At 38.5% G+C, this 108264-nt stretch overlaps 3 protein-coding genes across 8 annotated transcripts; 1 reads left to right on the top strand and 2 right to left on the bottom strand.

Moving 5' to 3' along the window:
- Positions 1 to 38483: 38483 nt before the first annotated feature.
- On the bottom strand, positions 38484 to 50753 carry LOC131592222 (cysteine-rich with EGF-like domain protein 2-A). Its single transcript, XM_058863604.1, has 10 exons — positions 50441 to 50753; positions 49427 to 49509; positions 48872 to 48982; positions 46559 to 46650; positions 45479 to 45655; positions 44136 to 44234; positions 42480 to 42557; positions 41614 to 41709; positions 40631 to 40771; positions 38484 to 39055 (listed from the first exon to the last, which is right to left on the bottom strand). The coding sequence occupies exons 1-10, from the start codon at positions 50612 to 50614 to the stop codon at positions 38997 to 38999; spliced, it is 1110 nt and encodes a 369-aa protein (XP_058719587.1). The 5' UTR covers positions 50615 to 50753; the 3' UTR covers positions 38484 to 38996.
- Positions 50754 to 51034: 281 nt separating this feature from the next.
- On the top strand, positions 51035 to 66165 carry LOC131592211 (dol-P-Man:Man(7)GlcNAc(2)-PP-Dol alpha-1,6-mannosyltransferase-like). Of its 2 annotated transcripts, none has more exons than XM_058863581.1 (10): positions 51035 to 51153; positions 54886 to 55075; positions 55222 to 55354; positions 55872 to 56045; positions 57383 to 57577; positions 58928 to 59031; positions 59486 to 59709; positions 60449 to 60618; positions 60805 to 60880; positions 64892 to 66165. In XM_058863581.1, exons 2-10 carry the CDS (start codon positions 54911 to 54913, stop codon positions 65121 to 65123), a joined length of 1473 nt encoding a protein of 490 aa, XP_058719564.1. In that variant the 5' UTR covers positions 51035 to 51153; positions 54886 to 54910; the 3' UTR covers positions 65124 to 66165. The 2 variants fall into 2 exon arrangements, with proteins under 2 accessions (XP_058719564.1, XP_058719563.1); XM_058863580.1 differs by lacking the exon at positions 51035 to 51153 and adding an exon at positions 51257 to 51675.
- A 6777-nt stretch (positions 66166 to 72942) lies between these two features.
- Positions 72943 to 98025, bottom strand: LOC131592000 (zinc finger BED domain-containing protein 4-like). 5 transcript variants are annotated; one of them, XM_058863192.1, is made up of 4 exons: positions 97107 to 97238; positions 91206 to 91282; positions 85954 to 86100; positions 72943 to 77298 (listed from the first exon to the last, which is right to left on the bottom strand). In XM_058863192.1, exon 4 carries the CDS (start codon positions 76892 to 76894, stop codon positions 73376 to 73378), a length of 3519 nt encoding a protein of 1172 aa, XP_058719175.1. In that variant the 5' UTR covers positions 76895 to 77298; positions 85954 to 86100; positions 91206 to 91282; positions 97107 to 97238; the 3' UTR covers positions 72943 to 73375. The 5 variants fall into 5 exon arrangements, with proteins under 5 accessions (XP_058719175.1, XP_058719171.1, XP_058719172.1 ...); XM_058863188.1 differs by lacking the exons at positions 85954 to 86100; positions 97107 to 97238 and adding an exon at positions 97875 to 98025; XM_058863189.1 differs by lacking the exon at positions 85954 to 86100 and having other exon boundaries at positions 97152 to 97291.
- Positions 98026 to 108264: the final 10239 nt, after the last annotated feature.

The raw sequence follows: 108264 nt of genomic DNA on the forward strand, positions 1-108264 counted from the left end.
ATTCCCTCCATCAGGAAAGAAAAATAAGAAAATTATCAAAATTACACTGCAGTTGAATATGAGATGACAAGAAGTAATTTCTCGCTTCTCTAACTGCTTTTCCCCAGATACTTGCAGCTGACTTATTTGCATTTATTTGGAGCAGAATTGCTTTTTCTTTGCACTTTCCCAGAAAGGAGTAACACTGACTGCTTTCTCGAGCTCAGTGAGTCAGAATGAGTCAGACCACAAGGCGAGAGAGGGTCCCTGGCACAGAACTTCTCTCTGCAGAGGTTTGAGGAAGAAGGGCGTTTCAAACCACACATGGAGCTCCCTTCATGGAGCTTTTGCCAGGATGCCACAACTGTAGCACATTTCCCCAGTCAGATCAGAGCAAGGGGAAATTGAATTAAGTCCTTGCTGACTGATAAGGTGAACACTTGCGCTTTCGGGGAAGGAGTAGAGTTATGCAATAAACAATAAAGAATATGATCCAAATAAATCATCATTGCAATTATACAAAGAAACACTTAAAAGATATTACAAGCAGATGGAGAAATAGGTTTTTCAAAAGTATGATGTTTCCTTAATAAGAACTCCATCTGGGATTTAAAGTTTCCAGCTTTTTCTAGTTTCCATAGAAAACTATTTGCGTATCTTAACATAATATAGATTATTACTGTGTGTCCGCCAAATTTACTAAAGGAGTGTTCAAACTCTACCCAGAAAAGGAATTTTTCATTCTTCACATTGTGTGTTGAGTTCAAATTTGTGTTCAAATCAAAAAGAGATTAATTTTTTTTCCTTCCTTGCAATCCTGAAAAACTGCATACAAGGGTAAATAAGTAAGAAGGAATTGTGAAATCTTAAATATACTTCCCTTCCTAATAAATGGTCTAGTTTCCCAAATACAACTTGGAAAACAGCCATCATCAGAACTACAAGCCAAAGCTATGTGAATATCTGTTTGTATCGTTTGGTTGCCAAAAAATGATCAAATAATGAAATACAAACTACTTTGACCTAAAATGAACTTTTCTTAATTTCTTGGAAAAAACAGACAAATCAGTGAAAATTATTTGAGGACAAAAAAACAAACAAACAAACAAAAAAAAAAAACACCCCAAAAACAACAACAACAAAACTTTTTTAAACTTAATATTTTCTTTATATACTGAACCTACTACAAATGTTTGCATTTGTTAGTATAGGACCTTTTTTTTCTGAAAATGAGGTAACTGGTTTTAATCAGGTTACCAGATTGAATACAAATGCTTCTCTCAGTGTTTGCTGTTCTGTGTCCTGTCCTTAAGAGACTTCAGTGCTTTTGACCATGCCCCATTATGAACATTTCAGCAGCTCTGAGATGGAGTCAAATGCTGCTGAGGGGAGTTGTTATTCTACATTTGGAATATTGGAATACAGTTGGAGAGCACTGGGCTGGCCTGGAATCTGCTAGGGAAGCACCTCTTTTCCCTTTGGCAGCTCCTTGCTGCATTTATGTGCAGTTTTCTACCTTGTATCAAAATGGGTACTGACAATTTATTAAAAATTCACACAAGCATTTCCATGAGTTCACACTCTGTTCTTATCACAGATGGACCCAAATTGCAAAATCTGGATCCTGAATTAAATATTCTTTTGCTTTGGTATGTGAGATGCAAGGTCTTACCTTCATTAAGGATAAAAAAATGAAAAATAAAAAATAAAAAAAGGGCAAAAGGTGTGTTTTCATTATGAGTTAGCTAGCTAAAGGTTAAATCCTAGCAAAGGCAAAGAAACTCAGATTTTATTTGGCTCCTCTACAGTCATCAGCTCAATTTGTAACTTACTTGAAGCCTATAAACTGCCCTGTCTTCAATGGAGTATTGTTGTGCATCAATTTCTCTGAGTTATGGGTACCTATTATCTTCAGTGAGGAAAATACCCAAGTACCTGAGCAAGGTCTAGTTCCAACCTCAAAAACTGCAGAAACATTAAAGCACTGGATGCTAAGATATTTATAATTTGGTTGTGCATCCAGCACCCTGCACATTGTCAGAGGCAACAGTGAGGCAGGATCCCAAGATGTGAGATATCACTCAGGTCTCCAGGGTCATGGGAGAACGAAGGAATTCTGCAGAGGATGTAAGGCTTTGCTGCTTTGCATGGAATAATAGGAAAGCACCATGTTTTGCTTATGCTGGTTTGTGACCAGGACCACTAGTAATAGCGTTTTTCACACTGTTATTTTTGGCTTGTCTGTGTGTTATAACATAAGGAAGAGAAAATGAGGACCAGTCAAAATGTAGCATAAATTAGATGATTGTGATGAAAACACTTAAATTTTGACATGCACTTAACAGTTCTTCTGCACCCAGCAATGCTTGAAATAAGATGAACATGTTTTGCAGTAATGCCAGATCCCATAACATCACCCAGGATCAGTAATGAGAAGGGCTGCTCTCTCTGAAGAATTCTGCAATCACATCTTTCCATGGAAGGTTTAATGTTCAGCAGTCTGTTAGGAAGAAATTTGTTTTAAAACAGAGCTGGAAATAGAAAAGATGATTGTGACACAATTATGCAGAAAGAGAATGGCACAGAAGACTTCACAGAGAGCAGTCTGGGAGAAGTCAAAACAAACAAACAAAAAAAAACCCCAACAACAACAAAAAGTAAAAAGAAGTCTTTTTTCCTGTGTTACACTCAGCTGCTTAACTGATACCTCAGTGGGACTGCTACAGCTGCTTCTCTGTTTTGGTTTATCTTCAGTCACGTTAAAACATCCTTCTGTCACATTCTGAACCATGAAAAGGGTAAAATACATAATGCTGTGTACAGCTAAAATTCAGTGGTTCACAAATATTGCAGCCAAGGCCAAAATCTTTGGATTGCAGTGTCAGCTTTACGATAGTGCTTTGTAGCACCAAAGTTATCTATTCCCACTTCATAAGCATTTTTATTTGTTATGCTTTTTTCTATGCCTTTTGAAGTCCAGAAAACCTTACAGCACAGCATGCTGTATCACCAGACAATTTTTCCTTTAGAATTTTCTCTAGATATTTCCTAGAAGATTGTCATCATGAAATTTGTACTCTTCCATGATTTATGTTTTTTCCCTGTGCCAAGTAGATACATACTAATATGCTACAATATATGCTCTTTGTATCACCAAGCAGAAATACACAATCTATTAAACGTCTACTAAGTTTACCATATGAGATCATTTAAATTATGTTTAAATTACTTCAATCCTCCAAATTCATTTAAATCCCAAAGAGCCGGCATAAGTCCAGAAGCAATCAGAAGGAAGCCAAGACCTACAGGAGATCCATATAAAATTTTAAATTTAGAGTCTCTGAATCCAGACTGCTGACAAAGAGTGCAAGCTCAGAACAACAAGAAAACAAAAAAAAATAAACCAGTTAACCGCCTTTTCTGAGTACATCCAACATATCTTTTATCATGCAATGAAGCTTTTTGATACATGTCATCTTTGCTCTTTTCCAGTTCCTATCTGTCAGTGGAAATGTAATCTTTTATATACCAACAGATGAATGTTCTCAAAAGAAAAAAAAAAAAAAAAAAAGGAAAGCACTATAGAAATAATTTTTTAGAAATACAGTTAGATGAACATTGAACATTTGACATCAGGTACTGTGAGGATAGACTTTATATCAGAACTTTTCCTTGTTTTTATTTCTAGGTAGTGACTTACTATAGAAGCAGCACTGCATTTATGCTACCATAATTAAAGTGGTGACAACTTTTCCACTATAAATTTCTGTTTTCAGGGATTTAGAACTCATCTGTGTAAGACTGTTCCAGACCAAAAAAAAAATTATCTTTTTGAAGTAAAAAGATCAAAGATCACATTAAACTACATGTTTAAAAGAAAACCGTACCTTTTTTCTTCAGCACAGCACGCCAAAAGTTCAAAACAGCAGTGAAATGATAAATGGATCTGGTCTGCTTTATTTTGACTTCACACTGGAAGAAGTGATAGAAATTCTGTTTAATTGTAAACATCAGTTTGCATACTATTATGTTTAATAGTAAACATCAATATTAGAAGAACATTAAACTGATTTTAAGGCAGCATGGAGGCTGAAATTCATTATCAAAATTTAAATTATTTAAATTCATTACAAGACAAGAGTGTCTCCTAAAAGTTTCAGAAATAATTATTTTAATTTAAATTTGGAGTAACCATTGATTTCATAAGAGCAATGATTTTGCCCCCAGCAGATTGTACACAGCAAAAATTCAGTTTCATCAAGGGAATGTTTGGGTAATAAGGATAAATAAAGTGAAGGTTTATTTAAGTGTTGAGAAGAATGAAAATACTAAATCAGGCATAAAATTAAAAAAAAAAAAATTACCTGAAGTATATTATCTGAAAGCTGTCACAAAAATCAAAACAACCCTTCTGAAGCACTTCTATATGGTGGTATTTCCATAGAAGTCTGTATTTTCACAAGGTAAAACTGAAATACAAGGATAGCTTGAAAACAAAATCAGACAGGCATGAACACCAGAGAGACAAACTATCAAAGAGAGATCTCTGGCACTAAAAAAGCACCATCCACCCATCATACTATGCTATTTAATAACTAATATTTTTATAAGCTTTTTATTGTTTTCTTTTTAAATATGTGCAGTAGTTTTGATGCTACAGGATATATATTTAATAATATGTTTCAATAAATAAATTATTATTTACATACATATATACATGCAGGATATATATTAAATAAATAGGTTTAATTAAATAAATAAACCTGATGATATTTTTTCACTTAGCATTTATGTTTTATTTGTGTGATGGAATTGTTTTGCAGTCTGCCTCTAATTATAGGAAGATTTTTTTCCTGTAGTTTATTTGATTTCGTTCACCACTTCTCAACATATGTCATATTTAGGATGAGATGGAAGCAAAATTTGATGTGAAACCATGCCAGTTCTTCCATTTTAGGGCCAACTAAGGAATGTATCCCCTTTGAGAGAGTGTTTAAGTCTCTTTTGGTTAAATATCATAATTAAAATAAGCCCAAGAAGCCCACCTCTGTGGAGGTAAAAGTGATGTTGCTTGTAGGATAGAGCTTGGGTAGGTTATAGGAGACAGCCCCAAGGATGGAATTCCTTCAGGGTGGACACTGTCACTGGGCTTTGGAACTCAGGAATCTTGTACATCAATCTTCTGTGAGTCCAAACCAATTCTCGGTCTCTTCTTCTAGAGTGTGTCACTTTAGTCATTATCTATTTAGATATTATTGATTATACATTCACTTTAGACATTCTCTATTTAGGTATTGTTAGTATTCATTTCTAACCTATGATCAGAAAAGCACAAATAAACCATTTTAGTATTTTTAAAATATTATGTTAGCTCTAGCAAATCCTTGGGTGGAAAATCCATAATTTTTTTTGGCTGTTTCCTTCTCTCTCTCTCTCTGGCTGATAGATTTATGAAATATATATGAAAATTCTGCATCCCACCTGTACTTTATAAGCACAAAAGGAATCCACCCTCCAGATGCACATAAGCTAAACCCTACCACATCACTTCCCTGCCAAAGACATGTGCATTTTTTGGAAATCAGAAGTAGAGCCCAGAACAAATCTAAATCATTCACTTGAATGATAATAATACTACTAATAAATATATACAGAGTTTATAGCTTCTCTTGTTTAATCAAAAAGTTCAGGTTACCTAATCTGTACTCTGACACATTACATGTCATTACAACTTATCAATTTACCCTTCTCAAATGTTTAAATATAGAAATTTAGGACTATGAAAGAAATGCTCAACATCCCAGAGTTGAGCTAAACTATTTATTACATGAAGTTTTCTACTCCCTCCTTATCCCAAAGACTTCTGCTCTTGTAGCCAGGCAAAGGGGTAATTGTTACGGCCTGCATCCTACTGCTCCACCTTTAAACAAGAAAGAGGAGGTGGGAATACACAGCTGGATGTACTGTCACCTTCAAAACCAGAAGCTAGATGCAAATCTGAGTTCATCTTTTTAGCACTGGGGTCAAAGTACTCTGAAGCTCAATAGTGATCATGTTTACAACAGGGGAAATCAAAGTCTTACCAGTGTCCAAGGCCCTTTTTTTGTTACAATACTGAAATTATTTCTATTACTAATCTTGCTGTTATTCTCTACATATCCTGTTTATTCAACAGTGATTTCAAATGCAAGTTCAAATGTAAATAGCAGACTCTTTTATCCCTGGAGTCAGGCTATTCTCCCAGAATACTGCAGAAGTCAGTAGGAGAAATTGTACCAAGAATAATTTTTGGTCTTTCCATTGTTTTTGACACCTCAAACATATGCAATTTTTTTTTTCATGTGGGGCATGTGAACCATCTTCAAGAGAAAGTGGTCATAAAAGGCCACTGCAGAAAGTCCTCCACTGGTATGTGACTTCCCATGGCATGATTAGTGCTGTCTCTGCTGCCTGTCTTCCTTCAGCTGCCTGACTTTTGACAGGTGATGTTCTGGGAGCTAGGATCTGAAAGGTGTCAAATGGGAGGTAACATACCTCAGTAGATCTGGATTTTCTAATTTCTTATGGAAACTTTTCTTCAACAGGTACCCATTAAACAATCCTGTTTTAACTTACACTGGTATCAGGCATCCTGAAATCAGTGACTTGTGACTCTTAGTTTCCATGCATGAATCAGGGACCCCAATACCTTGGGGTCTGCTCATGGCTACGTGTCAATGCCTTCTTCTCTTTGCCTCATCTTAGAGAGAGCTTTCTTGAAGAAAGCTCTCTATGAAAAGCCACCAGGAAGAGTTATTCCTGTGAGAAGGCTGGGTGCTGTAACCCCCTGATGTCATGGAAACAGGCTAGTGAAGTTTTGTGCTATTTTTGCCTTATTTCAAGACACATGTTCATGCAAATGAGGATTTGCTCCTACTGATTAATGCTGTTCAACTTTTGTTGAGTCACTTCACAGTGAAATTACTGATTTCTACTGGCTTAATGGAAGGATAAAAGATGAAGAAAAGTTCCCACAAAAGTCATCTAGATTAGCCCTGTGATTGAGGGTGGTGCTTAGAGATTACAGCAATTTAACTAAAATGTTTTGAACCTACTTAGCCAAAATCCATAACATTTCCATATCCTTAGGGAAATTTATTTGACTGGATGTATATTCATTTTAGGCACTGGGGCAGATTGATAAATTTTTACAAAAGGAAGTGAGTCCCAGATTATCCAAATGAATATAAATTGAAAAACTCTATTTTCATACTGGGACTGAAACTGAAAAATGTCTTTTTCTCTTATATTAACTGAATTGATTACATGAAAATTACTGAAATTAAAGTCATGTGTCCCTGATTAGTGCAGAGAAAACAAATAGATTCCATGTTCACTGTGCCAAAGAGCAGAAGTATGGTGAGGCCATTTCTAAAAGGTTTCTCATAAATTACCGCACAACTTTCTCACAAATCCAGAGAAAATTTCTCTTATCAGCCTAGGATTATTTTGGCATTAGGTCAGGGATTAACCCAAGAACTTCAAAAGTAAAAACAGAAAGAGGAGGGAAATGTCTGGAAAAGTAAATCTGGTTGACTCCTGCTAAGTTTCTGGAATGTCAACTATTGTTACGGTTATACTTTGTAATGTGTGTCTCATAGGTGCCACAGTACTACTCTAAATGGAAGAGGCGATCCCTGACCCAACAAGTTTACATCTGCTTTTCAGTTTTGGAGCACAGAAAACACATAAGAGGCCAAAATACAGAGCCTAAAAATCTACAGTAACCTGTCATACCTTCATTTGATCATAACAAAGAACATCAAAGATTAGGTTTGGATTTTTCCTAACTAAGAAAGGAAATTGTTGGAGTTTTTAACCCATCTGTTAGACCGGGTGAATTAACAAGCTGAAATAAAACACTTGCTCTCCTGTATCCTATTTCAGAAGGATACATGAGCACTGAAAGAGCTTGCATTCTAAGAGACCACTACTTTCTTTGGCCCAGAAGCTGTAGTGGACATTATTACCAACTTAATGGATATTGTAAGTGTAAGAAAGAAGACATCCCAGAAATGCAAACCTGGAAGTTCCATCCTTTATGATTACCGATTTGCTTGTGTCCTTCCCTTTACACTAGTGCTGCATGGACTCCTATGGCAGTGACTGGTTTTGATGATAAGAGATATTGCAGGTTGTGTTGAATTGTTTATTACTGTCAGTAGAGGGAAAAATAGGAGAGATGAGTTTCATATGATGAAACTGGGATGATTTCAACCCACCAGTGTGATGGTGGGTTTGTTTAACTCAAAAGGTAATACTCAGCTAGGACACCTATAGACAATAAAAGGTTCGGGTCTGTGCTTGATATTTAGACCCCCATCTTCCATATTTTTCATAGGTGTGAAGGCATGGAACTCTCTTAATTACTGTGGTGGTGTTAAGGATTTACCAACTCCAAGGAAAAACCAGAAGAAATGTCTTACATACAGATTAAGTGTCTTGCCAATCAGGTCACAGGATTAATCACAGAGGCATGGGAATGTGCACATCTGCATGTGTGAACATAGGCACACTTGCAAGTGTTTAGGGATCCACATCTGTACACCATCAGGAGTCTGTGCCTTGCTTTGATACCGCTTCAGAAATCCACAGAGCCTGTGTCATGAGGGTGGGGGACAAGCTGGGACCCCAGGGAATGTGACATGTGGGTATTTATTCATCATTTTCTCATGACAGCGGCATCCTCATAGACTGTCTGCATTTATTTATTTATTTTGCTGGCATTGCTTGTGGAGGTCTTAAATCATCCTAAATTAAACATTTGAATAAAAATGGCTGAGATTTGTCAGCATGCAATTCCTCTCCGTATTCTTTTCTAAGCTTTGCATCCAGCCTTCACAGTACAGATGCTTACAGTCTGGTGTGTTATAACTTGCTTTTATTTTCAAATAGTGTATTTTTTCAACATTTCAGAACTGTACAACCTCCATCAGGACATAATGACAGCTGAACACAGGTTTTAAATAGCTGCCTGATATTTAGAAATACAGCTTTCTAGATGTCCAAGATTAGGTCTGTGATTCATTCAAAGTTGAAAGAAGGAAGGTAATGACTCTTCTCTAACGCACTGTGGTTATAAAGAGGATCTAGTTTTAGAAATCTCTGACTAACCAAATTGTAAAGCAAGGGAGAATAGCTACTGTGTTAATGAGTGACCACTACATAGGAAGGTCAGTATTAACATACAGAGAGCCATGGAGGTGTCCTTCACCACTGCTCTCCATAAGCTAAGGCTGCATTGGCTATAAAAACTTCAAAGAGCTTTGGCAAAAAAAACCAAAACAAAACAAAATAAACAAAACAGAACAAAAAAAGACACAAAAAAACCAACCCCAAAACAAAGCTCAGCAGATCTCTCTTGTCCATTCTTTGGCCCACAACCCAGAGGCAAGTGGAGCTGTGCAGGTTTGCAGCAGCAAGGCCCGAGGGCAGCAGAGCACCCAGGATATCAGGCAGTCTATCAGGACACTCAGCACACAGCTGTTGTGTAGCTGATCCTCACAGGCAGGAGAGCACCAGCACTGCAGGCTGTGCAGTCCTGAAACCATGGCACAGGCAGAGTTAGTTCAGGCTCAGAGCAGCATTCACAGCAATACACTGCTTCTATGGCCAAGTCAACATCTGCATCTAGCGGAGCTATAGACAAAGACATCACTCAGAGCTCTGGGCTCTCCTGGCAGTCCACCAGTGCACAATTTTGACTTGCCTCAATAGTGGCAGGTTAAAGCTCAAGAGTCAGGAATTAAATGCTGACTTTGTTATGTCTGACTTACTGATTCAGTTACTCACTGCTCACTACTGAATCAACTGGAGTGTCCCTCCTTGGAGATAGTCAAGAACCATCTGGACACAATTCTGTGTCATGTGCTCTGGGATGACCCTGCTTGAGTGGGGAGGTTGAACCAGATGACCCACTGTGCTCCCTTCCGACCTTATCCATACTGTGATTCCATACAAAAACTTGATTTAGCTCCACAATATTTTTTGCAGATGCTTTTTTTAGAGGGAACATAAAAGTAGATAATGAATCAATACTAGTAAGCTTTGAAAACTGCAGTAACATTACTGAAGTAAACAGAGTGCTTTTTTGTGTTAAACTATTTGCAAACTGTGAAATATAAACATTTTTTATAATTGACTACTTAAGAAATGTAGTACAAAGGAACAGTCATAGCCAGCCACCTGAGACAATAAATAGCAATCAAGTCTATTCTATAACTCAGCAATTCAAAATTGTTGGTCTTGACATATTTTAACTGAGGTATTATAACTAATTTCAAGTGTGGTGGTAAAGAAAATTACTGCTTATATAACTTTCCTAAACCAACTACTCTGTTTATTCTTTACATTAATGATATCTGATGTCAAGTCCTATTTGTTGGAGTCTGAGACACAGAGTGTGTGCCCTTGTTTCTGATACTTAGTTCTAAGATCCAGAAGAACACTGAATTTCATACAATATGAAATTCATGAGCATGTTTTCATGGTGATACATGAAAACAACTGTTAAAGTTAGATAGGAAAGCTAAAAGTGTGAGTGTGTAGATTAGAGAATTTCTTAAGTCACTATGTGAAAAAGTTAGTTTAGAGTATAAGTTAGTTTAGAAAGCAGAAGGCAAGATGGAGGATTTAGAACGTTGTTTCTTTTCCTTCTTTCTTCTTCATGTTCTTCTTCTAGAGGTTTTTGGGTAATAGTAAGTGATTGGTTAAAAAAATGCCACAGTGCAGTACACAGGTGATAAGTCATTGGGTCATTAAGAAAAATAATATACATGTCTATTGTTAATTGTGTAAGAATAAGTATAAAGATAAAAGAACTGTGTAGGTCAAGGCCATTTTGTGCTTTCAAAGCCAAAGCAAGCCACAAGGCCTTGTCGTACCATCAGAAAGAAATGAGCCAGATTGCAGTGATTTAAACTTGTGCAGCCAGTCTGGAGAGACCTGCCAAGTTTTGTAATGACCTTCTAATAAACACAAGAAACAAGATTCTAATGAGCTCGGCAGTTTTCCTCAAACCTAGAGAACTGAGACAAGCAGGACTCCCCACAAGGGAGGATCCCAAAGGAGCTCAGCTCAGAGGAGACTGAGAAATCCAGTAGGAGAAAGAAAAATACAGAAGCGCAGCAGAATCAGAAAAAGAGAAAAAAGAAACGAAAAATAATTTTTTAGAGAAAAGTTACACTAGTGCTTCATTACACTTCAGCTTTGCTTTTTTTATTTATTTATTTTTATAATTTAGAGTGGTTTGAATAACTGGTGTGATAATGAATAACACTATCATGTTGCTCATTCAGGCTCCAGTGGTCACCAAAAGGAAGGTTTTGGTGCCCATCAGCCATGAGAAAATTGGCTTACATTTTGTTTAACCAATCACTGGCAGTTTAGAGATAGGAGCTTCTAGTCATCAAACACATCCTTGCCCTTAATCCCTAGATTTAATATTCTTACTTTCATTTCATACTGTATCTCTCACCCAACTTAAATATCTTTCTAATGTCCTCTGAGAATGTCTAGAATGCCAAGAAAAACTTTCATGTTGCTATGATCATGAATAATATGACACCTGACTATAATTCAAGGTACTGTCAAAATCCTTTATTAAAATCTCCTAATTTAGTAAGCAATTTTATCCATATAAAGAGAAAACCCGGCATATCCTGCACTATTCCCTGAACTGTGAGAAGACCATTCATTTATAATATTTGCCAGGATATTTTTGGATTGTTTTTCTCCCAGAGAAAGACACTAGCCATTTCATTGACTGACTGATTTCACTGACTCCATTTTCTTAAAAGATCCCATGGAATACATGAGTAACACCATGAGTATGGTTTGGCAGGAACATAAATAATCTTAAACATCACTTGCCTTGATTGCTGAAACCTCTTTAAGTCATTCCAAGATGAGATTGTGTTTTGACGGACTTCTATATATGCTGAAATGTGGACAGGTCCAAGGAAAATCCTGATATCTGGAATGAGAGCTCCTTTAAGTTTGATGCAGCCCTATGGCATATCAAACTCTACACATTGAAAACCCATTGTGTAGTGCCCACCTGCCCCTGCTGCCTCCAGCAGTACCTCAGCATGGGGACAAAGCTTCTTCCATGATTTTAGACTGGTTGTGGGGTGCCAAGACAAACAGAAGCTCAGGAAACAGCCTTGGAAGAGAGACCCTGAAGGCCAAAAAAACACTGGAAAGCTCCAGAGCTGGGATAGCAGCATTGTGGACAGATCCTTCCCTTCTCACACCACCCAACACAGAGGGGAGAGAGCAGAAGCACTACCATTATATGACCCAGCCCGAGAGATATGCAGCTCCCTATATACACTAAAAAAGGAAGATAAAAAAAGACTAGGTGTCTCCTCAGACATCTGCAAAGGTCATTGCTCTCATTTTTCACCTAAAAAAACAGTTCCCCATTGTGCTGTTCCTCATGTTGGCACAGCCCATTCTCTCCGCAAACACCCAGACTGACATAGTTCCATCTTGGCCCTGGTGTCCTGTTTGTCCAGTGCCACCTTCACCAGCAGCACTAGCTCCATCTTCCAGCATTCTCAGCACCTGCCTTCATGTTCTAACCCACTGATCTCATCTTGTTCTTGTCTTAACACTCTCCCATTCTTTCCATGTGGGATGGACCTATTAGCAATAATTTAGCACCAATCTCCAACCTCACGGATCTCTGACTGAGAGAAACAGCTTAGGAGTCATGGTGACTATTGATTAACATCATCCCACTCTACACTTTGCCATGACTGCCTCATACAACACAAAACCCCTGCCTAAGTGTTGAATTTACCTTATTATAATATATAATTGAGCAATTGCTCATTGGAGCAAGCACACAGACCAATGCAGAAGCAGGAAGCAGAAACAAGGTTTTCCTCTTGCCAAGGATGTACCTATAAATAGTAGCCTGAAGATTTAGATGCTTTTCTGCTTTCTATCCTCCCATCAGTTTCACATTCTGCCTGTAGACTAAATGACCATCACCACAGTCTTGTCTGTAGGCTGCAAGGAGTGCAATATTCTGGGAAGGACAATCTGAATCTCATCAGGATGAGAGAAATATTAAACCAGATCTCCCCTTTTCTGATTAACATCTATAGTCTTGCAATGCTATCTGTTTTCTTTAGCTGTGATTTGGAAATTGCTGTTTTTTTTCTGTGCTGAACTCAATGTCATGTGATAGACAGGTCTAATTTGCTGCAAAATTTGCTTAGATCTAAGACAGATTCCAGAAAGCTCCACTAGCTATCACAGCCAGCCTCAAGGAATAAGCCACAGAGCTTTGACGACCCCAGCAAGTGCAGAAGGCTCTGTGCAGAGCACAGCACTGTCACCTGGAGGCACCCAGGGACACTGAGCAATCTGGCTGAGTTCTGCAGCCCCTGTGGTTTGTGTGGGCCAGCTGGAACTGCTCAGAATTAGCTGAGATTGATGTCTGTGGGAGCAGGGCCGAGCAGGTACACACCAGTCTGTGGGACGGCTTATGGTGTCAGATAGATGTATCCTCTCCTGGATGCTTCCTTCCCCTGCAGCAGAGAGGGCAAAGGAGCACAGCTCACAGGGCTGAGCCACAGCAGCTTGCATGCTGGAACAAACTCAGAAACAAGCTCAGAGGTTCAAGTTCAGTGCAGTGGTCTTTGTACAGCAGTGCCTTCCTGGTTCTCTCCTTAGAGGCATTCTCTCCTGAGCAGTGAGAGTACGAGAAAAACCATTGAAAATGGTGAAGCTTGCAGATATTTGTATATTGGGGTTGTGCAGCTTCCTCAGATGCATTGTTAGAAACCATATAGCACACTGGTGATTTATTAGGAAATACTGGATTTTTATTATTTTGTTACATAGTTAACAGGGTGTCAATCCTATATTATAACCTTATATTATAACTGTTTTAATAGTTATCTACATAATTATACAGGGGTTAACACCCTGAACCTTGCAACAGGCTAAATCTTTCTTTTCTATTTTTTGGCCCAAGGTGAATTTTTTTTTAAAGACATTTCAGTAAATTGCTTCATCCATCCCAAAGTTCTGTCGAGGTAAAAATTACATTTTGTTTCTCTCTTTTACAAAATTAGAAGAGTAGTTTTACCATGACAATAACTCAGGAACATTTAGAGAGGAAGAGACAGACTGCCACCTACTAAACACACCACGCAAAATAAAAATATATACCCTATACTTCATAGCTAGAAACATGGGGTTTTTTAGTTAAAAGTTTAACTCCATATAAGCAATAACATCAGTTACTATAGATTAAATGGCCTAAATTAAAATGGTAATATCAGACTATCAAGTGTTCTCAAATAAGATAAAAACCAATGTGAAATACTCTATCATCTGTGTGTATGGCTGAATGAACCAATAATGAGATTAGTCAGGGTCTGGCTGCAGCCAGGTGAGTGGTCTGCTCTACCAAGGATGGGTGACTGCTTTTCTACACAAATGGGGCCCATCCTAAAAAATCAGCTGCTGCACAAAAAACATCATTAGTTACCTGACAGTATCCTGATAAAACCCAAGACAATAAAAGGATGAGGGATAAAGGATTCGACTCTACTCATGTCAAAGGTTTGGAATTACCAATGGTCAAATGATGCAGTAGAGGCAAAAGTGTCATAATGGACACCACAAAGCGTATTTCACATGTGGTTCCACACAATGTCCAGAACAGGCGATACAGCATTCATTGGTGATATGGCACAAAGGAGAGGAGCACCTCAGCGTGTCTGATATATATAAAAGCAATATTTAATTTGTTAATGTTTTTTAACAAAATAAATTTCTTAAACCATATTTAGCTCAAGTTGGGAATTGCCATAATCACCAGAAAGCAATGAGGTGACCTCCAGCAGCCATGTTCATGTGCACATTGGAAGCAGGACATCCTGAGGTGCTCCTCTCCTTTGTGCTTCCCAATGGAATCCAAGCTCACGTCTGTGTCTGAGACCCGTGTCTGGGCAGCTCTGTGCCAAATCAAATTTTTACAGCACAGCATTCATAAAGCTTTTAGGGGGAGCTGATCACTGGGCAGGACTATGAAAAAGGATATTATGATTGCTTGGTGAGTGTTAGCATCTGCCATGGAAATCTGACTATCTTAATTAATGTTAGATGGAATAAATATGTTGTAACAAGAAGTGCAGAAAAAAACTAAAAGTTCTTCTGCACCAAAGGTTATCAAGATGACACTATTCTGGAGGAAGCATTACTTAAGAGTTTGAGAGCTGGTCAAAAGACAGAAAGCAAAAAAATAGGGCTTAAGTGTCACTTATAGGATGAAGAAAATACTGGAGTATCCTCAGGTACAGATGATGGAAAAAGTTTTATTTAACATCTTCATGAATGACCTGGGAAAATAAGTACACAGTGAAACCCCCAATTATCCAGACCTAAATACTACATGTAGTCAAATGCCACCCCAATGGAGAGGAGACACAGAAGGGCTTCACTGACCTGAGCAAAAGTGTAAAGTTCCCTATAAAAGAAAAATTCCCCTTCAGAACAGACTGCATCTGCACTATTGTTCTTTACTGACACAGATTTGCAGGAGAGGACTTCTCAGGTGGGCAAGGACTTATTCCTTCATGGGAGAGGCCATTATCCATGAGATTGTAGCAATAGATGTTCCTTTTCCAGGGAAAAATCTCAACCTCCATTTTGTGATCAATCACAAATTGCCATATTTCAGAAAGAAATCTAAGGCTCAAGGAGAACTTGTGGGTCTTTTGTTCTCGCTGGATGAAATGTTGCATGAAAACAGGTTCCAGAGAGGTGTCCAGTAACATCTCCAGCTTCCAGACTGGATTCAGTATCTAATGGCAGCTTACTATGTATGAGAATACTGTGTTGTTCCACTCATCACTATATTTAAAGCAATATTTTTTATTTTCCAAATGTGAAGAGTTGTGAGGCTCTTTTTTTCCTGAGCTGTTCAAGGAAGCAAAAAATCTAACTCCTTCATATTTTCAAAGAATAATGAGATGCACTGTCCTCCATCTTAGCTCAAGGCTGTTACTCCTGGCCAAAGTCTTCATCACTACTAACCCAGTGTGATACTGATAGCTATTAGTGCAAGCACAGTGATGGACACTTGCAGAGCTGAAGCTTTGAAGCCTTTTTTTGAAGTTTATTTTTGGAATGGATGTCATTGAATTTTTAGGATTAGGATTAATTTTGGACTAAGACAACGAGGTCTTGGTGTTGGAATTGTTTAAAGTATTCAAGGAATACTTGTAGATTCTTGTGCTACTTTAGATAACTTAGGTACTCCAAGCCATTTGGAGGTAGCACGGGGCTTGCATACGATGCTGAATTTGCAAAATATTTGACATTTCTTGGAACAGCAGGTGGAATGTCTCACAAGCATTTAAAATTACACAGGATCTACATTTAGATAACTGAATCCAGATGCACGAGTGTATTCTAGAATGAAATAGACTTGAATTTTGGCAGCTTAGATTTAAACAGCTAACTTTTTGAGCAACAGGTGTCAGATGAACTTTGTTTTTATCATTTTTGTTTATGTAATGGATAAAGGTTTCCTCCACATTTTCTTATCACCTTGCACTCATTACACTATGACTTTAACTATCAGTGATCTCCTGTTCCCAAGTGTCCAGGCAGAGGATGAAATCACAGCCCTTAGATTCACAAACATGAAATATACACACCCTATGCATCTCCAGCATGAATAGAAGTTGCATGACCGTGTCTCCAGATAGTTTTAGTCAGATCAGCCACTACAGTTAAAGAAATTCTCAGCAATATTATCATGGCTCTGGGCTGGGCACATGCTTACCCCAGCTGCTGGCCATCCTCCTACTCAGCAACCACTCTGCCAGTGGGCAAGATCAGGCTGACCGGTGGCAGCTGGCATTGTACTTACAGAGCAGAAGGGAGACTGCTGGTAGGGTTTAGAATACATGTTTTACAGCATGCCAGTGCAAGGCAGGAGCCAGTTTTATGACATTTGGCTGGTATGAAATGTCTATCCTCAATGCTTTAGGGAATGAGAAAATAAACAGCGCCAAATATGCAAATTGAAATCATCCTATTCCATACTTGCATTTTGCAAGTATGATAGTGTGCCTGGCAATTATGTCCTCAGCTAACCCTATATCTAGTAACCCCAGGCTAGCCCTTTCTGATTATCAGTTATAAAATTTGTGTTTTGCACTCTACCTTGAAAATTATTATGTTGGGTGTTGCTTATATATGCCTGCAGCTCACTGCAAGTAATTTGGAGAAACATGGTAAACAAGAGAAGCCCTGTTTTTCTGCAGTGGTATGACTTGGCTACAGAATCACTTGTACAAAATTGCTTGTAAATTGACATTTACATTTAAATAATTAACTTTGTGTTGAATTTGACCTTTCTTGAACTCTTGCACTATAGAATATATATACAAGAGTATTCATGGGAAATTATTTTTTTTATACTTTTAAACTTTCAACCTGCTAAAAAAATGCTGTAAACAAGTTCTTGGACTCCTATATTTTTCTCTACTTCATGACTTCTGCAATACTAATAAATGAAGTCTTTCATACTTCTATCTGAACTAAAGGTAATATTTACCTTTAGCATACTTCTATGGAATTTTTCAGCAAAAACCTCTTTTGCAAAGACTCTGAAATCCACTTCACACAGAGATGCTCCAGCAGCTGGGTACTTAACTATCAGATATAAGAGGGATGTTGTGTGACATCTGAGGTCATGAAGCAGCTTACAGGCAGCATTCAAAAGCATGTATGAACGAATCCAAACTAACTGTATGAACACAAGCAACCTCCATTTACTCGTAAAGCCTGACTATGAAAGGGTTCATTGTATCTCTGTGTGTACGTGTGTGAGTGCAGATACAATCACTGGCAACTGGCTCTTCATGGTAGACCAAAGTCAAATAGCAAGTGAAAATGAGGACATGAAAAACAACCTGCTCTGCAGTCACCTTAGTTTTTCCTTATATTAATTTTAATTTTTTTTTAAATGAAGGAGATCAATTATACCAAACAAGCAAGAAACCAGCCACAACAATTATTCACAGTCCAACATGAATATGTAACCAAGCAGCAGAGAAAACACCCCAATAAAAAGGCACAAAGATAAATAAGTGAAAAAAGGGAAATGGTGCATGTTGCTTAGCGTGGATGTGAGTAGGATGGGGTAGATCTGCCTAGCACAGGCTATAAAGCACCTGCTCAAAGCCAGGGGTTGGAACTTTTCTACCATATCCTGGTTACTCAGAGATTGTTTTGTAGTGTGATTGGTGTAAGCTAAAAGCCACCTTGATATCTGGTGATGACTCTGAAGCACTATCAGGAAAGAGAATTTGACAATATCTGGGACTCCCTGGAAATGCAAAAACTAGCATATTTCCAGCTGGATTCAAGAGGCCAGGATGTGGTCCATGTGGCCGTGGAGTTTTCATTCCCCTTCTACCTGGAGTGATTCACCTCAATCCCCATCAGTACTTAAAATGTCAAGTCACCCTAGGTGACCACAGAAAGCCACAAAAGGCCTTTTTCTCACTGTGGCTGAACCACAGTGTTTGCTTCCTGTCTTCTGGAATTTCCTTATATAAATTGTAGCTCAGGGGATTCCCTCTCCTATTGCTTTTATAAGAGCTGTTCCTAGGCTGTCCTCACTTTCCCCTTCCTGGACGCACTGCTGCCTTTTATGACACTGCACTTTTGACCTGCAATCCCCCACCTTTTCCCTTTTATTTCTTTGGTTAAGAAAAGGGTTTTCCAGCTGATTTTCTTGTATCACCCAGTTACTGAGAAGCTCCTAAATAATTTCACTGATTTCTCCAGCACCTTTGGTTCTCTGAATATAACTCCGATTAGAACAGCACAAACCAGAGAGAACGGCAGCCCCTGCTTATTGGTCCCTTACCCCAGTGAGAGGCTCCTCCCCACCAGCCAGCCCCTGACTGGGAACCTCCAACCCAGTGCCACTGAACACTGTGAGCTCCCAGAGCTGTGCCACATTTTGGCAGCTTCATGGTCAGACACCTCATCCATCACACAGGTCAAACTCAGCCAGAGCTCAGATGAAGTCTTCAGGTTGATTTTTTCAAACAAACCAATCTCCAGTATGATCTCAGGGCAGGAAGGGTGCTCTTGGAGCCTGGCCCTTGGCTTTGCTGCTCAGCTGAGATTTTGGGAGTGCTGAGGCAGTTAAACACATTAAAGCCATCAGCATGCTTCTCCATCTCACAAATGCTTGAAAAACATAGGACAAAGATTACAAGTTTTAAAGCTGGATGGAAGGTTTACTCAAATTAACTTAAATCAGTGAAATATTCCAAACTGACTCCACTGATTTTTAAGCTGGACTATTCTTAAAAGTTTTCAAGGCATTTTTAGACCTTTGGGGAGCTATAGGGAACAATGTACCAAGAAAGTACAGCAAAGCAAGCTGTGAGGATTTGGGAAGGAAACAAGACTTCTGGCATTTTTGGACCATGTGTCAGGGATTTGGCACTATACTCAGATGTAATAAAATATCCCACAAAAGAGGAAGATGGTAGCATTTACCCTGAAAAGAAATGGAAAAGATAGCTAGTATTGTTACTACTATATCTCAGAGCCCTTCTCTTGGCCCCAAGGGAAGAAAAGGATTTCATCCACATGGGTTTACTCTTTTAAGCTGTCACATTTCCCTAATAAACTTACAGGACATGAAAACAACAGTGGACACAAACCAGGTGTCTCAGCTCTATCTGGAATCCAAGCTTACTTTATCCACTGTTCCTGAATAAATATCATATCTGCATGAGGGAATGCCACATCCCAAATATATCCAGATAATGCATACATATTTTAAGCTTTCTCCTTTCTATAAAAAGCAAAATAGCAGTTTCTTTACCATTTAAAGAAGTATCATTGAACGGGCTCTTTGTGAAGCCAAGTGTGCATGTACTTGTCTTGGCATTATGGAAATGATGGGGATGTGCATGGGTTAAACTTTTGCCTGACCAGATTTCATGCTCTTAGCAGGTTTCCCTGTGAGCACCACTGGAGCACTTGTAGGTGTCTGGAATCAAATGTCCGGGGGACAGGAGGAGGTTTGGGGACCCCTTGCCCTCCGCCTGTGCAGTCAGGGGTTGGTGCTCATCACCAGGAACCCCCGCCCTTGCTGTCCAGCTGGGTGAAAGGGAAAGCACAACCTGCTCCTCCGCCTCTGCGGACACAGGCCAGACCTGGCAACGAAACATTAAACAAACGCGTATTAGCAACAAAAAGTCCGTGCTCGGGAGCCCCTGGAGCCCGCTGCTCTGGCACGGAGCCGCACTTCCCTCTAGCGGCGGCACCCCTGCCCGGGGACCGCGCCGCACCTCGGAAACATCAAAGGTCTCATCCCACAGGAGTGTGCCACACGGATGCACGGACAGGAACACCCGTGCCTGTGCTGGGTAGAAAAGGGCAAAGATAGGCATATGCAAGAAATCTTCAGTTAGGAATGTAAATGGTTTTGGCCTGAAGGATGATTATTTTAGCATCCACCACACACAGTGCTTGATACATTTATACACATGCATATCCTTATATCTACATACAGACTTCTTAGTGCTGTTCACTCTGTGTTGGTTTGTAAATCAGCACCCTACTAGATAGCTTTCCCTTTTTATTCAGGCACCTGCTGTTCATAGAAAAACATGAGCCAGAAAGAGTTGAGAACATGTAAACATTGCATTCCCAGACTTCTTTCATTTTGCAAAGGGAAGTTGAAAACTCCCCAATAACAAGATGTAGGTTTCTGCAATGGAAAACACCCAGGGAACTCCCCAAGCCTTTCAGCAAGCCCAGCAGTTTTCTAACCAAAAGCTAAAAATAACCTGATGAGCAAGTGGCACCTTCAGTAAGGGAAATGGCAGCAAGGGTGCCTTGACGTGGCCCACACAGCATATTTTAAGCATGGATTTGTGCATGATGTGAAAGCCATGCCAGGGAAACTAATCAGCCTAGATTTCTACCAACCCCTGGATGCCCCAGGTCCGGGATACACAGCTGCTGAAACACTCAAGGATGACACGTTTAGAAGGTGAACAGCACCCATCAATTAGAAAAATGCAGTGCTGCTTTCTGTTTCTGTTTGCTTACAACACAAATTTGTGCCTTGCTGTCTTGGAAGGCTGCTGCATTTTGCATTATCTGTGAGTTATATACTTTTAATAGCACCTACTGAGACATCTTCTTCAGAATCCTCCTCTGTTCATAAACGTGATCCAATGCTTGCATGTGTAGTATCACGTACCAAAAATAGCTCACAGCTCCTACCCTTATTCTGAATATATCACACAAAAGAAGCACCATAGAAGCAGCACACAGAAATAGAAATCGTGGGCAAAGTAAAAAGGATTATTGTAATTCAGACTCCTGTAAGTGCATTGGCATTGTCTTTCCTTACACGGTGTCATTCTATTTTTAGTAAGATTCATATCTTTTTTAGTACTTGAAGTTTGAATGGGATAGAGACAGGTGAGAAAAAATGTTTTTCCAAAATGGTGGTAAGCTTCCAAAGAAAAAAAATATCTCTTGCAATTGAAATTAACCTTCACCCTTTTAATAAGACCAATGTGGAGGGGTTTAGTATAAAACCTAATATCTTAAATTTATAGAAGAGAGTGAGAGATTTTAATGATCTCTGAAAGAAACAGGACCAATTTGTACCACAAAAAGTGGTAAGTGAGGATGCCTGGTCAAGGTTAGGAGAGTAGTCATTATGATGAAGAATATTTTTATTGGTCACCACTTCTCACCCATATTTGCTAGGGCTCCCAGTCCCTCTGGGCTGGCCTCAGTCTTGTCTTTTCCACATCCCCGCCTCTGAAATTTGTTCCTGTTTTCCCCCCAGGGTGGTCCTGCTCTCCCTCGTTGAAGGCTGGGCAGTAAGGGGTTAAGTTACCCCTGCCTTGGCCCATTGAGGAAGCCTGGCTCCACTCACTCACCTCCCATCACTCCTCTCCACCCACAGGTCTTGATCCCAGGAGTACAGATTTCTAATTTCTTCTCCAAACTCCTCAGCCAGTTGCAACACCCAGGCCCGGGGAACCTCAGTCCCCTCCCCTCATGTCCTTGCCTAGCCCATCTCAAAGTTCCACCTGCTGCCTTTGTTCTGCTGTCTCTGTTCTCCCTCTGTCCAACCTTATCTTGCACTTTCATGGTCTTTCACTTTCTTTGCTTCCTTCAGAATTCATCAGCCTCTATACTATCCATTATTTCCTTTCTTACCTTACAGTCCCAGTTTCCTTATCCAACAAGTCCCAGGTAATGCAGTAAATTAACCCAGCCACCATAGCAAACTTTATCCAAGTTTTTAAGTCCTGAGGAAAGCCAGGGCAAGAATGTCAAATAAAAAGGTCCTGGAGATCCAGTGGAGACCTTGTTTAACCTCTTTAGTTTTATTAGGAGAGAGTTTTATATGTCTCAGGGGAGCCTGCCAAAGAAATCCCTAGGAAGAGGAATCACTTCTCTCTGCTGTCCTGGAGTAGAGTTGTGGAAGAATGAGTCATTTTGCAGATCAAAAGGTCTGGGAATTGTTCATGTTTACAAGAGACATGGATTCCAGATCTAAGCTGAAAACACAGTGATTAGACAGGAGATCAAAGTAAGAACATCAAATACATCTGACCCAGATGTAACATGGCCACGAGGGCCTTCATGGTTTTGTCATGTTATGCCAAGCCATATTTCCATTTCAAAACAAACAGTACCTTATCTGAGCAGAATGGGACATCACAGACAAATGCAAGTTTCACCATTTTGCTTAATATATGTAGTTTCATTTCTTTATCCAGGTGCTTAAATGCATAACAGCTGTTGCTTTCATCCCTAATTCCCAAATGATCCACTGCCAAACCACTAAGGATGGAAGTTTTACTGGTGCCATGTGCTCCTAGTTCAAGTGTATGTCATTTCACTATTGTTGCTGAACTGATTTGTCCCCCCAGGGAAACCTGACCAGAACTGCAAAGAGACACCAAACAAACACACCCTGCCTAGCTGTGCTGGCCATGTTCGCTGTGGAGTCACCTGAATGTTACAGGAGGACTGAAGGGAAACCATCTCTGGAGAATCAAATCACAAACAAATTCCACCAGCTAGTACAATAGGCTCCAGTGCCACAGTTATGAAGCAAGAGCAATAGCTGTGGCTTTTAAGCAGATATGAAAAGAAGATTTTGTAACATTAATGCTTATGTAACTATGCATGCTTCAGAGTGACAAGATTTGTCAATCAAAAGGCTGTCAAAAGGAAAGATCAAGAAGTGCAAATGTGTAATATTTTTAATGATTTCTAAATTGCTAATCATGATTTTTGAATGATCAGTTAGAAGCTATTGTAAAGCAAACAATCATATACGTAATGTAAGTAGCATAAAGTCTTCTCAGAGGTGATTTCTGCAGCATCTGAAGGCTTCATCCTGTAAACTGATGCAACTTTGCTGAAGTTAATGATCTACCCAATTGCAATGAAAAGGGGTTTCATGTTTTTCTTTTCCTTATTACATTCCAGTAGGTTAATTAAAATAACAAAGTATAAATGGTCTAAGTTATGAGGTCTTGATATTTGGAGACATAGTGTTTCAAATATAAGGGCAAGAACCAGCTGCAGTTTTAGGAGCACCCTAGCAGAGACACCTAATGTATATAAGGGAAAGACTGCGATGTGCAACATCAGAACCTGGCATTTATGAACACTAGAGTTTGAATCATCTTACTAAGGACAGCAGGAATAATGACAGCTACCTATTAAATACCTGAAAATGTTCTTTAAAGGATGTGAGGAGAGTAAAGTTTCAAAACACCTCAGTATCAGTCATCAAGAGAGAGCGCACAGAATGAATGCATCATCTGCTGACCAGAGGCACTAATTACCCAGTCAGTACACAGATGAGATCAGCATTCACTGATGTAGCACTCACAAGTTAAAGCACCATCTAACAGTATTAAGTTTGTACTTAAGCAGGAGACCACAAGAATGTAAAGTTTTTGTCATGGTCATTACCTCCTTAGCTAGAGTGAGAATGAAATTTATTTTGAGCTCTTTAGTGATAACTCATGACCATTTTCATCATTAGATTCCAAACAAAACAGAACCCAATTAATATAAAGCCTGGAAAGAATCCTAATACCTAACAAAATTCTACACTGCAGATAATCTGACACTAGGTTGCAATAGGTGAGGCTTATCATCTAGCAGGCTGAAGTTATACAAAAGATAATGAACACAAATGCTTGGATTCAAAGTGAAAAAAATAGGGATATGCCATTTCCTGCTAAAAATGTTTTGTGTGACTCATTTGAAGGAAGGCACCTGCAGGACTTGCTGCACTTGATGCTTGGTGTTTCATACAACATGGATCTCCTTTTTCTTAGAGAGGAAGTGGAAACAGGTGGCTTCAGTTACTTTTGTGGATTACATTTGATGAATTGATGTATTCTGCAAAAATCTAATTGTGTTTTGGGTGCTTTTTTTCTGTTCTTTTTTTTAATGAACACTCAGCAAGCACTAGATGACAAGAACACAGCATTTTTCTAGTTTAGTTTAATTACTCTGAATTCTAAGAAAATTAAGAATCTCCTTTTCTCCTGTAATTTCAGCAACTTCTTGTCTCACTGAGCAGACACACCTACCACAGCTTTGCCTAACTGTAAGTCCAGGAGTGGAGCATATCCTAAGAAAAAAGTAATTTCCTGTTCTGATTCGGTATGAGCAATGAGTCTCTAACACTTCACAGGTGGTTTTTATTGCTTAAACTATTCCTAAAGCTACCCTGTAAAACAGCTCTGTAATACAGAGTCTATTTCTGACTGAAGATGCTTGTGTGGGTAGGAGCCATTTATGGGGTTTGGCTGACTCATCAGGGGCCTCGTGAGGAAACGTTCGGCTTGCCACGAGTAAGGAATGGGCAGATTTCCACAGTGGGGAGCATATGGAGAGCAGTGATGTGCTTCTCCCACCACCTTCAGCCCAGCCAGAGGTCAAAGTGATTTCTGCCAGAGTTTATAACAGCACACAGGTTACTTCCATCTTAGCAGGGCAAGACCTACTAAGTAAGAGTTATGTGTCTAATTAAGGAACAAACTTCTCCTGATGCTATGCTGTATTAATCCAATTTTGGTGGTTTCTGTGTGAAGGGAATCCCTGTCTGCCCTGATGGGTAAATCAACAACCCCTCATCCTCAGCTAAGTTCAACCCAGACAACAGAGCTGTCTAGAGCTTCTGAACCCAAAGGTTTTGGTTTTGCATGAGGTCCACAAATGCCCAGGTGAAGATTTCTCAAACTCAGGTGCTGTGCACAGATGGAGCTGATTTGAGGTCCCCATACTGCTGCTCTGACAGGAGCCCAATGTGCAGATGGGTCAATGCCAAACCCAAGTGCTGATACAGAATCAATACATCTACATTGAGGGATCCCTGGGCACCTCCTGACCCTTTTAAACAGCCCTGGCAGTGTGGCTGTGGGCTATGGCAGTGGGCAGCTTATCACACAGTGCGACCAAGGTATTGTAAACTAGATAGGACAACAACACTTGAAGCCTTTCTGGAGAGATTTGATAGAGGAACAGGTAATTCCTAAGTACCCCTAAAAGCCATCACTGTTGGACACCACAAATTTTGTATATACAAAGCTGAACAAAGAAAATTCATGTTTTTTGTAGAAGACTTGGAAGATATTAAGCAGGTGTTATCAAAAATACCAAATAATTTAATTGCAACATACAGGTCTGATCCCAAAAGATACTTAAGGCATTTAATATCTTATTATAAACTATCCTACTGTAATTACTTTTTTTTTTTACCTTTTTTTTTTTTTTTTTTTTGAGAAACTACAGAGTTGGTCTGGAAAACAGACTCTCACAGACAATTATTACCATTGATAATTTAATAGAAAATTATTTTATTAATAATAGTGGAAAATTAGTAATACAGTTTACTGAACTGGTAGACATACTCAGCCAGCATAACAATAGAATTTTATATTGAAAATATACTCCTTTCATGAGAAGCTTCACCCTGGAGAAATGGCATGTTATTTATTAATAACATAGCACAACACTAAAACTACTATACAACTGATGGGATTTGGGATTAATTATCATTGCTATGAACCATGAAATTTCTGCAAGCATAAATTTTTATCAATGTGATAAAATAGGTGGTTTAAAATACGTCTGTCAGTTGCCTGCGGGGTATTCAGACTGTCAGAAAAACTTTTCCAATTAAGAAAGGACACATTTTTCTGATCTTTTCCTTGGTAAAACTGCAATGCAGATCTTCCTTGAAAAATGTATGCTGATTCTAAAGCCTTAGTAGTTTTGCATCCAAGCCTCATTTGTATCCTTATTCTGTGATAACCTGCATTCAAAGTGGTGCAGTCACAGCCAGACTTGATTTCCATCATTGCATACCCGTTACAATGACATTTCTGCTAATTCAAGCCAAATTAAGCCTCCCTGCAGAACAAAAAACTATCAATTTCTAAATCAGGAGGGACTGACTTTGTTTGCTGAGCCACACTGTTTTCTCAGCTTCACTGGGGATATAATAGTCTGACTTTGCATTAAGTCTCCTGACACATCCAAAACAAGAATCATCATCAAGCATTTTCTTCACTGAGGGGTACTAGCTTTTGTGTTCAGAAATGTTATCTATGTTTTACTTGGGCAACTGTTTCATAAATATTTCTACTTGCAGTTTGACTCAGCAAACAACCAGGCTTTGGTACAGGTATATAAACACATTGCCCGCCCCACTCAGTACTGCTTAACTCTTGAAGAGAAATCTGCAGTCATAATAAACAACTTGTGATATCTGTGTGAAGCACCTACTGTGGACTGGCACCATACCAAGAGATTTTCAGACACTCCAGCCCAGTGTTCTGGAAGGAGACTTTTTAAGAGGCATTTGGCACCAGCAGGCCCAGAGATGCAGCTGCCAATGTCACCCAAATTACTGCTCCACTCATGCTTAGTCCTTATTTGCAAGAACTTCCCACATGAGGGACTGGCTGATAAAGGTATTTTGCTTTTTCTTACATGTGAGCAAGCAAACCCATCTGCTATTCAATTTATCCCTCTGTTTAGCCTCTTGGAGTAGAGATTTCTCTCTGTGAGAGAGCCAGAACAAACAAAGTTTTATCTGTTATGTTGTCTAATTCTCTAATTCAAGTATTCTGACAAAAAGCATTTATCTTTATTCTCTTTTGAACTTTTGTTCCTTTCTGAAAGCTAATTCACTCCAATACAAGCAGGTCCCCAATGGCTAGGGTATTCTCCTTGAAAGAGACCTCTAAAACACTGGCAGAAAGGTTTCTGTTTCCAACCATTCATTTTTAGTGCTCTAAGGTCTCAGTCATGGTCCAGCTAAAAACTGTGGGTAAGTCTCCCACTGACTGAAAGCAATAGTAAACCTGACTTAGAGTGATACCCCCAAGTGACAGGGTTGGCTGACTAGTTCCATCCTTTCAGGGGTGCTGAATCACTGTGGATCACCCCAGTTTTTACTGGCAAGGGAAAGAATCCCATCTTTCTCTTTAGACACCAATAGAAGTGAGGTAAAACACCAAGTGTAAGAAAAAAGTAAGAAGCAAGCAAAGGCCTTTGGACAGCTGTGGTCTGAGGAAGGAGACTGGCTGCAGATAAAAGCAAGAAGGGAGTGGGGAGGAATGCAGCAGGTGGGGAAGGGAGGGGAAGAGAAAGCCAAGGAGTTAGCCAGAAAAAATGATCCTCAGCATCGCTTAATCAATATCACCTGCTATCTCCAAAAATTTGTTCAGTGTTGGAAAGCATTCTTGAACTTCTCTCTGACTGCATGCACAGCTTCAGCAATTAGCTAGATGTTTGTCTTTAACTTTGAAGATGGAGAATGTCATCTAAATATAATAACTTAAGTTGTGTTTTCAACTGGAAAGGAATAATAATTTCATTTTTCTGGTTTCATTGATTTCCACTACAATATCAATTCTGAAAATCAGTTTCCACTTTAAGCACTAGCCACTGTACCTAAGAGCTGTTATGTGGGAACATATGTTGTGACTCCTGCTAGCAGTAGACACAAGTATTCTAGAAAATCATTCACGACTTGTCACCATAAGTTACATCACTAGCTATGAAAGCATGAGAGGTTAAAAAAGGTTGATGAAGTTTAGCATTTCTTAACAGGACCTCATACAAAAAGTTGGTTCTGTGAAGAAGAATGTTTTGTCCTGTTGTTATTGCTATCCCCTAAAAAGTTTTGTTTTTTTTTAGAATTGGTACTTTTTAGGCAAAATAAAGGGAAAAAACAAAAAAATTCATTTGGAAAAAAAAAGAGATTGAGAGAATATGCTTTTGTCAAGTTGCATTTTATAATTTTCTCTGTCCATCTATTCTGTTCTTGCTGTGGCATACCACAACATTGACTCCCTAAACAAGAGGCTGCATAAATTCCAATTTTGACCATTCAACCAAACCTTGCATAATCAAAAGCAACTTTTTCTCTCTGCCTGTTATTTTCCTTGAATTCTGGCCAAAATTGCAGCTGCCTGTCCTTTCAAAGTTTACATTAATTCTCAGATTTGTTTGAACTGATATATGTTATGCTCCACAGTCCAAAGCCTGGAGTTATTTTATCATTTTCGACATGTCACACTGGAGTTTTTGAGTGGTTTTCCCACTTCTGTGGTGATACAAATTTCACAGAAGCACTAGAAAGCACAAAATCACTATGATCCCCATGTTCACTAGAGATGTTTGGTTTTCACCAGATACGACTGAATTCATCTAAAGCCAAGGCTGCCACAGGCCTGTCGGGTTCTCCAGAGCAAGCCAGGTAACCACACAGATGCCTTGAATAACAATGACTATGTGTGGCCAGTTATCCCACTAAATTTCCTAATTAAGGTCAACGGTTTTAATTCCTGAGTCTGGCCTTCAAATTCAATGAGACACCAGAGACATTCCACCCTCTGTATGAAGAGATGTGCTCTCCTACCTCACACTGGGATAACACCGTACAGGCCAGTTTATCAAGGCAAGGCCTACCCAAAGGATAAAGCTCAATGAAGCAAACAATCCAAAAATCACACAAATAACTTACAGGAAGGCTAGATCTAGAACTCATAGGAATCTCATTCCTGCCTGCACTCCACCATGGGTTTATTTATGGATGTTTTCTGAACATCCTATGCTTGAAAAAGGGTCCTTCAAAGGTGGATCTGGAAAAGCTCAGAGCAATCTTTGTTGAAATCTTACAGGATAAAACTCACACCTCGGTGTGCTGCCTCTACACATATCTCAATTCATCAGTCATCTGTCCCTGCTGACAGGTGTAAGTCAAAAAGTTTTGGAGACGTGTTCCACAGCTCTTCCTGTGAAAGAGCTAAAGTAAAATGTCAGTGTACTACTGGAATGACTTTTGTGGCAATGGCCTGATGCTCTGTTTCACTGGCACTACCTTTACCATATATTCCAGACTATCCTGGTTTTCAGAAGGTTCTGTACTTTGTTCTACACATCATCACATCTATTTTTTCCTATAGTCCTATTGTGTTTTAAAAAAATTGTCGAAGCTCACTTAGTTTGGATGCTTTGAGAAAAATCTCCTGCTTGCTGCTTATTCACAGAGGACAGCAGGATTAAAAGAAGTGATACTAGCAATGATAAAACTCACCGGTGACTGTTTCCCACAACTTATTTTAACAAACTCCCATCATCTCTTTGTTCAACTGCTACGAGGAATTGTAAGGGTTTTCAGGCTTTCCTGGAACCTTAAATACAGTTGTCATGCTTAGTGTGCAGAATTATGACTTTTTTTCCTCCTTCTTTATATTTGTAAATACAAGGACTCAAAAAGTGTTGCCTGTCCATTCTTTTACTGCAAACTCAGAAGCTCATGATCCTGTGATAAAATCGCTGTCTATACCAAAGAACAGTGAAACTTTTTGTCACAGCATGAGTATTTCCTGGAACCACTTTTAAGTTCTGAAATAAACAAATTTCCCATGAAAGTTTATTCAACTGCTATTCAAAGAACATTAACTCATATAGCGGGTTCTTTCCAGTACTGTGCTTCTAACTCATATAAACACTGTGTTCTTACTTCACATTGAGGGAAGTCCAAATATTAGTATAATACAGAATGCAAGCCAATATGGAGCATGTACCTCCATGGGTGATGCTTTCCCTGGTAAATATCAGACAATTTTCAGAGTAATAGCAGATAATTCTTCAGAAGTACTACATATTCTTGTTTATAGAATTCTATGAAAGCTGACAGGTTTTTAAATTGCTGTTAACAGATACATAAGTTTACAGGATTTGAAACACATGCTCTGATATAGCTAAATTCAACAACCATGGATGTTTCCTGTGGAAGTGTGAGATGTAGAACAGGGGTCAGCATCTTTTCAAGTGCCATGTGCCAGACTACTTTTTTTCCCCCCAACTAGAAGCTAAGTGCACTTGAAGGAGCTCAGCGGCAGCTAGAGAACACTGCATCTGAAGGGATGACCTCTCCCCCAATTCTGGCACTTTATGTTGTTGACTCTTGCCTTAGATGGAAACATTTCAACCATATGCAGACCTCTCTCTGCAGTACCTTAAACCCTCCAGGCTGATGTTGAACCCTTTCCCATTAAAATTTAAACGCATCAATTACAGACGGAGATTATTCATAACCTTAAAATGAAACAAATAACAGAAGATAACTTCACCTTTCTTCAGGTAACAAAAATGGTAACTGTCTGGTCTATACATATTCCAGCACCTAAGTCCTCCTTTGCTAATCTCTTACTTTTTCCAACCATGAAATCATAAAAATTGAAATGAAAGGTGCAATACAATAGATTGTGACCTTCACAAAACCATATATTTTTGCTGACCCAGTACATTTCCACAAAGTTTTGGGAAGAAAGAGGTAGAATTTAATTGACCATAGTGTCAAGTCAAGGGTCTTGTACAAAATACTGCTATACTGCCCCTAAAGAGTCACCAGCTTTCAGCAAGTCATCTGGCTCATGTGGTGCCAGGTTGCAAATTGGTCATAAAAGGTTCCATTAGTCTCAGTGCTCTGACAATCCTGGGAGCTCCAGATGCACCACCAAAAATTCTGAAAAGGTCCCAGGTGTTTCTTGCCACCTCATTGTCATGCTTATGATTCACAGAAAACATAGAGCCGTAGACAGCAGGATTAACTGTTGATGTAGATGACTGGCAGAGGAGCAGATTGAAGAACAGTGAGGTAGCAACAGTTGTGCTTTAATAATCTCTGTTTCTACAGATGAGTAGTGACATAAATATATTTGGTTTTTAGAGAAAGATTATGAGCCTTTATAAATAAAAGTAATGCTTATAGTAAGGTTTTCATCACTCTATCAAGTTAAATGTTCTTTCTCTTAACTTCTTAACTCTATCAAGTTAAATTTTTGCCTTGCACCTTGACTATCATATCACACGAGAGATATGTAAGCTATATAAGGAAGACTATTTTTCTTCTTGACGTATTATTTTTCAAAGAAACGTGTTCCTCTTTTATGTGCTGAATAGACTAGAAATCCATTATCTTATTTTGTAGTTTAACTTGTAGTAACATTGTATACAAATCTGTAATCCATAAGCCTACAAACTTTAAAGTTTCATACATAATTCTGGTAAATTCATTCTATTAAAGGCAGCAGAACTGTTGATTTGAATGAAAATGGAGTGTAAATATAATAATTCATAGAAAAATGGGATCTAGCTGAGATGGAGGAATGGACTAACAATGCCTAATGAAACTCAAAAAGGACAAGCCCAAATTGCTGCCCTTTGGAAGGAAGATCCTCTTGCAGTGACACCGTCTGTTTGGGGACTGACAGCTGGAGAGCAACTGTGTAAAAGAGCCCTGCGTGTCCATTGGGCAGTGAGATGAATGTGAGCCAGCAGTACCCTGGCAGCAGAGAGTCAGCAGCCTTCTGGGATGCATTAGAAGCAGAGCCACTAGATCAAGGATTCACAGCAGCGCACAGCAAGACGGCAAGAAACAGCAGGTGTAAGTTGGAACACAGCAGGTTCAACCTGAACACAGAGATGAACATTTTGTCTGTGAGAGCAGCTGCCAAAAGAGGACGTGCAGTCTCCATTATTATGGGTTTTCAAGAGTGGGTAAGGCAACTACTCAGCTCTCACAGCAACCCTGCCTCACAACTCGTTTGGATGAGAAACAACCTGGAATACCTTCAAGCCTGAATTTCCACATTTTTAGATTGTGTTATACTGACAAGATCTTGGTTTGCACTTTTGCAAAAACAGCAGTGTAGGTTTATTCAACAAAGTATGTGGTCTATTCGACACTTTTACTGAAGTACAATGAGGCCCATATAATTAACCGCTCACATTTTCAGCCCCTCCCCTCAGTAAAGTAACTCTGAGGCAGTAACCTCCTGAGGCATACAATATAACATATTGGAAGCTTAAGAGTACCCTCTGCTGGCTTAAAACAGAAGTGAAAATCTGCAGCACAATATACTGAAACGGCATGGCAGAGAAAAACTCCTTTTCCTGAGTAGCACAGCTGCGCATCTCTGCATGGGGCAAACAGCTGTGTTGTGGCATTTATCACCTGCAAAGGGAATGCCTGAAGCAACAGTGCACCACAGAGCTCTCTTTCCCAAACAACTGGAATTCCAGAGCTGTTCCATTAGAATGACTGTCTTGTCAAATGGCCTGTCAAGCACCATCTGTGTGAAGAGATTTGGCCTAGAAGAAAACTTATTCTAGAGACACTCTGTTTGTTTTGAACATGAAAAGTGTGCAATGAATTGATAACAAAATCATGTTCTAAAAGCCATAACAGCTTGTGCCTTAATGACTCATCTTTTCTCCCTTGCAAACTCATGGGAAGAGTTTTATCCAGCTTCTACAGCTCACACGGCAGTAAAATATCTTGTTGCAAAAGCTGACATCAGTTAGGAAGAATTTATTTTAACCACTGCATATCTTATGATGTATAATGAAAACAAAATTAAAGTTATGAAGTACTTCAATTGGCAGGTGTCTATCTATGGCACACAGGTCTATATATACCTACCTATGAAAATGTTTCTTAATAACATAAGCATTTCAATGCATAGATGAGTAAACAAAAAAAATGGAGTAGAGACAATTCTTTATTTCCTAACCTAAATACTAAGAAGCTGCTGCTTCAGTCCAGTCTCTTGGCCAAATTATTAAAGAGCTCCAAGAGATTGCCACTGAAGGTAGATACCACACCATCTCTTTCTTGCGGGTGCTCCATACATCTGATGACTTTGTAGTCCCTCTTTTACACTCCCAGTGATGTGTGACCTTTCTATTTGCCCATGCTGAGCTGTCACAGGTAACCTTGCTGTTACTTGATAAATAAATGAAAACAACTTTCTTAAAGTTACAAAATCACTGAGGGGATACACTCACACAGAAAAAAAAAGATTAATTTCCCAAGAGCAAGTTGATTTATCTCAGTACTGAAACTATGTTTCACTGCTGCTAAGAGTTATGGTTAGCCTTTTTATTTAGGTGACTACATTTCATACAAAAATGTCAGCTGTTGTTATGCTTTTCTAAATGGTAGTTTCTGGTCTTCTTTGCTTTAGTGCTTGAAAATGTGACACTGAAAAGCCAACTAAAAGGCTGCATCTTTTTTATGCTAAATATCAAAGATGAGTCTCAGTTCCCTGAACATGTTCCTCTTCCACCTTCTGCAAAGTAAAGATCTTATATAGGACTATCTTTTGTCTGTGCATTACCTCAAACAAACGAGGCATAATCCCAGCTGCATGTGGGAGAGTTCTTGTTTATTGTGCTAGTCATTAAAAAGGATTACTATTAAATGATAATATATTCTAGTAGATAAAATATTGTGGAATGTTGGAAAATACATTACCTCAGCAATTTTTAGATACTGCATTTCCAAATGGTAATGGAAATCTGGTGAAATTCCAAATTCCATACTGGTGAGGGAAGAATAAGATGACCCACAAGGTCTTGCTTGTTAGAATACTGACTGATTTATTCATATATCCCTTTTTTGGGGCAGCCATTTTTATCTCTGAAAAAACAAACAAATGGAAAAAAGACCTGAGTAAGTAGGACACTTTATTTCTTAAAGTGTGTATTCCTTCTTCCATTAAAGCAAACAAACAAACAAACAAGACTTTTTTTTTAAACTACTAAATACTAAAGAAAATCAACAGTTTTTTGGTTTTTAATTACAAATAATTTCTTACAGGCACACAGAATGGGCAAGAATAACAGGATCTGGACCAAATTCCTAGAAGCCACTGAAAAAAATCAGTGTGAACCAGAATTGATTTAATTAAGGAGCTTTTTCTTTTTTCCTCAAGGAAGACAAATTTGTGTAGTCCAAGTATGAGATCTATTTAAAGTCCTCCAGAGATACAGAATGATTTATGAAGTTACTGTATACTTAATCTACCAAAATGATACACTATGTGGATGTCACAATTTCCAAAACATGAAGCACCACCACCAAAGTATCCAAAATTTTTCAAATATGCTTAAAAATATTGGCATAGCAGTCCCAATATGTATTTAAAGATCCAACTGTTCTCCTTTTTTCTTCCCTTTTGGATTTACTGTGCACTGTGAATACAGAATTCAGCAGTAGAAACAATTCTTCTAGCTGCACAACTTTCTAGCTACTGCTCACGCAATTCTGCCCTAGTGGATGCAGTACTAGATATGAATCCTACACATCAAATGCTGTGATGCAAACTGGGGGATGTGTGAGGATTAGGGCATGCCTCTAACAAAAGCAGATCAAAAAAATGACCCTTAGTCCCAAAGAGCCTGCAGCCACCCCACCGACTAAGACTGAATAAGAAGGGCTGGATTCAACAAAAAAAGCACCATTAAGTAGAGCAAATATTTTTACCTCAGCAGTAGATCAAGAAGTGTAACCAAATACTATTTTGCATTCAAAGCAGTAGCAAGATCATAATCCTTTATATCAGAAGAGTAGACCTGGGTAGCTCAGGCATCAGCCTGAGAGGAGAACTAAGGCAGACAGTCCTAGACAGAAGGATCCAAGGCAGTTGGTTGATTCTCACTGATCACTTTCTCCATCCTGAGGTGTGGGAAATCAAGCAAAGGTGGCAGGAAGCTGTCAAGAATGAACAAGTTCCTGACTAAAATAAAAAGGAACACACAAGGTGGAAACAGTGGCAAGTGACCTGGAAGAAATACAGACCCACTGTCTTAGCATGAAGGAGTGGAATCAAGAAAACCAAAGCCTGCCTGGAGAAGAACCAGCAAGAATTTGAAGGGTATTAAAGGCTGCTATAGGCATGTCTGCAGCAAATGAAACCATGAAATTAGACAAGGTGTGAAGTTGCTGAAAGGGATGAGAAAAATTCCATTTTGATGCAAGGAAGGGAGGGAAAAAAAAACCAAACACAGGCAGTTACTTTGAATAACCTCAGAAGATTCCTTTCAGAACACATAAAATACAATCTTAGGCAATAATCCATAGCAGTCTCACAGACAGAGGGAAGGGAGGGGTATCAGGAGGTCAGGTAGGACTATTATGGACAACAGTCCTTCATATTATTGCTACATATTACCCAGGACTTCTTGGATTTTTAAAGCTTTTATTTTCTTGCTAGGAGCTTTGTTGTTTATTTTTCTCTCAACACATTTTTTTCCAGTTAATTAAGGCAAACTTGAATTATTAGTGTACTTTGTGCAGTATTAAGAATGGTCTGAAATTAACCTGAAGGGCAGGGTGTATCCTATTCATCAGGGAGAATTGTCTCAATATATCCACATAGTGCCACACAGACTGAGAGCTTTATGCTTGAAGTATGATTTGGTGATTTTCACAATTCTTGGTGTTTTTTCAACTTACAAATATTATTGTTTGACTCTTCAACTGACAGCTGCCTGAGTAGTACCTCTCCCATACACGTTAGGATGATGTATGATCAGTCCTCATCATCCATAGAAAGTCCTGTGTTTGTACATGTACCTCATATATGTCCTGATCTTGTCAATAACTTATTGACTTTGGCAATAAGAAAAAAGATTATGATTATGATTTGAAAATCATGAAAAGATTATGATTTGAACCCTTTCAGGTGATCGCTGACTTTCTGAATTACTGAAGTCATCAAGGTGTTCTGCAAAAGAAAATTAATTTACCCTATTTAGGAATTGATTGTATTACACTTTGAAGAGAACTCAGTGTCTATTACAGACATGTTGGGAATTTTCATCAAAGAAAATATTCAGTATTATGTATCAATGCTGAAAACATTTCAGCACATACCTTGACTTCTAAGTTTAGACACTGCAGGATTGTGGTATAGATGCTGCATACTTGAGACTGCTTTCCTGGTATGTTGAGAGCCTTAATTGAAACATGAAGGTCTTTTGAGCTTGCTTGCTCCTGGAAAGTGTTTCTTTCAAGGAGCATTCAAGAAAAAGAATCTTGTCCTTTCAAGTGCCTAGATACACTATTCGGTACTATTTCCCATAGCAAAAGAACACTTAGTTTTAGGTCAAGAAACCTCAAAGCAAAACAATCTAGCAAAAGGGATGCTGCTTCCAGTTTGATACCACAGTATGAAATCTACAAAATAAATCATACGTGTGGACCTAGAAGTTCACCTTTGTATTTATGAGAGAAGTACCTAACCAACACTTCACTGAGACACAAATCTTCTTTGTTGGATATCTCAGATAACTTCTGAAGTATTTACCAACATATTTGCATACTTGGACATGAGACCTATAATTCCAGACAACCCTAAGTACGAAGACTTGTGCCATGTAACCAGATATCCCTACAATGCAATAAAAAATTTAATGGAAATAGCTTTCTTTTAACACCAAAATATTAACATATACAGTAGAAAGCACTGATAGTCTGGACTGGCTTTGTTAACAAAATGCACTTGATTTTCATTGCCTGTTTCTGCTAATCAGTTCAAATCCTGCTCCTGCACCCACTCCATTCTGACTATAAAGGGCAAAACCCAAACCAACTCAGAGTCCAATCCCCACTGTATTCAAGGCAGAGGGGGGGAAAAAGATTAAGTTCAGTCAAAACAATTTTTAGTTTCAACTTCTAAAATGGGGCAGTAATTACAGTCTGAAATAGTAAAAGGAGAATACAATTCTTTAAAAACTCAGCATGAAGAGGGCATAAGACAGTAGCACAGTACTAAATATTTATCACATATATACCTTGGCCAACATTCCTTCAGTGAAAGCTCTAAATATTTGGACTCACCTTTCTGGACCCCACAATAATTTAATGCAGAACAACACACGCCTATAATTGGTGGTAGGAGAATGGGAGAATTCAGGAAATAGAATACTAGTGACTCCTAATACCCAGGTACTATGTCTGTATGTTTTGTAGGGAACAACACTCTGATGGTTCTACTCTGGTAATGGAAAGCTGAAAATATTTTTATCCAGAACTGAAAAAGTCTGATTGTATCAGACTACTCATTACTTTTGCAGGTCATGTGAGGAAGAGTGATAAAAACCATAAGCTTCAAGAATTTATTTTTCTGTGGTGATAAAGAGGAGAAACTCTTCCTCACATGACTCCAGAAGTATATAGAAGATGCCTGATTTTTACTATTTTCCTATTTCCTATTCATAGCCTTTTTATGTCCCCTTACCTCAGGGTACTGTTTATAACTTCTTCATAGTCAAGACTTTACTGTGCTCTTCTTAGCTGTATTCTATAACCTCCTTGCTATACTCCCTGTATCCATCACCACAATGTACTCTAAACTTTACTCACTTCCAGAGACTGTACATGGATGGTCCTTGTTTTATTTACAGCTCTGACAGTCCTACAGAATATATCCATTTTAGCTCTTATACTTGCCTTTAAGCTTAGAAACAACACAGAGGCAGTTGAGTCTATGATATGCTTATAAGCTCTCCCTGTGAAATGGCACAAGAGACAAGATGAAGATCTGATTGCAGGATGCTTGCTCTGCAGTAGACAGGAAGCTGTTACACATGGCAGTAGGCTGTAGTGAAAGTCCTGTATTCATCAGTTCTAGCGAGTACTCACATAATAACTATGAGCTATTGCGGGCATGTGTTAGCCAAACCTACTTTCCATCACTTTCTAAACTAGTTTACATAGTTGATGCAAGTATCTGTCAGAAAGACCTGTTTACCTGCTTTTGAAAAGTGAAGTTGACATAGCTCTTCCTTTAGAGGAAAGTGTGTGTGAGAGAGGGGATGTTGTTGGGTTGGGGTTTTTATTTCATGTATATTCCAATACAACTGAGTGCTAGTATTCCATGCTGAACTGAAATACAGTTTACAAGGTTCTGGGGTTTTGGTTTTCTGAGGGTTGTTTGGGCTGCTTTCGTGGCTTTTTCACTGACTTAAAAGAAAAATAGGCATGACAACACATCAAGGTATTAACATCTTAAAAATTTTAAGGCACATTCCAACAAAATAAACTTTTATTGAATGCAATATTAAGCATTCTATTTTATTTACGGGAACAGTGCTTCCCTCCCCCAACAGAGAGATTCCCTTTGACAATTTCCAAAAGCTGTATTTCAGTTACAGAAATATTTCTCATGATTAGAAACAACAAACTTCAGTCTAAATTTTCCTTGAATTATGAAGTGCAACTGAATTCTTCCAGAAGATAATAGTTTTCAGTAGGCACTAGAATGAGAAGCCTGCAAGTTGTTTACAGTTGCTGGGTACAGTGTTATGTTCATTCAAATTTTATACTAACCCATCTAGAGTGTTCTTTTAGAAGAATTATATAAAAAGTGGGATTTAAGAATAAAGAAATGCAGCTTAAAGATCAGGTTGTCACCATTTAAAAAAAAGTCTTAATGGCAACCTGTGTATTTCATACCACTTCCACAGTATGTCAGCTAGCACAGACTTAATCCAATAATTTAAAACTTTAGGTAGGAATGTCTTTTGGTTCTGAGTGTGGATCATAAGTCAACATGTTCAGTATGTGAAGGCTCAGTTGTTTCACTCTCTACTTCCTCTCCTGTGAAACAAAAATATCACAATTACAATACAAATCTACTATCAAATATACATATATAATTAATTATATAAATATAACCATGACTTTTGAAATTAGGATTTTTTTAAAGTGAAACCCAAATTAACATATTTACAAAGAACAGAGAAGCAGTTAAGCCATATGTAACACCTACTTGCACTATTCTCCTAATCTAAGCATGCATTTAATTTTTTTACTACATGCAAACAAAATTTTTTCAAATAAACTTTTATAATTCTATTAGTGGAAGTAGAAAAAGAAAAACAGCACAGGCACTTCTATTCTAGGCTTTTGTTTTCAGCTATTCACAGTGAATTTCCTCCTTTCTACACAACCTCTCAGTAGTAGTTCCATTATTTGAAAAAACAGGGCAAGTCTTACTCAAAATTGTTTTTTATAGTAAACTGCTCAGTTCAGATGTTAAAACAACCTTTTAAAAAGCAGAGCAATTTTATTATACTGGGAAAATCATAATCTAAGCAAAAAAAACCTAAGCCAATTTGTCAACCTTTTATTTTCCTTTTAGTCTCAAAATGTCAAACCACATTAACAAAGGTAGTAACTGATACCCTGTGTATCTGTATCAGAGAAGTACGTAACTGATTCTAAAGGACTAATAGCAGTGAGCACTGAGAGTAAAAGAAATGAACTGAGTGGCCTCGAGCAGCAATACAACATTCATCTTTACAACTTAATAGTACAAGTTGAAAAATCAGTCTTGGGGACAGAAATGGGAGGACAAAAAAACCACCCAAATAAGCTAGGAAGTAGAAAGAAAACAAAGGTATGAAATTAGGTGTCTTTCATCTATTCTCCTACAGCTATTATTGCAAAATAATCCCATCTTTCTCCATGGAATTGTAAAAGAGGCCTAGATGGAGTAATGGAACATTAAATGAATACAGTTCTGTCCATATGGGCCAACATATCCTAGAAAAAAATGATAGTTGAATTTTTTGGCAAAAGGTATAATTTAAATGAAATTAAACAGTTCCCTGTGACTGACAGATGGACGTCTTCCCCATTTCACCTTAACACCACCTCTGTCACTCACATGATCACAAAATAAACAAATTCAGTTTTGTTATAGAGCAGAGAGAATTTGTAACTCTTTTTTTAATTTGTAATTTTCTGAGATTTCAGTGAGTTGAAGATTGCATGCAATCAGATAAACCTTTAAGTCACTATAACTAATGATAAAGGAAAAAACTGGGGAGGACAAACTCATTTTTATGACAGTAGAAATTTGCTAGCTCATTTTATGTAACAAAGCCAAACCTTTAAGTGACTTAAAAACACAACCTTGAGTTAAGCAAGAATGTGTTAGTAATGCAAGAACAGAATGTTTACGAACATAAACTATCTTGAAGTAAAAAAACACAGGTCAGAGTGTGGCCTACACTACAAACTACTGATACAGACTACAGCTGTACAAAGATGAGAAATAATACAGAAGGGTTTACAAGTAACTAGACCCTTAGACTTAAATAAAACTCAAAGTTTTTGACGCACCATATTTTTTTAATTGTTTTAAATTGTCCCTTAAAAGCTACTTGCCTGATTTTACAGTTTGAACACATGTTCCATCCTTATCTTCAAACCCTTCTGAACATACACACTTGTAACTACCCGACGTATTAACACAGTCTTGATTCTCATTCATGCAGACCTTTTCAGGAAGGTTACATTCATCTATATCTAGAGATAGCACAGGAAAGAAAGAGTCCACTGCTGTTATTTTGTTATAAAACTTTTTTGTGCTCAGTCATATAAACAAAATGCTGTTCAAATATGACAAACATTGAGGAGCAGAATGCTGCTGCAACAGATTTAACTTCTGTTAAAATAATCTAATTCTTCATGATTTGGACTGTTTCAAAGTTATTCAGGTAACATCCAGTACAGTTGTTTTTTAATGTTTTGCAGGTCCCTGTATGGAGAAATGTATTAAACAGTTATGTTTGTCACAATTAGGCAATTTGTCTTAAACTACTGAACATTTCCCCCACAGTCATTTTCTATTTATGCCATCAAAGTATAGCTAAAGGGAACAGAGCTTGTAAATACTACATCAGCACAGTTAATAGCTACTTCAGATTATGCTCTTTCCCACAAAGGAAGTCTAATTTCATGTTACAATTCACCAAGAATGACTATCATTTGAACTTGGACACTGATGGATTATCAGAATGCCTGTGTTTCTGTTACAAAATGAATAGAAACACAGATCTGATGAAGTAGTAAGTAACTGACAACAGACTCATGTAGCTGTTTCCTGAACCTACTATAAAAATACCTTGCTCCTTTGTACCAGTGGTTCACTTTAAGCCTTGTCAAGCATATTAGCTGGGTAATACAAAGGAAGTTATTGAGAACATCTTTGCAGCTAATACCAGAAGGACTAGGTCCATCTTGATGGGAATGAAAGCTGAAGCACACAAATGTGAATGTAATTCTGAGCTCCTCAGCATGGCTAGAGTGCATAGCTAATCAAGAGTGAGTTAACCAGCGTTCTACTAGGTACTGCTAAATCCACCAACCTGTACACTTCTCATCTTCCTTTACGTATCCAGATGAGCAGGTCTTACATTTTTCAGAACCTTCTCCTGTGCAATCTACACAGCTGGCATCACATGCTAAAGATAAAATATTTTATGTGTAAAAAAAATTTGTTTATCTGGGGTTTAAAATACCACCCTCAAAGTCAGACAGCTTACCCACATAAGGAATCACAGACTGGCTTGGCTGGAAGTTGACCTTAAAGATCATCTAGTTCCAACCCCCCTTAGGGGGTTGGACACTTTTCACTAGACCAGGTAGCTTGGAGTTCCATTAAACCAGTCTTTGAACACATCCAGGGACAGAGCATTCATAACTTCTCAGGTCCAGTGCCTCAACTCTCTCATAGTAAAGATTTCCTTCCTAATATATAATCAAAGCCTACTCTATTTCAGCTTGAAGCCACTCCTCCTTGTCTCGTCTACTACATGTCCTTGTAAAAAGTCCTTCTCCACCTTTGTTGTAGGCCTCTTTAGGTATTGAAATGCTCTGGAGCCTTCTTTCATCCAGACTGGACAACCTCAGCTCTCTCAGCCTGTCCTTATAGGGGAGGTGACCCTCTTGATCAAGATTTTCACAGCTGTCCTCTGGCACTCAGGCAGGTCCATGCCTTCCTTATGTTGGCGGCAGTACTCAAGGTGGGGGGGGTGTCTTACAAAAGCCAAGTAGAAATAACCAGAAATCTCTTGTTTTGCTTGTACAATAGGTCTAAAGCCTCATCATCCCTGTGCCCAGTGAGGATCAGACCACACTGTACCAAATACATATCATGCATTTTATAAGCATTACCTCTAGCATTAGTTTAGGATTCTAGACAGTAAAATACAACAGCAAATTGAAAAGAAACCTTTGCAAGAGAAAGATCCATCTGTGTTCAAACAATACTGGTGATCTTTGCAAGGAGAAGAAGCACATTCATCTAAATCTGAAACATAAAAAGTGACAAGTTACTTAAAATAGTAGTCAAGATTAAACAGACAGATGCTATAAACTGACTGCATTGAGAATAGTTGTTGCAATGTGTTTGGGGTCAGGTATGCAACATAGTGGACATAGAACTACCATGGTAACACAGTTTTGTTCATTTTAAACCTGTATTAGAAAATCAAAATCGATTCTCATATGCTTTGTGATGACAATTAGAGATATATCAGAAATTCAAGAGCTCAAATTAAATAAACTTCCAGTAAACCTGTGATCTTTGTAATTTTCAAGTCATGCATTTATGCAAACATTTTAACAAACAAGCAGACAGACAATTGTTTTAGAACACAATTTTCTTCTGTACTCCTACATTACCAAGTTATAGAATTCTTCATATAACTAAAAAATTTATACTAATGCACATACACGCACCTCTTAGTATTCTACACAAAGCAAATTGGAACAAATCAGGTTAAGATTAGCAGCAGTCAAGCTGAAAACCAATTCTACTGCAGAGGTAAAACATGCAAGTCTTATGATTTTGAAGAAAGGGTGCAACAGTATTTCATTAAAAAATTCAAACAAAGAAATACTATTTCAGTCCCTTTCTTCCTGTCATTGCTGTCACTCTCATCTTGCTGCTGCGCCCACCATTCCTATTGATTACTCAACTGATTTATAGTTCAGTAGTGGCAATAATTATTTGGAAAAAACCCAGCTGCACAGAAGACAGTACCAAAGCATCTTAAAAGTGCCCTGGGAGTGCTCAGTAGTGGCCCAAGCAGGTATTGCAAGATCTGTAATTCAAGCCCAGTTCTCACTGGCACTTTGAAAAGGAAGCAGTGTTCATGTAATTTCTAAGACACTGTTTCCGGGCATTATGTTAGAGGTCTTTAAATGGTCAAATTCAACCACTTAAACAGAATGTGTTACTCTCCCCTAGTGCTTTCCTGCACTGGGAGTATTTTTAGTGTTCACATTTTTCCTGAAGTGTTTCACATCGCCTCATAAACCAAGTTAAATGCTAAGATAAAAACAGGTAAGAGATTAATGGAAGCACTGAGCTTGATGTCTCCTAGTGTTTCTGTCTAACAACAGGAAAGGTTAGCACCTCATGGCTTTTAGTGACTTGTTGAACTCTACCAGGGTTGAGCATTTACAACAAAGTTATGTGAAGGTAAATGTGTAATTAGTACAAAGTAGTTAAGTTTATGAATTTTCTACTAATTGACAAAATGGCTGAAGTCAAGAGCAGGACATTGTTTAGCATTCAAATAAACACCAAAAAAACTCACGTCTAAAAATAAGCACCCCACTTGCTGTTCTATGTATTCCACTAAACTAAAAAGACATACAGTGAACAGTATGATAACCATCATCACCAGGCAATCAGTGGTAAGAAAATACTGTTTTCCTGCAACATGAAACAAATTGGGAAAAGAGAGACTAATAAAATTGTAGAAATCTAAACTGACAGATCATTTCCACAGAATACAATAAAACTTGGAAGTGATGTTGTCTAATCTTACTAGCCATTGTTACTACAAAACCTGTTTGAAGTCTGCCAAGCATTACTCACCCACACAAGCTCCATCTTCATTTTTAATCCAGCCTTCTTTACAGTCTTGGCAGTCCTTGTTACTTGAACCAGTACAAGTCTTACAGGCAGCATGGCAGGCTGGTAGGAGAAAATTACAACCTGAGTTTTGTTGAGAGATCCCAAGACGAGTTCTGGCACACAAACTCTCAGAGAAAACTTTACCTAGCCTTCATTGGAAGACATCATTTTTTAGTAGCTTCAAAGTCCCATTCACAAGATGGCACCTCTCTAAGTTCAAGATTTAATACAGAAACATCCAGCTATCTGAGCAAAACAACTGCGAAATCCCAAAATATCCCTGGAAACCAAATCTAGCAATTACAGTTATTTGCACCACTGAGAACACTGCCATGAAATTCTAGTGACTGGAAGTGGCAGGTCCAATTTCTAAAATATTTGGAAAGGGGAGATCAGGAAGGCAAATTTAGCTCAGCCTCTCAAGGCTGGGACATGAGTTTAAACATAAAACTCTGCATTTTTTTTCCTAATGAATCGTTAAACTACCTCATAGCTAGTTTGCAACTAGCTATGAGAGCAACGTGTAAAGTGATTTAACTCTAAAGAACTTCAGAAGGAAATATACTAAAAATCCAGCTGTGTATCCATATTGTACACATGTATATATATATATAACATACACATATAACAGAACCTATGTAACATTTGTATGTTACATATTGTAATCTAAGTATGCTATATATTGTAATCTAAGACAAATCATATAGAAGAAATACTACACAACGAGATTAAAATAAAAAACCCAAACAATATAGACTATTTAAAAACAAGCTTATTAGATCCCAGGGTCAGGATGTAACTGTTGCAGAATTTAACCAAGAGTCTAAGAACAACTGAAAATCTGACCAATGCAAAATTTTATTCCTACAACCTGACTTTGTTTCAAAATTAAATTTAGGCGTATCTAACTGGAATCTAAGTCATTTGCAGTACAGATCAACTGTTTCCATGCCCATTGATTCCATTTATGATTATCTGAGACATGAGGAAAAACTAGGTTTTAAAGCAGTCCAGTATGCAGTAATTTCAGCTCAAGATCTTAACAGTACTTTGGAAGCAGAGAAGCAAAGATTTTTATGAATTCAGCTTCTTAAAGCAGAAAAAAACAATTTAAAAATCAAGGGCAGTGTGGAAGGATGACTTCGCAAAACCTTAGAATTCCAGCCAACTGTCTTTTATGCTTAAAGCTGAGTGACCAAACTATGTTTTGTTTCTACATTTGTTAGTTACAACTGCTTTTATTTTTACTTGCAAAAACTGAAGAACTAACACAAAGATAGAAGCATGTGTTAAGACTTGGTTACCTGTACAAACAGAGTGCGTTTCATTTCTCAAGGAACTGAAGTAACCACTAGAACAGTCCAAACAAAATTGTCCTGTGTACTCCTTTTTACAGCTACATGAGCCATCTCCACCTCGGGTACCATCACCATCACAGTGGCCATTCCCATGGCAAGGTCTTTCTGATCCACCACGACAAGCTAAAAAGGGATCAAAAATATTTTTAAATCAGATGTTTAAGGAAATAACTTCTGACCTTCAGGCACAAGCATCCGAAGTCCATCCCTCTTCACAGAAAAGAAAAAAAAAAAATTTAAAAATGTCACACTAAATTCTTCTATTCCTTCTTTAGAAGGATATAATTTCCAAGAGTCTTTTTCACCCTTGAGAGTAATCAAAAGTTTTGCAATAAGGCAATGCTCAATAATATATTCAAGTACAATGGAAACGCAAACGAATCTCCCAGAAAGTTCAGTTATCAATTTGATTTTGGGTAAAGACCATGGATCAAAATTTTATTTATTTTCCTAGCTTCCTGAATAAAATTGGTATTTTTATTTTTTTTTTTATCTCTGAGACAGCTCATATCACATTTGTAAAAGTCTACCGGCTATCATTTAGATCAATATAGAGAATAGAGACTTAATTTTTACCAATATATTAAGTGGCCAAAATTGATCTCTTAACAAGGTACAGTTTTAGAGATTTATAAATTTTACCAGCTTCAGAGGCAAAAATATGTCTCATCACTTTTGGTCAATTATTGTTGTCCAGAGAGATTCTGCAAGACCACCTAAACAACAGACTTCGTGTTACAGAGAGCCTTTGAGGATGGGTCAGGTGTGGATATGAGCATCACATTGATTGTTTCTCAGTACCTTTGACAGCTTAGTACATTACTACATGCCCAGAAGACTTTTATTCAGGCAGGATATTCACAAGGTAGCCAGTCGGTTTTGAGGCCCCCAGCAAGTACATACTACACAGCAGCCTGTGTCTCATGCAAAATATCATACATCATATATTTGTCCATGACAGTAAAGACTGAAACAAACAGGTTAAAAAACTGTGTCTGCCACTGAATTTTTCAGAAGAAAAATTACCAAGGCAATCAGGTCCATAAGTTCCAGCAGGGCAGCAAACTTCTATTGTTTCAATGCAAAACCACTTAAACAAATCTGGATACTTCTTCTTTCTGCATATGAAAGACATTAATTTACAAACAAAAAGAACAAATATTCTTTAAAAGCCAACTCACACAACTGACACAGCACAACAGAGGAGAGAAACCTATTGCACATGACAGATTAGAAACCTATTTCTTCCGATAATTTCAGGAATCAATTTCTAGAAGTAGTCCTCCAACTTGAAAACGCACCTTTTAAAATATAATACTATTAATAAGCTCTGTTCAAATTTTATAGATCATATTTAAGAAGAAAGTGAAATAAGAGCAACAAATAAAATCAATTCATCTTCATACATGCACACACCCCTTTTTTTAAACACCTTACTTTTAGGGAGGGCTTATATATAGTTTAGACAGTCTTATTTATGTCTTTCTCTCATAGATAATTGCTGTACCTTTATATCAAGTATACAGAAGACAGCCCAGAAGAGATGCCAACATTTGTTCAAATTACTGGCAACTTGACAATAGGGTTAAAATTTCTCCCTTTTTGTTTTAGAAGACATATTTAAAGTTAAGAAGTTAGTTATGTGCTGCTTGAGCACCAGCATACAAGCTCCCTGCTCCTTGCAGGAGTTCCTACACTAAACTATGTGAGCTAGAGTGTCCTCCAGATGATTCCTGAACTCTGACAGGCTTGGTGCTGTGGGGAACCTGTTCCAGTGATCAACCACTCTTTATGTAACAACACGTAAAAAATACCTAAGGTGTTGATGGGCAAAGAAACTGTCTTTGGAAACTACCACAGAAACTGAATGACATTTTGATACTTTAGGTTAAAGAAAGGAAAGCAAATTATCAAATGCATGCACTCAAAAGGTCTACTAAAAACAGAAACTTTCCAAAACCCAATGTGTTTTATGAATTGTTTTGATTATTTTAGGAAGTCTACTTTGTCAAATTTTCTAGTTTAAGACCAGTTCCGCAAATTTTAGCCAAAATAAAGACTTTGGGTTGCATAGTTTACCTTTCTGGAAGGCATGTCCTAGGAGGAGCACCTAAGGACTCTGTGCTCGTCTAGAAGGAGGTGGAGGGGGTGGCCTCATTGCCCTCTGCAGCTTCCTGAGGAGGGAAAGGGGAGAAGGAGGTGCCAATCTCTGTTGTACTTAATGACAGGACACAAGAGAAGGGCTCACAGCTGCACCAGGAGAGGTTTAGACTGGACATCTGGAAACATTTCTTTACCAAGAGGGTGATCAAATACTGGGACAGGTTTCCCAGGAAGGTGGTGGAGGACCCAAGCCTGTCAGTGTTTTAGAGGTGTTTGGACAATGACCTTGACAACATGCTTTAACTTTTGATCAGCCCTGAGATGGTCAGGCAGTGGGACTAAGTGATCGTTTTAAGTTCCTTCCAACTGAAATACTGTATTTTCTGCTCTGCTATTCTATTCCCTTCACAATGTGTTGACACATACGCAGTCTTGTATAGTTAGGTAAAAGGATAAAGCAAGCAGTCATTTAAAAGTAAGTGGAGGATCAAAAAGCCTTATCCAGCTATGAAACATTATAACAGCAGTTCACCCTATTGAATTTGAGCTAATTAGGAATGCTGACAGTCTAAATTAGTGAAAAATACTTAGAAGAAATGTGATTTGGAACTAAAAAACCCAAACATTAAGAAATTTAAATGTTACACTGCCATCTGTGCACTAATTATATTCAAGACTGGTATACAAAATACTTAGGTATAACACAATTCCCAGTCTGACTTAAAATGCAGGTAGAAAAGTCTAACTACTACTAAAAACTACTCTACCATCTTCAAGAGATCCAACTTCTACACTGAATAGCACCAACTATTCTTTTGATTGCCAGGAGAACAAAATGTAGTTTCAGGAAAAAAAGCAAGTAAACAAAAAACCCACAAGAACCAAAAAGCCTCTTGCAGTTTTGTGTCAAAGGAAAAGAATAAGGGACTAAACTTCAAAATTTTTCAATGTTAGTTTGCCTTGACAGCCTGCTGGTAACTAAGTAGACAGTGTGTAAGAAACAAGTGTAGATCCTTTGGCACAACACTGCTGGAATTGAAAATCAAAAAGAACATAGTACAGCAGCACATGATACTAAAAGTTAGCCTGAAACTAGCTGTACCCAATGGCAGCTCTTGAAAGACAATAAAGAATTACTCATACTGCTATTGTACAGGCACAAGGTTTAACATTATTAGTTCATCCTTCTAGATAATTTACTCACACAAAGATCTCCACCAAGAAAATGATACTTACAACTTGAACCACCATTTCTCTATAAGCTCTTCATGTTCCTCAACCATGTTGTTACATTCGAAGTTACTACTGTCACACAGATTCTCTATGATCTCTACAAGACGAATTTCACTATAAGCAGAGAAGGAAAACTGTAAATTTAATTTAAACGTTCAATACAACTCAAGACCTGGCAGAGCAGTCAGACTTCAGTGAGAATATTTCACCAGTTTATGGGGTGCCCTGGATTAGTTTAAATACATACCAAATATCAGAGTAAAGAACTAATAAACTAATAATTACTAATAATTACTTCAGTGATTACTACTATGACTAATAACAGAATTAACCCCTGTTGTTTTCAGAAATAAGACTAATAAAGGCAATAATAAGGTGTTTGAGTCTTTACTATAATCTTTAGATTACAATGTAATGTAACATTATAATCATTAAGAATTTAAGGTTCAGACAAGAGAAACCTTAGCTGCCAAGTTCAATACATTAAGCTCCAAGCAAACACTGATACACAGAGCAAACACAAAATGCAGCTGAATAAGAAGTGCTGAGACAGCATACCTGGACTCATACTTTGACAGCGTCTTCTCTTCCCAAGCAGTGTTTCCACCACCGAAGTTTTTTTTAGCTGTATCTGCTAAACCCTACAAATAAAAAGTACCAGAAATTACACAGGGTTTGTTTCTAACAAAAATTAAGGGTAATCACAAATGCTTACATGAAATTGTGAAAAGCACCATGCATAAACTACAGAAGAGCTCTCAAGCTGCTGATCAAATTCCTGAATGAAAGCAACAGCTAATGACAACATGAAAAATGAGAAAGTGTATGTTACAGGATAACATGATTAAATTTCCCTAGTGCGTAAACAAGGCCACGTTACAGCCGATTTACAAAAAAAAAAAAAACCCAAACAAAACCATGTATGTATGAAACTTTACACCCTTCTCCCCCAAGTTCTTAGGAAATTTATTTATTACCATATGAGCAGAACCTCTACTTCATTCAGTTTTGATAACAGCCCGGTCGGCACCACGTTGTAAGTTAAGCACACAAGCTTACAACAGGGCGATCAGCACAGCTGATCCCAATCGTAGCCAATGGTACCACACGACACCTCGCAGAAAACGCCGCAGCTCAAGTGACCTGGCGAGCACGCAGCAGCCGAAATGCGTACGGAGAGTACAAAGCACCGCTCACCAGGCGCAGCAGCCCCCGCTGCCGGCCCAGAATTTACTGTGCCACACGTACGGCTGCTGCAAGTAGCCACAGACAGTGAATGTTTGGGTACGAAGCTTTCACCAGCACTTCCTATGGAGCCGGACACGCTCCAATGGAGCCAGCCTTTTTGTACAAGAAGCACCACAGCACCTTTGGCGGCAGAGATGTAGCCCCACCCGCCTCAGCACTGCGACCGCTGCCGGAGCGGGACCCGCTGCTGCCCCACCACAGGCCCGGCCGCCGCCCCTCGGCGCCGCGGGCGCGGAGCCGCCTACGCCGCTGCTCGGCCCCGCCGGGAGACCCCGCGAAGCTCTGCTCCACCGCGGGGCCGTCCGCCCACACCCCGCGACCCACCTGGTTGAACCTGTCGACGATGCCCCGGCAGGTGGAGCACGCCAGGCGCCGCCGCTCACCGGCGCCGCGGACAGGCGGCGGCAGCAGCAACAGGGCGGAACAGAGCAGCACTGCCAAGGCCACGCGAGACGGTCGTGGCGCGGGGCCCGGGCGAGGAGAGGGGCCGGGCCCCATGACGAGGGCGCGGGACCCCTGGACGCGGAGCGGGGCCGCCCCAGCCGAGCCCCCTCAGCACCGGCGGCCGCGCTCGCCCCGCCCCGGCCCAGCCCGGCCCCGCCGGCGGCGGCCCGCGAGCTCCATTCAGATTTCCGCGTCAGCCCCACGCGCGCACCAGCCACGGGCGCTCATTGGTCGAGGAGACGGAGCGGAGGGACGTGGTCCAATCAGCGGCCGCCACGCTCCGAACCAATGGGAGCCCCCCGCGTGCCCAGAGAGCCGGGCAGGGGGCGGGGCAGAGCTGCCGGAGAGGGCGACGCCCATCGGCCTCTTGCGCCGCCATCATGAGAAAGGGCAGGCACCGGTTCCGATGGGGCTTCAGAGCCGCCCGCCATTTGTATTTGACAGCCGCCTCGGAGACCTCCCGCTGCCGGGGGCGTGCCCTGCCATCACCTAATATGGCCGGCGGGGGAGGCGGTCACGTGCTCGCGGGACTGGCGCTGCCGCTCCCGCGCTGCCGGCGCCCTCTGCGGGGCGGCCACGTGGGCGCGCGCGCGGTGAGTGCGGGACGGGCCGCGGGCGCTGCCCGGGGCGGCGGGGCGGGTGAAGGCAGGGAGGGAGGGAGGGATGGATGGATGGGGCGGCGGCCGAGCGGGAGAGCCGCCAGCTGTCCGTGCCTTTGCTGCAGCCGGGCCAGAGGGCGTTCCCGGGAGCCCCGCCGGGCGCTGCCAGGCGGCCGCCCTAGCTCTCCGCCTCCCGGGCGCGGGAGCTGTGGTGTGGCGGGAGGGAGCACGGCCGGGCCGGGCAGGGCAGAGCAGGGTAGCCGCCTCCTGAGGGGTGTGCGCGGGGCGCGCTGCCTTGCCCCTGCCGCGGGGGCCTGGCGGCCTCGGGGCGGCGTCGGCGGCTGCAGGAGCAGCGGGTGCTGTTTGGCCACGGCCTGAAGCCCCCAGGGAGCCCCCTCACAAGAGTGACCTGACACGGGCGGCACCTCAAACCTGCCCCGCCTGGGCTGGGCTGGGCTGTCCGGGCGTCCCCTGCGATGGCGGCGTGGGGAGGGTGGGTGTTCGGGTTGGATTTGGGTAGGTTTCAGTCGAGAGCATTCTGCATGTTTTTTTATCCCGGCCCCAAGAGTGCCATTTCTTTCTGTATCGCTGCGTCGTACCTTTGTGTCTAGTGGTGTCCCACACTGTATTTCCTGCCACTACCTTCTCTCCTTTTCTTTCTCCTAAGTTTGTTTTTGGTTTCTGGTTTTTTGTGGGTTTTTTTTTATCTAGCCTCGAAACTCATGAGGATGTGTATATAAGCATAGTAACTGCAGTTTTTTCCTAATACAAGAAGAAAAGGCAATCCCAGCAACTACAAGGTTTAAATCTGCCCTCATTGAGGTATTAATTCTAGAGCAAACTTGAAAGAGCTATTAGAGCATAGGAAAAAAGCCATGGAAATTTAAGATAATGCAAAATGAGTTTTTTCAAAGGTAGATCAAGTTAAGAGGGAAGACCTTATGCTGGGGTGCACTTGGCAGTTCTGCTTAGATGCCTCCATGTGAAGCAGTGAAATGGCTCTAGACAGATTTAACATGCAGTTTGGCCGCCAAACTCTAGCTCTTCTGAAGCATGTCTGAAAAACATAAATAAGCTAAATTTGGTAAATTTTTCACGGGGAGAGTAAAAAATTTATGTGAACTAGTGATACTTCCACTGAAAAAGTATAAAACATAAACAAACCATTTTTGATGGAAGTACCTCAGCTATATTTTTTTTTACATTAAAACCCACATTTTTTTTCACCCAGTTTAATCCCAGGAAAGGATGAATCCTTTGTGTTAAAATCTCTGCTCTTCTATGATTCCATCTGGATGTAGATTCCTGTGGGAGGAGTCAGTGTAGCTATGTTGTAGAGGCCTGAGGAAGATTCTTCTGAAGTTGCCAGAATGTAATCAATGGACAAACCTGTGTGTGTTTGCTTATGGTTATTCCTCTAAGCTTCATTATTAAATTAATTTTATTACGGGAAAATATGTTTCTGTGGTTTTGGCATTTAAAAAATAAAAAACCATAATTGCAATTATTTGCTTTTTATATAGCAAATTTATTTTAATCATCAAATTCAATGTCTACCTGTCCTTGATAAATTCTTCTTGACAAGACCACTGAATTTATTAGGCTGTATCCCAGAAACCCGGGTGTTGTCTTCATGCTTTGGTTTTTTATCTTCTAGCATGTTTCCCTTCAGGAAACTTCAGTATCTGTAATGCATATAATTATCTTCAAGATGTACACGTATGCTGGCATGCTTACTTTTTTCAGGCATACAAAAGGATTGGAGTCAACAAGATTAAAAAAAAAAAAGTTTATGATAAACTATCTGTGGGATATATAGCTTTGCTTTCATTCTGATTTAGGAAGTTTGGTACTGATTATTCATGTGGTTTATCAGCTAAAGATAGCGGGTGCAGGCTCTGTTGTAGATTGGTCAGAGTATAATGAATGCAGTATTTATAGGTGATGTCAGCAGCTTGTTGTTATGCAGATGATGTAGCTAAGAAGGAAGAAATAGAACTTCTTGGCACTTGGATCCTTTTATAAGGATTTATTGGGTCCTAAAATACCTGCAGTGTTGAGAAGCTGTGAACTTGGGGTAAGGAGTACCTACATTGTGGGTGAATATGCGGTTTCACCTGATGCATGAGCTGCTCAAGTGTTGTGTTGCTGTGTGCAGCAGTGGATTGACCCTTCAGTGTCCGTTTTTCTCCTCAGTTAAGTTTGCCCAGAAACGTGAGATTCTTGTGCATTTATTGGAAGAATTTGCCTTCTATAGACAAGAATTTGTGCAACATAAAATGCCCTGTGCAGGAACTTAATTCCTGCCAGACACTTTTTGAGGTATCCTGGTGTCAGTCCCATACATCTTTTTTCTACTCCTGTGGGAAAAGGATTCTGTTGTAGCATAAACCATCGTTATCCATTCTTGTAAAGAAGTAATACTAGACACAGGTTAAAAAGGCTGTTGCTACTTCCTGGAGTGAAGGGTTTGTTTAGGCTCTTGACAATGACAACAGTCTTTGAGCCCAGACTTGAGAGCTTCAATTACAGTCTTCAGCAGAAGCAATCATCAGAAAAAGATTTGCCGAGTCAATGAGATATTTAAAATAATATGCAGATACATGCAATTTACAGGAAGTACACAAATTTCAGGATTTATTTGTGCTAGGTGTGAATACAAGGAATGTGAGCTCACTTGTTTTTACTGATGAGCAGCACAAACATCAGTTCAGGAAAAGGTAGCTCTAGGACGCAGTTGCTAAGTGATGCCAGGGAATCTGCCAGTTGTCATACATCTGTTTGATGGACATATTTAGACCAAAACGCAGGAGAAAACATCTCTAGCCAAAACCCCAGTTGTACCTTAAAAGTCCTGGTTTTGAAATTTTGTCTCTGAGAACAGAACAAGAATAACAATAACCAAAATCTCTTGTATTTTATTAAATTGTAAACTTAAAAAAAAATTAAAAGCTTAAATTAAAAGAGCATGAAATAGATTTGCTCTGGCATCATGTGAACACATGATTTTATCATGATGATAAAATGCAAATAAATACTACTATAAGAATGGCTCAGTGGTGTTGTGAAATGAAGCACTAGGGAGGGGTGGCCTTCATGTCTGGGAGAAGTGTGAAGTGGGGTACAGAGTGTCTCTTGCCATAGTGACAAAGTGACATAGTGTGTGGGTGCCTGAGGGCATCTTTTGTCCTTCTGTGGCTAAATCCAGACCTAGCTGCTGTCAAACCTGGGAGATCAAAGTACTCTGTTCTGAATAATTTCTCATGCTTGTGGATTCTCTCCCACTGATTTTGGAGCCCTGAACAAACAAGACAGTATGTTCTAAAGATCATGGGTAAATCCACTGTGCAGTTAAAGTATGGTAAATTACAAAGCTGTCTGTCCCACAAATCTGAGGTGACATTCAGCAGTGGGGCAGTATGGAAGGCAAAGGGATATACTTTCTTTTAGGGTCCATGTTTTGAGTTTTTTTAGGTGAAAATTAAAACAATTATATTTACAGATGGTGGCATAAATTCTGAAATGCTTCTGGATATATTTTTGACTACCTTAATCCACTGAATGTAGTAAAAAATTTCCTGGATTTTTTGTCTTACTAGTCTTTGTTTAAACTTTTCAACTGCTGTAATACATTTTCCTTGGAAAATCAATATTTTTTTCTGGTTGTGTACTTCATGCCATATTATCTATGTAATTTTTAAAAAAATTTCTTTTTAATTACAACAGAATAGATCTGAACTTAAAACCTAAGATGGCTCAGAAGAGGAGCTCAAGTGGGAGGTCATTCCCATTGCTGCTGCTGCTTATTGCTGTGGCCTTTGTTCATTTAACTGTCTGTCCCTTTACAAAAGTGGAGGAAAGCTTTAACCTACAAGCTATCCATGATGTGGTGTACCACCAGCTGGACTTGGATAAGGTAAATTGAAAATAATATCTTCATTTTTGGACAGTGATAAAGATGGCAATTCCCTGCAGTACCTGTAGGATGAATGTGGTGTGAATATGATTTATTTTCCCTTGTTTCTGATTTGCCTTATTTTAAGTAGATTCTCCTTTTTGCAGTATGACCATCATGAATTTCCTGGAGTTGTCCCAAGAACGTTCCTTGGACCAATTTTTATTGCTGCTCTTTCCAGCCCAGCCATCTACGTACTTTCTGTGCTAAGAATGTCCAAGTTTTATTCTCAGCTGATAGGTATGAGAACTTCAAATCCTCGGAGATGTCACCCATTAGAGCATCAGTTAAAACATTTTTGCTACATTTGGATCAATGGTTAAATTGTGATATTCTTTTCTTCAATGAAGGAAAACTCAAACCGTGGTACTTGGGGCCAACATGGCCACTCCATTCCTTCTTAAGGGAGTAACTAACAGCACGCAGAAAGTCTGTGCTAACAAATGTCAGGCAGTGTAAAAAAAGCAAGTGTCTCAAGTCTTTTCAGAGAGTACACTCCCATGCACACTTCAGAAAGGATCCTTAACTTTGTCATGGAAGCACTGACCTTTGTGCAGAACTACCAGACAGATTAAAAGTGGATTAGAATAGATAAACTAAAGGAAGTTTTATTTGGCTTTTTGTTTCTTTGAAGGTAGTTATATTGTGGTATCTTAAGTGTTAATCTTCAGAATGTTTTCCCACTTATATAACATGGCCATTTATCAGTGATCCATCTGACAATACTCTTTAATTCCTGTTTTTATTCTCCTGATAGTCCGAGGAAGTTTGGGGCTCTGTGTGATTTACACATTATGGAAGCTACAGAAAGAAGTTAGAAAACAATTTGGAGCAACTACAGCATCAATCTTCTGTCTCATCACTGTTACTCAGTTTCATTTGATGTTTTACTGTACAAGAACCCTCCCTAATGTGTTTGCACTTCCATCTGGTAGGTATTTAAAGTAAAAAGATTAAAATCTAAAACTTACTTTCAAATGTATCAGCAGTTAATGCACAGGAAAAGTATGGTCAGACCAAATTAACATATCTACTTGATTAAATTGTGTGATAACAAGACTAGAAAGTTAGTTTTCTAGTCTAAATTTCTTCCTCTTTTTTTACCATATATGCGTACAACGACTGTTGAATCAAGTTTTATTGAATGTGAGTACGTGTAGGTTTTGTCAGATAACTTTGGTTAGCTAAAGGTTTCAGTACAGTCCAATGCATGAAGCATAGAGCTATGAAAAAGGAGGAGGTATACCTGCAGTTCAAAAAAAACCACGTGAACTTGGTCTGCAAAGGACTTTTTCATGGGATTGTAGAAGAAATTGCTACTGCAACATCTCCACCTTCCTCTTCTGAAGCTGTCTACAAATGCAGCAGTTTCTATACTTAGAGTAAAAAAAAATCAAAGTTAAACCCTTCTCTATGTATACAATTTTCCCCCAGAGATGATAAAGAGGAAAATTAATCACATGTGACAGATATTAACTGAGTCACTAAATGCTTCAGTGCAAGTTGTTCTGCTAATAAAATTAGGAGGTTGATGTAAGAACCTGTATAGATGAGAAATGAGAAACAAAAGCAGATGAATTGTCAGATAAACTGGGTAGTAATGTCTCAGATAATTTATGCATATTTAAAAATGCAAGTTGTTTCATGATTTTGTACCTTAGTATTTTATGTTTTCCTTAGGATCCAGAGCACTTTACTATGTTGAGATTTAAATTAGAAGTAGAGACAACTTCATCTGTAGAGACAGGTGTCCCACCTAATCATGTAAATGAATTTATAGATCTTTCTTCCTCAGCAGTAGTCTGTAGTCTCATTTTTATGTTTGAAATGGGTTTGCGTTATAGTGAATATAGAATATACTCATCCAAGAGAATAAACCAACTGCCCAGCTGATATTGAGTAATAATAATGATGAATCATAGTTTCAGAAACTTTTAGTACTCCCTTAAGGTTTGTTTTTCTTTCCCCTCCTCAACAGCAATTAAATACAGTGTCTAGAAAGAGTTCCCATGTATTCCTTCTGTGGTTATACTTTTCTTAATTACTTAAGCATCAACACTATAAAGCTGTGCATTATTCCAAATTACATTTCTCTCAAAGGAAGAATTTCTGGACTAGAAATGGTAGAGAGACCAAGAGAGGATTGATGGGAAGTTAGAGGAACAAGATACCATTAAATGTTACCCTTCAGAAAATAAGTAATTCAGTATGTTGGATGATATGTTTTGGGTTTTTTTGTTTGTTTTATTGTTTGGGTTTTTTTTGCAGTGCTCCTGGCATTGACATTTTGGATACAGCAAAAGCAAAGGCAGTTCATTTGGTTCTCAGCTTTGGTGATTATAGTCTTCAGATCAGAGCTCTGCATATTCTTAGGCCTCATGCTCCTCGTGACGTTATTAACTAAAAGAATCTCCATTTTCAAGGTGCTTTCCCATGCTGTTCCAGCTGGAATGTTTTGGTTGGGTAAGTGCTTGCTTAGAGGAAGGCAAATGGCATTAAGTTCAAGAGACATCTGGAGTTTTGACTGATTTATCTGTTGAATAACTTGTTGAATTGTTGGTCCTTAAGGGTTTTTTTTGGGGCATGGCAGTGGAGAAAGGGTAAGTGGGGTGTTATGAGTTGTTTTTGGTTTAATTTGATTTTATTTTCTAATAATATGACAGGATTTTTTTTTGTATCTTTGTGAGGAAAAAATTTCTGTGTGAGGAAATAGATGTCTGCAAAGCAGAGAAAGCTACTGCGGCCTCTGAGTTCAGATGCTTACAGTATAATGTCCTGATCTTAAAGAGGCTTAGTGTGAGTTAACTTCAGTACAATTAGTACCTGGCTTTGGCTACTTGTGCATATTATCTGTTGTAACATCTATTGCCTCAGCTATCTATAAGCTGAGTCCCAAGATAAAATATAACTGTGTGGCAGAGATACCAATCAGGTGGGTTGTGAGCAGAGCTGCAGTTCAGCTGTGTTCCATTATTAAATGAAATTTAACAGCTTAAGTGATGTTCATGCTGGAGTTGTTGAAAAATTCCCTTGTCTCTGCCTGTCCATGGAAGACCCATGTATATATGCACATAAATACTCTAAGCTGCTCTGCCAGACTGCCTAATTAAAAATGCTGTTGTCAGATACGTAATGATGACCCCTAGCAGTGTGCTGTCCCTTCCACAGAGTGCACAATAGAAACACTAAACAATTGTGCATTTGGAGGCACCTCGTGATGTAGAGTTTGGATGTCCGATGGGAATTAACCACTGGTACTCCCATTTCCTATCTGAGCAAAATCCTTAAATATCAGAGCAGTTTTCAAAGAGCTGAGTGGGGGAGATAGGGCTGACAGTTTTGGAATTTTTTTGCTTTTCATCCCTTATTCTCATTCACTCTCTACCTAATGAATAGTAGCAAACTTTGTGATTGTTTCTTCTAACTTAACAAAGAACAGTTTTAGCTTCACAATAAAAAATTTAGTATTATTTGAATTTATCATGAGCTTCTTACCATTCATTACATTTAATGCTCTTAATTAATAGTCTTCTAAAACAAACCTCAGTTAAACCATTTTTTTCAAACCTGGGGTTGTAGTGGGGTGAATCCAAATTGGATTCATGTCTAACATGCTTCTTTTAAGGCTTTTGTTCAGAAGTGCCTCCCTTCTCTGTGTCTCCCCTGCAAGACAGACATATTCAGTCTTCTCTGTGGTTTTGGGTGAGGTTTACAGTGCATGTTTCAGTTTATGTTGGTCTCGATATTCTGTACATGTTTTGCTTTTCCCTGGTTTTTATTTCAAGCAGATTTGTATCTCTTTAATTCTTTTAGGGCTAACAATTGCTGTGGATTCTCTATTTTGGAGGCAGCTTGTGTGGCCTGAGGGAAAAGTACTCTGGTATAACACAGTTTTAAACAAAAGTTCCAACTGGGGAGTATCCTTTGAAACATCCAGAGAAAAGGAACACTACCAGCCAAAGCAAAGACTTGATGCGACTTATTTCTGAGACTCAGGGTGTTAGATTCTATTTTTCAGTATTTAAAACTTATGAGACAATGTCTGTCTCTTAGGTTTTTCTGCAAATTGTAAGTCTCCTCTGCTACCTTTTTCTTGCCCATTTGTGTCCTACCGATATAAAGCTGGGTTTCTTTCCCTTGGTTTTTCATGTTGCCCATCATTAGTGCCATTTGATGTGCCTCTGTTGGGTAATGTGAATGTAATTAAGCAACTGTTTTTAGTTCTCTAAAAATAAGGCAGGAGATGAAAGGCCGGAAGAATGTGTATACAAAAAGTATACTGCATATTTGCAAAATTTGTGGGTAAATAATGTAAAGAATGGTTACTTTACTTGTTAGCAGTGAAAGCATCCTTAACTCTTCACCTTGAAGACCTCTCCCTTCTTGTGGTATTTCTATTCAGCCCTGCCTCGTGCTTTGGGATGCAGCATAATATTTGTACCTTTAGGGGTAACGGAAAAGAGAACTCGAATTTTACTTCTACCAGCGCTGGGCTTTATTTTCTTGTATTCGTTTCTCCCACACAAAGAGCTACGTTTCATCATCTATACTTTCCCTGTCTTCAACATTGTGGCTGCTAAAATGTGCTCACGAATGTAAGTTCAAAATCCTGTTTATTTATTGTTTTTTTTTCCTCTGAAAATGCAAAAGGAAAACTATTAATACTATTTTTATGCACTTTTTTTCCATCTTGAACTCTGGATAATATTGAAATATTCATATGCTCTAGAAAGGAGTTTGAGGTCTTTGTACCCATTTGACTGCAGAGAGGAGTGGAAACAGAGAAGAGTCAAATGGGGCTTTTGATGGGACTGTTTGGGAAGTCTGGAGGAGAATTGAGATAGAGCCCTAATTTTACTGTTACGTTGTTACAATGCAGTTTATTTCATCTACCAGAAAAAAAGAGATATTCCAGGGTACTCCTGAGCTGTTAACACAACTTACCTCAGGAGATAGGTTAATACACCAGCGAGGCTTGTGAAACATGGAGTTAAATAGTTATGTTTGGGTATATTAAGTAAACAAATTGAAGTTCAGAGTTTAACTTCTTTAAAAGAGAATATATTCGTAGTTGAAGTTTTTAAACACAGAAATACTTTGCTTTATTGATAAGTTTTTCTTAGCTTTATTAATGAGAATATTCTAATTTAATGTCATTAGAAGTTAATTATCTAGAAATTAGTAATAAATACATGCCATGCAGGATTAATAAAATTTGCATTAATCTTTATTATCTAGAGGTGGAGGTTCCATAACAGTTGTGTCACAGTAGTCAGTGACCAGTATGAAAGAAAATAGCAGTTTATTCTTTGTTGTTTTTCTCTTCTTCAACAGTCTGAATAACTACCGGAGATCCTGGCTGTACAAACTTGGATCTTTCTTTATTATAATGCATCTTCTACTTAATGCTGTTTATTCAGGAACATCTTTATATGTTTCACATTTCAATTATCCTGGAGGAGTAGCAATTCAGAAGTTACATGAGTTGGTACCTTCTACAGCAGGTATGTAAAGCTGGCTTGAGGTATGTTCACCTAATTTTGATTTCAGTATATCTTTTCATGTACTGAACACCACTTCTTCAAATTAGGTACATGCATCGTCTTTGTTACTATTTTGTTAATTTATTACTAATCAGAGTATAGTTGGAAGAGTTTTGAAACTGTATTCTTTTTTCTTTATTTATGTAGATGTCTCTGTTCATATTGATGTGGCTGCAGCACAAACAGGAGTTTCTCGGTTTCTAGAAATCAATTCCGATTGGAGGTATGTTCTGAATGAAGTATTTTGATTTGTGGACAGTAGCCTGCTCTTTCCTTTTTTGCATATGCACAGGGACAATAATTGCAAACACAATTTCTGGTACAGCATATTTATTAAACTAGCTTAAGAACAATATGAATCTACAGAGAATTTTGGATGTCTGCAGTACTGCCATTTCAGATATAAAGCACTACAGTGTTTTTTCATTGTTTTGGTTGATTCTGATTTGCCTGTATAGCATAGAATATTTCAAAGGACAAGAGGAAATGGCCTCAAGTTGTGCCAGGGGAGGTTTAGGTGCAATACTAGGAAAAAGTCCTTCATGGCAGAGGTTGTCAAGCATTGGAACATGCTGCCCGGGGAAGTGGTGGAATTACCATCCCTGGAAGTGTTAAAAGTGTGGATATGGCAATTGGGGCCATGGTTTAATGGTGGATGTGGTGGTGGTGCTAAGGTGACAATTTGGCTTGATGCTCTTCGACATCTTTTCTACCCTTAATAATTCTATGATTCTAAAGACATCAGAAACAGCACAAAAATTGTGGGCTTACCAAAATTAATACCAATATGTTTAATGAGGCTAGGCTTGATACCCCACGAGACTTTAAACCTAAACCTGAAAGAGTTGTTCTTGGCAAACAGTATATATAATGATTTGTTTGTCTGAATGACGTGTGGCAGTGTGAGGCTCATGTACATTTTAATACTGAAAGTCTATTTTTATGTGGAACATCCTTCATATAGATGGCATGGAAGCTGCTGCTGTGAACACATTCATTAGCTCTGAGGGAAGGCTGTTGAGTGCTTTGTTACTATGAGTAGGGTGATACACAAATACTTTTTAAGGGTTGGAATATTGGAATGAATAGTAGGAGATGTGGGCTCGCATTATTTGCTTTTCAGGATGAAAACAAAAAAAAAAATAGGCACCTTTCTGATTTTTAGGCCTACCTCTTCAGCTGAAGCATAAGGTTTTAATTTAAATGAAAATTATGTTAATGAAAATTATTCATTAGAAGGTGACACAAAGCCTCCCTTCATACTGCACAAAACAAAAGCAACACAAGCAGAGTTTGATTTAAGAGATATTCTGAGCATAGAGTTCTTTTGCCCCAGTTACAGTATTCAGGATCAGATGAACAAACATAATTTAATTGTTGGTATGTTATGAGATAGAAGTAATTTGAAAGTAAAGCAGAAGGGGAAAGAATGCTTCCAAGGGAATTACAAAAATCATCGATCTCGCTATGCCTTTTTATTTCCAAGCACTCTCATGATGCTACACACTGTTAAAAGCCTTCTCAATTACCTGTCCACTGTTTATTTCATGTTGTTTTTTTGTATGTTTCATCTAGAGAAAGTCTTAAGCCATGAATTGGGAAGAGACATACATTAAGCTGCTATAGTACAAGGGATAGAATGTGCATGATAGCTAAGATGTTTCAATCTTTGCAGTTTTTAAATATACTTAAATACACACACTACTCTGCATACAACTCTACTCTCTCAGAGGTGCTTCATTCCAATGAGCTTTTTGAGTTAGTGAGTGTTGGATTACTTTGTGTTTATAAGGCTTGTAAGGCCTAGTGGGATTGGAAGGTGAATGAATAATATCCCTGTCACTGACTGATGTTTCATAGTGTTGCAGCTACAAAGCAGTTTCTCTCTCACTTTTATCTGTACTCAGCAAAACAAAGGCTCAAGGAAGGGCTGATTCAGCATAAATTTTCACATTAAAAAAACCAGGCAAAATCCACAACTGAGCATCATACACAGGACTACCACTTGGTCTGACAGCACAGTAGTGCAAAGTTTAGTGGCACCAACTGTCCATTTTCTTGTTGTCCAAGAAAGTGTCAGCCTTTCAGATGGGTAAAAATTAACATCTTTATAGACTGTATATGTCAGGTGGAAACAGATTAGGGATGGGGTGGCTGTGAAGGCTGATGATTCATCAGGTAACTGCAATCCATAAATCATCTTAAAGTTATCAGCTTTCAGTAGAGTGCTCAGATTAGATCTATTTGCCTCAAGAAAAATGCAAGTGATATATTATTTTTCTTCAAAGGGTGATTGAAAGGAGCTTGATGCAGGTTCTTAAATGGAACAGGTGTTACAATCTTGTCTTCAATTAGTGCAGTCTCTTTGAACCCTGACTAAATATGCTGTGTAAGCTTAAAGTATTTAAAAATAATAAAATTCAGAAATGCTTGCAGCCAGATGAAAGGCCTTCTACTTGCTGATGAAGAAAATGTGAAATTAGTTGGTAAGGTTGTTACAAAGTAATGCTGTTCCTTCTGCCAGTTTGGATGCATCTACCAACCTAAGGGGTATTGTGATATTTTTGGAAATAGCAGGTGAAATTAGCATGCAATTGTTTTAGAAGAAGAAGAAAACACCTATTCATTGTGCAGATTCTGCATTATATGGTGTATTTAGTGACCCTTATGAATTCTGTCAGTCTGGGATCTTTTCTGAGTTGCCAAAATTTTAGTTAACAATCCACACAAAACCTCTAGTTTTCTGTAAAGTCCTTCCTTCAGATGTCTTAAATGTTAATGCCCTGTCAGGCAGCATTACAAAATTATCAATAGATACTTTTTTCAGGGAATTCAGACACAGGAGAGGCCAGGCCTGCAAAGATGCAGGGTGGATTTAATCCTAGGTGCATTTAAGGGTATGTAGGGCTGGGACTGCACTGCTTCCCTACCTGTGTCCACATCTGCAAGGGAAGTCACAGCCTGAATAAGATGCCTCTGAAATGTGTGGAAGGATTAAGGTGCCTAAGAATAGGAGTTCCAAGTGCTGGTAGAAAACAGAACAGGGCAAGAGAAAAGGTGAAAAATGGGGCACTGGTCTTCACTCAGGTTACAGAGCCTAACAGTGGTTTATGGAGTGTTTTGGAGTGAACCGACCTCCTTCTTTGAAGTTGCTGGATTGAGGACTCAATCAGGCTGCCATGTCCAGTATGGATATCCTAACCCTTAAGCTATAAATGGTACCTGACTCTCCTCAGTGAATGAACAAATAACTATTGCGAAGTAGAATCATGTCCTCATGAGACAGTGAGGGAGATCTGTCTCAATTCCTAGAAGATTAAAGGGGTTCATACAGTTCTTAAGCGGTAATGAACTTCAGTTTTGGGCTTAGATGAGATGAAAAGTGACTGAAACTAGATCTTTCACATCCCTGCCAAATGGCTAAGTCACTTGTTTTCTCATCTTGTAAAATCCTTCAGTAGCTAGTGAACATAAGTCCTTTTAAGAAACAATTGTAAGTGTACATAATTAATAGCCCTAGAACTCAGTAGTTATGTTTTTTTTTTTAATTTTACATGTAATTTATATGTATTCTGGTACTTAAACAGCTCATAAAAGCTGACCCAGAGTGACTTGCCCAAACATGTAGTAGATCAGGAAACTGAACTTAGAAATAGCAAGTGCCAAATCAGCACTGTAATTTCCAGGCTCTTTCTTTCCTCCAGTGTTCAAGGAGGTCTTCTCCCTGCTATTCTCTGAGGCTCCTACTCTAATGTATGACTACCAGAAGAAAAAAGTTTCTGCTTAAGTACCACATAAGGTACTTTTTAGAATTACTAAAAAACCCCACAAACAAACAACAGCAAAAAAACCCAAACCCCCCCCCCCCCCCCACCCCTTCCCATTTCTCCAAATGCGATTCTTGTAGGGTAAAACTTAAAAATTGGTCCAGTTTCCTACAATTTTAGGCTTTGGAGTCATTTTTCCACTAAATTCAAATAGGGAACTAGTAAAAAAATTTCTAGGAGTTGTGATTTATATCACAATAGCAGCAGAAAGACTTGCATGGAGTGACTGAATCCCTACACTCTTCAAAAACACTGTTTCTTCCTCTAGTACTGTTTAATCAGGAGATATAACTGAGAACATTAGTTCCTTTTTGTGTTTCATCTTGGATGCTACATGCCACTGCAATAATGGCCATCTTTAATAGGTAAAACAAGGAATAAAAATAAACCCTCTTTATTCTTTACAGGTATGACAAAAGAGAAGATGTTAAACCAGGAGACCAGTTGATGTTTTCTTACACACATATACTGATGGAAACAAATCCTCTTCAAATATCACATTACAAGACAACCCACAGGCCACTGGCAAATATACCTGGCATCAGTAAAATTGGGTTGAACCTTACTGCACTACCTCCTTTTACTTTAAACTTGAAACCAAAATTAGTACTGTTGGAGAAACTTCCTCTATCATCTTGACTGTGAATTTTAAGTAAGTCTTTGATGTGATTTTGCTGATGACTGAACTATATAAGACAGCAACAAATTGTCATTCCAGCACTGCAACTCAGCTTCTGTGGAAAGGCACAGAAAATCTCTGTACCTGCCAATTGGTATTTAGCTCCGTCCTGTTTCTTACATAAATAATACAGTGCATTCCTATTCAGTATATTCTCAGTATACTGAGTTGTATTGTTAGATATATTTCAGAGAGGTTGCCTACAAGTTCACTGATATTGAGTAAAACCTGTGTACTTGGTTTGGTAGTCTGTTTCATCACGTAGCACAGGTATGTCCTAATTGTCCTATATAAGATACAAAATCAACAGGTTTGTGCTAGGGCAATAATTTGATATGTAATCTATGTGTGCAAAGATGTATTACTTAATGTATTTACAGGATTGTAACCCCCTCAGCTGTCAGGTTGCCTGTGTGAAACCTAATGATGTTACCAACATAGAAAAGCCATATTCATTGTAGCTTCATCATAATTCCTAACTGTGCCCTGTAGGCTACCAAACTAATGAAATATTCACTTAAAAAGCAGTTGGACCTCTTGACAAGTGTTTCATAACAGATTTGAGTACTAAGGATGATTATCTTCATTACAACAGTTCAAGAAAAAGCAGTAACTTGGATTTCTTGGGAAAAATAACTTTTATTATGCAGAATTTACCTATGAAAATGTCCATTTTAAGATAGGTGCTTTTTTTTTTTATTAAGTAATCCCTTTGGAAAGGAGTACTCTAATGTGCCATTTGCTGCATTCTATAAACTAGAGTAAGATTGCATGCTCTGTAGTTTCTTTACTAGATTTTTTTTTTTTAAGGATGTCTGCATAAATTGCTGAATGGAACAAGGGAGAAAGGTTAAAATTCTGGTTAGGGCCAGTTGTAATGTGACGGAAGCTCCTTTAGTGTAAAATGTCAGCATCACTGAAATTATCACAGGCAGAAAACTATTCCTTGCTGACTGAAAACTTGAGTAAAATCTGATTATGGAATAAAGTGGTTTGGGTTTTTTGTTTTGTTTGTTTTCTTTTTATTCTAAAATTGCTTGATTCAGGAACTACCTTTACTTGTGTATGTTTCAGTTTTTGGGACCATGTTTTCCTTTTAGCCTCTAGATTATATATCAGTGGAACTGATCTGGTGGGGTGGAGCCTGCTCCCCTGTGGGTGGCTGTTGTTGCCCAGGCTTCCTTGGCCTGAGCAGATCTGGCAAAGACAACCTGCAGAACTTGTTGGTCCAGTCTCTGGCCGCTCTTGAAATTTAAATCATTCACTTACTATCTATTTGACTTGTCTTTGAAAAAAAAGTAGCTTCCTCCAGAGCCAGTCTGAACATCAAACAATTCACAAGAGACAGAAGGAAATGCATGTGCAAATAGCTGCAGAGTTGGAACCACACAAAGGAAAACTTTGGTTTAAGGATGTAGGTAGGCCTTCATATTAAGGCTAATCATTGATTTCATGTAACTGTCCCCCATGCTGGAATCCACAACTCAAGAACCCAAACTGAAATTTATCCTGCCCAGGTGTATACAAATGTCTGTGTGGTTGCTCCAGCTTTCCAAATCCCTGGCTGTCAGAATCCTTCTGTAGGAACTTGCTTCTATCACCTACAGAGAAAAACCTAGGGCTACTGTGCTTGCAGAATAGGCATCTCAAGCTACTGTCTGAAGTAGCACTGAATATGTACACAAGGCATTTGAAGAGTTTCATCTTGCTGAATCTCATACATCATAGGGTCCTTCCCCACAGACTTGATCTGGTGTGTAGGTGCTACCTGTGGGACTTAAACCAGTGATGGTGTTCAGCTGTGGTGCTCGTGTGTACTACTGTTCACAGCCTCATCTCCCATGGAAATAGAAGCCATCAGCTCAAACTGGCCTTTTACTCTATTTGTTTGGGGTAAAGAAAGGTAAAATACATACAAGGAGACAGGAAAGAGATACTGGATTGCAGTTTTGAAGAGTGTCTGAAGTCTATTTGGGTCCTGTTACATCTTATTCTCCTTATGTAGTTATTGAAAGTGCTTAGTTTGAAAATCTGCAACTGTAGTTTTGTAGCTAAAAGGGCTAGATTGTGATCCAGGCACTACAGTACCTGTGGCTATATGACATCTGTAACAGCATGTTGTCAGGGCAGGTTTAAGCTGGATATTAGGAAAAGGTTCTTCACCCAAAGGATGGCTGGGCACTGGTACAGGCTCCCCAGGGAAGTGGTCACAGCACCAAGCCTGGCAGAGTTCAAGAAGTGTTTGAACAACACTCTCAGGGAGATGGTGTGACTCTTGGAGATGTCCTGTTCAGGACCAGGGTTTGAACTTTAATGATCCTTGTGTGTCCTTTCCAACTCATGTATTCCTTTCTAACTATGATTCTATGGCTAACTATCTCAGACACAGGCCAGGAATATTATGGTGGCCCACACTTGGAATAAGCAGGGCAGCTGCCGAACAGGGACGAAGATTACTGCAGTTTTCCCTAAAGGCTGCTTGAATAAAACAAGCAACCCTTGGAACAGAAGCTAAAGCCATCTCTCTCTTAAATGAATCTTCTAATCTCCAAGTCTTGTGTTGCCTTTCTTTAGCTCCACAAGAACAACAGAGCTTATTTTCTCCTTTAATATAAATTAATATTCAGCGTACTTGCATGGAAGAAAAAGGTGTGAGTTTAAGTTCCCTTAAATAAAAGAAGGCATAAGGGAAGTCTCTTGCTCCTTCTACAAACCTGAAGTGGGGTATTACAAGTTCTACATTTGGGGGACATCTGAGGAAGTGTCAAGTTACAGACTGAATGGGGCAGGTAGGAGGACAGACTGAACACTTGGAGTTTTTGAAGGGACTTTAAAATAACAAATTTCTCCTGCCTATTTAAGTTCTTAAAAGAAAAATACCTTTTGATTTGACTGATTACAATCCTACCATGAAGTTCAGCTTTTATCAAAAGCAGAAATAAGGTGAGCATACTGAATTAACTGAAGGTTGAATTAACCTGAATAAAGCAAAAAGATAGTACAGTTCATCTCTAATGCTGCTATAGAATGAAATTTGCTTTAGGGTGTCTTGTTTAAACTCTCCAAGGGTCAAATGTTGTGTAGCATTATACATTGATCTTTCCAGTTTGACTTAATTTCTTGGAAGCAATGCTTGTTCCTGTAAAAAGTCCAACAGATTACTTGGACAAAAATACGTAATCATGCTATTTCACATGGAGAAGGTGAATAATCAGTCCTATAGCCTGAGATGTAAGACATTCTTGTTATTAAACTAAATAAAGTAATTGCATGAAAAAAAAAGTTGTGGAACCTGCCAGTAGAGGACATTTCTAGAAGATGAAAGTAAAAACTGCTTCAAAATAAAGGTAAACTGATGACTCTTCCATCAAGAACCAAAAGAACTAAAGATTAAGGAACAACTTCCAGTTCACAAGGTCTCTAATATCAAGAGCTAGAAAAAACTAGACTATATTGACCTTATACCTCCCTTAAGTACTTGCTAGGGTCTTCTCTCTCAAGCTAAATTGGGGTGAGGAGATATGGAGAATGCTTTTATTGGATCTGACATAAAATACATTTATCTGCTACAACTGAAGAAAAAGCAGAGCATGTCTCATGTGAGGCAGCTTACACATTCAGAACAAGCTTAAGATTGTGCTGCTGCTCCTGCAGTTAGTTGTTTCAGGACCATTCTTATTTTCCTGAATACTTCTAGTTCTTCCCATAATGTTAAGGAGCTTGAAAACTGACATGAGTTCTTAGCATTGGTTTGCTATATCAATTTTAATGCAAGAGTGTTTCCCTTGCATCTGGCAGCATTTTTTCATAACTTACACAGAAATTCCAAGAATGATAGCCTAGTGTTGCTTCCCTTTACTACATGTGCTCACTCTTACATACTCCCCTTCTACCACCACCCTCAAAGAGCTTTCCTTCTTAGTATTCAAAGGCTCTTTCTTGTGCAAGTGACTTCACTTTCTGCTTGCAAGAAAAGAAGAAAACTTTTCATCACTGATGAAACTGATGAGTTTATCACTGATGTAAGCAAGAGTATTTAGCCACAGCTATCTCAGTGAGCTGGTTACATAATTAGTCTCAACTATGCCAAGACTAATGTTAAGAGGCTGTTAAACAGTGATACATGAAATGTATCACTATCTGCTTAACATGTGACACCAAAGATTAAAAGGGTATTTGCAAAAATTCTTTAAGCTAAATAACAAATAGCTCTACAAAGGTTTTCTTTATTTCCTATTTATATAGGTATGATTTCAAATTGTAACTGGTCCATTTTATATGCAGCTACTTATTTTAGAGCAGCTCTTCAGATAAACATGAGCAACTCTTAACTACTTTTTGGTTGCTCATTCCAGACCTTTTGACAACCTTTATGATATTAAGGGCAGCCAGTGTTTCCTCTGAAATTCTACATCTTACTGTCAATGGCACTCTTTCACCAATTCTGCTTTCTTTCAGCTACAACTGCCCTTGGTTCTGTACTAAGGCTTCTTCATCTGTCAGTTTGTGCAAAGTATAAGGTAAAAATGCTGCCTGAAATGAAGTCCACCTTGTCCTTTAGAACTGCCAACTTAAGAAGCTGGAAGAAGGCACTGGTTCATAGAGAAAATGAAGAGTCAGGGACAGCTTAAGCAAAGATCCTGTCCTTAGAACCCAAGTTGATACCTGAGTTGGGAGATTGCTGTGGTTACTATTTCTGGTTGGCATACTCATTTTATGAAATCACTTTAGGGTCAGCTTTGCAATGAATTTCAGTTCTTTATAATTCAGAAGCTATTTTTGGGGAGCAAAGGGAAGGTATTTGTAGTAAGTGCTCACTGACTAAATTCTGCAAACACGTTTCCTTCATTTGGACTTGGTGGGCAGGAAAAGAGGCCACATACAAAAAGATGTAAATGTGGGGGAAGCGTTATCTCAGGTTTCTGAAGCATAATATGCATCTCAATAGATTGTTTCCATTATATAACCTTCACAAGACCTGAGTTCTTTGAAAAGGCAGTTGCAGATCTCAGCTTCTTCCTACTTTTATTACTACAAACTTTTTCTTGCTGCAGTGTATAGTTATTACACCTACTTTTGCCTACTTTTAAAAGATGCAGAAGCTTTAAGATTTTTATGAGGACCAAGTATCATCTACACTTTACTTTCTATTCTAACACTGAAAAAGCACTGCTTACTGAATTTATTTCTGAAGTTGTTAATGTTTAAGTATCACTGTTGCAGGGTCAGCATGTTATGCATTTGGGAACTGTCTGCTGCCGCAGTGATTGGTGCAGCACAAACTCGGGTTGATGAGAACTCCTACTGTTTACAGCTTTATTAGTCTGAGGGAAAGCACTGTAAAAATAGGGGGCATCTTATCCATTACAAATATGAGAAAGGTTGTGAAAACAGAATTTTGGCAATCACTGAGAATTTACATTAAAAATAATAAGGCAAACCCAACACAAAACACAGTCACTCAATAACTTACCTCAAGATTCAATGAAAGCTTCCAGCCCCTCTTTTGGAGTCATTCTTTTCTCACAGGCAGCAGTGCCTGACCTGAAGGAGATACTCCTGTAACTCCTATAAAAGGATCAAGGCTTACAACTGAAAATAGCAACTTTATGTTCTCAGTTTCCCTTATTTTTATATAAGACTAAGTTTTTCAGTTTTAAGGTCTTTTGGGCCTGTGTATTATCTTAAAAAAATTCTAGCATAAGCTTTTATTTAATTTAACCAAGCTGACACTGAAACAGTGTGGTCTTAAACACGGAGCCCTTAAAAAATGCAAGCCAAACCAAAATGAAAAAGGGAAATCACAGTATAAATAGACTAACTTCAACTGATGAAATTTTACTTTTAAAAACAGTGACTAGTTCTTGTGTTCTCTGTAAGTTTTGACAAAAAAGCATGACTATACAATTATCTGTATGACTAAGAAGCAGATTTGGGGCTACAAAATACCATCACTACAACTTTCCACACAGAGAGTTTGATAGGAGCTACAGCAAAGACTTAGAAGCCAAGATGCTTGCGTCCAGAGAACTGTGATTTTCAGGTGAGCTTGTTCACTGCCAGCATTCCTCCTCATGTGATGCGACTCCAAAATGCTCTAAGTCTTAGGTTGTATTTACATTCAAGCCTTGAGTGAAAATTGTATCATTTGTTTAAAAAGAAAATTGTTTTTGATTTTTTTTTTTTTCATTTTCTCTCCACTGCTTTGGAGAGATTAAAAATCTCCTTTACAAGGGTCAAGGTTATATTCACAGTTAAAATGTAGAAGAAAAAATTGAGGTAATGATTAACCAGTAACCATTTAAACATGTTTCCCAATAAGCTGCTTCAAATTCACCTACTTCCAGCTATATATAAATGAGAACAAATTGTTTTATTACTGCAAAAAAAATGTGTGCTATTCTCATTTAACCCTAGAAGACCAAAGAGATGATGACTGTTGATACAGAAGTAAACATCTTAAAATACTGCAGGGGAAAAAACAGTATTAGTCTTTCCCAAGTACACGATGTAGTAATTTACTTAAACAGTACAGGTATAAACATAATATGATGGAATAACACTTGAAATACCTGAAACAGTAAAATGTTTAGAGAAATGACACATGGAAACCAGAGCCACTTGTGAAATAATTAAACTAATTTTTCTGAAGTTAAAACAGCTTTTGGAAAATGAAAAGAAGCAGAATCCAGGCTCAAGTCCAAAGAACTAAATGGAAAACCCATCTTTTCACACAGCTTGTTCTGTGGTATATTTATGATTACAACTGTTTGAATTAATTTTTATTCAATGGTTGTCTTAAATCCACAATAAAAAAAAAAAGGCAGTGTTGACTACCACTGGAAAATTGCAAATAAAATGTTTAATTTCAGAAACTGAGTTCACCATTTATAAATACACTAAAACATAGTAAATGCAAAATTAGATTAGGCATAGGTAGAGTATTTTAACAAAGCTACAACTTTTCTAAAAGGTCATAGGCAAATGATGACTTGTTTCCCAAAAATGTATTCAATGAAAACTGAAATGATAAGATGAATCTTTCTAGAGTTAAACTAAGGAGAATGTTCCTTTCAAATTAAAATGCTGGCTACTTTTTCCATTATTTGAAGTTTTAAAGGCTCTATATTCCGTTTGCCTGATGGACACCAACATTTAAGAATCAACCTTACTACATGAAGTTCTAAGCAGTGCACCATATCCATAAGGCTATTACTGAAAACCAGAAGATCAGTTATTTCTGTACTAGGAGCTTTAAAACAGGCTGTTCTACACAACTGAATTTACACTATGAGTAAGGGCTCAATTTTTACAATAGGGACCTTAAAGTTTTGATGCACTAAAGATTAGAAAAGGCTTCAGAATTACATTAGAATCTTCGTGGTAAGTTTCTTGCCTTTTTTTGTACATGGCATTAAATAACAAGCATTAATTCACAAACTTTGAGAGAACTTCCAAGACCTTTTATAAATACCCAGAATATTTCTGTAATTCACTTAAAATGTAAAACTTGAACAGGAGAACCCATAATGGGAAGTTTTACTACCGACTGCTGTATAACTGACATTCCATCTCATGTTAAATTTAAAATTTATTTTCAGATATTAAGTCAACAGTCTCCTGTAAACACACCGTCCTCAGTAACTCCTTAATCCTTTAAGTACTTTAGGGCTTGCAGTTAAAAACACCATATGATAAAAAGACAGCTTGAACCCCATCTTTCACGTACATCTTTCTTTTGACAACTACAAAACCTGTTTTCTCGCAATTAAAGCAATGTTCAACTAAAATACAGTACCTGGTTTATGGTTTTTACATAATAATTGAATAAAAAACTACAGAATAGAACTGTTTACATCTTTTTTTTTTTTTTTTTTTTTTTGCCATTCTATTAAAACAAATGACTGAGCTTTTTAAAGTTCATTTACAATTATGGATTAAAACCTACATAATTTTGTATAATTTGACGAGACAGGCTATCTCTAGTGTGAACTTTTAAAAAACATATATACAATATCTGGCCTGAAGTACTATGAATAAGGCACATGTAGACATATTGAAAGCTGAAAAAAATGAACCTAAAATTTGGAATTATAGTCACTGATTAGATGTCATACATGGCCCCTATTGGAGCAATTTAAAAATCCGAGTTATAGATAGTTAATATCCAGTGAGCAACAATAGATTTAGTCTAGAAGTTTGTTCATTAGTTTCAGTACTGGAAGTATATTAAAGGAAGATTCACTTTCAAAAAGATAAGCTTTTCAAAGTGTTCAATCATTAATCTTGACTGACTAAAGTTGTTGCTTTCATTGGATGTACTGAACAGTCTCTCTGAAGGAACAATGCTTGGTGGACAACCCAAGAACCTGACAGCTAATTTTGACAGTACTGGCCAAGATGACTTCTTAAAGTTCCAGTAAGTTAGAGGATCACAGTTATGCTCAAGCACTTCTTCCTCCAAGTAAGAAAGCACCATTTCCTCTGGTAACTTTGCTCTCTCTTTCAGGTCTTTTGTTTTCTTCATGTCACCCATGAGTGACCAAAGGTTATCTTCCCCATATGAATTTGTAGATGGTGAACCTATATCACATCCATTGGAAAGAGGTTTATCATCATCTGAGGTAGAACTCATTATTTCCAGCTCCCTGATTAAGTCTTGTTTATATTGTTCAGCCTCCTCTTCTGTAAATAATGATGTTTTATACCGGGGATCCAGAAGTGTAGCAAAAATGTACCTTGGATCATGAAGCGTGGAGGACAATCTACTCACCATAGCTTCTTTCAAAGATTTCAGCATAGTATCTATGCCCATAGTTTCCTCAAACAGCATTTCTATTTTTCTGTTAAGTATATGAATCATTGGAATCACTTGGCTTAGAGTAGACATGTGTGTACTCATCTCCCTACTTGCAGCTTCAAAAGGTTTGAGAGCATGACACACTGACTGCATGACTTCCCACTGGTCACAACTTATTAGTTCCCGAAAGCTGCACTCTATTGACATTTCATCAATTGCTCTTTTCTGTTCAATAAGACGTTCAAGCATATGAAATGATGTGTTCCACTTGGATGGAACATCTTGTATTAGCTGATGCTGAGGCAACTCATACTCTTTTTGCAACTCAGCTAGCTTCTCTTTTGCTTTTGCTGAGCGATGGACACGTTCACAGATCTTTCTTGCAATACTAAGCAAATTCTGAACCATTCTCTGGCTTTTAATAGCCTCATTTACAATTACATTAACAGTGTGACTAAAACATTGTACACTTGAATGATCACCTTCATTTAAAGTTTTCTCTATACTCTGATTATCAGTAACAGTAATCCCAATCTGAAGTCCAATGGAAGTAATCCATGTTTCCCACCAGTATTCTAGCTGCTTTTGAATACTGATTCCATTGTAGTCACAATCGATCTGTGATACGTTTAATAGTGCTGAGCAATGGTAATCCTCACACTGTGGTCGAAATGAAGACTCAAATGTTACCCAGTGAGCGGTCAGGGTTAGATATTCTCGTGTTTGGTTGCTCATCCATATTCCAGATGTAAAATGGATCACTCCACTTTCAGCTTCTTTAAGATGTGAAATAATTATTTGTTTTACATTATCATACATATCTGGAATTGCTGTCCTAGAAAAGTAAGATGGAGAAGGTAAAGAATACTGAGGTTGCAAATATTCAAGCAGCCTGTTAAAGCCAATGTTGTCTACAAAAGAATATGGCTGAAGGTCAAGTGCAATCATTTCAGCTACAAGACTTGTGATTTTTTTGGCAACTGGGTGAGAGTCACAAAACTTGTCATTGGTTTCATCAAAATTTGAAGATCCTAGTATTTCTGTGCGGAGTGGCATGTGATTATCCGTAGATGAGGATAATACTGTCTCTGGAACATCAGTTTTCAAAACATTGTTATGAAACCGCTGCAAATGTCTTAGAAGGCAACTTGTGCCTAGGTTTGTTGGCTTTTTCCCTCTACTTATTATACGTCCGCAGTGTGTACATATTACTTTTGTCGAGTCTGCAGAACAAATTGAAAAGTGATTCCACAGTTTTGAGGTCTTCTTACTATTAACAGGAAATATAATTTGATTATCATGTGTAACCATTGTAGGCAAGTCAGTCAACTTTGAGGATGAACATTCTGCAGAAGCCAAAGTGGCGTAAGGAGAATTTGCCAAACTCACATCAAGAAAGCTCTTTTCGTTTCCAATTACATCAGGATGGCGTCTGTATAGATGTCTCATTAAGCAGCTTGTGCCCACATCTCCTTTCTTACCACGACTTATCATACAACTGCAGTATCTACATACTGCTTTTAAACTGTCTGCAGGCGAGAGTGAAAAGTGGTGCCAGACTTCTGACTTAAGCCTTTTCATAATCCTTTTATTTTGCTGAAACACAGCAGTAGGTTCAAATATTAGTGGACCTAATCCCTCACACTGTTTTTCAGGAGATGAAACAAAGGAGACTTCACCTATATCATCAGAAGATGACAGCATTGAGTCTTCCACTAGAGTATCTCCAGAAGTGAGATTAGTATGGATCTCCTCAGAGATTCTGTCTGGAGAAGAAGAAACAGAAGTTGGTTCTTTTATTAGTTTTCCTGGAGAGGATGACATAGAATTCAGATCGCTATCTGATGGTAGTAAAGAAGGCAAGAGAGTAGGAGGTGTGGTGTAGAGAGGTGGTATGCTGGTACCCCCCCCATTCTCTTGCAGGACAATGGAACGATGGGCTCTCCACATGTGTCTTATTAAACAACTCGTTCCTAGGTCTTTTCCATTTTTTCCTCTACTGAATTCATTCATGCAGTGGATGCAAACAGCTTTAGAATTATCTAGAGGTGACAAATAAAAGTGTTTCCAGACAGCAGATCTCCTTCTAGAACCTGATGCACTCTTTGGAAGTACAACTGTTTTTTCTGCTACATTCTCAACAGTGTCATCATATTGGTTGTTAGCTTGCTGTGGAGATGAACCAACCATGACTTCTTCTTTGCTGCACTTTTCAGAAACTGAGAGATCTGATATTTCTTCAGAAGAAACGATAGAAACAGATTCCTCAATTATTTGATCTGGAGATGGTATTTTAGAAGCCATTTTCTTGACCAGTTTTATTGGGGATAACATAGAACTCAGATCTCCAACATCTGCAGACTGAGGTGGCAGCAGTAATGTAGATGAAGAAAAGGAAGATATACCTGGCATAGTTCCATTTTCTTGAATTAGTACAGTGGGATGTGCTCTTCTCACATGTCTCATGAGACAACTTGTACTCAGGTCCTTTTCATTTTTACCCCTGCTAAATTCTTTCATACAGTACATACATATTGCTTTCGTGCTATCTCTAGGAGATATAAAAAAATGGTTCCAAGCAGGTGACTTTTTTCTGGAGCTTATGTTTCTGCTAGAAAGGAGGCTTTGTGTCACAGCTTCCATTGCTACATCGTACAGCGTATTATTATACTGAGAAAAAAGAGATCCATAATCATCTTCATTTTCTGTAGACAAATATTTGCCAGGGTTGTTGGTAATGAAGTTCTTTTCTTTGTCTTCCTGTTCATCACTGCTGTCCACATGTTTGAAATCATCTTGTTCTGTCTTTATACCCGTTCTTTCTAGAGTACAGTTAATGCTGTCGTCTTCTTGCTCTACTTTCAAGTTATTGATTTTTCCCAATACAAAAGTATCATCCATTCCGGGGGAATCTGCTTTACTCATGTCCATGGATGATAAATTCTTGCCAAGACTTCATTTATTAATAAATATAGATAATTTAAAAGATTATTTAAAATTTGATTAAAATTTTGTAACTTGTATACTGAATGTAAAACAAAATCTGTGCATGTGTTAAAATAATCTCTGGTTTATGAATTCTGTATCCGCATTGTACATAAGCAAATATAATTAGTCATGAAAATGCATTTAAAAATTATAGACTTAATTAATGGAATCTCTTTTTTTTTCTCAGGATCAGGACATTTCAGGTCATAGATGAATGTTCTCAAAGACAGCTACTGCTAAATGCTTCATGTTGTAGATATAATCCTAAAAAATGAATGTTCTGTTTTCTTGTTGAAGAAAGCCATTCTGTTCATCTTGATTGGGCTACTGAGATTCTTTTACACCATCTACAAAAAAAAAATCAGAAGACAAAGTTGACTAACACACATTAAAGAACTACAGTAAAGGTGAAATGAAAGCAGGCACTTAGTATTCTATGTTTTGGGTTTTTCTCCTTTAAGATAAAAACTATTCAATGTACTATTGAAAAAAAAATGAAAAAGCCCAACATTTATTCAATACATTTACTGTGGGCAAATATGTGTCTATACATGCAGCTCTGGTTCAACTTTGACAAAAATCCAAGTCAAAGCATCACTTTTGTATTTCCATGCCCATACCTATGCTTCATCCTACATTATCATACAACCACTGCATGCACACACAAATACCAAAGTATACACACACATATCTACAGCCATATAATATATAGGTATCTCTATCTACCTATATATACACCTATAGTATAAAGTATATACTATAGCATAAAGAGTAGGTTTTTGAAGTTGCATAAAAAGGTGCATACAAAAGGGCAACACAGCAGCCTCAAAAACTACAAGCAAGTTGTTGAGCTGTCCCTCACAAATATGAAGAAATTGTCTGCATTTGTCAGTCACTTTTTTTAACACTGCAATTATATTAGAATTTTAAATTTTGCCAGACCCTTTCTCATTTATTCCTCTGTGTCATTAATGCAGTTATTGCTGCCTTAATTCAAGATAATAAACATTTTTGGCCACACTGGTGATGGTACACTCTGCATTGCAATTTTTGCAAACTATATTTTATGGAACTCTTTCTGCACAGCTGAAGACAAAACACAAATTTAAATTGATTATTTTAGAAAGTTTCCACAACTTTTATGTGTTACTAAAAGACAGGAAGAATTGGGGTAATTCTTGTAATGTCCTGTGCAAGGCCAAGAGTTGGACTGATGATCCTCATGGCTCCCTTCCAAATCAGCATATTCTATGATTTCAGCAATGTTAAAATTAGCCATAGCCACAAAACATATTAAGAAGGTTGTTATTCACACTGACATTTCCCACCTGTATCAAGATCAATGTCATAATAGCTTTGTAATCTATTTTAACTATTTTTCTTCTGAGGTTTGCTTACAAGAGAAATTAGAAACACTTTCTGTGTAGTTCTCATTTATGGAAAGCCTATCATCGTTACAACTTCCTTTCTTTTCCAGTGCAAGGGAAGGGGCAGGGAAAAGGAGGGGCAATGATCTTACAGCAGCTATTTTAAGAAAAGGGAGATGGAGCAGTCAGAACTTGCTAAGAGGTAGGAAGCAATTCTGCTTTTCTTTCTGTGTGAGTTTTAGTATTTATGCCTTTCTTTCTCATTCTCAGGGAAAAAAAAAAAATATTTTCAGATATCAAAAGCTATGAGGGTTGAGCATGAAGAACAATGAAGGGAAAGACTTGATGAAAAAGAAAAACCTTAGATTTCTACAGGAAATTTACACTTCACAGGACTTTCCATTGGCTTGTGAAATCACATCTGAGAACAATTCTGGCAGCCAGACTAAATTTACATGACTCAGTACTAAACTGAATGAAATAGAAATTAGTGATCACACACATACTAATGATACGGACATATATGGATCTGGGACAAGAGAAAGAGTGTAACACTGTCAACTTTTCTTAATAGCAATCAATTCAAGAGGATTTTTGTTTCATCTTTACTTTGATCTAAGCTGTGAATTTGGAGCTTGTACTGCAAACAGGAAAAACAAGAAAATATAATAAGCTGTTGTGAATTAGGATCACAGAACAGAAAGGCTCATAAGCAAGTGGCTTGATGCAGAGCTTACAGAACATAAATTATGCATGGAAGTGCCAAGTTACAGTAAGGACATTACAGATTACTAGCTAGATTCACACAAAATAAATGTGTATATCCACTGGCATCGGGTTCTGATAAAGCTTTGTGCAATTTTTTTTTAGCTCAAAACAGGTAATCACATCTTTATCCTGCGATTTCTTTAATTTCTCAGCTATGCAAGATCAATTCTAGGCTTTAAACAGAGACCCTTCAATTGCCTCTGTCCTGATAAGCAGTTACTGCTTAACACAGTGAAGCTTAAGGTAACTGTGATGGGAAGATTTGAAAACCTGATAAATAAGACCAGTTACAAACTTTATAACCACACTTAACTAGATTGGCATTCATTAACAACACATTGTGGTTAAGTTCCTAATCACTATCAGGCATTATCACTACATATTCAAATACTTAGGCCGTAATCATCTTATCCTAAATTAGCTTTGAGTACACAATACCAGTGAGCTGATGCCATGTAGTTAAATACTGATGGCTGTGGTCCTTGACAGTCTTAGTTACTGAAGCTGAGGTGAAGAGGTGAGGGAGCTGTTTGGGCTATGAAGCAGGAACCATGGTGGTAGACTTCTTTCTTCAGTATTTCTCCTTGCTGTCACTGTGTGTTTTTAATATTCATACTCTCCTCCACCAAAAAATGTGGGAAGCAATCTCATCTGCTCCTGACTCTACTATCTTCATTTCTTTAGGACCAAAAATTGTTCTTGGTCCACCGAAAATCCTTCCTGAATATTCTGAATCCTTGATTTTTGATTGCAGTTTTTACTTCTTCAGCTGTTGATTCACATGGGTTTTGTCCTCTTTTTGTGCAATTAAACCCAGGTCTCCCTTTGTGGCTGTTAGTTTTATATTTATGTTTAGCTGTGAAAATGACTGCATGCTGTTAACAAAGTTATTCTATTAACAGTGTTTAAAAGCACTCATAGACTGTAGTCATTTACACTATTTTACTGTACTTATGACTGAGTGTAAGACAAGAAAAAGTTATTTATATCTTGTCCACTTTATGGCTGTTAGAGGTCTCTGGCTACATAGTACGTATTTTTCTCAGCCTTATTGCTGCCTTCTAGAAATGACCTGAGATTACAGGAGAAATAAGCTCAGAAATAGCTGAGATTAGAGGAGACAATCACATCCTGGGAAATCCCCAAAGTTGGATGTCCCTTAGAAGATTTTGAATGTATTTTTTTCCATTTTCTTTCAAATATCTAAGAATGATTTTTGTTGCTTTGAGGACTGGACAAATAGCAGAGCTCAGAGGGTTGCAATCAGCAGGGCAGTCTGGTTAGAGGAAACCTAACTCGAACAAACCTGAAACACAGGAGGGTCCATCTGAATACAAGGAAAAACTTTTCTTTTGACAGTGACAGAGCACTGGAAGCAGCTGCCCAGAGTGGTTGTGGAGTCTCCTTTGGAGATATTCAAAACCAAAATGGACAAAGATCTTCTCCAACCTGCTCCACCTGAACCTGCTATAGCAGGGGAGTTGGACTAGTTGATCTCCAGAGGTCACTTCCAACCCCCATCATTCTGTGTTATCATGCTACATCACACTGTAAAAGTAAGTCAAGCTCCTTCCCTTCAAACACCCTTTCATCTTCAAATGAAACTTTCTTTAGAATACACTCCCCAGAATACTCAGGGTTAGAAACAAATGTTTTTCATCTCCTCCTCCCATGCCGACTCTATGTAAAAGTTGATCTGTTTTAATAAGAAACCAAAAAGGATGTGTTAAAATTTTACAGTCTCCTAGAACAAAGTATGAATTTGATTATGACCATGTTTACATAGCTTATTTACCCTTGAACCCAAACTACTCAAAATTAAGGACTACTGCTAAACAAACAGGATATTCAAGAAGGAAAATGTTTTCAAAGGGGCAAAAAGCTATAGGCAGTTAGCTCAAAGTGTTTTATGCTTTTGAAATCTCCACAATGAGATAGAGAGTCACCTTGCAACAAAACAATCTTCAAAGAAAATAAATAGAACTAAAGAACAACTATCTACTCAAATACACTACTCTGGACTATTACCTCCTGAACAATAGTTTGCTGTGGTAAGAAGCCAACAGAAACATTTTATAGGATTTTCCATTCAAAAATGGGATTACTGAAAGCATACAGTAGTTGTCAAGAAATGTGCAGAGAATGTCACTGATACTGAGCGCCACAGCAAACTGCCATGACCAGAAGAAATCACTGCTGAAGGAAGGAGGTAAAAAGTGAAACGCTGTTGTCTCAGAATTGCAGAGACATACATTAACACACAGAGAAATATGACAAGTATGCAAGAACACTGAACCATAAGCTGATTATTTTTTGTAAAGCAGAGCGTGGCCTGTAAGCTTTAAACAATTTTAGATTTTAGATTGAACAGCCAGGCGATAATCATGAACTTTATTATATCACAGAATCTTCGTGGAAATAAAGGTCCAGAAAAAGTAGTTTAAAACAAAAAAAAAATTACATTATTATTGAAGAGCATGCAGTGTAAATACAAAGACACACACCAGCAAAATGCAAGAACAGTTCTTTTAAGAAAGATGTGGAGAAAGTGAAAGTAAAAGCATTTACTAGTTTGAAAAAAAATATCAAAAGTACTGATAGATTTTGAGCATAAGATGTACATAAAAGTTCATTAATAGTAATTTGCACAAATGGATGTCTGTTTTATAATAGTGCTAATCTTGTTTATTTTTGGAAATGTACAGACATTATTAGGAGGACCTAAGAGCAAGCAATACAAGCAATAAGAAGCACATACTTTAAGAAATTATTTGCTTCAACTGCAGTGGCAAGTACTATATTAATTAAGGAACACTTGCTAAAGCAAAACAATCAAACAAAACAGAAACACACAAAAAAACCCCCCACAAAAATCCAGAGAACAGACATCCACAATCCTGAACAAATAAGTAGTACATATTCATATGGATTTATAGTCCAGATGAAACTTACTGCTTTTCAAAGTTACAAATCCCTTGAAGAAGGAAAACTAAGAACAGTGCATTTTTTCTATAGAAATTTCCTATGACAAAATTACAGTATTAGCTCACCTGTAAGAAACTAGAGGTTTGCATGATACTGATCAGTCAAAATGCAGAATTAGAAATGCAAAATTGGCATGTCAGTCACACTAAAACAAGGTGGGTTCCAGTCTCAAGTCTCACAGAAGCTCACAGGAATTTGCACAGATGTACTAATATGAACTAGAGGTATGCAATAGTTTAATCTTGAACAAAGTACAGAAAGTCAGGCTTAATAGAAGAAACACATCATTCTGGACTTCACGGACGGTATGATTTCTAGAGAACTGGATGAGAAAGAGTTGACACCTTTACTATTTTTAACTATTCTTTACTATTCTAAAAGTAATTACCATTACTTCTGAGTCACCTGAAAGGCAGATCTTATGAAAACCACTAACTGTCATGATTTTACAAGAGTTTTTCTCTCCAACTTGTATAACATCCTCTCACATCCACAACCCTATATGTTCCATCTGGACACAAAGGATTGAAGAGTGGAAACAGCACCACCAATAGTGAACACTGCTCCTTGTTGACATGAATAGTCTTCTGTGAGCTCCCCAGTGCGCTTGTGCTACTTGTGAGGACATGACACAGAGACCTCTGATTTGCTGAAGTATAAAGATCACTCATGTCCCTTCATGTTACTGGAAAACTCAAGGCTTGGTGTAAGCTGGGGCCTAAATCAGTCATTGCAGGCAGAGAAAAAAGGTGTAGAAAGCCAAGTATAACAGTCACCATTACACTCTGATTACACAACTCTAATTACAGATCCAGGAATTTAGCTTAAGCAGAGACTAAAAAGATAAATGTAAATATTCCCCTCTTTCTTGCCCCACAAAACATCAAATAATTTTACTGTGAACAGATGTTTTAAGCAGTAAAACAGACCTGCTAGGGCCAAGTTACACTTTTCTGCTTTAGTAGACTATGTTTTCTATTTTCCTCACCACCTCCAAATTAATAACAATTCAAGAAGGTAACAGCTCAGAAGTGAAAATTTTAGTCATTTGACTATTGTTAAATGGACAGTGTTGAGTTAAAATGTAACCAGCACACAGAAAACACGTAACACTGTACAAACTCAAACTCCTCAAATTTAGTTTCTTACTCTTGAAAGATGTTTTTATGTGTGCAGCTGTTTTCTTCTCTTGTTGCTGTAAACATGTAAAGTCAATGGGATGCTGTTTACTAATAATTTTCAAATAGTCCCTGAAACCTCAGAAAAGATTCAAAACTAAAAGCTCCAGCTTTACAGCAGTATTTACACCTCAAACCCTAAATCATCTGCAACAGTGTTCACGCCAGCTCCCCCTGCAAAAAATTACACTGGCTTGTACTCCAATGTGTAAAAGGTTGAAAATAATTAATGACAGTGGTAAAGCTGAAAAGAAACAATATGATTTCCAAATTAGCATCATTAAAAAAAAACAACTTTGGAACAAAGTGGAAATGAAGATATATTTAAGTAATATTCATTTTAAAAAAGGAGAATCCAGTTCTTAATTCAGTTCTTACACTTGTACATCCTCAATCATAAAGCTTCTTTAAAGAATTGAGATAATACTTTTAAAATATGATACATTACTATTATACGATACTATACATTTCCCATTAATTAAAGTGTGATAGAAATAAGGATGTTCAAGTTAGCATGTATATTATTTACATCGGGCTGACATTTAGTTCTGGTATCCCTATTTAGTGGTGTAGCAGGATGCTCTGCCTGGAATGGGGTAAACCAACTTGAACACTGCAAATATACAAGCGGTAAATGAAGCAGGGAGCAGCACACTGCTTTTGGTGCTGAATAATGCTGAAACCTGCCTGACTCATCAGTCCCAAAGCAAAACATCCTGCTAGTGAGATGAAGGTGTGGTAGATCTGTTCCTGGATAAATGAACAAACAAGTGATACTACTGATAACTTGTCCAAAGCTGCTGAGTTGACACAGCTGGAGACATCTAACCTGGCATCTGACCATCATCAGTCACTTTACACTATAAAAGCCCAGTCCTAAATTTTAATGCAGGGTCTTCTGACATAAGCCTTCTTGGAGTGTATGTATGGAGATTTGTCTCTTTACTGGGGAACATCCCTCAAGGTTACTCCTCTTACTCCTGGAGGCTGAGCTAAAGAGATTTGCCCAAGGTCATTGTTACGGGTGAGTAACATCAATCTACTTAATTGTTTTGCCAGCTTTCATACAACTGCTTCATAGTGCACTATATTAGAATAGTTGTTACAGTTCCTGTACTGTGTAGTAAAATATTCTGTAAATTATTTGTATCTAATGATAATACATCATATATATTTATATAAAAATATATGGTTTGCCATCCTTAATCCTGTAGGACAAAGTTGTATAAAGGTTCAATTACACCTCTATAATCCTTTGGACAAAAACTGATGAAAAGTCTGGATCCAGCCACACCCAGGCTCCTCTCTGAGAAGAAGTTCAGACCCTGCGACTCAACAGGAGGGCATCTCTAACAAGCTCTGAAGCTCCCATTCAGCCCACCGGGTTTGGTAAACAAGCTCAGTACCCAAACGTTTCATCAGACTCAAGTGATGCAGGCTCACTGCACAATTCTTACATATTCTTATGTGTAAGAATGAAGCAGGTATCTGATACAGGGTACCGAGTCAAAGTTCAGCCTTATCTCTGAAGAAATCAATCTTCATAATTTATCTGCCAATGTACTAAGCATGTATCTATTTGAAGCATCATCCTCTACCACCTAGACTTAAGTAACATTCTTAAACACGCTAAAGCCTATAGCACAGAAATCCCCATTCCATACGGTTTTCAACAGCATTTATCTTGAAAGTAAAATAAAAATGTAAAGCTACAACAACAAAATAATCACCCTGGTCAAAACATCACTCCCAACTTCAAGTAAAAAAAAACAAGGAAGCATGTTACATGTGCCACCACACATAACATTATGTATCACTGGAATTAGTAGCACTATTCACACCTACAACCACCTGATAAGCCTTTAATTGTTGCTATTTTTCTCCTTAGTGCACTAAAAATACCATCAGATCTCAAACGGGGCTACATCCCTTCACATGTCCTTTACTAACTTCTCATTGCAGCACACTGTTATGAAGGACAAAAAAAATGCGTGTTCTACACATGCTAATAATTTGTCCCAGCTTCTACTAAGAGAATACTCATAAAAACAGATCTATCACGCTAAGTAAATCATGTCAGCGTTTGCCTAGAATCCAAACTGTCTCAAGTGCTGAAGTGTTACTTCTCATTATCAGGCATGCAATACTTGCAGGATATGTTTCTGAGGTATTGTTCACACCTACCAAAAGTCAGATCTTTCACTGGTTAAAATGCCAATGTTTTAAGCAATAGTTTCATTAAAACTTTAAGCAGGATTTTCCCAAGTCTTACACATCAGTTCAGTGTTGCTACAGCAAATTATACATTTATTTTGATATTTTGATCCTTTACAATTTTTGACAAACAAATATCATATGCTAATATGATGGGGAAAATCATATATGATTTATGTTAGAAGAAGTAAGGTGGTTTTGTTAAGAAATTTTTTTTTTTACACAGCTGATGCATGTATTGTTTGGTTTAGAGCATTTTTAGAGCAGGACATCAAAGCTGCTTTTAGTATCACATGCTGTACAATTTGGAGCTGACAGGAGACAAATAAAGGTTGCAGTAACACAACACAAGGGTAAAATGGAGAAGATAAAAAGAACAGAGTAGGAAAGATGCATCAGTATTATCACAGGATAGGAAAAGCACACAACCAAAACCACAGTAACAACAGGTAAGTCAGAAAAGAATGAAAGGAAAAAAACTAAAATTTACTCCATATTTCTTGAGAACAGCAGCTTGCTTTCAGAAAAGCATGAGAAAATTCAAAGCAAAGCTCCTCTGACAACTCTTCTCTCCAAGTGATCAATTCTCTGAATAGCCCATTAGACTCTTCTCTTCCTCCTCCCATGCAGCCCACAGCTGATGAAGTAAAAGGGATAGGATTAGGACAAGTGATTTTTCTACTGACTACTCTACCTTCCTAGCTTGCAACATAATGAAAACCATACAGTTTTGTGGGTTTTATTTTTGTTAAATGTCTATCTTTAAATCCAATAAGAGTGAAACTTCAAGCATGTTAAGGATGATTTCCAACACTAAGAAATGATACACCTGTAAAGAAGAAACCTGAATAGGCTGGATGATGAAGAACAAAAAACAGTTAGGAGAGAGACACACCATGTTTTGTGTAGTCAGTCTTCTTGGAACTCTTGCTGAAAACATCCATGTAAGTAGAAAGTGAAGAAAGTCCTCACAGAATGTAAACTGAGTCCTTTACAGAATATATTGCATTCACCTGTTATAACTATAATTTTTCTGATATACAAAATGGAACTACCTGTTAAACTGGTAAGACTACCATGTAGTAGTATTTATTTTCCTGCTAACCAGATGAAGTCTGAAGATGTCTTTTTTAAAAACCCTTCATAGCTATCCATCAACCCAATTCTGTTCTCATATTAATGCAAGTTAGTTGTAACTAACTAACCTCGGATAGTTTCAACAGTGCTATTGAGAGATTTCCCATTATTTATATATATAGTATTTGTATATGTGTAACATGACATAATAATATGCTTCTATTAAAACATTTGTATCCTGGAATGCTTGTGAACTCGAAGGTTATGCAAAGGAAATGCAATCCATCATACCCAAGACCACAAAAACATATTTTCAAGGGTATGAACAGTAGTTTAAGTACTTCATAGGGATTTTTTTAAACCTAAGATTAATCTTCCTTTTGTCACACAACTTTATTTCAAGTGAGAAGACACCTGGTATGGAGATGAAAAATTTCTTTGGAGAATCATTTGCAACTGAGAGTACCTTCTTTCTTGCTCATGTAATAAACTGAAGAAGCATGCCTAGATTTTTCTTAAAGTAAGGAAAAGATCATCTCTTTATTAAATCTACTAAATAAAACAGAAAACAATATTCACAATACTATCCAAGGTAATTAGAGTTCAGAAACACTCAGTTTCACCACTATGCCAATGAGAACAAGAAATGTAATGAAAATAAAGAGGTAACTTTAAAACCAAGTTTCCATATCACATGCAGGCATAATGCACATGCCCACAATAGGGGTGAACTTCTTATGCCTCTTTCACGCATTTTTTGTCATTCTGTATTTTCTAAGTAAATTGTACATTCATCAGTAGCATCTGACATTTTCACCTGAAATCCCACTTTAAAAAACAATGATCACATCTCTCTCCCTCTCAAAACAAACCCTCCTAGTCATGGAACAGAGGCGAGGGAGGGAGAAATGACAATGCATCGTCTTCGTATTCACTTGTCAACCTGCCTGTTTGTAGCCTCCATAACAAGAGGGATTCTCCTCTTAACCTCTTTTAGGGATATATTCTCTTTGTCTTCTTCAAGGCAAGGTGAAGTTAGTCTGAGGCACAAAGTGTGCCCTTATCTCTGATAACAAGCTCTGACATCCAAGAAAACACCGTGAAAATAACTGTTAAATAGAAAAGCTAAAAGTGTGTGTAGAGAGTTTTCTCAAGTCACTGGGTGAAAAAGTTAAACTAGTTTAGAAAACAGAAGACAAGATGGAGGATTTAGAGTGTTTTCTCTTTTCCTTCTTTCTTCTTCATCTTCTTCTAGAAATTTTTAGGTAATAGTTAGTGATTGAATAGAAAATACCGCAGTGCAACACACAGCTGATGGATCATTAAGTCACTAAGAAAAATAATATACCTGTCTATTGTTAATTGGGTGAGAATAAGTATAAAGAGACTGCGTAGTTTGGGGCCATTCTGTGCTATTCAAGCCAACTTGAACCAAAGCTGTGGTGGATGAACTTGTGCAGAAAGTCTGGGGAAGACCTGCCAAGTCTCTTGATTATATATTAATAAACACGAGAAACGAGAAGCTAACAAGCCTTTTACAGTATCCTTCCTGAAAAAGAACTGAGATAGAGGAAACTCCCCTTTGAGGGGGTATCCCAGAGGAGCTCAGCCCTGAAGAGACCGAGATCCCACAGCAACAGGTGAGACTTTGCAAAGACTTAACTGACTCAGACAACCAAGCTAAAGGAAGCCAATACTGTTTCCACCAGCACCACACTGAGCACTCTCAGGAAGTACTTCTCTCAAAAGAAATTATTTATAGAAGAACCATCCTACTGCCGTAGACAGATCTTAAATTTGACCAAATAAGGTTTTGCTCAAGGAGCAAAAAATACAAGAAATTTTAAATTAAGAATAAAGCTTTTTGTAGTACTTATTTTAAAAAATGCAGTTAATGAGCTTTAATTAATGTAATGCAACTCTGTTTTTAAGTAAGTTTGACACAATACAACTACATGGGTGTCCTATCCACTGCAAGATCCACAACACTATTACTATAACAGGTAAACAAATGGATAACCCTTTCCATTCACTTGATTCCTATTATTATTAATTATTATTTTAATAAACTTAATAATTTGTGAGTTATAGAAAAGGGAAATAAAAACATTTTTAAAAAAGGATGAGGAATCTTCCTGCTCTTTATGAGCATCATTGTATTTCCTGTCATAAATTGATTATGGTCTCCCCACAGTTCAGTAAGCCACTGAAGACAACTCAAAATCACTAGAAAAGGAAACAAGCAGGACCTCAATTCCTCCCATTTCCCAGTACCAAAGCAAGGATGCTGCTGACAGCACAATCTGCACACTTACTGAAAGCAGACCCACTCTTCCCACTGTTTCAGCAGCTATTGATGCAAGTCACAGCAAGTGACAACCTCCCATGAAATGAGTTGTAGAATCTTGTCTTTCAGTTGCTTTTTTTCCCCCTGTCTGTACATATGCTCCCATATCATGCATATCACATTTCCACCTTTAATGAAGGATAAAGAAGGGGAACCACAGAGTAAAAAACCAGAAAAAAATACATGATTGCCATGAGCTATGCCCATATTAGCACTGGGATTTGCAGTTAAATTAAGAAAGGTTGCCATGAGCTAGGAGCCAGTAGTTGGATGTGAGACATAAACAGGCAGCAGTTTTCACACTGCTTTGTTCTCTCCCACCTTCTCAGGGCACATCTAGCACTACTAGACCCCTTTAATCAGGAACTAGCTTTTCTTCAATGATCTAAACTGCACATAAGAATTACTGTATAGCATACAAACTGAAAGACTATTGGATTACAATGGATGCTGAAGGATGTAGACCATTAACAGTGCTGACCTACCGAAATTTAAAATTTTCACAGTAAAGGTAACATCTGGACAACAGAATCTTTGTTCTCAGGAGACTCCAGCTCTATCTAAGCATCTGTTTTTAGGGTACCCACTCTCAAGAGAGTACTGTTTTAATCACAAATTAAGAAAGGATTTATCAGAACACTGAGCTTGCAGTCAACAACATTATTTCATATGAGACTGAAAATCAAGAAATAGTTCTCGAAGGTACAAAGACCAGATACTCATTTTCATTGGACAGGTAATACTAAAGTGGATTATTTTCATTGAAGGCATTTAACCTTGAGAGTCACAATGGAAAGGCACTTTGAGTATTATATACTACAGTGCTTGACATCATATAATGAAACTGTGCAAAGCATTCAGTGACCCTGAGATGAGTATATTAGAATACAGCATTAACTACATGGAGAGTGAACTTTTGCATATTCTGGAAAAAAAACACCTTTAGTGGTCTAAAACTGACCTGGGAGGCTGGTACAAACAACTACTCACTCCTGCTCCTCAGCTCTCCTCTAGGTCTGGAGAGCGCTAGCAGCCAATTTTTCCTTAGACTGGTGAAGAATAACCCACAGACAGATTTAGTATGTAATGAAATCTACATCTTCTGTATTGGTCACCAAGGAAAAGTTTCCTTCAAGGAATGAATCTGAATCAAACTTTTAACTTCTCTTCCTACAGGGACCACAGCCTTACAGGGAAATGCTGTGAAAGTTGTGGTTGTTCAAAGAGAAGGCTCCATGGAGACTTTAGACTAGCCTTTCAGGACGAGGAGTTTGTAAGAAGGATGGAGACCAACTTTTTAGTAGGGCCTGTAATGACAGGAAAAGGGGTATGGGTTTCAACAAAAAGAAGGTAGAGTTGAACTAGATATAAGGAGTAGATTTTTTTCAATGAGGACGATTAAATGCTGAAACAGGTTTTCCAGAGATGCAGTAGATGCCCCAACTCTGGCAACACTCAAGGCCAGGCTGGATGGGGCTCTAACTCATGTGGTCTAGTTAAAGATGCCCCTCCTCATGGCATGGGGTTTGACTTCATGGCCTTTAGAGGTGCCTTCTTCCGATTCTAGGACCCCACCAAGACTTCCTAGCTCAAAATTTTCTCCATCTTACACATTCTGTCCATCTGTTGCTAACATGCACGTTAACCAGTGATACAGATGGCTTAAAAATTGAAGTATTTTATTCAGGGCACAGAGGGGATGAGATAAGAAAAATACAAAGTTCTGAAACACTATACAAGAACAACATTTATTGTTACTCCACATATAAATGCTTATCATCATATAAACAATTTTTTCTTTACAGCATCTTACTTAGGAATCTCAGGCTTCCAAAAAATCTGTATTCAAAAGCTCAAATTGAATATATAAAGTTTTAATATTTTTAGACAAAAACCCTAGAAGAAAATATTAAAACTAACTCGCTCAATGAAGACATGAAATTTGATTAAGATGCCTGTAATTTGAGTACAGGATGAATGCAGCATCTAAGTAACCTCCACTTTCTAAACAGTATAATTCAGGGTACGGATGTATATATGCCAGCTGATACCACGGAGTAAGGGATGCCCATAAATCATAAAACAGTTACTATTTCTGTACCACTCTAAAGATATCCAGGCTTCTAAACTTAAATTTTTAAGGCTCAGGCACTCATACAAACCTCGTGCTAAATTATTAAGCTCCAGACAAGTCAGTGCCCAGGCATACAATTATTCATTACCTTTTTCCATTGTCTTCCTTTAAATTAATAAAAATAATGATACAAGACCCAAAACAAACAAGCTGCTCACTAGTTTATTTAGAAAAACAAACTTACACATCTGTTCCACTGCAGGCAGGCGACTTCATTTGAGGTTAAATAGTTGCTACTCAAACTTAATGAGATGATTGTATCTAAGGAAAAAAAGAAAGTAATTGCTTTTAATATTTTTTAAACACATTAACTGTCACATTGGCAACTCATGAGATGTTTCAAATTTCTCTTTAGGTGACAGCTCCAGGAGCTGCACTTAACACCTCAGCTTTTTTCAAATCCCTAGCCCTCACAATTATCAAGAAAAATCAGACATTTTTACTTCTAGAGCTCCAAAGCAAAATAAAAATAATAATAAAAACCCATCAGATGATTGCTAAAATAAAATTTAAAAGTCAAATTTTTGTATTTATTTTAGCACTGCTCCATTTTATAATGCTTATGCTGAATGAAACAGAGTCTACATTACATGCAAGATTTTATGGGAGCTTGCTGACACCTTTCCATACACTACAGGATTCACCTTGTTAAACCTTCTCTTCATAACCCAAACATATTGCTTATACCAACTAACTTGCTTGCACCAACCACATGTATTAATCAACATGCAATGGGATAGGATCAACACAAGATTATCATTCCCCATGTATGAGAAATGAGCAATTGCAAGTGGAGCATATTAGATCACATATTTTGACTTGGCAACTAAACAGACCAAAACAGTCTATTGCAGGACACATTTTTTGAGTTTTGCAACTTCAGTTCCAGTGATCTCATCAATATACAGAATGAGTGCCATAGTACAGAGGCCCCAGTACACTGAGAAAAACCTAACCCAACAAACCAGGAAAACATTTTGCCACCTTATAAAATCCATAATCTGCAAGGCATTCTCTCTTATATTGCAGAGCTTACTCTTCTTAATCAGACTGAGATGTTTAACACTATAAATATATATATACACACATACACATGCATATATATATCCACACTTAGAGTTTTTTCGCTTAGGAAGATTATCTCTCAGAGGGCCGACAGTCCTGATGACTGGCTTAGTGTGCATTATGAAATGAACTATCATTTCTCTTGCTGACATTTTTTACTTAAAACCATTCCGATAGTGCCTCTTAAGCAATTGAAACACCTCCAGAGCTGTGCTGCTGGCTAATTTGACTGTTGAGATACTTTAGCTATCCCTATTACAGCAACATATAAATAATGTATGCAGAGAGGAAGGTGTCAGCCAAGGAGACACAGACCCACCAGAGGCAGGGCGCTCAGTGGAGCAGTCAGGGAACTCTCCTCAGATGTGGATTAAGCTCCTCAGGCAAAGCAGGGAAGTGAACCTGGCTCTCCCACATTCCTTGCAAGTGCCAGAGCCATCAGACTACAGGCAAAATAAAGTACAAATATGCATCCTGCGCTCCCTGATGTCTTTAGAACACACCAGAAACCCTCAACCCTTCTATTCCCATTTTCCCCCTCTCTGATTTGTTAAAGATGACTATAGTTTCGTGCCAGGCCAAATATTTTATTAAATTCAAATTAATGTTTGGGTTTTCTTGACTGTTTATTTTTGTGAGAAGAATCACAAAAAGTAATTTTAGCTGGATCTCAGATTACTTTCTTTAGAGGCAAACTGATTTTTTTGCAGGCAGATTGATTCAGAAAATAGCATACAGAATGACAGCAACAGGTAAACAGATTAATTATTAAACAGCCACTTAACCTATTTGGGGTAAAACAGGCACAAATTCTTTGATCATTGCCACACAAGAGAAATATATTATTAAATATTTCCCATATATTTTGCAAATAATTGCAAAAAAGTATTGCTAAAATGTTCAGCTGTTAAAAATCCTATTTTCAGCCTTGATTTTCAAGCTAATGAGTACTGCACCCCAGAACTGACTTTTATATTAATTATACAGAAAATCTGAACACTCCCTGCAAAAATTACTCTAACATATCTCAGGAAAAACAATCTGTATGACATTCGTGAATGAAAACTAGAAGACACAGTGTAACAAGGAAAAAAAAAATCCAACAACTTTTCACACAGCTGTAACAAAAAACCAGTTCCCTTCTAAACCTTCAGAAAGGGATTGTCCTACACGTCCTTAAACAACAAAGGAGCAAGGGAAAGAGGTAAGAGATAGAAAGGACGCAACTGCGCAGTAATTGCTAAAGAGAGCACGCAGGTTGTGAGTTTACATAGAGATTATAGTAATATAATAATATTTCTTATGTCAACATCCACTGAAAACCAGTCTTAGACTATAGAAAAGATTTATACCACACCTTTCAATATGTTGTTCAATATAAAAAAAAAAAAAAAAAAAATCACTATTTATCCTGAATTATCACACTTGAATGAAAAGAAGGGCCTTAAAAATCAAGCTATTTCCCTGTTTTGCTTGAACAGCCCATCATATTGACTTCTATCTCATCACAAAAAAAAAAACCCCAAACCAAACCACAACCCCAAACCAATACTACCATGGTTCAACTATGTACCACACTAATTTAGGACAGAAGTTCCTTCGCTTCAGCAAACAAACAAACAAAAAACATAACAAAAAAAACCCAAACAATGAACAAAAAAACCACAAAAAAAGTATTATAAAAGCTTTAGTTTTTCTTACTTCTTGACCTGAGAGCTTTAAACTCTAGATTTCACTTGAAAGCTACCATTAGGCCACAGAAAGTACTCAATTTTTTCAGTAATTGGATGAAATGAAATCATTACATAGCTGTAAATTGAGCAATACTGAGCATGCCAGTAACAAACAAATTAAATAGCCAAGGATGTGCAGAAAACAAGGTACATCTGCCATGTAAGAACTCTTTCTTTGTGAGGTCTATTTTGAAAGCATACACTACAACAGGTAACATTCTGTGAATTTCATTAATTTTTGTTGACACTAGTAAAATAGGAAGATCATCCCTACTTCAGGAGAAAAATGTCAGTCATGATGAGTTAAACACTCTGCTCTATATGGTGCAAAATTCCCCATTAAACTATCTATAATATTCTTTTCTATATAAAACTGTATCATCCTGTTATTTGCATATAGCTGATTATTTTAACTGTTCATTACAGTGGCAACCCCATAGCAAAACATGATCACTTTGAAGATGAAACTCTTAAAAAATAAAAGCAAGCTGCAAAAAAACAGGATTAACAAACCCCCCTGTAAATATTCTTCACTGTGAATGGCAATAAATTGCAGCAAGCTGTTGGGAAATACAACATGCACATTCTTTCACTCAAACCTTCTCAGAGGAGAAAAAAAAATGCCTCAGAAGTTAATGTATTTAGGATTCTAAAAACTCAAAGAGAACAAAATCCAAGAAAAAAAGGAGAAGAAAACAGAAAAATCCAGTAGACTCAAAGGCCAATTCCTTCTGTAATACCTAGTTTTAAAAAGTATTTGATAGTACTTTAGTGGATTGACAATCTTAAATAAACATGTAAAATTCTGTTGGTCTCCTGTATTTTCCAAGGCCCTGTTATAATTCTTAGGGATATGTTAATGTTTATTGAAGAAGACCCCTCTGCACTAAGCACCTGTGACACTGGCTGCTTCTGCAAACACAATTCTTGCTCTGGACATTTACTGTCTTGGTTTAAAATAAGCCATAGTAGGGGGAAGCACCAGACAGAGAGGTTGCAGCAAAGTAACAGGAAGATAGCAAATAGCAAACATTAAGCTCATCACCTGTCTAGCCTTCTGCTGTTCTATACTTTGCCTCTCACATTATCAATGAGGATGCTGTACATATCACAATTTTGCCTACATAGATGTTATGAATGAGTGGTTTGGCTGCTTAAAGGAACACTGTCAAAGTGTTTAAAAAAAAGACAGGTTTAATATGGATATGTGAAAAAGCAACTTTACAGAGTTCAATGGCAAGATTCACTATACTACTTACTACACAGACTAAAGCATACAAAGGAAGATCAAGTAAGAAGCAATTTGGAATAATTTACACAAAAGCTGTGAATGCAAAAGAAGTAAGATTACAAAGAATATGGGTGGAAAGATAAGGGTGCAGAAGGATTTAGCAGCACTTAATACTTCAGTACTTTAACATTTACAAAGTGATTTGTTAGTTTTCACAACAATTTTAACAATGGCTTAACTATGGATTCAAAATAATAACATTTGTATCACAACCGATTCAAATACACACAGGTAAATGATGTATACACCTTTTCTATGAGTGTAAAGGCTCCTATGAAAAATTCCCCTGAAATTCACTAAAATATGTCAAATCCCTTTGAATTTCCCAACAGGCAATGGTTGCACCTTGATGAACATGGAGATGGGGGGTGAGAAGCTGACAGTCCTTGAGTACCATGAACTTGAAGGTTTGTGAGCTCTGGGAGGTGCTGGGACTGGCTGCTGTGGTCCAGGTGAGCTCAGCCTCACTTAGGACTGCTGTTTATAGGGTCAGAAGACAATTGACTTTGGTCATCAGAAGCCTTCCTTCTTGACCAAAAATGAAGTCAGTAACTACTAAGCTCCTTTCCCCAAAGTGCAGTAACAATGGTACCGTTCCACTTGGGCTACATCCAGATAAATGGTTTACCAAAGCTACAGGAGGTAATTGCTTATCCTTTTTTTCCCACCTTTACTACACCAGAGCTCCCTCGCGGCCCAACTGGTACAGTCAAAGGACTGCTTCACCACTCAGCTGGTTTGCTCGAGGCTTCCCAGGAGACTCCAAGGCAGAGCAGTCACAAGAATGGGGAGGTGTTACACCACAAGAAGAGTTATTTTTATGTAAGAGTACAAATGCTTGAAAAACTTTTCTCCAAGATGTTTAGTTTAGGTACTTCATTTTACTTATTCTCAATTAATTCTTACATTTGACTGCTCTGGAGAACGCCTATGGAATAAATTCCTCAACATCTACTGAAGCTGCAAGGTACTAGCAACATAAAGTACCAAAGCAGATACACATCCAACTGTACAAAAACTGTCAGCATCTTGCCTGTTGCTCTTATACCTAGTGGACAGCACTCAAATTTTTAAAAGTACACCGAAGAATTTATTTTGTTTTGAACAGAATTTTTTCCTCTGCAAAACCAGTCTCCATAGTGAATAATAGCTAGAATGCCCCTGCCCAGTATTTGCACAAACACAGGCTTCCTTAGCAGCAGCATAGTATCTTGGGGATAGTTGATAAAGTCTTCCAGACTTCACTCCCCCCAGAATGTAAGCCAGAATGTCCTCCCAAGGGTGCAGGCCTGCTCTTAAAGTGAAACACTGCATTACTGAAAATAACCTTCAGAAGTAAAGTGCTGTACTCACGCTCTTGAAAAACAAAACAGATACATATGTATAGTGGGCCATAAAGACAACGTGTAAGGAAAGTCCGGAAAGTACATTCATATTATGGGGGCTTGAAAATCTTTCTCTGCTTAGTATTATATGTGTAGCATGACAGCTCATGCTAAATTATTGAAATTTCTCAAAGGAACCCCTCAGAAACAAGACAGGACTGCTTCTAACAAGCACTACAGAGAGAGGTCTCTACACTACAAAGCCTAACTACTAAACTTAGCAATGATAAATAGAGCCACTATGAATGCAAAAGAGGCTTTAACCTTTCAGTATAATACATGTTTTTATACTTTCAGTAGGCTGTATATGCAGCAGACAATTTTAAAGTGCATCGGACACCCTGAGAACTCAAGTAAGCATTCTAACACAAGCACTCGACATCAGAAGCTGCCTCAGTGTAGATCTAGAAGCTACAAGACATTTTTAAGCAAAATTGCCATGCCCCAAGCACAAAACGAGAGCAACACTACATGAAAGCTAAATTCTGCACTTTTCCGAGCCACCGTTCTTGAGCGACTCTGCCAAGGAGGGATGGCTAGAACTTCACCGCAAAAAAACACAGACGCGGCGCTCACCCCGCGGCCGAAGCCGCTGGCGGGCGCCTGCCCACCTCGTGTCCTGTTTCTCGGAGAGGGAAAACGCTTTTTAGGATTACCGGGCTTTCCGGTCCCGGCACCCGACTCGGGAACTGTATCCGAGGCGGTCCCCGGTCCCAGGTTCGCACCCTGAGGAGGGCGGTGGGCTCTCCACGCCTGGGCTGCCTGGGCCATCTTGGGTCGGGATGGCAGCGGCCACATGGTCACCGCTCCCTCCACGGGCCCGGCTACTGCGGCCCCGCCAGGTGGGCGCGGGCGCTCAGTCCCGGCGGGTCCCGCCGGTCCGACCCGGCCCGGCCCGCGCCGCCACAATGCCGGGGGGGGCTCGAGGCGCACCCGGCCCCGCGGCGGGCACCCCTCCCCAAGCGCGGGGCGGTGGGGCCCGCCAGGCGGCCCGGGACAGCACCGAACCCCTAGGCTCCAGCAACCTCTGTTCACCGGGCCGTCCGCGCCCCCCGCGGGGCCCCGCAGACAATAGAGCCGGCACCGCCGGCCTGGTTCCCGGCTTCCTGCACTGCCCCGCCACCACACGCCCCCTCCCCGGCCTAGCGGCGCTGTCCCGCGGGCGTTCCCGGGAGGGACAAGGCGCCGCCGGGTCGGGACGCAGCTCCCCGGCCGCGCAAGGCACCGAGGCTGCTGAGGCCAAACGCAGAGGTGGCGGGCACGGGGTGGGGGGGGGGGGGCGGGGAGGGAGGGAGGGGGGAGCCGGGAGGGGAGTGCGGGACCAGAGAGCCATACCGCCCTGCCCGGCGCCCTCCCGGTGCCAGAACAGTACTACTCACCTACCCGGGCGGCCGTCCCGGGGGAAGCCGGAGGTCGCTGCTGCCGCCGGCCGGCCGGGCCCGAAGGAGTTAAGAGGAAGGGCCGGGCGGGCCCGTCCCATTCATTACCCGGCGCTTTGTCTCCGCCGCCGCCGCGGCGCTGAGCAGCTGCCCCGGCTCGGCCGCCGCGGGCGCGGGGCGCAGGCGCGGGGGGCGGCGCCACGCACGGCGCGCGACATGTCAGCACGCCGGGCCGCAAAATGGCGGCACCGGGCCGCGATGCTCAGGGGCCGCGGGCTCCCTTCGCATCTGAGTCGCGGCGGCCCCCCATGCGGGTCGGAGCCCGACACCGGCCTTCTCCTGAAGAGTGCGGCCGCTGGTCGCACTCCGCTTCGTTGCTGGGGCGGCTGAGGGCGGTGGATGCGATGGCTCTGAGGGCGGCGGGCCGGGTTCAGAGCGGTTCCTGTGGTGCTTCAGACCTGGAGGGACCTCCGGTGCCTCCGCCGCGGCCGGCTGCGCCTTCCTCGGGAGGCTGCGGACGGGCGCCTCGCGTTCCCCATGGGCCGGCCGCGGAGAGGGTTTCCTAGGCCGGCTGGAGCGGGCACGGACACGCTGTTCCGAGCGCAGCCCTCGCCCTGTCAGGATAGCCTCCATTGTTCGTATCCGCAGTTAAACCCACCTTGATGGGTATGCGTGGTCTAGCGCATAGCGGGTTTGGTTCTGGGCGCTGTTGTGATGTCCTGAGTCTGCTTCGGGAGGGGCCCTTGACGTGGCGCTCGAGTCTCACCTGAGCAGGCATCCCAGGGGAGGATGTTCAGGGCTGAAGGCGATGCGCTGCGCCGGTTCAGGGAAACGGTGGCCAGCTATATGCTTAAGGTCATGTTCTGGATAAAGCTCCTCCAGTTCTAGTGTTCTGTTCTAGGCCGGTGATTGTCTTCTCCGATTGAGAAACATTTGTTAAGGTTACCAATGGGCCGAGTGATCCAGGCTTTTCAGGTGGGGTGAGGGTGAAGAAGGGTGGTTTGTTCTTGGGTCCTTTCATTTCTCCGGAGAGCTGAGAGAGATATAATCTGCTGTGATTGTGACATTTGTTGTCAAATTCCCAGTGGCAGTCATAGATTTCACTTTCGTTGCTTTAAGTGTTGGTCGTCATAACTCTTTGGGAGTGAAAACAGGAGAAAAATCTTAGGAGTACTGTAAACAGTACTGGTTTGGAAACAATGCTAAATTTTAGATTAAGACAGTGTTCAGAGAGACAGTGCTTAAGCAAGTCCTTGCTTTTTGATCTGAGTTATTTTCATCACTTAATTTTCTGGTTTTTTTTTATTTTCAATTTCAACAGATTTAGTAAAGAGTGTTTTGGTTGGTTATAGGCAATACATGAAGAGAACAGTTGATATCTTTTTGATTTGAAATAGTAGAGTTCTTCAACATTCTGTTGTTTTAGGTATATGTTTGTACTTAAGTACGTGTGTGATTTTCTAAATGGATTCTGCCAGTCAACATACAGTAAATGATCTGTTGTGGTTAATACTTCCTTTGGAAATCTCAGGTCAAGTTTTTTTTTGTTGTTTTTTTTGTTTGTTTGTTTTTGGTTTTTTTGGGTTTTTTAATCATACACTACTCAAACTCCCAACAAAATAGTTGTTACGCTGTGTGCAGACAGTCTGTTTTTCCTTATTACTTTTTAATTTACAGTTTATTGTTATTGGTAGAGTTCCAGTGTATCATTGTGTGTATATATATGTATATACAGACAATATTATATATATAGTGTATATATATATTAGTTACTGTAGGTGACTGAGGCCAAGCATCTGAGGCTGGAGTGATTTCAGGTGAAGTTACTTGTAGTTGCTTGGTTTCCACTGTTACAAAGTGCAGTTATATGAATAGAACTGCTTAAAAATAAAGTTTGATCTTCACTAGCTCTTCCAACTAGACACAGTAATAGAAGTGTGAGAGCTTAGGTAAGAAGTCTCAATCACCACTCTGCTGATGGGAAATTACGGAGGTGATGATAGCAACAACTGTTATTATTAGTATCAAAATATGTCACCTCATTAAGCATCTTTTAGAGAACTATAAAATTTCAACAGTTGGAATGATATGGTTGTGCTTATCACAGTATGGAAAGACTGAATATCAGAGTACGGGGCTTTGTTAATTGCCTTTTTTAACAACTGTGATTTTAGAGAGCTCCACAATTCATAGTTGAAAATTTTACACTAAATTAAAAAAAATTGGAAATTAATTTTGCACTTTTGCACTGTATGTTGTTCTTTCTGTAATCATTTCTCTGTACCTCTTAATTTTTTTCATACATCTTATTCTGAGAATTAGCTTGAGGGTTATGAAAGTTAATATTAATGAAAGTTAATTGTTTCTCTAAATTATCTTTTCAATGTCTTGAGAACCAATCAGTGATTCTGTATAGAATCTACAGGTGTGTATCACAGATTGATTGAAGTAACTGGAATTTCTCTGCTCTTGTTTTACAAAAATAATATTTTTGTAAATTGGGTCTTAAAAATCTGAGCAAAGCTGGATCCAGAATGTCTTCTCACAAACAACCAAGTAATGTGATGAATAAAACACTGAGGTGGTGATCTGGTGACAGTCAAAAGAAAGAGTAAGTAACTACGATTCCTAGGGAAGGCTCCAGACTGCCGGCTTGTGGTGAATGTAGCAGCACTGGTGTGGTGATTTATAATCACTGGTGTGATTTTCCATGAAGGTTGCAGTCTGAGGTGTGAAAGTCTAAGTAAGTGAAAGAACATATTAATTTAGGAAGACAGATAATTAGGAAAATCTGCAAGGCATCCTGACTGGAATAACCCAAAACTTCTGTTATTTTCAGAAGAGTAATTTTTTTCTTTGATTTTTCTCTATTTATGCATTTATAATCTTGTTATGTGTTTCAGATATTGTGAATAAATGTCTTTATTTGCATGGTTAATTGAACCTGGCATGAATTAAAAGTGATATGGTATTTAAATTAATATAAAAAAGTCATTTCTCACTCCAGTCTGTGGAGCAAACTGCAAGTATCTGGCTCCCCATTATGTTTTGTAGAATAGCAGAAAGCTAGGAGACTGTGCTTCCAAATAAATTTTTCAGGTTCTCTGGAAAATAGGTATGACAAGCTTAGGTGATGTAAGTAACCATCTCTCTGTCATTCTCAGTAGTGGAGTGTACCTTGAATTTGGAAGGCTTTCAGGGAGGCTATAACAAGAGCCTAAGACCAGTTGGAAATAAAATTAGATTCTTATATCCTATCCTACTGTGACAGAACTTAAAATATGCCTTAAATGCATCTATTTCAATATTATGTTATTAGCCCAATAAAGATGTTTAGTACTGCAGACAGAGTTTAGTGTTTTGTGGTCTCAGGGTTTCTCCATCACTGGACTATTCATCTTAATCTAATTTTATTGCTTCCTTCCTTCCATTTCTTTCTTGGTAGTAAACATAATGTTGATACTGCAGAGATAAATTTCTGTTCTGTCTTTCTGCCTTTGTATACATTTGGAAACAGTAAACGTTGATAATAACAGTGTAGTTATATTGATTCCATTACGTTGTTTTAGCAAAACTGAGCAGTTAATATTTATTTGCAAACCTTCTCTGTTAAGATTATTTTCACTCAAACCTTTGGCTTTACCTCTAGTAACTTCTGCATCACTGATGCATTTTTTGTATGAAGTCATGAAGATTAAAACTACATCAAGAGATAACAGTTCTTAAATAAAGCACAAAGCATTGCAGATTTTTGTGTGCACTGAGGTAAGTTATCTCATTTCTTCCTTGTAAAGACTCCAGCCTCTTCCAGGAACCTATTTAGGCAACATCAACTTAATGATCAAAAAACTAAAATAGAGGTCAAAAGTACTAAATTTGGATGTCCAACTTAGTATCTATTTAGTTTCTAACACAGGGCTATGATTTCTAAGAACTTGTAACATAGGAAAGTACTTTTATTTAGCATATGTACGCATTTATTTTAGTGTGGACTTGGATCATCAGATCCAAGGTGTCAAGGTGGGTGCTCAGGAAATAAGGAATGGGCAGTTAGGATTCACCGTCAAAACCATGGTGCCCTTGTGCATTTATATTAATTAAATCATTTGTTACAAACACAACTGTTTCATCTCTATCATCCTTATTCTGTAGCACATCAGAGGTGTATGTCACTGATTTTTGACTTGGAGTTGAGCGTATAATAGCATGTTGTCAGGATTTACTCATACTTGCCCTTTACATAGAATAAACATGGTGCTGGAGTATGTCTTTCAGGAGTGGTCAGTTTGAAGTTCCTATTCTAGCATTTTTACTTGGCCTGTGGAGATTTTGTCTATGTTGTGAAACCATCAGTATAAATCGGAACTGATTTATATATACATGAGCTTGGAAGTTCTCTTTATAAGGCAACATCAGGCCTTGGCTGAGGCAGTAGCAAGTCTGGGACAAAGAAAGTTGTGTAGGGCTCATTACTACTTGTTAAATGGTATGCACAAGTTTGGTTTCTCTGAACAGAGGAAGCTACAGGCCATGTTGGTTCCTCTTGGTGGTTCAGGCTTTTTTGTGGATGTCCTGTGTTGAGTCTTACTTCTGACTTACTTTTCACTTCATTTTTCCTTCCCAGATCTTGATGTTACCTTTGTGTAGTCCTTCCCCAGATAAACGAGGCAAGGTTTTAATTCTGAATGAGCCCATCTATTTTTTGATTTCTTCTAAGACAAATGACATGGGATTCTAACAGCCAAACTTCCTCATTGCAAACCATCTTAATCATCTGCAGACCAGGTTTGTCCTCTAGAATGAATGAGGAAGAGATAGTAAAGTAATTAAGACTGAATTTGGGTCTCATTGCTAATTGAATTTTAATTTAATTATACTAAGGCTGAAGTATTAACTCACTGTAAATATTGGAGATTGTTTCTTAGAGATACATGTTTGTGAGTGAGCTAACTAGGAAAAGAACTTCCCTCAGAGCTTATACCTCATACTATATTTGCAAGTTTTTAAACTAAGACCAGAGGAACTGAGAATAGGGAAGTCACTAAGGGTTTCAAAAAATAAAAGGTACTTTTTGTATGATTAAACTTTATGAAGGTAGTGAGCAACTTGTCTTTGCTTGGATGAGTGCTGTGTAGAGAATCATTTCCAGTGTAGAGGAAAGGATCAGGAAGTAGGAAAGGGAGATGGTAACAATGTATTTGCATAATGTTATTTACACTGGTTATGCTGTCTTAAGAAATTACTTAATTTATCAGAAACTCAGGTATCTTCTGAAATCTGAACCTGATCAGGAGAACAGTCACAGATACTAAAAGAAATTGGATTTTTCAAAAATCATTGTGTATCCAATATAGGTATGAAGTACACTTTGTTTTCCCTTTGCTATGGCAGCATTTTACAAAACTGTTCAGTTGTGTTAACTTTCTATAAATTCTGTCATATCTGCTATTGAGGTTTCTTCAGTGTGTCTTGCAAAAAAAGAGGTCAAAACTCAATGTAGATTGTTTAGCCACGCTGTTTTGTAATTCCTTGCTGTGCAAGTATGATATGTTTAGAACTTTTTGCATGGCAATTACTGTTTTGGTTTTTGATTCCTACCCATTACCACTGACATTCTGTCTTTACCCATAACTTGGCTCAGTTAGTTATGCTGTGTGAATTGACAGACACTCCAATTCTAAACATATAGCTGCTTTTGTAAGCTAAACTAATGATGGCTAATAACTGGGGGTGCTGAAGAGGCACTTCCAAATCCTGGATTTACTTTACTGCTGTTCTCTTGTGCTGGAAATCATTTTCATCTTATCATGCAGGGAGGCACTCTAGGAGCTGAACAGAAAACTGGTGACTTGTTTATGAAGGGCTTGTTCTGATGCAGTTATTCTGTCGCAGGAATAGCATCCCACAAAGACCTTTGTAGGGGGAGTTACTGTACAGAACATAATAAAGGTGCCAAACTGTAAACACTAGGAATTGAATAATTAATACCAAAGAGACAATGGTGGAAGAGAAGGGGAATATTATTCTCTTATGGCTCTATCTACTCCTTTGGAAATAGTAATATCATTATACATGAGTGCCAATAACTCTGTTCCAAGGGTTTGTTCTTGATAAATTAGTCTCTAAAATAGCAGATGGTACTTTTGCTGTTTGACAGACCTACAGATCAGTACATGGGCAGCTCTGTGCTTGTGCTGCAGCATGTTGTAATTTGGGTGTGTGTTTTTGTTTTGTATTATTGCAACATATCATGTATATCCTAATCATAAAGTTTGGTTTTGCATCTTTGTAGTGTCCAGAGGAGTGAGCTCAATCCTCACCTTTTACCTTGCAACAGTTATGAGCACATATTGTAGGGACCATCTTAAAACTGCAAAATCCTAAAGGTACATGATGTTAAAGGATTGAAAGTAGTGGATAAGTAAAACAGGCTTTACACCCTGTCAATTGTGTATGTCAGTGAAGAGCTTGGTGTATCTTTCAGTCAGCAAGTGACAGGATACATATGTCTTCTTGCAGTAGGTGACCCCAAGCAGTAGTTCCAACAAATGTTTAAATGGAAATGGGATAAGGACCTTTGCATAGCAGCTTTACTACTTGAAGACCACTCTGTCAAATGATCTTCAAGCTTGTCTACAGATAACATTGCATAGGACTGCTTATCAGATGCAGCTCACGGAGGTATTTCTTAGCAAGCACCCTGATCAAGCATGACTTCTGGTGGAACTCTTACGATAAAAGGTGTCTAGACCTTCATCAGTACCATAAAAGGCACTGACACAGCTCCTGGTCTGTTTTTAAACTTGTGTTTTGGTGAAGACTGTTCGTTTGGATCGACATGAACTGTTCAGAAGGGTCAGACTAAAGGCTCTTATCAATTTATAAACAAAGAATCACTTTGGCAGTGAGAATGAGAAAGGTGGTACAATGCAGGAAGTAGGAGTTACGGAGTCTGTAAGAAATAAAAAATCCTTGATTCCATAGCAGTTGATGAACATTATGTACACCAATATAATTTCATTTTTATTTCCCCTTTTGTCATAATACAGATAAAACTGCCAGATCAGAGGAGTGAGAAGGAAAATCCAGACAATTCTTCCTAACTAGAGAAAAAGGAATATATTCAGTAAACAAGTAGGAGTAAAATGGACCAACACTTCTCTTATATATTTGAAGCCAAAATTTTGATCTTCATTCTGAGATGGTCATCTAGGACTTTAGACTATATATCCCACTCAGTCAAGTGTGACATACTAATCTTTCTGACAAGGTATCAATGATAACTAGGAGATGGATCAGTGGTACATGTATTTTTCTGTAAATACAAAAATTTGCAAAGATCACCCAGAAGATGAGTGATCCTGCACCACCACCCCACAGACTGAAAATAGCTGAAATTTTGTCCACACATTGCTGTAATATGTCTGTTGGTAAGGTTACAGCATCTTTTCCACAGTGAATGCTCTTCTTGCTTTTGTGAGGTTTGGGACCAACCTTTCTTTTTTGAACTTAAAAAGTCATGCCCATGAGTATTCTACCAGTGCCACATACGATGACTGATGAAGTAAGTGAGATCTAAAAGCATTCCCATATAGGATAACAGGACCATGGTGATGTTGTATCTCATAGATGAGTGTGAAGGTGTAAATTGTATAATGGAGAAGCCAAACTTGACAACTACTGGTGATACATTACCTTGAGGCATCACACAGAAGTATCTCATGCAAGGTTAGGCAAATTTGTTGTCATGAGAGGAAGAAGACCCACACTTGTATGTTATGGCAGTCCAAAACCTTTCTCAAAATGTAGATTCTTGCAGGTGTCTTGGTTTGAAAAAACAGGTGTCTGCTAAGGAAGGCAGGAACCTCCCTTGAAATGGAAAAATTTCCCCCTCTTCCCCCTTCTGAATTAGTATAATCTTGAAATCAAGGGGGTCTCAGGCAAAGATACAAGAGTAGGAATAACAGTTCTTTACTAGTAAAATTAAAATAAAAATGCAGTAGTACAAAAAAAAACCCTGACAGAGTCAGAATACAATCTGACTCCCTGTTGCTCAGGTTGTTGGTAGCAGTCCGATTAAATGGTGGCTGCAGTCTTCCTGGAGTGACAGATGTGGTCCTGTTGAAGCAGGGGTCCTGTAGAAGGTGTAGTTTTCCCCTGAAGGTCCAGTGGTGGTGTAGCTGGGTCCTGTTTTCCTCTGGGAATCCAGTGGAGAAAGGCTGCCTGTGGTGTTCCAAGTTTCAGATTATATCCAGGTAGGAATGCTTGGCTTCTCCCCTGGGTGGAGCATCTCAGAATGGAATGATGTAAATTTATCAGTCATGCAGTGAGACTCAATGGGCCATTAACAGAAGATCCCCCTGGAGTTATGAGGGATGGGTCATGGAAAAGATAAAGAACACCGCCCCACCTGGTTTTAACAGATGGTAATAGAATACATTTGGTTACATCTTGCATTGCAACCCAAGACAGCAGGTTCTAAGGAAGGTGTGGTGTCAGTCCAATTCTTTCTAGTCCCTTCACCCAGCTGTCCAGGCCAGGAGAGGGATAAAAAATTGCATCCAAAGTAGGTCAGTACCCCTGCCAGTATTTAGTGCTACAGTAAGTCTTGAGTTGACTTTTAGAATGTAAAACAAAGGTGATACACTTTAGAAACATAGAAATGTGTCTCATGAAGTTTGATTCTAGGAGAAAATGGAAGAGGAGTCCAAGGCAGATAAATAGTGATTGTCTTTCTTTACGTGATCTTTCTTGAAGTGATTCTATGGAGAATTTGACAGCTAGTGGAGGTGAAAACTAGTAGGCAGAAGATCCTTCTGTGAAGTTTTTCATGCAGAGTGAGTCAACACCGGCAACTTGGTTAGCATTTTGATGCTGCCAGGTAGGGGTCTGAGGATTCTGGAGGACTGGGACTGAAGCCCCTTGCACATGTTGAACTGGTGTGAAAAAAGGTGGTGAGGGGTCTGTTGCCATCAAACTGTGGATCAGAGGGCTTCTTATTTTTGGCTTGAAATTGAACCATGCCTCACTTGTGATGTGGAAAAGACAAAGGTAACAGATCTTTGAGGTTATAGGGACATGTGCTGAGGACTGGTCATATACCCTAGACAATACTACATACTGTTCTGTTTTGAAATACATGGGCTAATGTATTACTTAAAATGGGGAGGTTGAGCATCCTGCTCTGGTAGCCTGTCATAAGGTCAATGAGAAATTATTTTGAAGTCTAAGACTCCCAATACAGAGCTTTTTGTTGAGTGTGTCCTGATCTTTGTGTCATTGATCTGAAATATCATATGAAGGAATGACATGAGTTCTGTGTCCTAGCCTGGATGGTCCAGAGTGAAAACTCTACATACCACCTTCTTACTGAGAATAATTGGGAGAATCTAGAAGCATGAGTTTAAATTACTGAAAAGTAGTCAAATGGTGCAAATACCAATAAGGAATACCACGTTATCAAAGGGATATCCAGGGACTATATATGGAATATATATGGAATGCTGTAGTCCACCTGGCAGAAAAAACAAACTGGAAAAATGCCAGACTTGCTGTTTGTCAGACACATTAGAATGTGGACACCATTGAGGTTTGTGTGGAAAATTTGTCTCCACTTAAAATATGTTTGTACAGCTGCACAGCAGATACACGTGTGAATTATCCCTTAAAAGAGAAACCAACATATTTCCATATAATAATACTATGTTTTTGACAACATTATTTACATTATTTTTTTTACTGTGCACAGTAATGTACATGATATGGTATGATGTTCCCTCTTTAGTACCTTTCTATCACAGGTTGAATTCCAGTGCAACACTAACTTATATCAGCATGTTTTAAGACTTCTGAGACTGATGGCAGGATCACTAAAAAAATTTAACTGTAGAGTAGCTCCTCACAGCAAGTGACCAGATGGCCTCCATAGCTCATACTCTTATATTGGAAGCTGAAGGTACTTTGTCTGAGGCTAAGGATCTATTCCTACAGTGAGCAAACTGCACAAGTGTTATCTGCTTTAATATGTGTTAAAAAGTGTTTTGTTCTGCGATCAGTGCACTAAATGGTCCCTGATAAGGAAAAAAGAATTTGGAAAGTACTTTTCCTATTCTACAAGATTTCCATAGCCTAATTGCATAAACTCTCTGGACCTTAATTAATTTTCTACAAGTAATAACACGTGTATCTATTTCTTATTCCCTAGTCATATATTTATTGTAGGACCAACTGGTTTTTGAGGCAAGGAAACATCTTACGGATAGAGAAAACATAAAAATGAATTGGTAAGCTGTTTTGCAGCAATTTAGTTGAGTGGATGCTAAATACTGATGAGTAAAGAGAATCATACCTACTCTCAATCAGTTGTTTTTTATTATATGCAGGACTTGTT

Source organism: Poecile atricapillus, chromosome W (assembly GCF_030490865.1).
Source record: "Poecile atricapillus isolate bPoeAtr1 chromosome W, bPoeAtr1.hap1, whole genome shotgun sequence".
Taxonomy (NCBI): domain Eukaryota; kingdom Metazoa; phylum Chordata; class Aves; order Passeriformes; family Paridae; genus Poecile; species Poecile atricapillus.

Bases quoted from the DNA above. Each gene is read 5' to 3' on its own strand.
- LOC131592000 (XM_058863188.1), bottom strand. From the start codon at position 76,894: ATGGACATGAGTAAAGCAGATTCCCCCGGAATGGATGATACTTTTGTA.
- LOC131592211 (XM_058863581.1), top strand. From the start codon at position 54,911: ATGGCTCAGAAGAGGAGCTCAAGTGGGAGGTCATTCCCATTGCTGCTG. The intron at 56,046-57,382 runs GTAGGTATTTAA...TTTTTTTTGCAG, and splicing joins TGTGTTTGCACTTCCATCTG to TGCTCCTGGCATTGACATTT. The intron at 59,032-59,485 runs GTATCCTTTGAA...TTCACCTTGAAG, and splicing joins ACAAAAGTTCCAACTGGGGA to ACCTCTCCCTTCTTGTGGTA.
- LOC131592222 (XM_058863604.1), bottom strand. From the start codon at position 50,614: ATGGGGCCCGGCCCCTCTCCTCGCCCGGGCCCCGCGCCACGACCGTCT. The intron at 49,510-50,440 runs GTGGGTCGCGGG...TTTTATTTGTAG, and splicing joins TCGTCGACAGGTTCAACCAG to GGTTTAGCAGATACAGCTAA. The intron at 39,056-40,630 runs GCAAGTAGCTTT...TTTGTTTCACAG, and splicing joins TGTTCAAACTGTAAAATCAG to GAGAGGAAGTAGAGAGTGAA.